The sequence below is a fragment of the Micromys minutus genome (assembly GCF_963924665.1).
Source record: "Micromys minutus genome assembly, chromosome: 9".
NCBI classification, from domain to species: domain Eukaryota; kingdom Metazoa; phylum Chordata; class Mammalia; order Rodentia; family Muridae; genus Micromys; species Micromys minutus.
In genome coordinates this window covers 41,882,411-42,026,589 of record NC_137978.1, presented here as the reverse complement: position 1 = coordinate 42,026,589, position 144,179 = coordinate 41,882,411, and the positions used below count along the sequence as shown (strand labels likewise).

The 144,179-nt window shown below is 48.4% G+C and overlaps 3 protein-coding genes across 5 annotated transcripts; 1 reads left to right on the top strand and 2 right to left on the bottom strand.

The window, feature by feature from the left end:
- Positions 1-7,117: 7,117 nt before the first annotated feature.
- On the top strand, positions 7,118-9,662 carry GJA4 (gap junction protein alpha 4). The gene is made up of 2 exons (XM_080921098.1): positions 7,118-7,178; positions 8,102-9,662. Exon 2 carries the CDS (start codon positions 8,119-8,121, stop codon positions 9,118-9,120), a length of 1,002 nt encoding a protein of 333 aa, XP_080777224.1. The 5' UTR covers positions 7,118-7,178; positions 8,102-8,118; the 3' UTR covers positions 9,121-9,662.
- Positions 9,663-66,635: 56,973 nt separating this feature from the next.
- SMIM12 (small integral membrane protein 12) lies at positions 66,636-70,507 on the bottom strand. 2 transcript variants are annotated; one of them, XM_080921981.1, is made up of 3 exons: positions 70,414-70,454; positions 67,595-67,686; positions 66,636-67,508 (listed from the first exon to the last, which is right to left on the bottom strand). In XM_080921981.1, exon 3 carries the CDS (start codon positions 67,501-67,503, stop codon positions 67,225-67,227), a length of 279 nt encoding a protein of 92 aa, XP_080778107.1. In that variant the 5' UTR covers positions 67,504-67,508; positions 67,595-67,686; positions 70,414-70,454; the 3' UTR covers positions 66,636-67,224. The 2 variants fall into 2 exon arrangements, with proteins under 2 accessions (XP_080778107.1, XP_080778108.1); XM_080921982.1 differs by lacking the exon at positions 67,595-67,686 and having other exon boundaries at positions 70,414-70,507.
- Positions 70,508-77,558: 7,051 nt separating this feature from the next.
- Positions 77,559-115,900, bottom strand: DLGAP3 (DLG associated protein 3; the record flags this gene model as incomplete). 2 transcript variants are annotated; one of them, XM_080920945.1, is made up of 10 exons in its annotated part: positions 77,559-77,777; positions 78,346-78,489; positions 78,812-78,903; positions 79,838-80,322; positions 96,364-96,449; positions 96,760-97,073; positions 97,239-97,452; positions 110,389-110,461; positions 110,756-110,961; positions 114,800-115,900. In XM_080920945.1, 10 exons carry the CDS (start codon positions 115,898-115,900, stop codon positions 77,559-77,561), a joined length of 2,934 nt encoding a protein of 977 aa, XP_080777071.1. The 2 variants fall into 2 exon arrangements, with proteins under 2 accessions (XP_080777071.1, XP_080777072.1); XM_080920946.1 differs by having other exon boundaries at positions 78,346-78,456.
- Positions 115,901-144,179: the final 28,279 nt, after the last annotated feature.

Below are 144,179 nucleotides of genomic sequence, written 5' to 3'. Positions count from 1 at the left end.
GATGGCCGACTGTAAAGGAGTCGAAGATGCTTGATATCCCCTGGCTTGCTGTGAATGAAGAGACCTTTAGCAAACTGCAGTATTAGAGTGGGTACACTATGTAAATAAAGCCTAATCCTCCACAATGGAAAGGCGCAGAAGACACAATATCCACTAATCCTATGGCTGGAAAAATGGCAAGAGGCACCAGCACATTTGAAGGGCTTTGTTGTCCTATTCCCCCCTGTAGTAACAGACCTTAGGGTTGGAGACACTGCTGCTCAGCTACATGGTTTAAATGCAATGGATTTAACTGAGCCCCAAAGTAGAAAGTATTGGGAGCCATGTGGCAGCCCTGAATCACCAAATGCAACGTGATCAAAGCCGTATCAGGCAAAGCAATGTCCATAATGGCCCGCCCTGTAGTGGGCGGCACAGGCAAAGTGATTTTTATGGCGGTATGACTTTGGTACTGGATAATCAACCATGATGTTTCCAGGCATTAGATAAGATGCCTACTGAATTCTTGCCCAGCCCCATGCACTGAGCTTTTGACAGAGACGTTCGGAGCCATTCAGCACACGGATCCACCAGGAGGAGTTTGTACGCAGCTGAGCTCATGACTAAGTTCGAAGCAACCTTCACTCTTACCACTGGGTGGCACTCATGTCCCTTTGGAGTGCACCTCTTCCCTTCTCGGAGGCTTGAGGGGTCACAGCAGGCATCCTTATTTCCTGCCACAGATGAAGATGCCACTCTGTAGTCACCAAGTCTAAGTGTACTACATACAGTCACCACACCCTACAGCCCCAGACAACCAAGACGACTTTTTGTCCTCATTCGTTTTAGAACACAGCCCCATGTTGTACATGGACTGATTTTGTGTTATTCCCCTACCCCATCCCCAAATCATTTACTGAAATTCTATCCTCAGTGTGATGGTATGTATATTAGCTAGTGAACCTTCGGAAGACATTTAGGTCATGAGGGTGAAGTCCTGTCAAATGGGATTATTGTCCTTATAAAAAAGAGACAGGAGAAACCCAGCAAGGTATCACCCGCCTAAACTCCCAGCACCTAAGAGGCTGAGGCAGGAGGATCATCAGTTTGAGGACAGTCTGGTCCACACAAGGAGACTCAAAAAAAAAAAAAAAAAAATCAAACAGAAACAAAAGGGTGTAGGATAGGTTGAAGAATAGCTCAGTGGGTAGAGAGCTTGCCTAGCATGCGTGAAACCCTGGGCTCTCCAACACCCATAAAGCTGAATATAATGGTACAAACCCTTAATTCAACAGGAAGAGCTCAAGGCTGTCCCCGGCTATATATGGAGGCTGAGGCCAGCATGGCCACATGGGGCTGCTGAGAGGGGAGAGGAGAGGGAAGGAGAAGAAAGAAGAGAAGGCGTGGAGGAGAGGAAATACATTTAAAAAAAAAAAAAAAAGGATCTTTCTAAGAACCTGGCCCTGCTGCTCAACGATTGATCTCTGGCTTCCAGACCTTCATGGAAGGAACATTTTGGTTTAAATCACTCAGGTATTCTGTTGACAGCAGGCCGGCCTACGTAGGACACCCCCTCACTTCCTGCTCCTGACCCTGGAAAGCTGGCTGAGAAGGAAGCGAGAATCAAAGAACCACTGGGGAGTTGCATTCCCAGATGGGAAGGGGAGGAACCATGAAGCCACCAGATCCCCCACAGAACCCCCTGGCGCAGACTGGCCCTCGTTGCACAGACATTCCGGGGTTACAGGGATTACTTGTTACTGGGAATTCCCTAGGAGGGATGCGGCCACCTGGACTGGCTACCAGCTGGCCTGCCACCTGACAGGACTCCACGAGGCAGTGTCTCTGCCTGTGTCACCTGCATAGTTTATATTTCAACACATCCTGGTGGAGGACATGCTGGGAATCCAAAGGGAGACCACGCGTTCCTCTGTCCCAAACTGTCAGAAGTCACCTCTGACAGGGCCTGACAGTATCTGTCCCACTCAACAACTTACCTTCACCTCCAACTTCTTTTCAATCACCTGTCCCAGCCACACAGTCCCCCTCAGTGCCCCTCGGGGAGGGAGGAAACGCCAAGGCACACCCCCACCTCAGGAACTTGACACCCACTTCTCCACACCTGGAAAGCCCAGGCAGCCAGGGGACTTTCTTCTTTCTTAGAAGCTGGGTATGCATGGCTACCGTTTGGTGCAAATTTCTCTTCTATGGGAACTTGAAACTCGACACTCTGTTTCCCCCCCCCCCCCAATATTTATGAGTCACTACAGTTTGTTGGGGTTTTTTTGTTTTTGTTTTTTGGTATTTTATTTTTGGCATTTTGTTTTGTTTTATTGTCTTTTCTGCCTTCCCACAGCTAGAAAGTAAAATCCAGGAGGCTAAGAACCTCTCGTGTTCTCTGGTTGCTGACAGTGTCCTGACAGTGTTACAGCATCAGAAGGGACTCAGAAAGCATATGCCGCACTGGTAATTTTATCCACGGGCCTGAGGTCCTGCTCTGTGCTGCCTGCCTGCCCGCAAGACACCCAGTGTAATGGGGCAGGGGAAGAAAAGGGAAAAAAAAGACATTTAACGGATACCACTTCCACCTGGCAAGATAAAAAGTCTGGAGATCGATTACATAGCAACGAGAATATATTTGATACACACTGAAGTTAACTTGGTTGAGATGGCTGGTTTTGTTGCGATAGGTGTGTGTGTGTGTGTGTGTGTGCACGCATCTGTGTTAAAGGTCCTGCAGGTTGACTGAATAGAACTGTAATTAAAGGGAGATGAAATGTTAGAGGTCTCTTAGGTTATCTTTAGCCCCCCCCAAAGCCAAGTACCCTCCACCTCTTCATTTGACCTAACATCCTTGTGACAATTAGGTGATATCATTGGAATAGACTCCTAACTTCCTCCAACCCAGAGGCTAAGAGCAACCTGGTTGCATCTGAGGTCAGTAGTAGGAACTTCCCTGCTTTGCCAAGACTCGGATACGTGATGTTTCTACCAATGTACTCTTCTCTTTTAAAGATTTATTTATTTTATGCATGTGAGTGCACTGTTGCTGTCCTCAGACACACCAAAAGAGGGCATCAGATCCCATTACAGATGGTTGTGAGCCACCATGCGGTTGCTGGGAATTGAACTCAGGACCTCTGGAAGAACAGTCAGTGCTCTTAACTGCTGAGCCATCTCTCTAATCCTTTTCTTTTAAAGATTTATTTTATGTGAGCACACTGTTGCTGTCTTCAGACACACCAGAAGAGGGCATCGGATCCCATTACAGATGGCTGTGAACCACCATGTGGTTGCTGGGATTTGAACTCAGGACCTCTGCTGAGCCATCTCTCCAGCCTCTCTATCAAGCATAGTTCTGCTACTACTAAAAAAAAAAAAAAAAAAAAAAACTTCATAAAACTGTTGCCATGTCGAAACATGATTGTTGCAGTAAATATTTTAAAAAATATATATAAATGGTTTATCTCTCTACCAGCCCTGGGGTCTCACTCCTCAGACCCGACCCTGATACGAAGCCTTGTGCACCTCTGGAGCCGGATCCAAGCTGCCACCAGCCCAACCTGTCTGTGCAACTCCCTTCCCTGGTGGTGTTCTACCACCTGTTTTCTGCCTCTGTCCCGGGATGTTTCTCTACCCCAGAAATCCCACATAAAGACAACTCTAGAGCCAATAGCTTTTCATTCAGGTTTATATATTCAACCCTCAATCCACAAACCCTCCACACAACAAGATTTCATCAAATAGACAAAGATACAAACTGCCCTTCTATGTGAGATATTAGACCTATAAAATCCTTAATGTTCATAGCTGCTTAATGCCAATTAATCCCACCTGGGTCTAGCTGGTCCTTGGGAAACTCCGTGTTGCCACGACCTCTTCATGTCCTCTGACCACTCTTCTCTCCACTGCCCCGCCCAGTCCCAGGCTTTCCTTTATTTTACTAATTAAAATGGGAAGGTCACCTCAGGGCAACCCTTCTTGGGGAAAGTGGAACTAACATTAAAATACAAACAGCTTCAGGACAATCTACACATAATGTTTTCAGTAACTTAAATGTGTGTTCCTAGGTCAAGGTCACTTATACTTGGCTCCAGAGACAAGAAGTGTGTTTTGATTGAGACAAGATCTTAAATAGTATAGGTTAGCCCAGGACTGGCCATCCTCATGAATGCTGAGACTACTGGTCTATGCCACTGAGTCCTCTCTCTCTCTCTCTTTCTCTCTCTCTCTCTCTCTCTGTGTGTGTGTATGTGTGTGTGTGTGTGTGTATAAACATATATAATGCATATAATTATATATTAAATCACATTGTTCTAAATATATATTTACATGTCATATATTATTACATATATTTACTACATCTAAAAAGCTTTAAACAATGAATTGCAGAACAGAGGCACATCTAACCCAGTGGAGGCCAGCAAAGGGACTTCTGGGGAAGATGACATCTCAGCAAAGACCTGAGGGACTGGAGGTATACATGTGTGAAGGTGCTCCTCCTGTGAAGGTGCTCCTCCTGTGAAGGTGCTCCTCCTGTGAGGGTGCCCCTCCTGTGAGGGTGCCCCTCCTGTGAAGGTGCTCCTCCTGTGAGGGTGCTCCTCCTGTGAGGGTGCTCTGAGACGGTGCCACACACAAAGGCACGTGCACACAGACACCACATTGTTAGGATAAGTAGATGGGGCTGGTGACAGAGTGCTGAGACCACAGGCAGTGGCCAAGGCCTGGAAAATTAAATGTGCAGGCCTTGTCCTGAAGACAGGAAGGGCCACAGCGGGGTTTGAAACAGGGCAACCTTATAGCCAGGTTTCTACAATAATGTGGAAACTGAGTGGAACAAGGGCCTGGAGACTAGGAGACCATGTGGGGTCACTGAGACGGTGGCAGGCTGAACACGGTCAGGACAAAAGGGGGTGAAGAGTGAAGATCCTGGGACATTTTCCCTCAGAACAGTTGACTTTGAAGATTGTGCTGGTCAGCCCCTACCCCTTCTTCCTCTATGACACCTGATCTCAGAGTCCATAAGGAAGGGGTTGGAGGTGGGTTAGGGCAACCTTGGCATCACCCCAGGGTCCCTGCTCCACCCCCCACTTCCCTGGGAACCGGATGGGAGCAAAACCTTCAAAAGGATCTGGGCCCAAACTTGAAGGCAACTTAGAAGTGCAGCTACTGAAGCAGACACAGTTCCCATGCCCTCAAGGGTCAGAACTAAGTTTGCGCAGTTGTCCCCATTGGAATCCCAGGAGGTTCGGTTCAGCCTGTCTTAATCCAGCCCTCAGAGAGAGAGGTCTGGAAGGGAAAGCCAGCTCAGCCTGATCCACAGACAGCAACCCTGCTGCTCTGTGGTCTGAGCCCACCCACTGGCTGCCCCATCATAGGAGGTCCTGGGAGTGCAGGGATGTTTGGATTTGCAGGGCTGGAGAGATGGCTCAGTGGTTAAGAGCACTGACTGCTCTTCCACAGGTCCTGAGTTCAATTCCCAACAACCACATGGTGGCTCACAACCATCTGTAATGGGATCTGATGCCCTCTTCTGGAGTGTCTGAAGACAACGACAGTGTGCTCACATAAAATAAATAAATCTTTAGCACCAGCCTTAGGCCAAATACCAATAATAAAACAATAATAAATGCCGAAACCTGGCATGGGTTCTACTACTGAACTACACTGTCAGATTTCTTTCTTTCAACATTTCGAGACAAGAATCTTGCTAAATTGCTCAGACTGTACTTGAACTCTCTCTCTCTCTCTCTCTCTCTCTCTCTCTCTCTCTCTCTCTTTCTCCCTTCCTCCCTCCACCCTCTCCCTGACAAGGTCTCTTGTATCCCAGACTGACCATAAACTCACTATGGAGAAGACAGCCTTGAACTTCTGACTCTGTAGCGGCTGCCGCCTCCTCCCCTTCCAGTAAGGTTCCAGGCGTGTGCCACCACACCTGATTTATACAGCAGGGCTAGAACCTAATGCTCTGTAAGTACTGAATAAACCCCAGTCCCATAGCACTCTGCCTCAGCCTCCCAAATACAGGCGGCCTATACCACCACACCTGTGCATTGTGGGTTTGTTTGACAGGTTTCCACCATGTATCCCAGGCTGGCCTGAAACCCTTGCTCTGCCGATCTCAACCTCCCAAGTTCAGGGTTTACATTTCAGTGACTTCAGGTACTCACTCAAACCTTTAGGAAGACTATATAGCACACTGGGTGCTTTGGCTGGTCCTCCAAAGCACGTATCTTTCCACCCCTATTCGGTAGGGTGAAGGCAGAGGCAGCAACAGAAGGCTCCAACAAGCCTCATGGCTGGATCACCAAACCTGGCAGCTCCAAGGTAGTGAGTGGTGCTGTTCTGCACTGTGTGGCTTTCTCAGCCCCTAATCACAACCCGTGATGGCCTGGTTCTACCACAAAGGACCCCACATTACTGTTACGGGCTTACCCTGCTCAGTTTCTGTACCTAGTAAGAAGGAGGGTAAAAAACCAGGCCTGGGAGGTTTATTGTGGCTTTACCCAGCTGCAGGATGGTCCTCAACCCCAGGCCCTCCGTTCACAGTGAAGCCTGAACGAATGACAGGGCTCTGCCTGCCTCCAAATTCCCTCGGAAGATCTCCCCTTCTCTCTTTTAAAAGAGGCACCACTGGAATCCAGCTGAAGGACAGGAGCGTCCCTCCTCTCCCAGTCTCGGATCAAAGGACCCTAGGGAGTTCCTAAGTGACTTCTGAGGGCATAGCTCATACAGGATTGGTGAAGTAGAAACCCCTAGGACGGGAGAAGTCTCAACCCTCTCCAGCGTGGGTCTAGTGTCTTAATAAACTGGGCACACAGATGAGTCTCCCTTCTTACCCCACCCACTCCTCACAGCCTCCGGACCAGGTGCCAGATCGTCCAGCTCTTACGACATAGGGAGGGCAGTGGACCTGCAGGGGTGCAGTCTGGGATACCGGAGGGGTCAGAACCTAGAAGCAAGCCGGCTTCCATCTCCCGCAAGCTAAGAAGCACAATCTGGGCGGGTCCTGGAAGTCTGGCCCTCCCAGTCCCCGCCTCCCTGCTCCCCAGAGCCCTCTGGCAGGCGTTTCCTGCCCTAAACCCGCAGCTGCGCGCTATTTAAGGCGTCCTGCGGGAGGCGCGGTCCTGCAGGATTCCCGCAGGCGCAGCTTCGGCTACGGTCGTCCCCTCTACCTGGGCCAGCCGGGCAAGCAGGCGGTGAGTTCGGGGAGCCAGGAAAAAACGGTTCACTCCGCTGCGGGGGAGGGCTGAGGCTTGCTTGCCCCGGGGCGCCAGACGCAATTGAAGCCACCACCAGCGGCGCTCACCTAGCCTGCCTTTAGCCGGGCTCTAGTGCTTAGCGCGCCGTTCCCTCTTTTTTTTTTCTTTGAACCCTTGAGAGACTGAGGCGCTGGAAGATTACTAATCCAAATCCCCAGGTGGTGAGAAGAAAGCAATATTTGAATGTAGGACTGGTAGTATCTTGCCTGACTTCTAGGAAAAGCGCCCACACACACATGACCACATTTTCACACACACCATAAAATGTTCTGGAAACGTTGGGACCTCCCCCCAGCTATGGCCATCCCTTTCAGGGGTCTAGAATGGCTGCAACAGCTTTGGAGGGAACTGAGCTAGGATACGACCAGGTGTATTCACTAAAATCGCAGGTGGACCTTTTTGTAGGCAGGTGGACCAAATGCCTTGGGCTTCTAAGCCCCTCACCCTATCTTCTCTCACCCCCAGCCCCACAGGCAAGTGCAAAGATTAAAACGAGGCCCTCACATTTTAAATGAGGCTTGGAGGGTGGGAACCGGGAACCCCTAATTACCTGAAGATGACATCTCTTTCCCTACCCCTGTCACCTTGGGATTGCCAGCCCTGAACAAAAGGGAGGAAGGGCATGGCACAACTGTGCGACCTTGGATAAGTTCCTCAACTGTTCTGTTTCCATAGGAACCTGTATTCAATACAGACTTCTTTGGGCTGTGGTCACCCTGAGGCACTGGCCTGTGAAAGAAAGCACAATGTGTGATTAGATGGGGACCCTAACACTGGCAGACCTCCCATGGGCCTCCCTCTAGGAGGAGCTGAGAAAGCCCCTGCTTGCTGATGGTTCTCTGACCCCTGTCTCCCTGCAGAGAGGCGCCCTGGAAACATGGGTGACTGGGGCTTCCTGGAGAAGCTGCTAGACCAGGTCCAAGAACACTCGACCGTGGTGGGCAAGATCTGGTTAACAGTCCTCTTCATCTTCCGCATTCTTATCCTGGGCCTCGCCGGCGAGTCGGTGTGGGGAGATGAGCAGTCTGATTTTGAGTGTAACACAGCCCAGCCAGGCTGCACCAATGTCTGCTACGACCAGGCTTTCCCCATCTCCCACATCCGATACTGGGTGCTTCAGTTCCTCTTCGTCAGCACACCCACCCTGATCTACCTGGGCCACGTCATTTACCTGTCTCGGAGGGAAGAGCGATTGCGGCAGAAAGAGGGAGAGCTTCGGGCACTGCCTTCCAAAGACCTGCATGTAGAGCGGGCACTGGCTGCCATAGAACACCAGATGGCCAAGATCTCCGTGGCAGAGGACGGTCGCCTTCGGATTCGCGGGGCGCTCATGGGTACCTATGTGGTCAGCGTGTTGTGCAAGAGTGTGCTGGAGGCAGGCTTCCTCTATGGCCAGTGGCGCCTCTACGGCTGGACCATGGAGCCAGTGTTTGTGTGCCAGCGCGCGCCCTGCCCCCACATTGTGGACTGCTATGTCTCCCGACCCACCGAGAAGACCATCTTCATCATTTTCATGTTGGTGGTAGGAGTCATCTCCTTGGTGCTCAACCTGCTGGAGCTGGTACACCTGCTATGCCGCTGTGTCAGCCGGGAGATAAAGGCACGAAGGGACCACAACACCCACCCAGCCCAGGGCAGTGCCTCAGACCCTTACCCTGAGCAGGTTTTCTTCTACCTCCCCATGGGCGAGGGACCCTCGTCCCCACCATGTCCCACCTACAATGGGCTCTCATCCACCGAGCAAAACTGGGCCAACCTGACCACAGAGGAGAGACTGACCTCGTCCAGACCTCCCCCATTTGTAAATGCAGCCCCCCAGGGTGGCCGAAAGTCCCCTAGCCGCCCCAACAGCTCTGCATCCAAGAAGCAGTATGTATAGGGATGTATAGAGATCTGGGGCTTACATCACCCCACAGAGCTGTCCTGAGGAGTGTGTATACCTTGGATGCCTCTCGGGTGGTCCGCTCCTCAAAGGCACCTCAGAGACAACTGGACCAGGAAGGGTGGACATTCGCCGGGCAGAGGACCTGATCACAGGTGGTTCTGGAATACCTGGAGCCTTTGTGATGACCAAAGGACACTGGCTTCTTTTCAGTATGTGACTCTATCCAGACTGGGTCACAGCAGGTGGGAGTGCCCTTGGCTAGGTGTGCTGTGAACCCTCTGGTCCTTTTCATCCGAAGCAGAGGGACCCAGAGCCAAGTTGGTTTTTGAGCCACCCCATCAGGCGAGTCACTGAACCCCAGGTTTTCATCACACCCCTTTCTCCTGGGGACAGGCATTGATGCAGGCTGCTGGTTCAGCTTCATCACCCGGACAGACACAGCCTGCCCTGGATCTGGCCCTCTCCAGGGGAACTGGTTGGTGTCTTGTTTCTCTCGTTCCTAGTTCCACTGTTTATGATGTTAAAATAAACAGGACTCCATCATAAGTCAGGTGTGCGCTGGTGTCATTGTGGATGCCCCGCGGGGAGGCAGGGGAGAGGCAGTTATTTTGTGAAGTCTTTCTAGTCTTCTACAGCCCAGCTCCACGACAGCCCAGCTCCACTTAGCACCCTAAGACCTCAGACTCAAGTGCTTTCCCTCGACACCCACGTCCTCATGGCTGGCTCTCCCTTGTGAAATACCCCAGACACTAGGGTCTTTATACCCCATCCCCACATCCCATCCAGTGTTCTGATAATCAGCTGCCCGTTATTCTGCCCAAACAGTATCTTCCTTTCCTGTCCCATGCCCATCTGGTACCCAAGTCTGCTGTCTCCTGCAGTGTGCTTCCTGACTCCCAAGCATCCCTGTCACCAAGACTGTCTTAGTCTAAGTAAATGTGCCCCATGTGTCCTTCCCACCCTTTTCCTTATTTAAGGTGTTCATTTTCCATCCCGATCGCACCCCCCTCGAAGCCCCTCCCTCCTCAGTCCCACCCTTCCATACCCTTTGCCCCTTCTCTTCTCCCCTTCTCCGGAGAAGGAGACACCCTCGCCCCAACCAACCTATCCTGTCACATCAAGTCTCATCAAGACCAAGAGCACCCATCCTCTCCCACTGAGGCCAAACAAGGCAGCCCAGCTAGGGGAAAGGGATCCCAAGGCAGGCAACAGTCTGAGTCAGAGCGCCAGCCTCACCTTCCTTTCCTCAAGAAGGCCAGAAAATAAGTAAAAGCACATGACTGGCTCACGGGAGCCAAACAAAATTCATCCCACACTTTCCAGCAAGGCCTGGAAGATAACATCTGTTCTCCTCCAGAAAGCCTACCCTGCTTTCACTAGCAATTGGCCACTACCTCTCAGGGGTCCAACCACTGCCAGGAACACTTCTATCTCCAGCAGTCTCTATGGGTTGTCACAGAGACCCTTGCATTCCCTGAGAGTGAGAAAGTGGGCACAAAGAAGCAGGTCTGTGTTAGAAGGCCTGATCCAGGAGGCTGAGTCCTTCCCCAGCTGAGAAGTCAAAGGTTGTAGGTTGTCGGAGCCATCACTGTCTGAGGCCCTGGGTGCCTGTTTTCCGTGCCCTCTACCTGGCCTACCATGGACAGGTGACAGGTTTAATGAAGACAAGCATTCTGACCTTAGGCTCACATTCTCTGAAGTTGATGTGAGGGCTGAGGAAGCTGGGCCTGGGGGAAACTGGGGATTTGGGACCTAAAGTGGCAGCTATACAACACACAAGGGCAAACAAGCTGAGGGTGAGGGTGGGGGTAGTGGGGTGGGACCGTGTGCTTTGGGGAGGGGCAGTGTGCATGCAGACTTTGCAGTGAAGAGCTTGGAGGGCTCCATCCCACCTGCCTTTGATTGACAAAGCCCCTGTAGCCACAGTACCATGATACTGAAGAAACGGGGGCTGAGACAGTCTGAACACATCCTCTCACAGGGTTGGATCCTGGAGGTCCAAACTTGAGGTTTCTGAGGGCCATGAGTGAAAATCCCCCTCACACCATTCTCTTGGTTCCTGGTAGGCTTTTTCTTGTTTTGGGGTTTTTTTGTTTGTTTGTTTGTTTAGCATCTTTCTGCTCTTTTAGGATTCTAGAAGCATCACCTCCACCTTCTTAGGCTATTTTCCATCCTTCCCTCTCTTCCCTCTACCTTGCCTGTGTGTATGTGTGTGTGCTTGTATGTGTGTGCTTGTGTATGTGTGTGTGTGTGTGTGTGTGTGTGTGCACGTGTTCATACTGAATTCTGTCGAAAGACATCATTTCTATTTGGTTATTTCTGGGAAAGACCCTATTCCCGAATAAGTTTACATTTGGATCCCGGAAATTACAACCTCATGTCTTTGAATGACACAAAGTGACTTATACCAATACTGTCCTGATCCTCTCACTTCCAAACAAGGGACCATAAGGTCTGGAGAATGTACTGGCATATGCAAAACTCGGTGGTCCTGAGGATGTGAGGTATGGTGTAGCTTTACATCCTCCCTTTCCTTTACCGTTCCCTGCCCCCACCAGCCCCTCCCTCCACCAAGACTGAAGCAAGCTCTCAGAGCACTATCTAGGACTAGAAGAGTCAGGTCTGCCTCCGCCTCTCACACTCACTTGACTATGGTTCTGTCCCTTCTTCAGGCCTCAGTTTCCCCGCTGTGAAATGACTGGGTTGGATGAGAACCAGGAAAATCAGACACAAGGAATGTTGCACAGAGGAGTGCGTCACTGTGTCTGGCCCGGAGCTCACGAGTGATGTGTTATTTTTTCGTGAATCAGGTTAGACTCAATGTTATTTTATAAAAAGACAAATTCCAGTCAGTTGGATTCAGCACTGCCTTCCCGGGTAGGCAAGAGAAGTGCAGGGTTATACGGAGTACATGTAAACAAAGCAAGGGGCTGTGTCAAGCTGGGCATGTTAACTTCAAAGATAAAAGATATGGCCGGACAAGGTAGTGTAAGGTCTTTAATCCGCACTCTCCTGGCAGAGAGGGGCAGATCTCTGTGAGTTCTAGGCCAGCCTTTTCTACATAGCGAGTTCCAGAGCAGCCAGATTCAGTACCATCACCCACATCAGGCAGCTCACAACTGCTTCTAACTTCAACTTCAGATCTGACATCTTCTGACCTCCACAGGCACTGCACACACATGATAGATAGATAGATAGGTAGATAGATAGATAGATAGATAGGTAGATAGATAGATAGATAGATAGATAAGATAGACAGAAAGATAAAACATATTTTAAAACTATCCATTTCTATATTCTTTAATGTTTATGTTCAAATAAAATCAGAATAATAGTAATGTGGCCATGGGTTCGTGTTCTGTCTTTTTTATTTTCCCTTGAATCACAGCCTCCCTCACATCATTAAGTGCCTTTGGAGACACAGCTTAGGTCACGGGCTGCAGGTAGCTCCAGTATAGGACTTCCGATGCTCCCGGCTCACACCCTTCCATGCTAGCTGGCACAGTGACACAGGTGCCACAGTTACGGTTTCCAACTCCTATTTCTTTGAAAGAAAGATATTCCAAGAAGTGAAGTGAAAGAACAAGTCATAAGCTAGGAAACTGTAAACGGAAAGAAATTTAGGGGCTTTCTCTCTGGGAATGAAAATAAGTCATTGTAGATGTCCAGAAATATGGACACACCCTAGTTACAGGAAGGAATAACAGGGACCTCCACGTGGGTGGAGATGGTGCTGTCTAAGAGGAGCCAAGGGGGCCAGACCCAGGGGTCCCCTAAGGAAAACTGGACGTTCATTTCCTAAAGGAAATAAAGCCAGGGGAAACACCATGCCTATGAGGACATGAAGAAGCATCCTCACTCTTCGTCACAGAACATAAAGGCTAAAGGTAGACATCCTAGCCTGGAGAGTGTAGAAGCCTGTTGAGAAGCTTCTCAGTGATGTAATGCCTTAGCGGCTCACCCAGCATCTATCTCAGTGTGTAAGGTGACCTGCTACTTCTCCCTCTAAATAGCTCAGAATCTCAGAAGTAGTTACTGGGTAACCTTCCTGTATTGATGTGTGATGTCAGCAGTACTGTGTGTTTGTCTGTCCATCTTTCTGTCTGTCTGTGCATGTGTGTGTTTAAGTGTGTATCTATGTATTCCGTGTCTCTGTGTGTGTATTTTTGTGTGTATGTCTGTTTGTATCTTTGTCTCTGTGTGTATGCTTATGTGTCTGTGTGAGTCTGTGTGTATGTGTGTATATATTCTACACATTAATTTTCTTTTGGATGAAATAATAACCCAGTTTTCTGGACTGCTTATTCAGTTACCTTGAAGTTTTCTTTGTTAGTAGAGAAGTATTTTAATTTCAGGAAATATAATTTGTTGATTATGTGTCTAGAATTCTATTTAGAAACTCCTTATCATGCATCTGTGTCTGTCGGTCTATGTGTGTTTGTATGTGTGTGTTTGTGTCTGTGTGTGTGTCTGTGTTTGTGTGTGTCTCTCTGTGTGTATGTGTATTTTTCTGTCTCTGTGTGTCTGTGTGTGTGTCTGTGATTGTGTGTGTCTCTGTGTGTATATGTCTGTGTCTCTGTGTGTGTCTGTATGTGTGTGTGTATGTGTGTGTAACTATGTGGCTGTCTCTGTGTGCATGTATATGTCTTTTTTTGTCTGTGTATCTCTATGTGTGTAAGCTTCCATTTATTTATTTGTGTATGCTCTCCCATGCACATGTATGAGTGGAGGGAGGCAGTCCTGCCAGAACAAGCATGTGTCTATCAAAGGGCAAATTAATGGGAGTCAGCCCTCTCCTTCCACTAGACCTCGGCTCACCAGACTTGGTGGCAAGCACCTTCACCATCTGATCCATCTGTGCACATAAACAAGAACTCTGCCTCACTAAACTACCATTGTATTCACCCTTCTTGGTCTCTTCGCTAATATGAGCTGTTGGTGCATCTAATAAACATCGGACTTTGTCTGGCTCATTTAAATCTCCAGAACAAATAACAGGCCTACTGGAATCAGAGTCTAGGCAGCCTTATCTCACCACACCATATATCCTTGTTTTGTTCGGGCTCAGCTAAAGCCCCGAATGAAGCTGTTCCCTGGCTTCTGTGCTTGCCCTGTGGGGAGGCTCTGAAACCAGGACCTCAGCTAGTTTCCAGCTGAAATCTCGGAGGCTTCCACGAGTAACCTGCCATTCGTCCGTGGGCTGCTGAAACCTGAAATTTGAGCAGTAAAAGTGACAACACCTGCAGCTATTAGGCAATGTCACCCTTCTTCAGCTCATGGGTCCTACCAACAGGAACCATCCTTTGCTAAGATTTACCCTGCATCTGAGGAATCCCAGGGCCTCCATTCACTTCCACAGGGCATCCCTGGGGGAGGTAGTGCTGGGTTCTTAGTCTGCATGGTAGAGGTCTTCAAGGACTGCTCTTCTCAGAGGAGGGGTCAGAAAGGAGTAAGTGCGTGTGTGTGTGTGTGTGTGTGTGTGTGTGTGTGTGTGTGTGTGTGTGTGTACGAGAGAGACAGAGAGAGAGACACACAGACAGAGACAGCGAGAGAGCATGCGTACACTCGCACGCATTTGTGTGTTTAAGACAGGGTCTCATCCAGGCTCCACTGATACACATCTTTAAGTTCCAGCACTTGGGAGGAAGAGATTCATAGATGAGGCTATAATGATCTGGAAAGGGGCAGCAGACAGGAGTACAGATCTCAGGAGAGATCTGTAAAACTATCAAGGGGCTGAGAGTCTGTTCGCCAGTGAAGTGCCTTCCTAGCATGCATGAAGCCCAGGGCTCATCCACAGGAAGGCCTAAAACCAAGCATAGTGGTCCAGGCCTGTCATTCTGGCACTTGAGAGGCAGAAGTGGGAGGATCAGAAGTTCAAGACCATGTTCAGCTACCTAATGAATTTGAAACCAGCCTGAGCTACAGGAGACCCTATCTCCAAAAAAAAAAAAAAAAAGGTCACATGTCCCATACCCTCACCCAAAACACCCTCAAAATTTGCCTAAAGTAAAATGTATGCAACATTAATTAATTTTGTGGTGATCTTCAGCTGGGCAAAGATTTTATTTTATAGTAAGCTGAATTTTCTGGAAAAAAAAAAGTTAATGAAATAGACTTTTATTACATTTAATGTGATTTATCAGGGTTGTCACACCAGTTGCTCTAGAGACTGAGGGAGGAGAATAGTAACTTCAAGACCAGCTTGGGCAACTTAAAAAGACCTCGTCTCAAAGTAAAACAGTTAAAAGAGGCCGGATGGTGGTGAAACACGCCTTTAATCCCAGCACTCAGGAGGCAGAGGCAGGTGGATCTCTGAGTTCAAGGCCACCCTGGTAAGATAAGAGTTCCCGGACAGCCAGGACTACACAGAGAAACCCTAATTCAAAAAAAAAAAAAAAAAAAAAAAAAACTAAAACAAAACAAAACAAACTAAGGGAAAAAGGTCACATGTGCTTCAGGCTAGTCTCAACCTCACTCAGGACAACTCTGGATTTCTGGTCCTTCTGCCTTGCCTCCAGGGTGCTGGGATCAAGTGTAGACCACCATGTCTAGTTTATGTGGTGTTGAGAATGGAATCCAGTGCTTCACAGATACCAGGAAGGCACTCCGCCAGTGTGCAGGGACCTACATCCCCAGCCCTGGTGTTGCCTTTAGAGACAGAGTCTCAGTGTCTCTCAATATGGCCTTGAATTCAAAAAACTCCCGTCTCAGCCTTGTAACTGCTGGAATTACAGACACGCAGCAGCAACACACTGAAGCAGGTCTCCATTGACGGGAAAAGACCTAACAGGAGCTGGCAATGCTGCTGCACTGGCAGAGAACCTACCTAGTATGGCCAAGGCCCCGGGTTTGATCCCCAGAGTCAAGGACATATAATCCCAGCACACGGGAAGAAGAATCAGGTGGATCTCTGTGAGTTCAAGGCCAGCCTGATCTACAGAGGGGGTTCCAGGACAGCCAGAGCTACACCAAGAAACCATGCCATGAAAACAAACTAACTAACTAAAAGAGTAAGGCCTTCATCCTTTGCTCCATGTGGTTTCACAGAAGCGGGAGCGAAAGAGCAAGCATCAATAGACAGCAGAGGTTGCAGGGACCTGGTTTATGTGCTAAGTTCAGGAACCTCAATTAGTCAACCTTGGCCATAACCCAGGGAATCTCTAAAACCCGAAACAGGAACTCTCCAGAGGCCAGAGGGTGAATCCCAGGAGGCACAGGGAGGGCCATAGACAGGAAGCCAAGCCCAGTAGAAGGCTCATAAAGCTTCCCCAGTAGAGTTGCCCAAGAACCGCACTAAGATCGCAGGCACAGAAGCTAGATTCTAACCATGTGAACAGCAGGTTTGGCCCACGTTGGCTCATCTCTGAGCCAATAAGACCAATATGCTCAGAGGCTCCAGAAGGACAGAGAAAATAACAGCAGTTTCTCAGAGGCAGACCTGACTAGAGTAGAGAGAGGATAGTTTCAAGACTGAGAACTACCGCCACCGCCACAGCCACAGCCGCAGCCACAGCCGCAGCGAACTCTTAGCATCATTCCCCAGTGTTGAGCATACTTAGATTTCGGTACGTATGGGGTGTTTGCTCCTTTGTTGAGAGAGAGTCTCACATAGCCCTGGCTAACTTGAAACTTGCAAGGTAGCCAAGGATGACCTTGAACTTATGATCCTCCTGCCTCTGCCTCTCTAGTGCTAGGATGATAGGATGATAAAACCACCATGCCTGGTTTAGCATGTTTTTTTGGTTTTTGTTTGTTTGTTTTTTGTTTTTGTTTTTGTTTTATAAAGCATTCAAGAGTTGAAGCAATAGCTCAGTGGTCAAGAGGACCTAAGTTTGGTTCCCAGCATATTCACTGGGCACCTCACAACTCCCTTGTGACCTTAACTTCAGCTCCAGAGGATCTGAGCCCTCTTCTGACATCTTTGGGCACTGCACACATATGCATGTGCACATGCACACACACATAATTTAAAAATGAAATAATATCCTTAATTAAAAATATTCCAAACCAAAAACCAGCATGACAGTGCAATCAAGCAGAATGTGGTACGTTTGTGACCCTAGTACTCTGGAGGTAGAGGCAGAAGGGTCAGCCGTTTGAGATTCATAGTGGGGACTTGAGGAATTCGTGAACTAGAAAACAAGGCCTGGATACCTAGGACATCCATGTGCGGTTTGCAGACGTCTTTCCAAGACTTTCAGCTGCTGAGAAGCCTGAATTTGTTGCATTTTTGGAGGCTCATGGCATAGTGAGCACAAAAGAGTCAGTAGAGTTGCTAAAGGGCTTCCATGTTTACTTAAAATGCTGAGTAGCGAGTGTGCTAGGAAGTGAACATCTGCTAGGCAAGAACTCCGTCACTAAGCTATAGCCCGAACCCCATGGAATTCTTTTTTAATTAAAGATTTTATCAGTTTGTTTGCTTTTGGATTTTTGTTTTGGTTTTTGTTTTTTTTTTTGGGGGGGGGGTTTGTTTGTTTGTTTGTTTGTTTTTTGAGACAGGGACTTCATGCGTAGTCTGGATGTCTTAGAATTCCCTATGTAGACCAGATTTTCTTCAAACTCACAGAAGTCTACCTGCAACTGGTCAGAGCATTGGGATTAAAAGTGTGAGCATCACACCTGGCCTGTTACACGTCTGAATTCCGATGCAAGGAACACTTGAGGTCAAAGACTTGGAGAGAAAGTGACCTAGACTAAGCCATTAAGAAGCCTCTACAGCAGTTGTCCTCGCCCTTCCTAATGCTCGGCTTGGGACGACCCCATCTATAAAATTATTCTGTTGCTACCCCATGACCATAATGTTGCTACTGCTATGAATCATAATGTAAAAATCTGGTATGCGGGGTGCCCAATAGGCTGCCACCTGTAGGGGTCACGACCCACAGGTTGAGAACCTGCTGCCCTGACTGCTCCGGTAGTGTGCACACACCTGTAATCAGCACCAGGAGACCAATGTGGTAATCGGCAGCTTGAGGCTATATAACAAGACGCTGTCCCAAAATCTTAAATTAAATTTTAGAAAAGGAGAAGCCACCTCAGGCACTGCAGCTTGCCCTCCCTCACCTCTGCAGTCTTGCAAAGACTCTCCCCCGAAGTGGAGCTGCAGAGCTGACCTCAGATCTTCAGGGAGAGCGAGACATGCTCACACGATGTTAAGCCAGGATGGCAGAGATAGCTCATCGCAGCTGCTCTAGCTAATCCTCAGACCCAAGGAACAGGTGGTTTCTCTTCTAGGCCGCTGGTTGTTTGGAGGGGTGGGGTAGGGTGTTCCACTGTGGTGGAACAAACCATAGCTATGAACAAGCAACATGTTTAAAATTAACCTCTCTCCCCCCAAAAATCTAATAGCGCAGTGGTAGAGCATCAGCAAGTAAGTGCAAGTTCCCAGGTTCAAACCCCACAATCACCACCAAAAATGACATTGGTAAGGAAAACAGGGTTGTACTTTTACAGAGAGAACTAGATAATATATAAAAGGTTTTTTTTTTGGAGTTATTGGAATATAAACTGATAGAGACATGTGCTTTAACTCACAAACAACTGACTGCTATGAAAACTTCTCTCCAGATAGGATATATAAAGTGGCTCCTTTCAGACACTGAACAGCGGGCAAAGAGATATCTGATTCTTGAGCTGGCTCTGCCATCTTGCCATTTTTCTGCATAGAAATAGTTCCAGTCTGCCAAGGTAAGACCCAAAAGGAGACCAATGGATCTGCTGTGGAATTGAAAGAGCTCAGGGCTGGGGTTAGGTAATGCCTAGCTGGGGCTGGAGAGAGAGCTCAGCAGTTAAAGCAAGCACTGGTAGCTCTTCCAGAAGTCCCAAGGTTAACCTCCCAGCATCCACTTGGCAGCTCACAAGTGGCTGTAACTCTGGTTCCGGGGGATCCAGTGCCCTATTTTAACCTCTGTGGGCCCCAGGCACACACATAGTGCACAGATACACATGCAGGCAAAACATCTGCACACATGACATTAAATATGTCTAAATAACTACTTAAGGCAGGGAATTTTTTTAAAGAATATGTCTACATTTTATGGCACATAGCACAGGAGGTGGAGCTGCACATACATACAAATGCATGCATACATACATGTGCACAGTTCCAGAGTCTGTCTGTACTGGTTAAATGAGGATGGCCCCCATGGGCTCATATGTTCTAGTCCTAGTTGATGTAATTATTTGGGAAGGATTAGGACTGTGTCACTGGGGGTGAGCTATGCCAAAAGCCTAAGCCATTCCCAGTGAACCTTCTCTCTGCTTCATGGCTGTGGATTAGTATATAAGCTCCCAGCTACTGCCCCATACCTGCCTGCTACCATGCTCTCCAACACGATGATCATAGACTCTAACCTGCTGGAACCATGAGCTCCAAGAAACATTTTCTTTTACAAGTTGCCTTGACCAAGGTGTCTTATCACCAATAGAAAAGTAAGTAACTAAGATAATGTCTTAGGTATTGCTTCTCAGCCTTTAGGCTAAGATTAAGCGTAGATAATGTCATAGGCCTCCTGGGATCATGTAGCTAAGTAATGATCATGTCATGTAGGAGATGAAATTCCATGACTAGATGTCGAAATTCACTCAAAAGATACAAATCCTGGAACCCCAGGAGGCCAAGCATAGTTCACTTCCTCACCATCCAGAGTGGGAATCCCAAATACCTGGGGATTAGATGAACTGCCCATGTGAGTATCACATGACACTGAGCTGTTAACCTTACACCAAAGGATGCTCTGAACTCACAACAAAACCAAAACGAAACACAACTGAGAGTTCAGTAGGTAGAGGGCATGCTGAGCATGCAGGAGGCCAGAGGCTCAATCCCCAGCACTGTGTAACTGAGCTTCAAGTTGAGTTTATAACCCCAGCACCCAGGAGGTAAAACCAGGAGGAGATGAAGTTCAAGGTCATCCTTACCTACACAGTGAGCTTTATGTCAGCTGGAGTCCAGAGCATCCTTTGATGTGAGGCTAACAGCACATGCTCCCAAGGAACCTTCTGACAGTATCTTAGCCAATTTTTGACCCTGTAGTAGAAGAGGAGGAGGAGAAAAGGAAGAAGAGGAAAAAGGAAAGGAAGAGGACAAGGGGAGGAAGAGTTGGAAAGCTTAGAAGATGCTGCCCAAAGTAAAAAGTGGTTCTGGAATAGGAATGGAAGAGAAGTCAGCCTATGGGAAGGACAGTGCAGAAAAGAGAAGGCCCAGGGCCCCAAAGATGGTAGGCACTGTCTATGTGGGAAAGGTTTCAATATCAAGGAAACCATGGAAAACTCAAAGTCTTGGTTGAGACTTGATGATGTAACCACACAATACTATGACAATAAAGCCAGGCAAGAAGGTAGCTTGGGTCAGATGGCCACAGTGGGAGCATTTCAGAAAGCAGCCTTTGCTTTGCCTTTAAGTGGGATGAATATGGAGGATTTACAGACCCTCCAGTTTGGACAAAGTCTAGATATCATATAATGTGGTTGAAAGATATTCTAGTTTGGTCTCTTTTGCTGTGATGAACACCATGACCAAAACAACTTGGAGAGTAAAGGGCTTGTTTAAATCCCAATCTGTCACTTAAGGAAGGTCAGCAGGGCTGGAACACAAGGCAGGAACTACAGAGGAATGAATGCCTACTAGCTCGCTGTGGCTGGGCTAGCTTTCTTAGTCAGCCCAGGCCTACCTTACTAAGGATGGTGCCACCCAAAGTGGAAACTCCACTACACACACACACACACACACACACACACACACACTGGCATAAATTTTAAAAAATTATACAAAAATGTTTTAAAAAACTAACCAGGACAAAGGGAAAAATAAAATCATATAAAAGTCTTTTTTTTTTATAAGTCTCTAACACCTCAAGTAACTCAACTGAGTCGTTCACAATTCCAACATTTCTTATAACAAATACAATAAATTTCAATTTATAATGACAAACATTTGATTTTTAAAACAAAACAAACAAAAAGCAAGAACAGAAACAACTCACCATACATGCAAAGAAGCGAGGAAAAAATTAGCCCAACCAGGAGCAACGTACACAGAAGAGAAGATTTCACAATGATCAAGATCCAGGAACCATCGGGAAATTGGATTCTACAAAGTTGTCTCTTGGATTTTGTCAAGAAGAATCAATGGCTATTCTTGCTTCTGTGTGCCTGGACACCAGGGCGGGCATTTTTACTCGGAAGTAGATGAATGTGTTTCTGATCTCTTCCTGCATGGGTCTGTCTGCCTCGGTGAGATAGGGAGAGATACACATGTCTGTCCCCAGGAGGATTCTGATGTGCACCGCAAGCTGAAAATTGATGACTGTGGACCCCAGCCATGTCTACACAGTGTTGTGTGTCAGCATCTGTGAACGTTGATTCCTTGGAATCACTGTGAACTCAACTTCGATTATGGACCAGTCAGCCCTGTCTCCATGGAGATCTATGTCGGGGGGTGGAAGAAACAACTCCTACTGAGACTGCACGGGTTGTGGTTTCTCGGGGACACTCTGTGAGAATATGATGCCTCTTTGTTGATCAAAGCTTTGTCACAATGACACATGTGAAGACACTGTTGACAGCTTATTTGTCACTGCTGGCCTAGATGCACAGGTGCCCTGTGTGAGACCGGCATAAATGAATGCAGAAGCAACCCCTGACATTTTGCAGGGGTGGGGAGTGGGACAATGTGTGGATCTGTCCTTAGAAGATCAACAGGGACACACTGCAAACCTGCCTTTTTCCTTCAACTACCTTGGTGCCTCAGGCTAGTTTGTATCTATCAGCCTAGATTCTTGGACAAGAACCTAGTTTAACTGTCCTCTGAGAGGCTCCAGCCAGCAGCTGACCTAAACAGATGCAGAGACCCACAGCCAAACATTAGACTAAACTTGGGAAGTCTTGTGGAATAGTTGGAGGGAAGGATTGAGTAACCCAGAGGGGATAGGAACTCCACAAGAAGATCAACAGAGTCAACTAACTTAGACCCTTAGTAGCTCCCAGAGACTGAACCACCAACCAAATGGCTGAACCTAGGACCTGACACATATATAGCAGATGTGCAGCTTGGTTTTTGTGGTGGTTTGAATATGCTTGGCCCAGTGAGTGGGTGGCATTATTAGGAGGTATGGCCTTGTTAGAGTGGGTATGGCCTTGTTGAAGGAAGTGTGTGGATGTGGGCTTGGAGAGCCTCTCCTAGCTTCCTAGAAGTCAGTCTTCTGGTTGCCTTCAGAACAAGATATAGAGCCCTCAGCTTCTTCTTCACCACCATGTCTGCCTACATGCTGCCATGCTTCATGCTGATGATGATAATGAGCTAAATCTCTGAACCTGAAAGCCAGCCCCAATTAAATGTTGTCCTTTATAAGAGTTGTCTTGGTCATGGTGTCTCTTGACAGCAATGGAAACCCTATCTAAGACAATCTTCAGCAGGTCCTCCAACAACTGAAGCAGGTGCTTACCCTGATTCTGGTGCCTGGATCCTGTTTCCCTAACTGGGCTGCATTATCAGGCCTCAGTGAGAGAAGGCGTGCCTAGTCGTCCTGCAGTGATTTGAGGTGCCAGGGTCAGTTGGTACTGGGAGGGGGCTCCCACTTCTCAGAGGTGAAGGAGAAGGGTGGTAAGGAAAGCAACTGTATGAGGGGGGCACTAGAAGGAGAGGGGGCTGCAATCGGGATTCAAAGTGAATAAATAAACAAATTAATAGAAAAAAAAAAAAGTTGTTTCACAAGGCTGAGCATGTGGCTCGATGGTAAGATACCTGTTGAGTATGGGATGGACCCTGGGCTCCATTCCCAGGGCTACATGAAAGAAAAGTTGTTTAGAAATATAAAAATATTCTTTTGAGAATATAAAACAAAACATGACCATATGGCAGGAAAAAAAATATTTCTGCAGTTTATCTGTAAAAGACCAACAAACTGGCTCGGCCAGTGACATGCTTGCCTCAAAAGCCTGATGACCCGATTTTGACCCCCCAGAACCCCCATAAAAGGTGGAAAAAGAACCTATGACTTCAGTGCACACACAATATATCAATAGATAAAGGTTTTAAAAATACTACTAGAAAGTAAAATAAATAACAAAATGGAAAACGCTCAAAGAAGTTGAGCAGAACACGGGTGAGCTTTGAGAACCATTGAACAGGGCGCGTTGTGAGTGAGTGGGTTGTATGGTACCTGAATTATTATACCTTAGACATTGTTTACAAGGTAAGAAAGCCACACAGATGTTTTCTTTTGTCCTTCCTTCCTTCTTAATTGAATCACATAGGCAAGTACTCCAGCATGGAGCTATGTTCCCAACCCTTCCGTATTGTTTGCGTCTTGTTTTACTCTTTGTGTGTTTGCTAAGACAGAGTCTCAATGTATAGACCGTCCTGAAGCTCACTATGCTGACCATGGTGGCTTTGAACTCAGAGAGATCTGTCTGCCCCTGCCCCTGCCCCTACTCCTGCCCCCACCTCCTGTACACGGTGATTTAAAATGTGTGCCACTATGCCTGACTCCTTCTATATATTTTTTTATTTTAAAACAGAGTCTCACTAAGTTGCCCAGGCTGGGCATTCTGTATTCTAGATAGATTCTGAACTTTCAATCCTCCTGCCTCAACCATTTAACTATTATACCTAAGTCCTGTCTTCCTGGATCCAGAAAAGCAGGGGAGGGTTGTTGTGTTTTGTTTGCAGTGCTAGGCTTCATGCATGTTAGGCAAACATTCTGTCCCTGTGTTATATCTAGCCCCAATGCAAGTTTGTAACTTACAGGATCATCGTCTACAAAGTGACTATTTTTACATAGCATAGAGAACAACTGCAACTTAACATTTTAAAATATAGTTTGCACCACTATTAAAGCCCTTTAATTAAAAAAAATAGAGATCAATTTAATAAAATGTATAGTCTTTACCATGAAATCTACAACACATGGTAGAAACATGAGTATAGGTTCTGTCTTAGTCAGGGTTTCTATTCCTGCTCAAACATCATGACCAAGAAGCAGGTTGGGGAGAAAGGGTTTATTCAGCTTACACTTCCATATCACTGTTTATCACCAAAGGAAGTCAGGACTGGAACTCAAGCAGGTCAGGAAGCAGGAGCTGATGCAGAGGCCATGGAGGGATGTCACTTACTGGCTTGCTTCCCCTGGCTTTCTCAGCTTGTTTTCTTATAGAACCCAGGTCTACCAGCCCAGGGATGGCACCACCCACAATGGGCTGGGCCCTCCCCCCTTGATCACTAGTTAATAAAATGCCTTACAGCTGGATCTCGGGGAGGCATTTCCTCAAGTGAGGCTCCTTCTCTGTGATAACTCCAGCTTGTGTCAAGTTGATACACAGAACCAGCCAGTACAGGCACTAAGAGAACCATACAATGTTCAGGGGAAAGATGATGCAACATCTTATGATTGACAGTATCAAATCCCCTGAAATTGTTTGATTTATAGGTAAAAACAACCCTGAAGCAAACCCCAGCAAGCTTTCAGCTAGAAATGGATCTAGGAAAGGGTTATCCATCCAATGTCACCCTTAGCTGCTGAAAGGACAACATAAGCCCCATTTACTTTTGTTTAAGGACTAGGCCTGATTTCAAAAAGAAGGCCATAAGGCACCAGCTCCAGGGACAGACCATAAAATTCACAAACAAGGTCATAAAACCCCTCTCCAAAGAACATCCTCGAGATAATCACAAAAATGGGGAAATATCTTCTGTCAGAACAGGCCGTCTGTGCTGGGCAGTCCTAACTCGTCCTATGGTTAAATGTTCATTACATAGGAATGCAGACCACTGACCACCTGTGACCCCCTGGCACCCACCAGTGACATTTTAGATCACCTAATCCTTGTAGAGTTCCCCTAGATCCCTATAAGGAAACCTGTGCACCTTTGTCTGGGGTCGCTATTTTGGAGAACGTTTTACCCCCCACCCCATGCTGGTTGTTTCTACAGAATAAACGCTCTGTGTCTTTGCATACTGAGTCTGGGTTCAGCAGTTTTTGGACCCTTACACTTCTAGGTGAGTTCAATCACAGGCTAGGCTTCCTGAGACCCTATCTCAAACAAACAAGAAACAAAGAACACAAACAGAAGGAACCAAGAGATTGACTTAGACAAGGCAAATAAGATGGCTTAGACAGGATCCTTCCTTAGACCAGATTCCATATGGTAGAAGGAGCAAACAGAGACCTTCAAATTGTCCTCCAGCGTCTACAGGGGCATGCAGGCAAACACACACACACACACACACACACACACACACACACACACACACACACTTCTAAATCTATAAATACAACCTCCATCCATATGAAGTTACTTTCATGTATGTGATTTGGGACTGGCCGACTGGAGGATCTTCCCTGAGGAAGACTGTTCCCCCCATTTTCAGCATTCGTTGGTTGCCTGTAATTCATTGTCTAAGGTTGAGGTCTTGGGAACTCTCCCCATTCCGTGTTAGCACATCTATTGGCATCATCCCTGTTTGAACCTTCTTTAGGTAGCCATGTTGCTGAGACATCATGGGTGTAGTGCATCTGACATTTCTAGGAGACACTCTCACGGCACACTTCTTTTGGTCCCCTCTTCCACAATAATCCCTGAACCTTAGGAACAAGAGTTGTACATAGATGTAGCTGTTAGGACTGAGTTAGCATACAATCTTTCTGCACTTCGATCCACTGTGACGAGGTCTGAGTTTTTGTTGCCATCACTGTTGTGTCGGTATAACAAACCCAAGAAATGCACGATGATCATGCTCACCTACAACACCGCTCTCTGTCTTCTCTGAGCTCTATTCCCTAAAGCCCTACTGGATGTCAGACCCATGTTCCAATACTTCTCTTTCCATCATTGGCCTTGTGATTGAACCTCCATCTTTATTTACTTCCTGCTACAATTCTGAGCCTAGACTTGTTTATAGAACAAAGAACTCAAGTTCAGTTCCTGATACCCATGTCAGGCAACTTACAACAGAATGTAACTCCAGAGGATCTGATGTCCTCTTTTGACCTCTGTGGGAATCCATACACGTGTGGCATATATACATGCACATATTGTGGTGGTTTAAATATGCTTGCCCCGTGAGAGTGCTACTCTTAGGAGGTGTGGCCTTGTTGGAATAGGTGTGGCCTTGTTGGAGGAACTTCATCACTGTGGGGTTGGGCTTTGAGGGTTCCTAGTGCTCAAGCTCTGCCCCCTGAGGAACACAGACGCTCCTGGTTGCTTTGCTATCAAGATGTTGACCTCTTGGCTCCTTCTCTAGCACCACGTCTGCCTGGAGGCTGCCATGCTTCCCGAAATGATGATAATGGACTGAGCCTCTAAAATTGTAAGCCAGCCCCAATCAAATGTTCTCCTTTAGCAAAGCTGCCTTGGTCAGGATGCCTCTTCATGGCAATAAAACTCTGAGACACATATGGAAAATAAAATTTAAGTACATTTCAAAATAAAATGAGAATTCCCAGTTCTGTGACATTGGCCATGTGATTTTGTCTTTTCAGTGCCATCTCTGATGTGGACATCTCTAAGACGGTGTAAGAATATGTTCTCCCTAGTGTTCCTGTGAAGACAGAGCTAGGGGAAAAGTATATATTTGGCTCCCTCTGTAGCCCATACAGCCTCTGACAGACATGAGCATCGAAGACACCAAACTATTTTCCTCATTCCCAAGGATTCCCAGAGCTGACAGGCCACATGTCTGCTTGCCATGCAAAAGCTGGGAGCAGGCAGAGAGGGGTACTTCCCAGCTACAGCACCACTGGCATACACTCACCCCTCCTTTTTGCACCCACAGGTATGAACTTCAGGCCTTAGGAGTAGAAGTAGCAGTCTTAAAAACGTTCAAGGTCATCCTCCTCTACAAATCAAGCTTGGGGCTAGCCTGGGCAACTTGAAGCCCTGCCTCAAAGGCAACAGAAAAATCTGTAGAAAAATTCCTTGGAAGTACTGTGGCCACTTGGTCCAAAACACACATTGGCAATAACCCTACCAACACCAACAACTGTGTACTGATCCTCGTTAAAAATCTGTTGGATTTATGGCATCGTCTACCCTCAAGATAAGATTAAGATGCCCAAAAATCTTTCTCCTGCACAGCAGCTCAACGAAGTGTGTAGTCTGAAGATGTAGGTTTAGACAGGCTATGTCGTGACCTGCTGAAAGCCACACAGTTGCCAAACAGCAAAGCTAGAAGATGCCCCTTTTGTTTGATCTCTCCCTGATGTATTGAACAAGTTGTTCCAAACACCTGTTCTAGGCTTGGGCACATGCTAGGACTGAAGACACAGAGACACAGGAGGATAAAGTCCTCAAGGTTTTCAAGGGAACATAGACCGGTGACTTCTGGGCTCCCAACCCTGTGAAGATTGAAGCCCTGCAGTACCAGGCCCTCTCTAGTCCCCCACCCCCAGCCCTGCTTCTACTCAGGGCTGCAGAACCCCAGACCAGACATGCTTCCTGAGGTTGCTGTTTTCCTTGGCCCCTGAGATGGGAGACAGTGTGCCCGACATGATGGAAAACAAGACATAGGATGGGGGGGCAAGGGGAGAGCGGTCCCTGCTCTCACCCCTACAACCTGTCTCTGGATGATGGAAACAGAGAGTGGAGAGGCTGCCCTTCCATCCAACCACCAGCCCATCCAAGCCATTGTTCCCATGTTGTGACAGAGGGTTTGTCTGAGGCCCGTGGACAGGACTGAGGGTTTCCTCCCCAGCTCTCCCTGCTTAGACAGCTGGAGGAAACATGCGGCCAGTGAGCCAGTTCTTCATTCCAACAATAACAGGCTGCCTGCCCCACTGGTAGGCCCACTGTGGGGAGGGTGAGGGGGAGCCTGGAGCCAGAGAGGCCACCCCACTCCACCCTGCCACTGACAAAACATGTTTTCTTGTTTTCTGAGGGGGCAGGGGTGACTGGTACCCATCCTGATCAAATATGGTGCTGATAAGCGCAAAAGGACCAGGCGGGCAGGCTAGCAGCTAGGGCTGCATTCCCGGACTGAGTCAGGTTGACCCTGGGGGTCACTTGGACTGGCCTGCCAGATCTGGAAGTCTGGGTAATGTAACAGAGAGTTCAAATCCAAGTTCTCTTTCCACTGAGAAGACCCCAGGCTTGCCAAATGGAACTGCAGAACTCGGCAACGCCATGGGGCTTGAGAGCTGGGATGCTCTACTGGGCACTTGCTTTGCACACACATTGTCTTTGTGACTAAAATAACCTGGATCGTTCCTAATCCTCCTGCCTCCACCTCCTCAGTGTATATACCACCGTGCCCAACGTAGCTAGTGCTGAGGACCTCAGCGTGTTAGACAAGCAGTCTAGCAGCTAAGCTGTGTCCCCAGACCCTGAGGGGAAGTGTTAATATAATGTCCAGAAGGTATGCACTCTCAGTGGGCAAACCCCCTTTGCCATGTCTCCTTCTGAGGCCCAGTGGCTACCAGCTCCGTGCCTGCTGGGCATGAAAACACCAAGAGTGAGGCCACTCCTGTGTGTCACTGCACAAACCCAGAGCAACTCTAACAGCCAGATTCACAGGGCAAACTGTTGCTTTCAAGTCTTGGGGGCGGGGAGAAGAGAGTGGGTATCCAGATGGTGGGAGGTTTCTAGAAGCTGGGATTTGAGGCTCTGGTCTGTCATACTGGAGTAGGGGGTAGAATCACGAAGCCCAGATGTGGGCAGTTGGGAAGGATGAGAAGATTGGCTCTGTCTCCTCACCACTGACAGAGAGACCCTGGTGCTGAAGCTCGTGCCCCCAATGGGCGGCTCCACCTGCCCCTCAGTACAGCCCTGTACCACCTGCCCACTCTGTAAGCGCCCCAGACGTGGGGTGCTGCCTCGCAGTCTGCCCTCCACGCATTTTGCTGAGCACCCACCTTCTGAGCAGACATCAGAACTGAGCCTCAGGGCTGACAAGATGGCTCAGTGGGTAAAGAGCTTGCCGCACAAGCCCGATGGCTTGAGTTTGATCCTCTGAACCCCCCAAGAGAGAGGAGACGAGAAGCAGCTCCTCAAAGTTGTCCTCTGACCTCCATACTGGTGTTGTGGCACAAACACACCTTCCCCCCACCCCTGACGTCACACACAATAATCATACATGGAATTAAACTGTGGGAGAAATTTGAAAAGAACCGCTTCTACGGGTAGATCTGGTGGTACTGTCCCCTAGTCTCAGCTACTTAGGAGGACTACAAGTTCAAGGCCTGGCCGGGGTTCAGGATGAGTTCAAGACCAGCCTAGGAAACTTACCTATCTCAAAGCAAAAAGTACTGAAAATCTCTGCAAATGTAGCTTTGTGGTGGAGAATTTGCTGTGTAGAAGGCCCTACGTTCAGTCCTCAGTACTGAAAACAAAGCCAAAAATTCATCACCACACACAGTGATCCTGGAAGGTAAGGTCTCAGGGACCACAGGTCTTAAGTCAGAGCTGGTTTGAGATCTAGTCCACGGACTGATCTCTGGGCCCGGAGTATCTAGCCTGAACCCCGTGCCTTCAAACTGAGCAAACCTCCCCAGCCCCTGTCTGCTCTCACTCCTTTTCCCTCACTGTCTGAAGCTCTATTTTTGTTCTGTCTTTATCCAACCACACACCTGCTTCCTGTCCCTAAGGCCCTGGCCTGAGAATCCAGTCCAAAAAGGCCTGGCCTCCTGCGGTCTAGCTGCGGGTTGAGCTGTCCATGTGGGCAGCCAGCATGGCCCCCAAGGGAGCCCTGGAAGGTGACTTCTCACCTGTTCTGCGAGCCATCAATCCAACGTGGAACCTGTGAGGAAATCCCCAGCTAAGAGGCCTGGCCTTTCGTGTTACGGCAATTTGACATTAGACATGGCCCGACTCCTAGGTTTACTGTCTGCCCACCCATCTTGGCTGGAAATCAATTTCAGATCAGCAGAAACGTGATCCAGCTTCCCCCTCCCCGACACTGTCATCCCCAGGACCCACAGCAGAGCCCAGATCATGTTGGCCTTTGGTGGCTGTCAGTTGGATGTAGAAGTGAATAAGCTTTTATCAGCCCACCCTTGGTCCCACAGGCACACAGACCTGTGTGGGGCAGCCCCACTGGGTGGGGACTGGACCTGGGGAGCCTCGGTCTCTGAGTACACCAGCCCTTAGGCTGCTCCAGGCTCTGGTCTCCAAATCCTCAGTCCTTTGTTCCCAGGGAATCTGAGTCTTTCCCCAACTGGGAAACAAAGCAGGTTTCAGGGGTAAAAACCAAAGCATGGGAGAACAGGGTCACCATATGAAAGCAGACAGGTCCTGCCGGCCATGTGGTGGGGGTGGCCAGGGGTGGTTAGGACATGACACAGGTGGATGAAATAGAGCCCCAATACCATTACTCACGTGGAAAAACCAGCTAACAAAAGTTGAGACAATTTATTCAAAAAATGTTTAATTATTTTACTTAAAAATATTTTCTGTTTTTATTTTAAGAGTATGAACGGTATTTTTACCTACATGTATGTTTGTCAGGTGTCCTCAAAGACCAGAAGAGGCCACTGGATCCCCTGGAACTAGATTTACAGATGATTGAGTGGGAACTGGGGTCCCTGTAAGAGCAGCAAGTGCTCTTAACTGCTGAGCCATCTCTCCAGCTCCCCCAACCCACAAAAATTACTTTATTCTTAATTAAGGGTATGTGTGTCAGGGAGGGGTATATGCACATATTAAAGGTGATTGTGGAGTCCAGAAGACTGCACTGAATTTCCTGGAACTGGAATTGCGGGGCCCCCCAATGTTGGATCTGGGAACCAAATTCTGCTTCTCTGTAAGAACAGTAAGAGCTCTCTCTCTCTTTTTTTTTTTTTTTTTTTTTTTTAATTTATTTATTTTATGTATGTGAGTACACTATACCTGTCTTCAGACACACCAGAAGAGGGCATCAGATCCCATTACAGATGGTTGTGAGCCACCATGTGGTTGCTGGGAATTGAACTCAGGGCCTCTGGAAGAGCAGCCAGTGCTCTTAATCACTGAGCTACTGAGCCATCTCTCAGCAGTAAGTGCTCTTCACGGGTGAGTCATGAGATCCCTTTCCAACAGCAGGTATTACCAGGTTTAAAGGACAGTAAGAAATGCTGGTTGCCAAGCACAGAGCACACACCCATAATCCCTGCATTTGAGAGGTAGAGGCAGGGGGATTAGGAGCGTACCGTCATCCTCAGATACTTTGAGAGTTCAAGGCCAATCTGGGCTACACCATACCTTGTCTTGGGAGATGTAAGAAGATCAGAGTATAAAGCAAGAATATATCCTTCAGATGTGTCTGTAGTTTATTTTTACATATGTTGCAGATGGAACCCTCCTGAGAATGCTAGAATAGACTCCACTGTGGTAGAGGGGACTGAGGCAAAAACTCTAAACTCTTCTTTTCTGTTTATCGCGGCCAGCAGGCTGGAACTTGTGAAAGTCAGGCTGGAGGACAATGAGTTTGAATGGGGTAAGAATGATGCACGGACTCAGGTGGCATTTCTCTTCTTGAACATCTATCTTCGCTCCCTCGTCTAACCTTGTCACTATCTGTTGATAAGGAGCCCACGAGACTTGGCTGTTTGTGAATGACCTTGATGTGTTTTTACTTTTGGATTTGACCCAAAGAAGTACCAGTAGGTCTCAAGTCGTGGTCCTCGGTAGCCTGAAGATCACGTATGACAACTTGAGCATGGGGTGCAGGGACTATTAAGTAGTTTGGGTAGGTGGTAATAATTGGGGTATAGAGTTAGATTTTCTGGTTTTGAAATTTTTTTTTCAGGAAAGGGAAATTTTTTGATGTGTTATTTTCATTTCAAGAACAGATCCTCAGAGAAGAGCAGATTAAAATTGGCCTATTTGGTGCTGGCATTGGCAGTGCATATAGCATGACTGAAACGTCCCAGAGATTAGCGTGTCCCCTGCTGCCAAGCCTGACCATCTGAACTCGATCCCAGGACCCACGTGGTAGGAAAGAACCGACCCCTGAAAGTTGTCCTCTGACCTTTACAAGTGTGCCATGACAGTCATGCATGTGCACATACATGCACAAACAAACAGACAAACAAGTAAAATGCTATTTAAAAACAAAACGTATAGTAGGAGGATTTTAACAATTGTCTGGGAAAATACTCCCAAACTGTTCAGACTCACTTCCGGCCTTACAAAGGTCCCAGAGGAAAGGGGACAGAACTTAGGCTTACACAGCACTCAGGCTGAGAAATGAGGTTTTAACCACCACCATTCATAACAGATTGTGCTTCTCACCCCAATTCTTTACCCTTCCTAGTCCACAGCCTTTGTCTTTTCCCACTCACAAGGCGGCATTTGTATGCCCCCCTTTTGTGGCCTGCTCTGCCCAACAAGGCACATCAGAGATAACTAGGTATTAGTTCTGAGTCAAGACCTTCAAGGTCTTCATGTCTGTGGCTGCCCTGCTTCTAACTCTGCCAAGACCACAAGTTTGGGTCCACCTGCAAGATCATCCTGGCCAAAATAGTCTAGCTTCATCAACAACCAAGTAACCAGCAGACCTATAAAGGTCCCAACAAAGTCAACAGTGCTATTTAGTCAAGCTAATTCACTCCAGGCCCGTGAGCCATAAATCTGCCCATATTTTTAAGTTTAAACTCTCTCTGTGTACATCAACACCAAAAATGAACTGGCCCCATCTATCCAGTCTCTCCAGACCTATCTTTGTGTTCACTGAGCATTTCAAGTTAAAACATCCCAAAAGAAAGACTCCTTTCTTTCTTAGTTCATGCAAGACAAGAACCCCTTGGCTCTCTGGAGCCTCCCCCTTCCTCTACACTGAAAAGCTGCCAAAAGGTGAAGATTGGATTTCCCCCTGGGTCAGAACTCACTGTCTCCAGGGCTGGCTCCACATCTCTGGCCTGAATCCCTCTGACACTCGCCTCTCTGCCAACAGTCACACCTCTCTATTCCTTCCTCCACAGCAGCTGTAGAACTCCCCCACCCAGCCTGTTCAGAGCATCAACTGACACGTTCTCTGATCCAGGAACTGGAGAATAAGGGCATAAAAGGGGCAGATCGTGCTCTTCGAGAATGCAGCCAGTGAAGGTCCTTTGGCCTTCTAGCCCAGGGACCTCAGTTGTGACAATACATCCTTCATAGGATGCCTGCACAAGCCAGATTGTTTATTTATGTCTATCTATTCAGTGTGCGCTAAGAGGTCAAAGGACAACTTACAGAACTCAGTTTTCTCCTCCTACCATGTGGATTTCAGGCAGGGTTGGAACTAAGAGTGTCAGACTTGGTGGCCTTACCTGCTGGGCCACCTCACTAGCTGCCGTACGAGGTACTTTAAATCATCCAGTATCGTATACCAACATACTTCATGTCATGCAGCATCTTAAGTCCTTGCAACAAATACTGGAGTTTTATTATTTTTTCTTTTTTTTTTTTTTTTTTTTTGTTCTGTCTGTCTTTCTTTCGTGTCTATCTATCTCTGTGTGAGACTAATCAGGGGCTCTGTTCTACCACCAAGGCACACGCTCAGTCCTATATCTACTTTGTTTGTTTGTTTGAGACGGGGTCTCACTATGTAGCCCCAGATGTCCTAGAACTTGTTCTGTACACCCAGCTAGCCTTGAACTCACAGAGATCCGCCTGCCTCTCCCTTCCAAGTGCTAAGATTAAAGGTATATATCACCACTTCCCAGCTCTGTATCCATTTTTAATGAAGAAGACATTAAGGTTCAGAAAGTTCATGTAACTTTCCCAAGCTGTAGTTTATACACAGCAACATCTGGATGTCAGTTCAAAGCCTTGGGTTTCCCTGTGCACCAAACTGCCTTTGACCCCACCTACTGAAAATTTGTGTGACTTCCCATGGCCAATGGACTAAAACCCATTCTCTTTCTTTAGTGTGGCCTCTGGGGCCTCTCCTGTTTTTAGGCTCACACAGAGCCAGCATTCCCAGGCTTTCCTACATTTAACTTAGCTTGCTCTCCAATCTCGGCTATCTCATGCCCATTCAGACCCACCTCCTCCTTACTCTCAGCTCCAGTCTTCTGCTGGGACTGTCCTGTGTTCCCACAGCCCTTTGGCAGACTTGCCCTGACCCAGGCCAGTCTCTCCCACATCAGACATAGGGGTGTGCAGAGACACAGATTGAGCTGTTGTCTGTAATGCACCCCTCTTACTTAGTGATCAGGGCCAATACTTAGTGATCAGTGCAGCCAGAAAACTAGGACTGTAATATTGACAAAATAGAGTAGTGGGCAAAAACTTGGCGACAAAATTGGCTATTTAGTTAGATTCATTCAGCCAAAACCCCTGAAAGTTTAGTGTAGACCAGTGTCTTAGGGTTTTACTGCTGTGAACAGATGCCATGACCAAGGCAACTCTTATAAGGACAACATTTAATTGGGGCTGGCTTCCAGGTTCAGAGGTTCAGTCCATTATCATCAAGGCAAGAACATGGCAGCATCCAGGCAGGCATGGTGCAGGCAGAGCTGAGAGTTCTACATCTTCATCTGAAGGCTGCTAGTGGAAGACTAACTCCCAGGCAGCTAGGATGAGTGTCTTAAAGCCCAAGCCTACAGTGATACATATATTCCAACAAGACCACATCTCCAAATAATGTCACTCTCTGGGCCAAGCACATTCAAACCACGACAATTAGGCTGACCTCAAACCTTGAACTCTGACCCTCCTGCCTTCATCTCCTGGGTCCTGGGACTACAAATGTGCACCACCAAGTCCAGCTGCTGAAGTGGGGAATCAAACCTGGAGCTTCATGCACATATGACAAACACTCAACCAACTCAGCTGTGTCCCCAGTGCCATCCAACCAAGGTTTCTTGGGCACCTCTATTCAATCAGGATTCTTGTTACAAACAGCAGTAACAATTCAGCCTCATCTGAATGGAAACCCACTGAACCTCAGTATCCATGGAAACCCCAGTATCCATGGGAAGAATCGAAGTGAGTCCTAGAACACCCAGGTGCCCAGGAGTCCTTGGTAGCTGGAGCTGTGGCTATCTGACTCTGTATGCAGAGAATTCATGCAGAATGCCACCACTAATGTCCATTCATGCCTGTGGGCACAGTTTCTCTAAATGTCCCTTCTGTAACCCTTGGATGTTTGGGTGGATCCACCTTTCTAGGCTCACGGTCCTAAACTAGGTCACATGTCCTAGAGTATCCTAATTCTACTGACTTCTGAAGGAATAGGAGACAGTTCTCTGCCCCAACACTCCCCAAGACTGGAAATAAATACCATGAGAACTAAGAAAGGGCTGGGGTTCTGGGCAGTCAGTATCATACACACACACACACACACACACACACACACACACACACTCACTCACTCACACAGTGGCTCACATTTTGGAGGTGGTGTAAGGAAGGACCTTAGCTAGAGATCACCTGTTAGAAAACGTCCCAAAATGTAGTCAATAGCACAGTAGGCAGCCAGGTTATGAGAAGGGTTGAGGAGTCACATAAGTCATTTGAGCAACACTGCTCTGAATGTCTTTAAGACCTGTCAGAGCTTCTACTGTGCACTGTGCCTACCCAGGCATGGATGGCATCCCTGGCTCTCATGCTCACACAATCCTTTTCTTTAAGAGTGCTCTGTAGGACTAAATCCAGCGGGCCACATTGAAGGAAACCCAAGAAACCTATTCTTTGCTATCAGGCAGGGAAAGTGAGGGGCTTTCCTGCCCTCACAGCCTCTGACAGGCAACCCAGGACTCAGGGAAATAACCAGTTCTCAGCAGGAGTCAAAGAGATGGCAGTCAGGACCTGGGCCAAGGGACCCATCAGACCCTCTCTCGCTTGGCACCAAGTCTTTGTTCTGCCTGCTGACCCAAGCACCCTCCAGGTGCAGCTAAACAATGTGCACTCTGTGCCTGCAGGTCTCACTCCCATCCTCAGGGAAACCCCACCGACAGAGGAACAATATCATGAGAAACACTGGAAACTAGACGAGATCGCCAGCTGCCCCAGGAGCCAGAAGCACACCCAGCAGTTTGCAGGTGCTCAATCCCCCAATATGGAGTGGGGTGCAGATGCCTACTGTAAGTTCTTCCACATATCTGGGTGGCCTTGGAGAAAGCTACATTCTCTCAGCCTTGGTTTCTTCAGCAAGTTGACTCAGTTCCTATAAATATCCAATAAAGGATTAAGCATTCTTTAGATGTAAAGTTATTATTATATTGGACCTCAAATAAGAAGCAACACTTTTCCTACTTAAGGCCTAGAAAAACTTTTCAAGTAGATCACACCACATGTACACACACACACACACACACACACACACACACACACACACACAAACTATATGCATTCATATATACAAACATACAAATACATACATACACATACACACAGTCACATACAGCCACATGCAAGCACACACAAACTATATACATTCATACATACATATACACAAATACATATATATATATACAGTCACATACAACCACATTCAAACACATACTATATACACACACATACACACACACAAACTATACACATGCATGCATGCATACATACATACATACATACATACACACAAATACATACACACAGTCCCATACAGCCACATGTGAACACACACATACTATACACACATGCATTTGCACATACACATGTCATGACATCTTGTCTCTTCATTTCTATAATCTTCCTCTGATGGCTTCATCACATGGGTGATAGTAATCTGGTGAATCTCTACTCTTTCTTCACAAGCCCAAGAGCTGCCACCTCTTCAGAGAACTCCTCCCAGACTCTCCTCTCCTCAGGCTCAGTCTGCTTTTGCACACTGACTCAAAATCTTCATCGCCTAGTCCAAAACGTCTCTCACTTGTTTGCACACTTTTGGCTTCCACTAGCCTGTGACTTAGGAGCCGTCACGTGTGAGCTGACTGTGGCATATGAGTGAATACATCCAAAACCCAGCCCTCATCTCTCCCTACTGAGGGCAGCCTCGGGATTTGCCTTCTGCCAGCTCTCAAAGCGAACTCCAGCTATTGGTCCTCTCTCCTAAAGAAAGCACTGTGTATTAAAGGCTTTGTAAGGACAGGAGATGCACACCACACAGCCGCCAAATGCTTATGGGACATGTTTATTCCTTCTCCCAGCAGCTTGAACCGAAACACAATGAGCTTCCGAAATTTGCCAAGGGGGGAAGACATATTAAGTTAGGGGAGCTGTCCTCAGCCTCCCTGGGGAAGCAAGGCTACAAGTCCTCAGAGAAAGGGATTACAAAATGGACAGAAAGGGTGAGAGAGAACTCGCTGAGGAGTCGATCCACTGAACTCTGGGAGATATAGAAGCTACCTTCAAATGAGCTGTCCTGACACCTCAAACAGAAACACGGTGCTAGGAGAGACACCGAGAGACTCAGCAACACCCACTGCCAACTGTAGAGACCATGGAAAGAGTCAGAACAGCTGAGTATGTTGGTCTGGGTTGTTCCCGGCCCAACCTCCCTCCAGTCCTAGGACAAAAAATAGCCTGGCTGACCCGGAGCACACAAAGCATTTCCTGTGCAGCCCTGGGGACCCCTGAACTGTACTTTCTCAGGGGTGGAGCTGCCTGGGGGGCAGAGGAGGAGGGGGACAAACCACCTTGAACTCTCTCCAGCACCAAAGTGGCCAAAGATAAGAGGGAGTGGCCTGCCTTTGCCAGGCACATGTGTAGGTGTGTGTGCCCATTTGTGCTGGGCGGAGTGGTGGCATCTCTCTGTATGGCTAAGTTTGGGTCCTGTGTGCATTTTCCTGGGAACCAAAAGCTGCACAGATACACAGACAGTCAGGATGGCCACCTCCCTGTCTTAGGCCCCAGAGTGAAGGGTAAGTAGACTGTCTATTGGCGTCATAAATATCCATCCCCTTGGGAGTGCCCCAGCCTCAGGATTCCTGGAGCAACTTCCCAGTAACATGTCTAGTCCCACAAGACATCACCTAGTATGTTTCCTCAAGCATCAACAACCTGATTCTGACTTTGTAGAGGACTGGGTGACCAGACAAACTTTCACCAAGGGCCTTTCTTGGGAAACAGAGAAGGATTCAAGGACATTTAGGCTTGACCCTCAGAACACAGAGTAGCTGACTGTAAGGATGTCCCTTTGGGACGATTCCAAACATCCCAAGTGACTTCTCCATGACGTAGCCCTATCTCTTCCTCCCTTCCCCTGCTCAGTCCTGGCCTCTGTTTAGAGCTCTTGTCTTTAAGCCTGCTCTCCCATCTCATCCTTAGACAGTTCATGGCCTGGCCTCTGTGTGGGAGTTGTGACAGTTTGTTATTGTTGTTATTTTGTTTTGTTTTTTAATTACCTCCTGTTGTACAACACTATCCTCTAAGCAGAACTACCACTAGCTGTGTCTGCTTTCAAAAAAACCACCACACTGGGCTTCTTGAGGTCCCCTTATAGGGGGGGGGTCCCTCTGCTGAGGATACAGCCTCTCCTCTAAGCCAACTGTATGCAATTCTGCTCTAACTGCACTCAGACTTGGGGGTCCCTGGGACAGGGTAGAGTACACTGGGCAGGAAAGTCTGGGGAGGAATGGGACTCCATCTGTGGAGACATGGGGAGGTCAACATACATGTGTGCAAACCTTCATCTGCAGATTTAGGGGTATCCCTAGCTCTGTCAGAAAGCCCAATAGACTCATTGCATCCCTACGGTGAATTTTAGTAGAGATCAACTTTGGTTTGTCACTGGGACCTTAGGGAGGATGTCCCCCACTTCCCCTATCCTCAAAGAAGAAAATTCTCACAATATCCTAACACAGGGAGACGGATATTACTCGGCTTGCTGGCAAGAGCAGTATGGCAACTGTAGCCGCAGCAGGTGGGATTCCTCTGGGACGAAGTTGAGCTTTCATGTTCAGGGTGGCAGACGCAGATACACACACATACACACACACACATATTCACACACACACATATTCACACACACACATTCACACACACATATTCACACACACACATATTCACACACACACATACACACACACATTCACACACACACATATTCACACACACACACATTCACACACACACACATTCACACACACACACATTCACACACACACATTCACACACACACACATTCACACACACATATTCACACACACACACACATTCACACACACATATTCACACACACACATATTCACACACACATACACACACACACACACACACACACACACACACACACACTGGAGTTGTCCAGGTGAAACACTGCCTTACAGGACACTCAAAGTCTAAAGTCTTCTGTCTCAGCCAGGTGAGCCTCCCTGACCCTTGTCTTCTGAAACATGGTATCACCAGCCAGGACCACAACCCCCATAGAGAGTGTCCCCCGTGTATCTCCACTAACTGACCCAGATGCCTTCTCGGGGGCACTGCAGTTCTGGTAAAGGCTTTTCTGGATAAAGCGACATCAGGATTGAGTGTGATTACGTCTGGCATGTTCCCCTCCCAGTGTCATGCACTAGAAGACAGCCTGAGGCAGAAGTATGGACCCCAGATCCCCGGACTGGGTCAGAGCCTGAAGGCAGGAAAGGAGGAGCTACCAGCAGAGTCCACAAGAGCAATCTTTCCTGCGGGATGTTTAGAGAGAAACTCTTAAGCATGCTATCTTGAGGTTCAGGGACAAAGAATGAGCTGAATTTGATGAAAAGAGTCCCCAAAACACACACACACACACACTCGTCATGAGACCTCCAAATGGTTTTACATGACTGATGGAAAGTAGGTGTTGCCAGGCAGAGTAGCACATGTATTAATCCCAGCACTCAGTGGGCAGAAACAGGCAGATCTCTAGGAGTTAGAGAACAGTCTCATCTACATACTGAGTTCCAGGACAGACACGGTTATATAAAGACACCTTGCCTCCAAAAACAAAAAGAAACAAATAAATAGTAATAATAAAAAGAAGCCATGGACCAAAGCCAGCCACCTGCTATAATATCTACCACAGAGGTTCTCAACCTTCCTAATGCCAAGACTTTTTAATACAGTTTCACACGTTGTGACCCCCGAGAATAAAATCATTTGTCACTACTTCATAAATGTAGTCTTGCTGCTGCTGTGAATCGTAACATAAATATCTGTGTTTTTTGATGATCTTTTGGGGATTGTGACTCACACACTGAGAAACACCAAGACATGAGTGGTGTGTGTTCTGCATAGATAGGTCTATGCTATGGGGCTGATGGAAACCTGGTGTCACCTGGAGCCCAGGCCATCTGGGTGACCTCTGGACACACAATGAGGACTCTTCCAAACACCCTGTAGCCCCTCTATGGCTTGTGGGAGTATGGAAGTTCAGTAAGTGGTGACCATGTGAGCTATGACCCACCTCTGAGTGGACAGGAGTCAGGGGTCCACAGATGGGGAGCTGAGACAGAAAGGGGAGCATTCAAGCCAGGGAGAACTCCAATTACTGTCGTAGGTTGGTAACTTTGATAGAGATAAGAGGTGTGTGTGTGTGTGTGTGTGAGAGAGAGAGAGAGAGAGAGAGAGAGAGAGAGAGAGAGAGAGAGAGAGAGAGAGAGAGAGTTGGTGACTTCCAGGTTAGTCTCCAGGGAAAGTTAGATATTGTGGTCCCTTGTTTAAGCCCACACATGCCCTTTCCGGTCCTTCCTTGAATAGGAAAGACAATGAGCTTCAGCGCCAGGGAAAAGAAAAGCACACCCTGGGGGTGGGGGTGGGAGCACAGGCTGTCCCTTGGGCTTCTCCTAACAATGGTATGGGTAGCAACATTGTTTGTTTCTGGAACCAAGGCCCCTCCCCGGATACCCACACCTCTTGGTGGCCGTTCTATGAGGCACAAGGAGTGGGTGGCTGAGGACTTGCTCCTGTCTTTGGAAACCTCCTGGTGCCTGGGGCATCACCTCTATGACCACAACTTGATTTGTCCAGGAGCAGATGAGAAAGAGGTCAGACAGGGACAGAACAGACTGTTCTATATATAAGAGAAGACAATGACTCTGGGCTTAGATGGAGAAAAGGTGGGCTGACCCACCTGAGTGGCCCCTACCCCAGCCTCAGGAGCCCTCTGCTGTGAAACAAACAACAGGATCAGCAAACCCTCTGGGCCAGAGACCCAAGTTTGGAGATAAGTCACCAATATGATTCCAGGTCAGCATTTAACCTCGACACCTCCTCAGTGCCCTTAAACCCCAAACTGCAGCTGTGTGTTAACCTACCTCTCCAAGGTGGACAAGCCCACCAGGGCCATTGTAACTATGCCCACCACTAGCAACCTTAGTGCCAGGCATGCTGAGACTTCACTGTTGGTGAAACACAGAGCCAGAACCTGGGCCGGAGGAGCGTGAACTACCTCCAGAGCTGTCACCCAGCACACCAGTGAGATCTTCAAGCTGGTGGATGTCAGAACAGAGACTGGGGAGATGGATGTGATCAGAGGCCAAGCCCAGCTCCTGCAGAGAGACAGAGAAAGGGCCAAGGCAAGGCTAGTCAGAAGTTAGCAGAGGTTATAAACCATAAACCAACCAGGCAAGTGCCATGGAGCTTACATGGCTAAGGTCTAAGCATGTCCACAATTCATTGCACATTCAGACCCAGGTACCTGAAATCGTGCCATGGGTCAGAACCTACAGCCAAGCATACAAGACAGGAGGATAAACAGTCACCGGCAGGAACCACCCTCCTCACTCACAGGATGACCATGCCGTCAGCAGCCATGTAAACATTTACTGTTTCTATGTAAGAAAGACAAGGGAACAAGGGAAGAGCAGCAGCCTCAGGCTTTGGGATAAAGAACCTCTCAGTTATTCGTTCTGGCTTCCACAGACCTAAGCAAGTCATAATTCACACCTGGTGCAGGTCATCATACACACACACACACACACACACACACACACACACACACACACACACCAATAGTTATCAGTAGGAGATGACTTGTGTCTGGCCCACTTGAGAGCAGCTTTCTTGGATCAGATACCAAGGCAGCCCATGCACCCTCCCAAGCCAATGGGGCAGGGTGCGGGGATGAAGAATACAAGCCCCAGAGACACTCAGAATGCACAGGGGTGCGGTATGGTCCCAGCTCTCCGCTCCAAGATCTCCATCCCAGTGAACACAGATCTAGTGCAAGTCAGGTACCACACAGAGAAAACAGCCTCCATCCAGCACAGCACCTAGTAGGACAAGCCTCCATGACAGAACGTCTCTTCTCTGCTGACCAGCACTGTAGTCACTAGTCATATGTTGTAGCTGAGCACTTAGATGACAAGCCAGACCTCACCTCCGTTCCTTGTTCTTTAACAGTCACTAGTAGGCTTCCATGCTACACAGCCCTGTCCAGACTGTCCCATATGGTGGAGCCAACAATGATGCTGCAATTCAGATGGGGCAGCACTTAAATGGACAACACTCTGGGGATGTCCCTCCCCTCCGCCCTTTCTGCATCCATCACAGACCTCTGTTCTCCTGCAGTGAATGTCTCTGGGACACCTTCCCATCTCAAGATCTGGTAAACTCTGCATACTAAGTCAGGTGTGCATCCCTCAAGCGTGTGGCCCAGGACCAGCTCAGCTCCGGTGGTATCGGGAGGATGCTCCAAGTGTTGTGTTTGGTTCATTGTTCGAGATACTTTATCACAGCTCCAGGAAGACATCAAGAGGCATGAGGAAGCTTATCCCTCTTGCTCTCTACCATGTCCTTAATTCACCAGGCCTCATGGGTGGCATCTCAACTCTCCTCCACATGTCTTTTACATAATCTCAGAAGGCAGTATCCTCAGGGAGACATCAGACCAAAACCTGACAGTTTCTGTAACAACATCCGGCCACTCTGTAAATATAGTGTTCTGAAAGTGGTCCTTTTCACATTCTATTGGCCCACAGTTGTCATATCTGTCTGGACTTTTTACAGTGCTTGTTAATTTTATTTTTAAAATTAATTTAGATGATAAGGCCTGTCACGTCTAAGCTCATGAGACTTGCCTAAAGTCAAGACAAAGGAATTTTCGAAAGCTGGAGAGACAGCTCCTTAGTTCGGAGCATTGGCTGCTGTTCTGCAGGACTGGGGTTCGATTCCCACCACCCACACAGTGGCTCATAGCTGCCTGTAACTCCAGTTCCAGAATATCCATTGCCCCCTACTGGCCTCAAGAACACTAGACATGTAAGTGGTGCACAGACATACATGCACACAAAACACAATACACATAAAATAAAATTGAAAATTAAAAAAAGGTATATGCATTTTTTTTGTTTCAAAACTTCCTAAGCTTTAATCTAACTTCATTTTCATTTGCCTAATTTAAAGTATATACATTTGGTATATTTCAAAACTGATGCGTTTTCATTTTTTAATCAAAAATTTGTTTTCAAAAATTCTAACAATAACCAAAATTATAAGATTAGCATACAAGGGGTTTATTCATTTGTTTGTTTGTTGTTTGCCCTTTCTTGATAACAAGGTGATTTACAGCTCGTTCTTCAGATATAATTTGGAACTTGCTAAAATTATGTCTCCTAAAATACTAAAACATTGTAAGAGTAGGGCGCGTTTGAAGGGTTGCTGTTGTATGACATTGTCTTACGCTAAAATGGCAAAGACAGTTCGGAAAATCTCGGCAAGCTCAGGAGCTCCAGGAAGTTACATGATACAAAAAAGATAAAACTGAAGAATAGCCTGTGCTCAGGGGCTAGAGACTCGGCTCCATGGCTAAGAGTGCTTGTCGCTCTTGCAAAAGACCCTGGCTCAATTCCCAGCACACGCATCGCAGTGCACAACCATCCACAACTTCAGTTCAATGGGATCCGATGCCCTCTGACCAGTGAGTGCACCAGGCATGTGTCCGCAGACAAAACACTCATACACGTAAGATGAATCTGAAAGTAATAATAATGACAACGTATATTCAATAGCCAAGTCAGCTGTTTGCTCCTGTGACTGTTCGGTTAGAACGCAGATATAGTGCGAGCTCATTTCCTGCCTTCGCACAGAGGGTTAGCAGGCTCCTACAGAGAATATGTCTATGACAGACTCCCCAGGGCTCAGACGTGAGGAAATGCTAAGTCCCGCAGGCACTGCAGCCTGCGACCTCTGTCTTCTTCCGACATTTCTCATAATCGTTTCTGTGCCTGCAGATGCTGTAGAAAGAGGTTAGTGGCCTGCCTGGGTTTGTAAAGCAGTCTCTCTAAGAATCCTGGGAGAATCACAGGCCTCTAGGGAGTCAGAAGCCTTGGTTAAAATACATACTCCCACCCACCCACCTGCCTTTCCCTTCACCCCCCTCTCCACATCTAGGTTCAAAACTTCTCCACAAAGCAAGACAACCCCCTTCACACACACAATTGCCTTAAAGCAGGCTCCCTTAGCCTTCCAAGCCAGTTCTGTACTTTCCCTCTCTTCTTCAAACCTGCCACATCTCTCTGGTATTAAATAAAAAGTAATAATTACGGTCTTCATCATCGTCCACATCATCGTCAGCATCATAATCATCAACATCACCATCACAATACTCAAGGAACGATCTTTGTTGTTTACATCCCCAGCGACCCAGCGAGAACAAGAGCCAATCTGAATGGTTTTGTGGAAGATAATTACTCACTGATGAACTAAAATTTAAAGTATTTGGGGTTTGATCTGAGGTCTGAGTGCACAAACATTATCAACTTTTCTAAGTATTGAGACCTAATCACTCTGTGTTATAAAGCACTCTACATTTGGTGTTCAGTGGTATACATGATTATGAGTAAAAATGAATGTTTCTGTATATATTACATTAAGGTAGAGAGGGGTTGTGCTTGAAGACATTTTCCATTAATAAGGTTTAAATGTAACTTCTTCTCCTTGCCTTACCTCTGAGGCGAGCTCTCACTATAAAGAGCAGGGTGGTCTCAGACATACTTACATCCACCTGCCCCATTCCTAGCTATGACTTTATGCCTTTACAATGTTTTTATGATAATAACTAATTTCCATAGTACAAGATGATTTCCTAATGTCTTACTTGTTTATTAGCAGACTTAGGAGTTACAGACATAAAGTGTGGCTGTAAAGGGGGTTTTTATTTAATGAATGCCTTTAGATTAGAAGATTTATGTGGGAGATTTATAAAGGATGATTATAATATGCTCACCACTTCATTGTAATCCCCAAGGTTAAAATTCTGGCTACACTTTGATAACATTGATGTTAACGTTCTGATTTATTTCTTTTATTTTATGAGTATGAGTGTTTGCCTGCATGTGTGACTTCACCGTGGGCACACCTGGTGACTGCACTGGTCAGCAGATGGTTTCAGATCTCCAAGAACAGGAGTTACAGAAGATTGTGAGCCTCCTGGTAGTTCTGAGAACAGAATCCTGGTCCTCTGCAAGAGTAAAAGGTGTTCTTAAACTGCTGAGCCATCTTTTCTGAAAACTGAACACACATTTTCTTATTGAATGAAGCCTTAATTTACTAAATAAATACCTTCCTAAAGGCAAAAACAATTCTATTACAAAGACTTTTGCATACTAGACATCCAGACAAATTATAGTCAATGTCAGGCTTATTTTGCTAGGCAACTACTTAAACCTATATAAATCAGACCTATATAGACGTTCCCTGTGTCTATTTAAATCTGGCTATGAAAAATCCCACTGTGTCCTGTGGACTGACAATAAATACCCACCGCTAACTCTGAGTTCTCCAAAGCAAACCCTGAAAAAGTAAAGCTAACCAAACTATCACACTAATTCCAAGAGGACGCCCTCTGTGCAGGCCAGATCGTGGTCTCCCACAGCGTGGCTCCCCCACTCCATGTTTATGTTTCTCACTGACCTTACATGCTGTCTAGCTTCTGCACCCCCTCCTTCCTGGGCTCCTGACTGCACCCAGGTGCTGAGCTCTCATTTCTGGGCTTCTGCTCTTACCAGAACTTCTGTTCTTGCTCCCCTTCACCCTTCCGAGTCCTGCTCACGGTCTTCAAGCTCACCCATCTCCAAAAGGGAAATGGAGGCTCATGAGGACATCTGCCTGCTCTCTTCAGTTACGAAGAGAAACAAAGGTCTCTTGCCTATTGTATACCTTATATTGGACAATTGTCATGTGTCATGGCTAAGGAGGTAGATTAGAACTGCTCACTTCAGATCAAGTATCTCAACATGTTCTCCGAACTCATCTGTCCTGAGACAGGTTGGCCCCTGACTCTGTAACAGGAAAAAAGAGAGGGGGAGAGGGAAGAAAGGGGAGGGAGAGAAGGAGAGGAGGGGAAGGGAGAGAAGAGGAGGAGGGAGATAGAGAAGACAAAGAGGGAGGAGAGGTGCGGGGAGAGGAGATGAAGAAGAAGAGGAGAGGGAGAGGGAGGAGGAGAGAGCAGCAGAAATAAAAGCACTGTGTCTTGAAGATCAACTAAGAGATAAATTGCTCCCAGCATCAATGACTACTGTTACCTCATGAAATAAAAGCCTCTCTCTGGGGATGGCCAGCAGGAAGCTTCCCCGTAGGGAGGTCTGCCTGCCTAAGAATCCCCAATCAATAACTCCAGCATCAGAGTTTTAACAAGGTCCCCTTAGTTAATTTTTCTAAATGTTATAGATATGCATTTGATGGTGGTTTGCTATTTATCCGCTGCTTGTCTCTATTTTCTGCCTTCATGCATTCAAATGGATAACAGAGGCTGAAAATTAGACCATGTAGCAGTAACTCTAATCTTAGCTTGGTAAGACTACAGATAGAGGTGATATCATGCCCTCACTTTAACCATCTTTAAAAAAAAAACAAAAAAATTTTTTTTTATTTCATTAATTTTATTAATTGTGTGTGGGCGTGCCAGTACGTGGGTCCTGCAAGTGAGCACACAGGCCTGCCGATGCCAGAGGCTGTGGATTCCTCAGAGCTGTTAGAGACAGTTGTGAACCCCCTGATGTGGGTGCTGGGAACTGAACTCAGGACCTCTGGAAACACAGCCAGGACTCGTACCTGCTGAGCCAGCTCCCCAGCCTCTAACCACATCTTTTTGATGTAATTATTTCTCAGACACTATACCTCTCTAAACCAAGTTCTCAAATGCTCTCACTGGAGTAGGGTTCAAATGCTTGGGGCTAGAAAGATGGCTGCTCTTCCAGAGGGCCTGTTCAATTCCCAGTACTCACGTTGTGGCTCACAACTGTTTGTAACTCCCGATCCAGGGGATCTGACATTCTGTTCTGACCATTCATGAGCAAGAAGAATATACATAGTATATATTACATACATAGAGACAAAATACTCAGACACATGTAATAATAAATAGGCAAATGAACTAATTAAAACACATTCCTTGTCTCAAAGTCAAATGCTTCACTTTGTCCAAGAATTAATTCATTCACTAAGTTTTAAAGCCGAGCCATTGAATGACAGGCAAACTTTTTCCGATTTTTTGTATGTTGACTGAGTCCAGTTGGTTAGATAACTACTCCTTTCTTAGCCCAATTTCATTCCCTCCACACTAAGGGACCCTGAAGACTGAAATCACCTCCAGGTCAAAGAGCCTGCTGCCTTCACCTGCTGTTTTCCCTCTTTCCAGAGCTGGTCTTTTTTAATTACTTAAATATTAGCCATAATATCCCTATTACATTGTATTATTTCAAACAGAGAGAACCAAAATAAGTAATTAACCCTGAACTATAATATGGCCGATAGATAATACAGCCAAATATAATTTCTCTTAAAGACATCTATTTATTTATGGGGCTGAAGAGATGGTTCAGCTGTTAAGAGCACTGACTATTCTTCCAGAGGTCCTGAGTTCAATTCTCAGCACCCACATGGTGGCTCACAACCATCTGTAATGGGATCCAATGCTCTCTTCTGGTGTGTCTGAGGACAGTGACATACATACTCACATACGTAAAATAAATATTTTTAAAAATTAAGATATTTATGTCTATTTTATGTGTGAGCGTTTTGCCTGCATGTGTGTGCACCTGGTGCGTGCCTGGTGGCTGTGGAGGTCAGAAGAGAGCATGCAGTTCCCTGGGACTGGTGGCTGTGGAGGTCAGAAGAGAGCATGCAGTTCCCTGGGACTGGTGGCTGTGGAGGTCAGAAGAGAGCATGCAGTTCCCTGGGACTGGTGGCTGTGGAGGTCAGAAGAGAGCATGCAGTTCCCTGGGACTGGTGGCTGTGGAGGTCAGAAGAGAGCATGCAGTTCCCTGGGACTGGAACTATGGATGGTTGTAAGCCTCCATGTGGGTGCTGGAACCAAACCTGTCCTCTGCAAGTAAATGCTCTTACCTGTTGAGCCATCTCTCCAACCCCCAAGAAATGTCTTTCTTAGTACCATTTCTTTCTCTTGAGGGTCTTCTTTCTTGACATGTCATCAACTTCTTTGGAAGTAAGCTCCAAGCTACACTGGGACAGGAGCTACCATGTTCCATAGGCTGAGCTTTCAGGTAGAAACTACATCTGTGCTGGACCTGCAACAGGCTAGACTTGTTAGGGCATCACTGGTCCAACTGGAACTCTGTGGAGTTACATCAGCTTTTGTAATTTGGCATGACATTCATGTAACTAATACTCAAAACTTGTTAATGAGATTAACTTTAAGGAGAACTATAGCAACCTAACAAGGCCTACCTCTTCTCTTTGCCTTGTCTGTGACCTCTAAAGGCAAAACTTCAGGTCTTTCTTAAGAGCACTCCCTCCTCTCACACCTGTCCTGTTTATTAGCTCCTCTACCAGCCTGCACCCCTTTCTCCCAGAAATTCTTCATGACTTCCTAATTTAAGATTGAATATCATTAAGTACCACATGTATGTAGTCCCTGTCAAGGCCAGAAGAGAATATCGAATCCTCCAGAATTGGAGTTGTAGACAGTTGTGAGCCACCATGTGCTAGAAATAGAATCTAGATCCTCCTGAAAAGCAACCATGGCTCTTAAGCATTGAGTCATCTCTCCAGCCTAAGGTAGGCTTCTTGGACTCATTAGCAGACCTACCTCTGCCCCCAGAGACCAGAACTCTTTCTCTAGATGGGAAATCTTTCACCCTAATTCCAGGACATCCAATTTCAGCTCAAAGGACATTAGTCGAGTCCCTCATCCTCTGCCCCTTGGTTTTCCTCCACCACCTTTGTCTTGTAAAATCTTCTATTTCTTTTTATACAAAACAAAAGGCTTAAATGTAAGAATATAATATCAGAATCCAGCCTCTGCATAGGCCTCCTCTCATACATACTGATGGGTACCCTACTGGGATATTGTCTTTGAGCCTGGAGACTTTCTGGTGCCAAGACATTTCACCTGGGAGTGTGCCACATCCTGCTTTCCACCCCATTCCTGACTCTTGCCTGGGAATCAGAGAGTCTGACTGTAGGCTCTGGCTGTGAGATGGTCCACCCCCACCTCAAAAAAGTATACAACACTCCAGCCCCTGCTGCCTAAGCTCCCATTCCTCTCAGAGACTCCTCCATGAGTGCTGTTCCTGGTACTAGAATCTGATTTCTCATTGAACTCCTGCTCTGCTCTTGCCTCTGTATATTCATGGCATTAAAGATTCTTCTAGAAAACTTTGCCCCTAATAACTGGTCTCAATGTGCTCTTGAATTCCCCCACTCTATCTGTGCTGGATAGTTTAAGTCAGCTTGACAAAAGACAATGTTATCTGAAAGCAAGGAATCTCAGTTTTAAAATTGCCTCTATAGATTGGCTTGAAGGTGGGTCTGTAAAGCATATTCTTAATTAGTGATCGATGGGGGAGGGTCCAGTCCATTGTAGGTGGAGCCATCCCTGGGCTGGTGGTCCTGAGTTCTACAAGAAAGCAGGCTGAGCAAGCCATGGGGAGCAAGCCAGTGAGCAACATCCCTCCATGACCTCTGTATCAGTTCCTGCTTCCAAGTTCCTACCATGGTGTCTTTCTATCCTAACTTCTTTCAGTGATGGACTACAATGTAGAAGTGTAAGCCAAATAAAGCCTTCCCTCCACATGTTGTTTTTGGTCACAGTGTTTCATCCCAGCGACAATAACCCTAACTTGGACTCTACCGCAAGCCTAACAGCATCCATATGCTGTAACCACCAATTGTTCTCTGCTCAGAGTAGGAGTGAACAGCAGGAATGTGGGAAGAGGAGGAAAACAGAGCCAGGTAATGCAGAGGCACACATTCCCTTATTATGACCTCACAGAAAATCTGCAAAGATAACACTGTTAATACTTAAAGGTACGGACGGGGCAGAAAAAAAAAACTTAAAGGTGTTAGACTTTAGACTTCAAGGGGGCTCACAACTGTAACCCAGCATGCAACAGGAGAATTGCCACCAGTTCCAGGTCCATATGGGTTGCATCCTGAGTTCCAGGTTAGTGCAGTCTACAGTATCTCTATCTCAAAACAGCAAAATCTGAAGGCACTACCATACAGACTCAAAAAAGCCAACAAATTCACCCAGTCAGCTATTCCTACCAAAGCTAAGATTTGACCACACCGTCTGACTCCAAAGTGTACAAGCTTCTGCCTCCCAGGAGCTGAGACAGAAATCGCCCCCCTTCTGACACTTAACAGAGTACAGAGCTGAGCAGGACAGAGCCACAGGTTGCCAAAGAGCTGCCTAGGCTCATCTCCTCCTGGGCCGGGTCTGTCCTGTTACAACTAGAAACTAAATACACTCAGATTCACACATAAGGCAAAAGGCACATGGCCAAAGAAAAAGTATCTGCTGCTTCTCCGAGCATTAGCCCGGATGATAAAGGTTGATCTGGTGGTCCTGGTGTAAAGGAAGGCAAAGAGAAGGTCAGCTGACATTAAAATACCACACACACCCGTCTGCACACAGTGACAGGCTCACTGGTGGACCACTGGGGTTCAGCAGTGACCCGAGGAGGAAAACAAGGGTGAGGAAGGCACTAACAATGTCTTAGACATCTAGTAAGTACCAGGAACCTAGGTAAAGTTCAACAGCTTATTTTAACATCCGCCCTTAGACCTACCTATGACTCTTCTCATTCTACTAGACCTGACTGAAGCTCGGAGGGGTGAGGTGACTTGCCCAGAGTTACATGATTGACGGTGATGGAAAATGACCAGAAAACCCGGATCTCCAGACTCCCTGCCTACTTTTCATCACATGGCCCCTGGCAGAGAGCTAGAAACCCCACTGACACCAATGAAAGGCTCCAGGGCTAAGGAAGTCCTGGAGCACCTTTACAGCCATCTGGGACTGAACTTGAAGTCAGACTCCTGGGCGGCCATCCCTTCTTCCTGAAGTCCTCGCTCCCACGCACAAGAAAGGACTCCAGCCCCCAGCCCCATTGTGCCTCGGATGACAATGCAAATCTGGCATCCCCTTTCTTACCCACCACTTTCCTTCCCACCCTCTGTGGTGCTGCCAGTTAGCACAATAGTATATTCTGTGTCCAAGGGCCTCTACTGGCGGCCCCCAGGCTTCAGCGGCCCCAGTAGACAATGGTAGGGTCCGAAAGGCCTGATAGCCTGTGACAAATGTATGTGAATGACCAGCTCACGGGAAATGGCCTTCAATAGTCCGATAGCTTCCTGTATCCTGACATTGTGAAGGCCCACTTCCTGCTCTGTCTCCGAAAATACAGTCAGGCAACCGGGGTGGGGGTGGGGGTGGGGGCAGAGTTCCCCATTACTCCTTCCCAGCTGATGCACTGTTCTGAGGAAATCAGTCTCACTTGCCTTGTGATTGGAGAGTGAATTTCTCCTGACCTGTGACATTCAGCTCCTCTCCCTTACGACCAACCCCCCCCCCAAGTCCAGTCAGAGCAAAACGATCTATTTTTAAAGATTTTCACAACTTCAGCCTTCCTCAGTTTCACCAGCCACACCCTGTCTTTCCAGGATCTCAGGCCTTCTACTGCTGGGAAGGGCTTCTTAGGACTCCTCGAGAACCTCCGAGGCCCTCTAAATGCATTTCCTGGTCACAACTGGTCACTGTGCCCTGAATGATAACGTTCCTGGGCTCACAAAGGATTCACAATGCAACCTTATCTTCCCAGCGTGGACGGCCCATGAGTCCTTCAGCTTCCTCTAGGTCGTGGAAAGCAAGACCAAAAAAAAAAAAAAAAAAACCAGGGTGAGCATGGATTATCTACTTTATCTCCTTGCTCCAGATGGGTTGGGAAAAGGCTTTTCCAGGGTTTTTCATCCCCACTGCACCTGGCCTCCCAGCAGAGGCTAGTCAAAAGGCAAAAGACCATGAACCGACTAACAGAACAGCGGCAAGAGAAAGATAGTGTGTGAAACTGAGCACTGTGCAGAGAGCTTTGCTTCTCAGTCAGTTGGAGAAGTATGGAAGCACGGTAGTTCATGCCTTTGGTCCCAGAACACAAAAGGCTAAGGCAGGAGGATTGCCAAGAGTCAGAGGCCAGTAGTAGAACATGGGCTCACAACTCTACCTGGTGCAGGGATGCAGATTTAGATGGAGAGGGTGGGGAGGCTACCTCTCTCCTGTCTTATCAAACCCCTCTTATCACATCTTAGAACCACCACCAGTGTTCTAGACATAAAGAAAGACCATGACTGTTCCCAACCTGGGGGGGGGGGGGGGCCTTGCTGTTTTCCACTGTCAACAAAGCAGGCCCTGACTCAGCCTTAAGCCATTGTAGCTACCCAGCTTGGGAGGACTGGTATGGGAAAGGGGACAGGTCAAAAGGTGACAACCCATTCAGTCCTTCTAGACTGGAACCTGAGAACCCCTAGAGTCTGTGCAGGAATTGGGGAACAAAGAGGTCTCTAGAGACAGGAAGGAGGCAGAGGGGAGCAGGCTGGCTCCAACTTCTCACCCTCCACCTCCTGCTGTCCAAGGGGAAGAAAGACAAAGGGCACAGTAAAGTTGGAAGGGACAGGCAGCTTTGCAGCAGGACATCTTGTGCTATTTGGGAATTAGCCGGCCTTTTAGACTCAGTTTCCTTGTCAAGGCCAGGCAAGGCTCTCCAGATGACCAAAAGAGAGATAAAGTGTCCAGCCCAGACACTTGGAGAGTGTGGCCTGAAGAAGCCCGGTGAACAGTTTTCCTTTTCTTCTTTTCTGGGATTCTTCTGCCTCAACTTCCTGAGAAGGACAGAAAATAGAATAGTGAGTGGCTGAGAGAGAATACCCTATCCAAAAAAAATCCCCCAAAATGACTTTGACATCACCTAATAGGGCTGTGTGAAAAACAGTGGAGAACCGCAGAGAAAAAAGGCAAGGAGCACTGTCTCCCAGCATGCATCACTTCCCCACGGGGGCCTCAGATCTTCCCGGAAAACACGTGAGCCAAACATCTTTACTAGAATGTGAGCCTGGACCAACCCAGACAGATAAAATTTCTGGAAAAGATAATATAAGTGATGTTTGGATGTTCCCACGGCTCCTGTCCTACCTAGTAGAATACACAGAGGGTTGCAGGGTTTGACTACGAGCAAGGTCAAAATCATCTCATCTCTGACTGAGAAAGCTGGTGGTCGCAGGCTGGAAGCAAGCGGAAAGGCGTCTACGTTCTGATAAAGCTAGGGGAAGGAGGAGACGGTGCCTGAGGCCTGTTGACTGACTGTTCCTTCACCCCAGAGAACACAGGGATGATGAACTCCCAGAGCCTTCCGGCCCACCCTAAGGTCTCTCTTGGGTGGGAGGAACCATCAGAGTCAGCAGACCTGCCCACAGAGGGTCAGCACCGTCACAGGCAAAGCTGTGTCCTACACAGAGCATTCCTCAGACACTATCATCTGTCCCTCAGCCACGGGCTCAGTGAATCCCACCAACGCTGCCCTGTTGAAGTTCTTGACTCCACCCACTTCGATGGCGATTAGATACACCGTGTCTGGTAGGACGAACCCTCATAGGATCTGGCCGATGCTTTGCGTTGTTTTTATTGTTTTGAAGAGCGGGAGTCTGGTGCTTGCTAGACAAGCACTTGACCACTGAGTCATACATAGTTCTCTTGTCTGTCTGAGTCTCACTTTGTAGGCTGAGCTGTCCTGGAACTCATGATGTAGATCAGGCTGATCTTGAGCTCATAGTAATCTACACCCAGCTCAACTTTTTTTTTCATTTTTACTGTGTGTGTGTGTGTGTGTGTGTGTAAGGATATTAAAGCTGGATTAAAGTTGGGGTCCAGGAGTCACCCCACAAACCACACAAACACTGATCTCAGTTAAACAGGGATGGTTTATTGAACGCACACCCCAAGACTAACCGACCAGGGCCACAACAACTCAAGAACTGAAAGTGTGTGCTGACCCTTCCTCAAGGCCAGCTTATAAAGGCTAAAACTGCAAAATCATACACAGGTACTGGAAATGCCGCCCAGTGGTCAGCCCTGACTCAAGCCACTTTATACATTAACAGTTCATAATGTCCTTTAATTTTGGGGGGGGGGTCCTAAGTGAATTTCTTAAGACGAACAAACCTCATAGAGAACACAACAGGGGGTGTGGTCAGCATGGCCTTGCTCTGAATCGTTATTTTTCTGCATCAATGACTGGCAGGCATGTCCTCACAGAAATGACGTGAAATAGCTGGCGGGCATGAAACAAAATGGTTACAGCTATGCTGGAGGGGGGCGAGGGGGGCCAGCACTGGACACTGAGCAGATTACCTGAGCATATTAGAAACATTAGAAACATCAACTTCATGGACAGAGCACAGTGGAGCTCTGAGGAGACAGACAGCTCAGCAAGGACTCTGAAGAGAGGAATCGGAATCCATGAGGCTGAGGTCGGGGAGCCTTTCTGAGGATGCGGAAGGTTTCACAGTGAGAGCCTGCAGCCAGGCTCTCAGGCAAGGAGACAGGGACACAGGATGTGTCTGATCAGCATCCCCTTTGATGTAACTCCCTTCCCAGGTAAGAGATCCTGGCACCAATGAGTCTATGAGACTCACAAACAATGTCTCAGTAGGGTGCCAGTCAGTTTGTGCGGAAAGGAGGAAAGACAGCTACCAAGTCCTCAGGCTTGACCGGCAGCTGACCTACTCCCATGAGTCCTCAGGATTGAACCCGTGGGTCAAGTAGTCCAGATCAGGCACCAGCACCCTCCCCCCATTTACCTTTTCTTTTCTTTTTTTTTTTTTTTAATGATTTTTATTTTAAATTGTATGCATATGAGTGTGTGTGCATGCGTGCAAGTTTGAGTGCGTGTGCGCTCGTGTTTTCTTGGGTATATAGGTCTCAAAAGGTGCACTCTTAACCAACCACTGGGTTGTCTCCAAGCTTTTTTTTTTAAACAAGGTCTCAGTTGCCCTAAGTAGGCCTTGAACTCAAGATCTGCCTGACTCAGCCTTCCTAGGAAGGGATTACAGACGTTTGCCAGTAGGTTCTTCTGTTCGTTTTGTTCCTTGTTGTTTCTTTTGATTTTTACCAGGATCTCTCATCCAGAAACTCACTACATAGCAGAATGCCCAATCCTACTACCACTTCCCAAATACTGGAATTACAGGCTTGTGCTGCCAACCAGATCATGATGTAGTATCTTTCTAAAATAAACTTGAGCCAGGCCCTGTGGTTCCTGTGGTTCATACCAGTCTCCCCCCAATCTAGGAGGCCTCAAACTAGGCTGCATGTGTGTGTATAAGCAGATCTTAACTCATAAACAAAACAGGGACTGAAGAGATTGTTCCTTTATTAAGAGTGCTTACTGCTCTTACAGGGGACCCACGCTGGGTCCACAGCACCCACGTGGCAGCTCACAACCAGTTCCAGAGAACCCCATACCCTCTCCTACATGGTCCTTCACACCGTTCACAAAAACCATGAAGATTCACACACACACACACACACACACACATACACACACATACACAGGCATACACACACATGCACACATATACACACACATGCACTCACACATACATATACACACAGAGAGACAGACAGAAAATACATCAATAAATCTATATAACAAAGCAAAAGGCTGGGGAGGGGACAGTGCTGCCAAGCCCTTGATCTGGGGCTCCCAGGCCCCCAAACTGAGAAAACAACCTTTTGCTGTTTAAATCATTTGGTCAACATTTAGCTATGAAAGCCCAGCAAGCTAGGAACCACTCCTGGTTTGTCTGGGGACCAAAGAAGCAGAGAACGAAGCTTCCTTGCATGTACTCCCAGCTCAGACTCACACTGGCTTAGAGCTTCACAAACTACACAAACTAGTCAGAGTCCCTGTCAGTTCACCCAACAGGCTTTAGGTAGAAAATCAGAGTTCTTACCCCTCCCCAGGCCCCTGCCGCAGTTATAGGCCTGTTTCCCTCTATATCACACCCCCTCTTTAGAACCCAGAGGCAGACCCGGGTCTTGTAGTGTGGCTAAAGGGTGCTACATTCTGCTGTGTGTGTGTGCGTGCGTGCGTGCGTGCGTGCGTGCGTGCGTGCGTGCGTGCGTGCGTGCGTGTGTGCGTGTGTGCGTGTGTGTGTGTGTGTGTGTTGTCCTCATCACTGTTGTAAGGTCATTTGACACACAGATTTAGATACTTAGAAGTTGCTGGCTGAAGCGCACACAGTTCTAAGTAGCAGCCTCAGGCTTTGAGTGGAAGCCTTCTAACTCTGGAACTGGTTTGTTATTTGGTCCAACACCCCCCCTCCCCCCCCCCCCCCCCCCGCACATCATGGAAAACTTAAGAGAAGTCTGGGATTTGAGCCCACCAAGGCCCCAGTATATGTCACATGAGGTAAGAGGCAGCCAGGACAGGGCTTTAGGGACAAGAGCTAACTGAACAGTCAGTCCCCTGTCATCTGACAAAATGATAAACATCCAGGGTTTCCATCTGTGGGAGAGTCTGTGACCTCCCACCCCCTGCACGAGGGAAACAGCTTGAAGAGCATCAAAGGACCAGAGCTACCCCCAAGAGTTGATCTTTTGTCTGCAGACTGGAAAACAAAAGTCAAAGAGACAGGAAAAGCAGCCTGCAGCAGGGCAGAGAGAGGGGGGTGCCCGGCCGGCCGGCCGACCAGCGGCAGTACTGAAAGCCAGCAGGCACTCAGGGTGTCCCTTTGTCACATCAGCTACTCGGCAGACCAGAGCTGACCTCGGTTGGTGTGATGACAAGAAGCAAGCTGGGAAGGGGATAGGGTGAGGCTCAGGACAGGCTCTGCCAAGATCCCATGTTATCTTGGGCGAGCCATTTCCCGTGCAGACCTCAGCCTTTCTGTTAGCTTGAGGAGAACCAGTCAGTGCCTGTTGTCTCTTCTTTTGAATTCCTCAGGGACCAGAGACATGGAAAGAGGGTTCTGGAGAAACATAAAAATCTTTACACCAGCTCAGCTTGCTGAGTTGGGTTTTTGTCGTGGCTGCTGGTTTTCTTTTTGGACTTCATGAGCGTTACCTGCAGACTCAACCACTGAGCCACTCGCCTAGTGAAAAAGAAAATTCCACAGCCTGGCTTCAAATCTGCTGACTTGGAACCACTGAGGGAAGGGCAGAAATCTCTTGTTTTCCTCCTGATGTTAAGTATCTAATCTGGGGCTTCAACCATCCCAAGCATGTGCTCTGCCCCTGTGCTACAACCCTATTGGGTTGCATGTAATGTCGGGCTTTGTAGTTTAGTTTTGCTTGCTTGTTTGCTTGCCTTTTCTTTTTTGCTTCCTTACTTGCTCCTTCTTTCTTCTTTTCTTCTTTTCTTTTCTTCCTTCCTTCCTTCTTTTCTTTTTCTTTCTTTCTTCCTTCCTTCCATCCTTTCTTCCGTGTCTCTCTGTTTCTTTCTTTCTTTCTTTCTTTCTTTCTTTCTTTCTTTCTTTCTTTCTTTCTTTCTTTCTTTCTATGGAGCCTCACTAAACAGTGGTGGTACACATCTTTAATCTCAGCACACAGGAGGCAGAGGCAGGCAGATCTCTCTTAGTTCTAGGCTAGCCTGGTCTACAAAGTGAGTTTCAGGACAACCAGGGCTACATGGAAAAACCCTGCCTTGAAAAAAACAAAAGGAGGAGGAAGAAATGGAGAAGGAGCAGAAGGAAGATGGGAGGGAGAAAGAGGGAGAGGAAGGGGAGGAGAGAAGAAAGAGGAGGAGAAGGAAAGAAGGAGGAAGAGGAAGGAGGAGGAGGAAGAAAGAGAAGAAGGAGGAGGAGGAGGAGGAAGAGGAGAAGGAAAAGAAGAAGTAGAAGGAGAAGGAGGAGAAGAAGAAGAAGGAGGAGGAGGAGGAGGAGGAGGAGGAGGAGGAGAAGAAGAAGAAAATGGAGTCTCATGCGCCCAGACTGGCCTTGGCCTCCTGATCCCCCTGCCTCCACTTTCCATGTGCTCGAATTAGAGGTATGTACTGTCATGCCAGACTTACTTCAGCTTCCTGGTAAATTGGGGAGCCCAAAGTCTACCCTTGTTACTGAGAGTCCCCCTACTTTCCCAGCCTCCTCTGCCAGCCTGCCCCACCTCTGGGACTCAGCTAGAGGGGAAAAGGTGCTAAGGAGAAAATAAAGGGGGAAAATGGAGCCATTCCAGGCTGGCTCTCTTAGGCTCTTCCAGATAGCATCCCAAAGACTTCCTTAGCCCAGAGGCTGCTGGGACCTGCTGAGTCTGTGAGCTCCACCTGGCAAGTGCATTAAATGGCTCCCTGGGCTGCGGCCCAGGTCCTTGCTGGGTTCCTTGGAGTTTCCCCATCCACCCTGCTGAGCTGCTGCGGGGCTTTGATCACCACTACACGAAGGGTTTCCTGAATGCTTTCCTGAGGACATTGTTCCCTACTGCAGAGTCATCAGGGTCAAATTCATCATTGGCTGGGCCGGGCTGGTCCAGGTCCTACCCGGTGGGGAAACACAACTCTCTGCCCAAGACCCACTTCCCTAGGAAAATTAAGCCAGAGGTCTGTGTTGGGAAAGACAAAGCTGCGGCAAGTAGAACACTGCTTTTCCTGCCCTGGTGCCACACCGCTGGCCCCTGAACACATAAACCATTGGCCCTGCTCCCTAGCGTTGTTTCTGTACTCAGTCCAATTCCTCTCCCTTCCAGAATCACTCAAGGGTCCCTATTTCAGCATTTATTGACAGCGACTATATGAGACATTCCTCCCCGGGCAGAGAGAAGATGGTCTCTGCCCTTAAAGACCTGCTGGCCCTGGGGGCATGAGAACAGGAGAGCTGGCTCTGCCCCTTGCCAGCTGCAGCACTGGGTGAGCTAGCTGGGGCAGTGCTGGAGAGCTCACCCTGATGGTGTGGGTACAGGAGAGCTGGTGAGCTGACCTCGGCTGACCCCCAGGCCCAGATCTAGGGCTTTGAGTTGTCCCACCCCAACATCTACCCCATTATGAATGGCTGGAGTGTACTGGCTGGTTCTGTGTGTCAACTAGACACAAGCTGGAATTGTCATAGAGAAAGGAGCCTCAGTTAAGGAAATGCTTCCATAAGACCCAGATGTAAGGCATTTTCTCAATCAAGGGTGGGAGGGCCCATAGTGGGTGTGCCATCCTTGGGCTTGTCTCTTGGGTTCTATAAGAAAGCAAGCTGAGGGCCGGAAAGATGGCTTAGTGGTTAAGAGTTGACTACTCTTCCAGAGGTCCTGAGTTCAAATCCCATGGTGACTCACAACCATCTTTAATGAGATCTGATGCCCTCTTCTGGTGTGTCTGAAGACAGCAACAGTGTACTCAAATAAATAAATCTTTAAAAAAAATAAAAAATAAAAAGAATTGGTTCTTTAGAAAGAAAGAAAGCTGAGCCAGGCAGGGGAAGCAAGCCAGTAAGAAACATCCCTCCATGTCCTCTATGCATCAGCTCCTGCTTCCTGAGCTGCTTGAGTTCCAGTCCTGACTTCCTTTGGTGATGAACAGCAATGTGGAAGTGTAAGCTGAATAAACCCTTTCTCCCCAACTTGCTTCTTGGTCATGATGTTTGTTGTGCAGGAATAGAAACCTGACTAAGACATGGCAAACATGAGCAGACCTGACTAACAAATTCAACGCTGCAGCATCTTAAGGGCAATGACAGAATATCTGAGATGAGTCTAGGTGAGGACCCACTATTGATAGTGTGACAGAAGCCAGAGGCCTCAAACAAGACCAGTAACTCAATGCGATATTCACTGGTAAAGAAGTGTGGACAAAAGGTATATACTGTGATGACGTATCATGACTACAATAGCTTCCACATGGAGATTTTTTTTTCCCTTTCTCTATTTTCCTTTGGGGTGGTAAAATTTTTGTTTTCTAAAAAAAACAAAAATATTATAAGAATGTGTTTTCAATTTAATCCCAGGTATAGGACATGAGGCTGCTTCATAGCAGGTGATTATGATTTGCCTTGTGCTCGGGCAGGGGTGTGGTTTTGCCAACTGCAGATAGTTTCTGTGAGTGTGTGGCATTTGGAATTCTGGGCCCTTTTCAAAGGATATTTAAATGCTGGAGCCCTGGAGTGTGGGGGTGGTTGACTGGCTGGTGGTTGGATGCAGTTTGTTATGGTTTGTTGTGGTTTGTCAAGCAGTCATGGGCAAAGAGGTGAGAAGAAATTAGATATTCTGATGTTGAAGATCAAACTTGCCCCAAAGAACTCAATGCCCCTAACCAGCAGGAAGCAATCTAATGATAAATATAGTGATATCATTGCCCTCTTTCCCCTCCATCCTTTTTCCTCTCCTACCTAGTGTTAGGCGGTTGAAAGGGAAGAAGAGGGGTGGAGAAGGGTGGAAGAAGAAGGAACCCACAAAGTAACAAAAGCCTGGTTACACGGGAGTAGGGCAGCTACGAAGTGAGTTTTTAGAAGGACAGAGGGTTCAAGTGGCAGGGGAAAGCTGAAATGGGACACAGAAGTGCTGTCAAGGGATATGGCCATAAAGACACCACCAACCACTAAAAAGAGATTATGACTGAGGCTAAACTGAAGACACCGGATATGCCATCCCAAAAGCTTTTAGCCCAAATACCTTCAGCCCTGAAGTTGTTGAAGAGCGAGCAAGCAAGAAGCAAAGGGACAAATGAAGAAACAGTGCCAGGGGCTTGAAGGGCTTCGAGAGGCTGGCCTGCACATCTTACAGAGGATGTCACATCCCAAAGTCACAAATGGACAGTGCTAGGCACCCCGGTAATGCTAACTGCCCCAGCTGCACCTAGCAGCTCAGGTTGAGCGGCAAATAGAATGATCAGGGAATGGAGTTGGGTGTGAGGCACAGGGAGAATGAAAGGGGCACAAACCACACCTTTGGGCTTTGTCCCAACAACAACAAAAAGCCACCCTTGCAGGTAAGCTATCGGTGTGTGTATACCTCAGTGATTTCGGAGACTCATTTGATATGTTTCGAAAGCCATGTTCTACCTCTGTGTTGTAGAAAAAGGGATTTCAAAAGCAGATAAATGTTAGCAAATGTAATTTATAATGAACAAACTGTTTCTAAGAGGATAAGAGCCACCGCTGGCGCGGGATGAAAACTCATCTCCCAATTGCTTAATTACTCTTGACTTTGTAGCTGATCTCCTCCAGAGACTTCTATTTAGCAAACACTTTTAAAAGAGGCTGTGTACAGTGACAGAATCAAAGACCACTTGCTCAGACTGGCTGCCATCCCACTCAAACAGGAGGGAGGCTTTCCTGGGTCGTTACCAGCAGGAGTCTAGCAATGGGGTCCCTGTTGTGCAGCGAGGAACCAGGAGCCAGGAGACGGGAAGGAAACCTCTGTGCCACCCGGTTCTCTTCAGGGCCAAGGCTCTGTCTCCCCGACCCATTCTCCAGATCTGGGAACTCTTGCTGGCTTCCTAATGTTCCAGTTCTGTCTTTGCACACTAGAGATCTGAAGCCTGAGTTCCCTGATTCCCTCCGGTCACATTGGAGCCTATGGAACTAAGATGTCCTTAATCAGTGGGGCCTGTGAGGGACCCTCTTCCCTACTCACCAGAATCACACACAGCTAACAGGGAAGAGGTTCTCAACCTGTGGGGTCAAGACCCCTTTGGGAGTTCAACAATCCTTTCGCAGGTGCCACATATCAGATATCCTGCATATCAAATATTTACCTTATGATGTATAGCAGTAGAAAATTACAGCTATGAAGCAGCAATAAAATAATTTTATGGTTGGGGTCACCACAATGTAAGGAACTATATGTATTAAAAGGGTCGCAGCATTAGAAAGGTTGAGAACCAGTGCTGAAAATTCCATGTTATCTACCAGAAACTCTTAGCTCTTTTCTAGACAAAGACCCCCAAGGTTCAGAGAGCCTCAGAGACTCAGTCAAGGTCATTAAGGTCATTGAGTTAGCTGCTTGGACAGAAGACAAAAGTCAAGTCTGCACATGGCTCCGTTTTCCTTCTGTTCCACTCCCTAGCTCAGCTCAGTGAGCATAAGGGAGCACCCAGAGTGAGGGAACATGTTAATCAAGACAGAGCCACTTGGGCTAAGGAGATGGGGCAAAGTGATCTCTAGGGCTTGCTGGCCTGCCAATATAGTTCAACTGTCCAGCTCTGGGTTCCTTGTGAAACTTCACCTCAAAAGACAAGATGAAGAGTGAAAGAGGAAGATACCTGATGTTGACCTCTGACCCCAACACACAGGCAAGCAAGTGCAAATGCACCCACACACACATGTATGCGCATGTGCACAGAGAACCTCTTCACTGGCTGCCTGGTTCCTGTTCTGTGAAGCTAATTCCTCACTAGCTCAGAAGTCTGCTCTCTGACAGGCTCAGCCACCCAGGGCACTGAGAAGCTGACGAAAGTCAATGTGTTCCCTGGCAGGCTTGTCCTGGCAGCTGCCCAGCCGCCTTGTGCTAACGCAGCCAACACACACAGGAAAGAGCCTAAAACGTGGAAAAGCACCAGCGAGCCACCGAGGGGACAGAAGCAAGTCCTGCTATGCTCAGACATGATAACCCTGCCCCAAAGGCACTTCATCATAGGACTGGGGAAAGACCCAGGGAAGGTTGGAGAACATGCAAAAAGTTCCAAGCACATCCATTCAGTAATGTATTTTACCAATTCCTGACTGTTGGGCTAGTCAAAAGAGCTGCATATCTCCAAGGTGAATCAGCATGACTCACCAAGATAACCATGCTTTGCTCATCGAAGCAACCCTGACCTGCATTTGGCCCCATGTACCTAAGCCCTGCCACTCAAAGATGTCACCTGCACAGAGGCAAAAGAGCAGGCAGTTTCTTATCGCTGCTCAGTAGCTAGACCTCAGCCAGCCCGTGGGAAAGAAAGGTCTGGCTGAGAATATTAATAGACTCACTGAAGGCAGAAATTCAACAAGGACATGCCCCAGGAAATAAAAAAAAGTTATTTAAAAGGAGGCACAAAGTGAAACTGGGAGAAACACTTGGATTTCCAAAGATGGCAGGCGAGGCTCGGGAATGCACCCGTGGGACAGGGTTATTCTGAAATATCTGAAAATCTAAAAACGTCTATGGAAAAACCTTTCGGTTGTTTCTGTGTCTTTCTTTCCATCCCTCAATGTTTTCTCCAGACTGCATGAAGCTGTACACACTCAGGTACTCCTTGCACTCAAAAAATAGGTGTTTTTTGTTTTCTTCCTTTGGGGATGTTTTGCTTTGATTTTCTGGCACACTATGGAGTCAGGCTAGACTTAAACTAGTTACATGGTCAAGGCTTCCCACTCTCCTGCCTCAGCTTCCTAAGTGCTGTGACTATAGGAATTCCCTACCACTCCTGGCCACAAATGTTTTCCTGGAAATCCAAGGTCTGGTCAAAAGGCATCCCCCTTTGATCTTATCAGGGAGGGAACTTTTTCCTTTGTGGTGACAACCGGAACATTTTGGAGCACATGTTCCCAAGCATTTTGAGGGGCATTTTGAGAGGTCGAAGATTGACAAGTTTGACTTTATATTTGAATTATATATTTATTGCACACACACTTGCCACATCCTACGTGTGCAAAGCAGAGGACAACTTGTGGAAGTTGGTTCCCACCCTCTACCATGTGGGATTCGAGGATCAAATGCAGGCCATCAGGCTCGGTGGCAAGCACCTTTCCCCGCTTTCCCCTTTGTTGTGAAACAGCATCCCTTCTACATCAGGCCTTTAACTCCCTGTGCCAGTGGTGGCTTTGGCTGTTTAATATATGCTTTACTATTTGGGTGTGGTGTGAGTGTTGCAAGTACAGGCCACAGCGCAACACCGATGATGGCCAGAGGACAATGTGGTGGGGTTGGTTCTCTCTAGCAACCTTTCTGGATAGTCCTGGGATTGATTCAGGCCACCAAATCACCCACTGAGCAATCTCACTAGCCTGCTCTACAATTCTGATCTGCCTCTACCGCCCAAGCGCCGAGATCACAGGCATGCCCACAGCACGCATACCGGCTTATGTGGTGCTGAAGACAGACTCAGGGCTTCATGCATGGGTAGTCAACTACTCTACCTACTGAACTAAATGTCTGGCCTTAGATTTTATTTAACGAGTTGTCAATATTTAGAAAAAAAGGCATAAAAAGAAATAATAAAAGCTTCATTCCGTTTCTAGCATCTCTAAGAGAGGGGATATAGAAAACCTGGTGTCATGTCTGAGAGAGCTAAACAAACGGGAAACTGATTCTTTACTGCCCCCAGTTGACAGACCTGTGGTTTCTGCTTTCCAGCCTGGCTAACCCAGTCACTCGGCTCCTGACTGCCCCCTGCAGGCATCAACGTGAACTCAAGTTTAGGCCAGTAGAGCGGTCACAGGACTGGTAATACTAAGAACGACCACGGAGTGGCAGTACCAGGCTATTAATGTAGGACATCACTGGCCTAGCCAAGGCTTGCCAAAACTCAGCTTAGATGATGCGTTCAGGCAATCTTTTCATCCTTACTTAGGTGGTACACAGTTTCTCCTAACACTCCCCACAAGATCTTTTGGAGCAACGATGGCTCAGCTCAGCAACTCCCTGAGGCACAGAGGAGATGCTACTGACTGGATTTCCTCTCTCCTGGGTCACCACTTGCCCCTCTTCCCAGGATACCCACTCCATAGCTGGCTTTTCCACCTGAAGTCATCCTTCAGACCTCTGGGGATAAGCAGGAGAGGCACCTTCCTCAGTGAGAGGCAGCTTAATGCTTAATCAAATAAATGCTTGCCATTCTTTCTCTGCTCACTGGGTCAGCCACCTGCTTCTTCTAGTCTTTTGCTCTCATTCCCTATACAACCTCCCCAGCAACATGCCGAGTTACGGTGACATACACTACAGGTGACATACACTACAGTCCTTTCGGAAAGATGTTTTGTATTATGGTTTATGCATGGAGACACACTTCATCCACGGTCATTTGCTGTTCCTGCCACTGACTCCAAAATGCAGGGGAGACCTCACGTAAGACAGTCACTGCAGTATTTAACTCATGAACAAGCAGAACAATACTGACACCCGACAACAGGGAAACTTGAGAATCAGCTTTTGCTAGAGCTACACTTGATGGGTACCTAATTTTGCAGCTATTAAGAACAATGAAAGGGACTGGAGAGATGGCTCAGCAGTTAAACCAGGGAGCCCAAGTTTAGCTCTCAGCATCCAGAAGCAAGCGGCTCACAATCACCTCTGGGTCTGTGATACCTTCTTCTGGCCTCAGTGGGGGACCCCAGCACATGCTAACACACGCACAAGCAAATATTAAGACAGACAGACAAAAACAACGAAGACAGCTTGAAAAGTGTTAGAGCAGGTAAAGGTACCTACTTGCCAACCTTGATGAGCTTTGGTCCCTGGCATCCACACGGTAGGAAAGAGCCAGTTCTCAAGTTGTCTTCTGCACTCCACATGTGCACTAAGGTGCTGACACGCAAACACACGCAGACACACACACACACACAATAAATAAACAAATAAACTTAAAGTACTAGAGGGGTTAGAGAGATGGCTCAGCGGTTAAGAACACTGACTGCTCTTCCAGAGGACCTGGGTTCTTCTCAGCACCCACATGGCAGCTCACACCTGTCTGTAACTCCAGCTCCAGGATACAGCATCCTCACACAGACACACATGCAGGTAAACACCAATGGATGTAAAACATAATATTACGAAATATTAGAAACATGGTCTAGAAAACAAACAGACAGCATCTTGGTAGCACCAGCCTATAATCCCAGATACTCATGGGGCTGAGGCAGGAGGACCAAGAAGTCAAGAACATCCTGGCAACCTGATAGGACTGTTTCTTATAACGATTGAAAACAGGGAGGAATCGGAACTGTTAGACAGTGACTAACAAGTGTGAGGCTCGAGGTTCTACCTCAGCAACTTCCACTCCGAGAACAATGCCAACCACCATCTGGTAAGACGGGAATAACAATCAGCGAAAATAATAGAAAAAGATAACCATGGAGCCCTTTAAACCTATGCAGAGCTTCAGGGGGATATCTTCCCTCCCAGCTCTTGAGCAGCAGAGGCAGACAGATTTCTGTGGATTTGAGGTCCCCCTGGACTAGGTAACACGTTCTAAGCTAACCACATGAGACTGTTTCAAGACAAAGCAAAATTTAAAAACCCACAGAGACATTAGCAAAAACAACAAAACGTTACCAGCAGCCACTGGAGCACAGGGGTGTGGGTGACCCCTTCTCATTCCTGCCAGATTTTGTTAATGTATGTGTGCTGCTGACTTAGACCCTAGGGACACTGCAGCCTTGTGCAATCACAATAAAGAGACTCTCGTGATCTTGTGTCATTGGGAGACTGGGCTAGTACTCGGTAAAATACAGCTTCTCTTCTCGGAGAACCCAGTCCCCGTCCAGAAAATGAACTCCATCAATTTGTACCAGGTGCCACTTTAATTGAGGCCTCACTACAGTGAAGAAGGGTGGAAGACAGTGATTATTTCTAGGCTTATGCCCCATCAGCCCTGAGGTAAACAGCCTGAGCTCCCCACAATGGAAACATGTTTTCCTTCCCCTGAGAATCCCGCACCTGAGCCAACAAAGGGAAGGGTGCACACAGAAAAATAAGAAAAACTCATCAAGGGAGCCAGGGACATTTCTCAATTTTTTCCAGTGCAAAAACTAGAAGTAGAAGTGGAGGTGCCCCTCCTAATGGCAATGATAAACCCCAACCATTCCTGGCTGCGGCCAAGCCCCTCCCCAGGGAGCCTGAGACCAGTTCATTCCCCAGGGCTCCTCCACCAGTGCTCCCAGGAAAGATCAGAAGCCTGCCCAGTCACGGACAGAGCCCGCTGAACAGATAGTCTTCCTCTTTGCTGGGCCCCACTGCTGCAGCTGCACAGTCGTGGTTGTGGGTGCACAAGGGGCCAGAGTGAGCAGCAAAGCAAATCAGATGTATGTTCTGAAGCTGGGTCGACATGGAAGCAGGACATGGCAAATCCTGTGCACCGCAGGGACCTGGGTCCTCCATTAATTCTTCTCTGGGCGGTTTCTGTTCAGGACTGCTTTAGGGGCAAATTCTAGCTTGTCCTTAAGGCTCAACACCTGAGTGTGGTCCTTGCCTAGCATCTCATCCAGCTTTCGGTCCTCTCGGCGCTCCAGGATGCTCTTTTCCTCCTCCACAGGCTGAGGATCCTTTCCCCTGATGAACCATTCCAAGTGGTAGCCCACCGCCCCGACCACAAAGGCCACAGGGAAGGTGACGTAGGGAGCATAGGTACGCACCACAGTCCAAAGCACAGGCCACATGACATCTGCAGAAGAATACAGAGATCGTTAGGGAGAAGTGAGCATCTCCTCCTCTAGCAAGTGTGGACAGCACATGGGAGGCTCTACTTACCAGACAGCCTGGCAACTAATAATATAGCAGCCACCCTGCAGAGCAGCAAGCAGTCTCTGAGCTTTGTGCAACAGTTGGGTCCCCGAAAGACTCTAGGAAGTTGCAAAAGATTCGACTGTTAAGGAAGGGGGTAAAAAATCTCTATGAACTACGTAATGCTATTGTGTGCAGATGCTCCTCACAAGGAACCTCCAAGCGAGGAACCTAATGGAACTTCGAACCTGGTATGACCCCAGGTCTCTTCCTCCAGATGTCTGTCACCAACTTGGGAAGGGACAAGAAGTCTTTTCTCTGCTCTATGAAACTTCCCAGGCACACACACAGCCTCACTCTGAATTCTGGCTCCCTGATGGTAAGTAGTTCCTTTTCCCTGGGTAAAGCACAGGGGTTTACTTAACTGTAGTCCACTGCCTAACTATTCTGACCTAAGATAGAGGCCTTTTAAGCCTATTCCCTGCCTTGGCTTTTCCTAACAATAACCTATAGTTAACAAATCTTGATCAAAACAACTTCAAAATACCTGCAACCACTCACATCCCCACGCTTACACAGTAAGCACCTCAAAATATCACAAATGAATACAGTATTCCAGATGTCCTAGAACCCTAATATTTAAAAAGTCCCTGTGGAAAATGCTGTAAAATAAAAGCTGTGGAGCTGCCCATAGGGCCTCCTGCAATGAAACGCCAAAGTAATACGTAAACTCACTCACTCAAATGGCCGCTTAGTCACAAGTGATTACCATTATTAAACTACTGTTTATACCATTATTTAATTACTGTTACAATCATAAAAGGCCGCTGGCAATGAGCATAGGAATGCTAGCTACCACCATCTACTGAGTGCTTATCCCAAGCTGGGCCTTGGGCTAGCACTTCACACACAGGCTGATCTCTAATCTTCATATCAATGCCTTAGTCATCAGCATGAAGCCGCTTGCCTGTGTTTACGCTTCCATAACTGTTTCTCCAACACTGTTCTCTCTCTCTCCCGCTGCTCTAGGGTGAGACATCCAGACCTCATGGAGGATTCAAAGGCTCCTTTCTCCCTTTAGTTCCTCTTTGGGGAAACTGAGGCATCTTGTGAGCCTGAGACTACACATGAACCATCAATGGTGAAGAATTGCAGCAGATTCAAGTTTCTCTTCCTGGTCCTCTGACCTGACACCATGCCCTGTACTCTACAACAGCCCCCCCCCCCCCCCCCGTCATCACCTGACCCTCACAATACCTCTGTGATGTAGGAACCATGTGCCCAAATTCTTGTCTAAGGCAATAGTGGCTCAAAGACACTACATCAGCTTGCCAAATACAAGTGGCAGGCCCGCCGGCTTTGAGGCCAAGCCTGGGCTTTTTTGTTTTTTCTAGCAGAAAGAACACTCTGCAGATGTGTGCTCCTGTCTGTTCAGACTCTAGGTGTATGGAGTGCCTCCTACAGTTCCCCATTAGCTTAGCTTTTCAGTACATTGAAAGATGTTCTTCCTTGGAAGCTCTATCACAAAGATCATATCACAAGATTTGAGAAACCATACAATGTACACATTAACAGAGAGGGAAGCTCTGAAGAACCCCAAACTCAATCCTTCATTCTATTTTCTGTCTTTTAAGTGTTTGGGTTTGTTTGTTTGGTTGGTTTTTTTGAGACAGGGTTTCCCTGTGTAGTCTTGTCATTCCGGACTCACTCTGGAGACCAGGCTGGCCTCGAACTCCAAGACTGGCCTGCCTCTGCCTGAGTGCTGGATTAAAGGCATGTGTCTCCCTCCACCACAGGGCTTGTCACCCAGCCTGGCCTCAAACCCTCCATGTAGCTGAGGATGACTTTAAACTGCTGATCCTGTTTCCAGTCCCCACGTGCTTGATAACAGTTTCACACCAGGTGCAAGTCCTTTGTACTCTTCCCGAGTAGAGCCTCAATTTTCCAATTTGTCTTAGGGCGTAGCAAGCACCAGTCTAGGAGTATTATTCTTGTACATATAAAGCACAAGTTCTACGTGGTCTTGTTCGTATCCCAACCATCCATGTATCCAACACAACCTTCTTTGTGGCAGGCACTATGTGGGCCTACCCTACCTGTCTACAGCTTTCAAAACACCCTGAAGCTCCAGAAGGTTAGAACCAAGGATGTCAGGATCGACCTATGCTCTATGCCTCTTCCCACCCTTGCTATCCCCCCTGGCATAGAGCTCCCCCAAAAAGTTTGTCGGTCGAATGGATGGCAGGAAGCATAAACAAGTTGCCTCGTTTATGGAAGGCTACAGGAGTTTTCCATCCATACTCACAAAGGGGTAGGGATACGATCATAAGCAGCTAGACTTCATGAAGTCATCCCTAGGGTATCAAAATGTAAGTAGTGTTTCGCAAATACTGCGACGCCTATTTCCAGCCAGACACGCAGGGGAGCCGGCCAAAGGGTCCAGGTCCAGGTCAACTGGGCAGCCAGGAAACCTGTCCTGGAGCCTGGGCCCACCGGAAGCTAAACTCCAAATTCAAGAGAAGTCCCTAAGAGTGAGAAGGTGAAACAAACCAGCCTTGACAGCTGCTCCAGTCAAGTTGGGATGGGAGCACCAGTGAGGTCCGGATCACCAGCTCCTATTTATTCCCTGTCTGGTCACGTCACACGCGTGGCCTAGTCACCCTCCGGCCTGCAGGTGCCTGAGGCGGACCAGTTCTTACCGCAGCCCCACCAAGAGCTGGCTGAGGCCGAGACGGTCACGGAGACCATCGGCCCCTCAATTAGGCGGTCACGGCCAGGAGCCGTCCCTATGGGACTCGGAGCCAGCGATCCTGGGAAGTGCAGTGCCCTCGGCCCTAGGAACTCACCTGAGGCCCAGCCCGCACACCCCGGACCGGCCCCGCGCTGCGCCCGCTAGCCGGGAGCAACTCGGACGCCTAGGATCCCAGTGGCTCGCGGGGCGCCGCCCGAGGCCCCGCCCACTGGCGTCGGGGCTCTCTTGGAGAGCAGCGATTGGCTGAGCTCCAGCCAAGCTACAGAAGAAACGAAGCTAGGCATTCTACCGTGTTGGACTAAACGGAGAGTAGTAGCGCGCCCCTGGCGGCTCGGAGGCTCCCCTGTGCTGTGGCCACATGCTTGTAGAGAAAAGCATCAGCTTTCATTGATCCGACTGAAGTTCATTAAACATCTTCTGAGATCTTTGGTTGGGTGTTACCGAAACCGAAAACCCAACCCCTGACATCCAGAAGCTCTCTTAACGGAGGATAATCTAGTGCTTTAAAACCTCTTGAAATCTGTGCTTTCAGGCTGTGTGTCCTTGGGAAGTCATTAATTAATCTGAGCCTCATTTCTTCTGCACAGCTAGTGTTAACACCATGCATTTTTGCAGGGATATTGTGAGGGTTAGTATGTTTGTAAAGTACTGTGCCAGGCACACATCACATATGGAACTAGATTGTAGCTTTGGTGAGTCTACAAATAGCTGAAAGTGTCAAGACCCTCTGATTACAAGCACCCACTCTCCTCCATGATTCCACTGTCCCTGAGCAGACATATTTATTACTTATAGGAAAAGGCCTCATGCCCAAGTTCTCTAATAGCCTAACATAGTCCTGCCTTCCCAACCTGCCCACACCGGTCTCAACCTGACCAGTCTCCTTACTACTAATAACATACTAAAAACCAACATTTGAAGCCTGTGTGTCCCTGTTCTTTCATCTACCTGGAATTCTCTACCCACCTTCCCTTAAGTTAGCTGTGAGTCATTTCTCAAGGTCATGAGTACTCTCCTAGGAAGCTTCTTAAAGACTGTACTGTCAAGTTAGAGAGTCTTCCTATTTTAGGTCAAAGAGCCCAAAGCTAAGCCTGAGAATAAAGATGGGGAGAAAGAAACTGCCAGAAATTAGCAACCATAATTAGCAGACCTTGATTACTCCAGACTCTGTGGGGGAAGAGGAGGTCAGAACTGTCTAGTACACAGGCTGGCATTTAGTTAGCCATTCTAGAAGCTAGACATGGGAAATGCAGATGGGAATTGCCCTCGGGAGTTTTCCAGATGAAGAGGAAACAGGTAGTCCCACAAAGTCATAACAGAGGACACTGTCAGCCCATTCAAGAAGAGTGGAGGTTCCCTAGAAGGACATATCCCTAAACTGGATTTTAGCAGGGACTAGGAGTTCCCTCCAGCAAATCTGAGTAAGCACAGAAGGCCCACCTTAAGTGCAAAAGACAGCACTTGAGAAGTCCCGAGACACAAGACCAGCCTCAGCTATATACCAAGTTTCTATCTCAATTGAGGGAGGCAGAAGGCGGGTGGATTTCTGTGAGTTTGAAGCCAGCTTTGTCTACTTAGCACTTCCAGATCACACAGAACTACATGCCGAGACTCTGTCTAAAATAAAATAAAATAAAACAAAACATTGGAATTAGTTGTAGATTCAAATCTTGACTCTGTGGCCTGCTAATCTGAGAAAATATATTTATAACCTTTTAAAGGGAATTTTAATTATGAGTGCATGGGGTGGGGAGCTGCAATGAGCGCAGGCACCTGTGGAGGTCAGAAGAGGAGGTCAGATCCTCTGGAGCTGTCACACATGGGCGCTGAGAACCAAACTTAGCTCATCTGCAAGAGTACTGCGTTCCCTTAGCCACGGAACCATCTCTACAACCCTATTAGTATTTAAAAAAAAAACAAAACAAAACAGTAGGAAAATACCGTAGGCTGACTAGATGGCTCAGCAGAGAAAGGTACTTGCCACCAAGCTGATAGCCTGAGTTCAATCCTCAGGACCCACATGGTTGAAGGAGACTCTCAGCTCCTGAAAGTTGTCCTCTGAACTCCCCATAGGGTCTGTGGCACGTGAGCATCCACCCTCATACCCACACACAAATAAGAAATAAAAACCTTTAAGACATCATCTAGGGTTGCTGTTTTAAACCACGTTAATGTGCAAAGAATATTCGCTACAGTTGTTGGCAGCTGCTCAGTGAGTGTTTGGTAATGAATGCCTCTGGGCATTTAAGTTTCCCCAGATTCATGCTTCTTTCTGCAATGTTATTTCCGGGTATGACCTCACTGATGGGAAAAAAAATCGGAGTAACAGCTTCAAGCCTGTCCACTGGTCACTCTCCAAACCCAGCCTACAGCACCCATGCTTCTAACTACCCCTCAAAACCAACACCATCACCTCTTACCTGGGCTGTATTAGCAGCTCCTCACCCTCCCACTGCTCCCTCAATGTCATGCCCATTCCTTTGGCCAACGGACCCTTCGAGATTTAAATAAAACAATGGAATCCCCAGTTTAGCCACCCAAGCCCTTCTGGCCAGGCCATCAACCTGAGGCTAACCTGTCTTGTTTCTAGTTTGCAGTCTGAACACTGTCATCTTTCCTAGCCTTGGCCGCACTAGTCCCTTGGCTGGAAGTGAGTGTTCCCCCTCCATTCCATGTCTCCTCTATACAAGTAAGACAGTTAACATGGCTTTCCCAAACTCACTGTGCCTGTAGATGGATATTCGCTCCTGTGAGAAAATACGCTGCAATCTATTTACCATTGTAACCATGCAAAGAGGTTGAAGCATTTTTAAAAGTGATCAGGCCACAGGGACCCCAAATCTATGGGGGGAGATTGTAAATAGATGTGTGTCTCCCTCAGCTCCTTTTCTTCCTCTTGCTTTCCAGCATGGGGGGGGGGGGTTCAGGAAGAAGGCCTTCACCACCAGAAGAATCTCAGAACAGGTGGGTTTCATACAATCCATACTGGCCTTGAACCTCTGACCCTCCAGCCTCCAGCTGGGATGACAGGAGTGTGCAGTGTGCTGATAGCTTTTTTTTTGGTTGGGTTTGTTTGTTTGTTTGTTTGTTTAAATAGTCATTTTTCTTTGCTGTTTTAATTTTTTATTTAAAGTTTTAAAGTTTTGCTTTTATGTTTGTCTGTGGACTACATGCATTCCTGGTGCCCAGAGAGGTCAGAATAGGCTGTTGGGTCCCCTGGACCTGGAGTTACAGTGATGAGCCACCATGTGGATGCCGGGAACCAAACCTGGCTTCTCTTACAAGAGCAGCAGCCAGTGCTCTTAACAGATGAGCCATCTCTTCCTACCCCTTTTGAGTCGGTCTTGCTGTGTGGCCTACCCTGGCCTTGAACTCACTGCAATCTTCTAGCCTCGGCCTCCCAAGTACTGGAACCAAAACCAGGCCCCACCCCATCCCGTTGTTGTTTTATTAGTGATGGTGCTTTTTAAAGATTCATTATTTTGTGTATATGAATATTTTGCCTACATGGATGTATGTGCATCACGTGCATGCCTGGTCCCCAAGGAGGCCAGAGAAGACATCAGAGCCTGGGACAGGATTTACAGGCAGCCATGAGCTGCCACATGGGTGTTGGGAATCACATCTCAGTCCTATGCAAGAACAAGTGGCCTGAACCACTGAGCCAACAACTCTCTAGCACCACCAGTTACTGTAGAGATGGGATCTTGGTCTATTAGCTATGCTGGCTCTGAAGGAGGCTCAAATGCTCCACTGGCCCAGACTCCCAAGTAGGCGGGGCTACAGGTACAGACTATTGTGCCCAACTGCCGGCGTTCAGCTTTGTGTTTGTTGCTTTACTTGGTCTGTTGCTAAGACTGTCTCACTGAGCAAGATGTCATACATGCCTTTAATCCCACCACTTGGGAGGCAGGGGTAAGTGGAATCATTGTGAGTTCAAGGCTAGCCTGCTCTATATAGTGAAACCCTGTCTTTAAGAAAGAATCTCATGTATACCAGAATAGCTTCCAATTCACTATGCAACTACAAATGGCCTCAGACTTCTGATCCTCCTGCCTCCACTCCCCCACGTTGCTGGGATTACAAGCATGTGACATCACACCTTGCATTTGCCATCTAGAAATAAGACCTCTCAGCTCCAGAACCCTGTTCATCATCAGTATCTAGGATCTGTTCATACCTGTGATACCCGCTCAGGTCCTCTGAGAACAGGTCCCGCTTCAAACCATAGCTCTCTGCGCCTGCGCCTGCGCCTGGTAACTCTCAGGCAGAGAGCCACTTGCACACAAGAACTTTATGTCCTGGGGCACAGAATACTTCTGGGGCATAGAATAACTACTTAGGCCACAGCACCGATACCAAGAGACCAGCCCATATTCTCAACCCCTGAGGACATTCTCTTTATTTTGATAGTTTTGAGACACGGTCTCTCTATGTAGCTCTGTCTGTCCTGAACCTTGCTATGTAGATCAGGCTAGCCTCAAACTCAGAGACCTCCCTGCCTCTTTCTCCCAAGTGCTGGGACTATGCCTGGCTCCTGGGGACACTTTAAGCATATGCTCACACCAGGATAACCAGACCTACTGGCACTGGCATGCTTCCTTGTGCCTACTTACATCTACTCCATGATTTCAGGAAACCAAGCCCTGTTTCTAAGCAAGGATACAGATCCCTCTGAACACCGGAATGTGGTCGGAGTATAATGTAGACTCTGAGTCTTTCTAGCTTCAGGGTTAGGGGTAAGGAGTTGAAGCTCTCCAAACTTGTCTCCTCATCTGAAAATCACAAAGCCTGCTACACAGAATTCTTCTGACCAGTCAAAACTCACTTGCATCCCGATTTCAGGACTTTTTTTTTTTAAAGCAATATCAAGAGAAGTGTTATTAGCCCAGGCCCCTTCTGGAAACCCAACAGAAAACATACACCTTCTAGTCCAAGTGTTCCCACACTTGCTTGTGTGTCACAATCACCTGCAGCATTGTTTAAAGCACATTGGAGGGGGATGGAGAGATGGCTCAACAGTTAAGAGCACTGGCCTCTCTTCCAGAGGACCCAGGTTTAATCCCAAGCACCCACATAGCAGCTCCAAGCACCCAAAGTCCACTTCCAGAAGATCTAGACTTTCTCCTGAATTTTGAGGTACACACTTCCTTCACACACATACCTGTATACAGGCAAACACTCATGTTCATAAAATTAAATTTTAAGAGGGGGCAGTGGTGGTGTACACCTTTAATCCCAGGACTCAGGAGGCAGAGACAGGAGGATTCTCTATCATTTTGAGGTCAGCCTTGTCTACAGAGTAAGTTCCAGGACAGTCAAGGCTACACAGACCCTGCCTCAGAAAACAAAATAAAACCCAGTGGGTAGAGCGACTGCAAAGATGGAGACCCAAATTTGCACACATAAAGCCCACACATAAAAAGTATGGCTCTGAAGTGGATGCCTGGATTCTCAGTGTTGAGGAGGCAAGAATAGGATTCCTGAGGGTTGGTGGCAGCCATTCCGGCAGAATAAACAAGCTGTAAGCCTGAATCTAAAAAAAAAAAAAAACAAATGTGGAAAATGGCCAAAGACACATACTATCAACTTCTGGCATGTGCACGCGTGCGCGCGCGCACACACACACACACACACACACACACACACACCACACAATTTTAAGAAGAATAGGGCTTGACGCTACCTCCGTGGTGCCTGCCAGAGACTAACATTTGCTGAACATATATAAGAATTAGTTGGTCTAGTGTGGACCACAACAACAGCCAACACCAAGGCACCCTTTCCCTCCTGCCTCAGGGTAAGGCATCAACCCAAAGGGACTATAAAAGAGGCTTTGGAGGTGGGGGCTGTTGTCAAGATGCTTCTAAATTGAGATCATAGATCTAAAAATGTCATGAACTGGCATCGGACCTCACTGGGCCCACTACTTCCAGCTTTGGGACTCTGGGGAGCCCGCTTAAACCTCTTAGAGCTTCAGCTTAATCTGTGAGACACGGGTCCCTTGGCTGACCCTCAGGAGCCATTCAGAAAAACTAGCCACGCCTCCTCTAAATTTCTCAGCCAATTTGTGTCCTTTATGACTCCTGCAAAGTGTCCACCCACAGGAGGCATCCGAGAAAATGGCAGCACAATTCTGGAGTTTGCAGCTGCTTACTTAGATTAGACGGGAGCAAGGAAGGGCACTTGTCTGTCCTCTGTGGAAAGCGAATGCACATTCCTTGATTTCTAACAATAGCCTGGGCCCCACCCACCCCACCTATGCTTATTTGTACACGTGTTGTATGTCAGGCTCTGAACGTGGGAAAGGCTGGGAGGCAAAGGGACCCGGGTTGAATGAGGGGCAATGGGCTCATTCCTTTACACACCGCAGGACCCCTCCCAGAAGTCCCAAGTTCTTATTGAGACGACCAGAATCCCCTTTCTCCCAGCTAGCTCTTCCCTGAAAGGGCTCAGGCAACTCCCCAACTCCCGAGGTCCTCGAACCAAGGATGCTGAAGCCCCTGGCCCCTTTTCTTCCTTCCCCCCACCCCTATCTTATCAGACACCCCTTCTCCCTCAGGTGGCCTCTTCTGGAGAGAGCTGGCTCCGGTGCAGTTCTGCGGTTTTATTTTTCCTGGGATACTCAAAGGGATGTGGGAACAGCCACAGGTGTGGTGAGGGAAAGCCCCTGTCTCCCCTCCCCAGATGTGGGAAAGGAGAGAGGCCCAGGCGCCCTGGTCCTGGATTGGTCCAGCCACTGTGGTCCCTGGGCCCTGTGGGCAGAGGGTTGAGGGTGGAGCCCTGGGAAGGTGGGGCGGGCTCCTAGGCGGGGTTCGGGATTCTTCATAAAAAGCCACGAAGCTTGATCCCCACGAAGCCCAGCCCCGCGGGGTGTGGTGGGGGACGCAGAGCCCAGATGGGGGACCCGGCCCGGCCTGGCCCGTGGAGGGGTAAAATAATGGCAGAGATGGTGCCCATGGGGGGAAAAGGTGGGGGTCAAAGCGTCGGACCAGGAAGATGGGAGTTCCAAGTGAGGGGCGCAGGGCGGAGAGGCACGACCCCCAGCCTAGCCCGGGCGCCTTTGCGTGGGATCAGGAAGGTAAAAAACCCACGAAAGCGCGGCGGGCAGGAGCCGGAGCGTGCGGTGCCGGCAGGGCGGGCGCACGGAGCAGCCCGCGTTCACAGTGACCTCGACGCTGGGTGTACAGTACGGGTAGAAAACCGCGGGCCCGGGTCGGGCTGGGCGGCCCGGGCGGGTCACAGCCTGGTCTGGGCCTCGGGGATGTAGATCTCGATGCTGTCCGCGCTCTCGGTAGCCGAACTGTGGCGGAACGAGGCGGCGCGCTTGGCCGCCAGGAGCCGCTTGCGCGCTTCCTGCCGCTGCCGGTCCACCGAGTCCAGGGAGCGCTCCTTCACCGGCACGCCCCGCCCCCGCGAGGGCTTCTTTGGTATCGGCGGAGGGACCTTCTTCTCCTCCTGTCGGGAGAGCGCAGAGCTGAGCTGGGCAGCGGGTTTCGCCGCAGCATCCCTACTCGCCCCTTTCCCTCCGTGCAAGTTCCCCATGGGATGGAATTCGCGCGTTTCCCAATAGGACAGGGCCTAGAACTGGCCACTAACGCGGGGGACCGGAGGCTGCGGACGCACGTGTTTCCACAAGGTCAAAGCCGGTCAAAACTCCCGTGCTGGTCTCCAAATAAAGACGGGCTCGAGCGCCCCCTGGTGGGGACGTTTTCGACAACTAGCACCTCCATCCAGGCTGGGGGTTGGTGACAATTCAAGGACTCCAGGTGCCTACCCAGTCTAACCACTCATCTCAGACATAAGTCTAGCCAGTAGAAGGCTGAACATCACCTAAAAAAATCTAGCTTGACTCCCCACACTGCAGCTGGCCAGAGGTGAGCAGCTGGACCAAGCACAGGGCCATGGCCGTTTTTACCTAAAGCTGTTTCTGCTGCCCGTGAGACTTCTCCACACCCACACACCCCTTTCTGAGAAGGACATTTCAGAGTGTGGCTTCCTGGGTTAACGGGCTCCACAGGCACACCTTAGGCTCCAGGAGTTTCCAGCTATTGGCCTTGAGTTGTTGTAGCTCCAGGAACTTGAGGGTCACATCCTCGATGGAGAGCTGCAGGAGGTCCCAGAAACCGGCCAGGTCCTGGAAGGTGGGCACAGGGAACGCAGTGGGGTCCTGCCGTGGTGGGACACACAGGGGAGGCAGCCAGTCAGGGAGGTCTGACCCCAGGCAGGCTCAGGGAAAGTTATGCTCAGTTTCACTGTTAGGAAGCTCAGTCTAGGGGTGGGGGATGGGGACAAGAAAAAGCCCAGGTCTCTCCAGCCTGGGTACAATGGGCCCAACCGCAAGGCCCAATACTCCAAACAAGTCACGTCTGACCTTTCTTTGGGCCACACATCATCCACCCCTCCAAGTCCACAGACCTGGTCCTCTCAGTCAGTCCCGCTGGGCCTGTCGGATCCACACACCTCTCCCCCTCCCCCTCCCAGGCACTCACCAAGCTTTGCTGGCACAGCCTGAAGAACTGCTGGACCTTCTGAGACAGGAGAAGCTGCGTGCTGCCCACAGCACTTCGAATCTTCTCTAAGACTGAAGGACAGAAGGAGGCTCAATGGGGGGCAAGGGATGAGATCCCTCTTTCCTACACCCCCAGGAAGTTGGCCCATCTCCCCCAGCCCCTTTCCCTGCCTGTCCCCAAAGTTGCTGACAAAAGCTCTTATCGAGTCACCCCAGGAAGACTTTCATCCTCAGTGAAGTTCCTTCCATTACGCAGCCTGCATGTACCAAATGTCCACCTGTGTCCCCATCTAGCACTCCAGCCTTGGCCAGAGCACTATCTCAATGGCCACTCACTGACTATATTCTGTCACTAATCAGCACATGCCTCCTTGGTTTGCTAAAGATTGTTAATTAACCTCGGGGAGTTGAAGCAGATCTTCCTGGTTACCGTCCCATCAATTTAAGGACTCTGTGGGAAGCCTATGGGGAAGGGGCATACCGTTTGTGACCGGGCTATCTTCCATGCCGACCCTCCATTTCTTCCTCAGGCTTGTTCTCACTTGAACTGCCTTCTCCAAATTCCCTTTTCACGGAGGAATCCCAGCATCCCCTGGGAGAGTCTGCCTTAACAGAATGTCTGTCATACTGTCCCAGCCTCACTGTCAAGCTTACACTGGATTCCTACACTTGTTCAGATCTGAACAAAAGATTGCTCCCCCATGGAGTTAGTGGCTTAGACTGGTAGCCACCTACTTGAAAATCCAGCCTTTTGCCTGGTCACAATCCTCCAGAGTCCTAGCCTTGGCCTCTAAAGATGTCCTTTCAGGGGCTCCTAGCATGCCCTGTTCCCAGTAGGAACCTCAACCTCGAGTTCTAGCACTAAAGGACCAAGGGAGAGACCAGCCCACGCGTGCAGGGAGGGACCTGCTGGTGCATTGCAGCCAGGACCACCCTCACGATACCCCATGCCTGAGCACCCCAGCGCAGGATGCCAGCGCCCCCCTCCCCAGTGTGGTGGACTCACTCTCCTCAGGCAGTTCATAGTCCTCCGCCTCCCGCTCCATCTGCTGACACCAGTGTTCCAGTTTCTCCACCTCTGCCCGCAGCATCTTGATGAACCACTCGCCGTCCCGTGGGCAGGGGGACGTGCGGCCTGAGTCAGGAAGGCTACGCGAACCTCGCTCCATCCAGGAATCTCGGCGGCCGGACCCAGGGCCGGGGGCGGGGACAGGGGTAGGGCCAGGCGACCCATCGGTGGCCGGCGGCTCATACGGCAGTGGGTAGCCCTCACGGTAGGCCCACTGGCCCTGCGTGTGGACCGTGCGGAAGACTGAGTAGGTGGGGGCCCGGGGCCCAGGCTGGGGCTCAGAGGCGTGCCTCTGGAAGGAGCGTCCGAACTGCAGGGCCTTGTCTTCTGTGGCCACGGTGGCCAAGCCAGCCAGGCCCTCCAGCTCCAGGTCTGCCTGCACGCCGGCTGTCACGCTGTTGGAGCGCTTGAACCTCGCCCGCCTGTGGAGGGAGACGCCTGTTTTCTCTGCTTCTGCTCAGGTCACCCTAGGTCACCACCCTCACCCCAAAATCCAATGGGGGGGGAAGGAAGGCTATTGCGATGAAAGACCTTCAAACTGGTGGCTACCAATTCCATACACTCAGAATCAATTAATCCTTGGAGTTGATAGGTCACCCAATATACCTATGTTATACAATGACACTAATCAGCCAGTGATAGTTAAAATATTTAACTACCTGTACCTGTGTCCAGAATAGAGGCCGGAAGACTACAAGGAAAGCAGACACTGACCCACAGAAGCCAGCTTTGGAGCCCTGGTGGTGGTAGCTTTTGACCAAGGCATTCAGAAACACTTTGTTGGGTTTTGTTTGTTTGTTTGTAATTTTGCTGTTTTGAGACAAGGTCTCACCGTGTACCCAGGTTGACCCGGAACTCACAACGGATCCCCAGGCTTCACTCACAAAGTAATCCTCCTGCCTCAGCTTCCCGAGTACTGGTATTACAGGTGTGTCAACTCGCCACACCCAGCTTCTATGCTGGTTTACATTGTACAGTGCTTCCTAGGCTTACAGAGAAATGAGGAATGAGGCTCAGAGAGGTCCCAGGTCGGCCCGGGGCTGCACTCTCGGCAGCACCAGCGAAAGGAAGAAATGCCTGGGAGCATGGAAGACTTCACCCCTGGGGACCCGGATGGTTCAGCCCAGAGCCAGGCCAGACAGTCTGCCAGAAGCAGTGGAGCTGAATTAAGTTGTTGGCAGGAATGACACGGGGCCCGAGCATTTCTTGTCTTTAAGTTAATTATATGCAAATCCTATGCAAAACACAAAGTCAATTGGCCTTGTTCATTTTTCCCACTCTGAGTTCAGAGTAGGGGCTCTTCTCTGCAAAGAAGTCAAAAAGCCCTACGAAGCATAAGGGTGGGGCCAGACAATACTCTCAGAAGTAGGAGTTAGGTGGGGGCGGGAAGGGCAACGATGAACTGAAGTTGAAATCGTCTGGGAATTTGAGAACCTCAAAGGAAAAGCCCATGGGTCTTTATCTACCTCCACCTCTTCATGGTCAAGAGAGAACAGGGTCCTATGGGACATCTCCGGGGGCCTGTCCGGCTTCCCAGGAGATGCTCCCAACCTCCCCCCAACCCCTACAACTTCAACCTTCCTCCTGTGGCCCAGGCCTTCTCTCCAAGCCTGCCTGCCTGCTTCCTTCCAGCTGGCAGGCTGCCTGCTGGGAGCCTGTTGCCATAGAAACCAGACCCAGAAGGATGCTGCAGGACTCAGGAAAGAGATTCGTTCATGTGCAGTCTCCAACGAGCCCTACGTCCCCACCCCCACCCAGATAGAGGGGGAAAAACATATTTTCATTGCTTCCTATGTACCCTTCACCTTGGTATCTGCCCTGGGCACCGTTCATATTCAATGCTGGCCCAGCCACCTCCCATCAGATACACCTGCATTCATTCAATGCACCGAAGGGGAAGGAAGAACCCTGGACCAGGGAGCACACCTGAGCTCTAAAGCTGCCTTAGGGCAGTTTTCCATCTAGGCCATCTCATACATGTGAAGTTTCGTGTGAAATACAGTTGGATAGACCCAAGTAGAGGTGCACACCTTTAATCCCAGCAACTCAGGAGGCAGAAGCAGGCAGATCTCTGTGGGTTCCAAGCCAGCCAGGACCATATAGTCAGACCCTATCTCACACAAGAACAAATAGTCCTATTTTAAACATATTACACACACACACACACACACACACACACACACGTATAAAACCACTTTAATGTGGTTTAATGTCCCATAGGAATGGAACAAAAGCTGTGAATGTATTTCCTGTCTAAATATCTTCTTTGTATTAAAATCTGCAGCCCGGCAATCCCTGTCCTCTCCTAATTATTATTCCTAATGGTAAACTCTTCTAGGTCATTCCCTGCTCAAAACCCTTCCCATGCCTCCCCACTGCTAGCAAGGGAAAGCCCAAACTTCGTGCTAGTCCTGACCTGAGCACTATACTCTGGATGCACTGCATCTTCAGCCCCCTCTCTGCGGTCTCCTTTGATCCCTAAATAGATTACATCCTGACCACCAGTTTTGTTGAGTATGCTGTTCCCCTGCCTGAGGTGGCCCTTTTCATCCTGGCTCCCTGCGCATTCTCTGCTCAAACCCCTCTTGGTCTGTGAGTCCTTCCACTGCCCTTAAGGTCACCTATTAGTTCTGCCTGCATTTAAAACGACCCCACTATTTTGATTAATTCGTCTCTCTTTCTGGTGACAGCTACGTATGTCTAACTATACTCTCAGGACACACCTTGGTTCCCTATGAGCTTGTTCCGTGCTCCAGCATTTGCAAACACCAGGGGTCACGATATGTCTTCCCAACAACTACATTTCTGAAGAGGTACCATCCCAATATGTTTCCCTGCTGTAAGTTTTTTGTTGTTGTTTCGGTTGGTTGGTTGATTTTGTTTTGTTTTTTAAGATTTATTTATTTTATATACTCGAGTACATTGTCACTGTCCTCAGACACACCAGAAGAGAGCATCAGATCCCATTACAGATGGTTGTGAGCCACCATGTGGTTGCTGGGAATTGAATTCTGGATCTCTAGAAGAGCAGTCAGTGCTCTTAACCACTGAGACACCTCTCTGGCCCTGATTTTGGCTTTTTTTTTTTGGATTGATTGTTTTTAGTGTTTGAGACAGGGTTTCTCTGTGTAGCTCTGGCTGTCCTGGAACTCACTCGATAGACCAGGCTGGCCTCAGAGATCCTCCTGTTTCTGCTTCCCAAGTGCCAGGATTAAAGGTGACCACCACGAGCTGGTTCCTGCTGTAAGCTTTGAGTCCTAAATAACCCCAGAGGCTTTTTTGTTTGAACAACTGGTCCCCGGCTGTTGACAATGTTTGGGAGGTTGTAGAAGCTCTGAGACCTGGAAACTAAGTAGCAGAAATAGGTCACTGCACAGCGGGCCTTGAGGGCTATTGATTCTATTTCTGATACAGGTCTGGGCTCTCAATTTCCTGATCTGCAAGCCACAAACTCATGTCATCATGCCTGCCCCCAGTGACAGTCTGCACTCTCTGAAACTTCAACCCAAAGTAAAGTTTTCCTCCTCAAAGTTACCACTGTAAGGTCACTCACTCCCCATTAAACACACTGTGCTCTTGGGCTCCACTGGTCTGACACCTTCATCTGACATCTAGGAAGTTCTGACATGATTCCACTCATCAGATTCCATACTATCTAGGACAGAAACACCAACTAACCAACTGCGCTAGGCTTTATGGGTCTAAGTCCCCCTCCTTGGGAAACCATCTCAACCAATATACCCCAAGGAAGGCTGAGGGAGCAGCTACTGGGCTTTTGGAAGCATAGCCCTAGGATATTCCCAGCCAAGAGTCGTAAGTGCACAGGACAGGCAGGAGTCAGTCATCCTTGGGAACTAGCCATTAGTGTGGGGCAAGATCATAATTTTAAACAGAATACTGCATCAAGAATCTGAAACCCCAAGGAAACCTGGACATTTTACAGGTAGGTGAAAACAAAGCAAAATGCAACCAGAGAAGACGGTGGGGGGAGGGGGCAGGAGTTGAGATGGCTCCGGATGTGAAAGCGCTTGCCCCAGGTCCCACAGAGTGTAAGGAGAGAATCAACTCCTTCAAGTTGTCCTCTGACACACCATGGTGCACACAAGTGCACATGCATGTGCATATGTGTGTGCATATGTACACAAAGATAAATGTAATTAAAAAAAAAAAACCACAAGCCAGGAGAAGTATGTAAAGACAGGCAGAGGGGAGGAAGGCCTCAAGAAGGCCAAAGTAAGCATCCAGCAAGGGCAGCAGCTGACTGAGAATGAAGGTTGGCCGAGCCCTGCTCCTGCTGATCCAGAGCAGGCTCTGTGGGATGTGGGAGCCAGTGGCTGCATCAGCTGTCAGGAGATGGGGGAAACTCGTTATAAAACAAGCTCATCAAAGATGTCTGAGAAGCAGGCTGGAGACAGGGGAATGTTCATCGAAGGAGAGGTTGTTTTGTGGAGCTCTCCTCAGCCATATCCTGAAGGAAAGGGGAGCCCGGAGAAGACTGGAGAGATGATGATACCCAACAAGGTTCCTTTCTTTTTCCATTTCTCCTCTTTTTAATCTTATGTGCATCGGTATGTGCCTGTATGTATGTCTCTGAGAGGATGTTGGAACCCCTGGAGCTACAAGACAGCTTTGAGCTTCCACGTGGGGGCTGGGAATTGAACCTGGGTTCTTTGGAAGAGCAGTCCGTGCTCTTAAGCACTGAGATATCTCTCCAGCCCCAAGAGGTCCCTTTCCTAATCCCTGGTAGGTATGTTTGCTACCTTCCATGGCAAAGGGAACTTTGTGGACTTGCCCAAGTTCAGGCTCCTGAGATGAGATAGACAACCATCTTAGATTATCCAGATTTGATGGTTCACCTTCATAGTCAACTGTCTGGGTTTCAGAATCACTCAGGAAGCATACCTCTGGGTGTGTCAGGGAGGGCACTTGTGGAGACGTTTCACTGAGGGGAACAGAACCACCCTAGGCAAACTGAAAGCCTGTTAGGCGGCTTTGTTATTCATCTCTTGCCTTCCTGACAGTGGATAAAATACGACCAGTCATCCCAGGCTCCTGTTGTCTGCTTTCCCCACCTTGAAGGACCATGTCCCCTTCCTTCCTCAAGTTGATTTAATAGATAATTTCTAACAGCAATGAGAGAAGAGAAACCTGCCAGAAGTGTGCAAATTAACCACGTGGGTCCTTTAAAATAAGAGAGGGAGGCCGGGAAGGAGATGGAGAAAGAAAAAAACACAAGAAGGAGATAAATGTAGGTCTGGTGTACAGCTCAGGGGAAGACTATTTGCCATGTGTGTACACACACATGCATGGTCACACACGAGTGAAGCTCTGACACAAAAATAAAGAGGAGAATAAACAGGAAAAATCAACAAAATGGCTTCTTTCTTGAACCTCTAGAAAGGACATCATCTTGCTAATACTTTGATGTTGGCCCAGGTAAATCTAGGAACAGTTTCTGAGCCCCAGAAATGTGGGATATAGATATATATTAAAGATATTATAGATATAATATAAATTATATTATATATATAATTATATATAAATTGTGTATATATATGTGTGTATATATATATATATAATTTTATCATCATGGCGGAGATGGGAAACAAACACTTTGGGTAAAGATAAACTGAATGAATCAGAGAAGAGAAACAGTCCAAGTGGGGGATGTGATAGCAATTAACATTTTCTGAGCACTTAGTATGTGGAGAGTTAATGAGTATTTCAGTGAGAGAGAACTTTGCCTAACTTGACTAATCGCTCTGGGTCCTCACAATCAGGCCGAGCATCAGGGTGTCAGCACCATCCCCTATTCACAGATGTGAAAAGCAAAATGATTTCATGAGATGGGACAGTGACCCAATCCATGCACAGGCCACCTCAGGCCACTGCACCCCACCCCGGGCCACCCTATACTTAGGAAGAGAACAGTATTCAGTTGCCTGACTACTGAGGCAGAGCTGATGGATAAGAAGAAGGAAGAGGTAAAAGCCAGGTAGGAGCTATGAGAAGTGGATGCAGGTCCTGGAAGATGGCCTCTGTCATCACAATGAAGTGACAAAGGAGGATACCTGCTGAGGATTTGTGAGGTCAGGAGAGGAAGAAGAGTGAGCTATTGGGTCTTCGGGGTGTCAGCAGACTGGAGGGGTTAAATCTGGGGTGTTCTAGAGCCAGACTGCCTGGCTCCAAAGCCAGCTGGAAGGCTGGGTCCTGTCATCTTTTAAGTGAGAATGACAACAGTACCAGCTCCAGGGTGCTGGGAGATAATGTTTGGGAAGAAGGGCCAGCACCTGGCCCACCATTGTGCGAGCTATTGTGGAGGCGCGGGGAAGTTTGTGGCTCTCGCTGCCTCGGAGAAAAGGAGCTGGCCAAACACAATAGCCCAGTGTAGCGCTCGGGCCCGCGCTCGGGCATTGTAGTCATTAATTATTCTGATTGCTGTTGATCATTTCCATCTGTTCTCCCGCAGCACTCGGAACAAAATCTCCTTTATCCTCCCGATCACATGGCACAGAATCCGTCATTTGCACATCCGTCTCTCTCGCTAAATAGAGCAGTTCCTCAAACGTCAATGTTGGCTGGGTGGCTGATGGGTTGGTTGGCTGCTAGGGTGTGGGGAGTATTAATTATCCCCAACATCTATTCTCTCTTTCTTCCTCGGTAAAAAGAATCCCATGATTTTTAAGCTGGACAGGTGGCCGCTTGGGATAATAACTCATTTCCCAATCTCCCTTATAACTTACATGGTGCGGCAAAGTTCTAGCCCATGGGAAGTAAGGAGAACTGTTGTGTACAACTTCCAGAAAGTGTTCTTTGAAAACAAAGTGGGAGAAAACTTTGCCTAGCGTGCACAAGGCCATAATAATGAAAATGTTAAAAGTAGGGTATAGGGCAGCAGGAAGGCTCAGTGGGTAAAGGAACCTGTGTCACGCCCAACCATAGGAGTTCCATTTAGTGAAAGCAGAGAACCAACTCCCACAAGCTGTCTTCTAACACACACACACACACACACACACACAGTGAAAAGAAAGGAAGGTTCTAACTTTTTTTGTTGTCCCTTTCTCCTCCCCGATGACTATAACAAAGACACAACGACTAAACCTCAAGCAACTATTTTAGAACATGAGCCACCATGTGGAGAAAGGGGTAGGACAGAAACATCCTGGGTTCTGACTCTGTGGAACACCAACCAGCCCTTTGGATACCTAAGCAAGCAAGAAAGCAACTTCTGCCAGACTGAAGTCTTTGTCTTTCGTGGGTTTTCTATATACTTCATGTCTAATCCTAAAAAAATAACATAAATTGTCAAGGTCTCAGAGTCCAGAACTTACACTCCCACTTGGTTTTGGACTTGATAGTCACCGTTGTGGTCTTCAGCAGCTGTAAACACCGGGAAGGAACTGACTTCCGCTGTCGTTTTCCACTCAAGTGAAACTGAAGCCTGGAAATTGTTATCATGGCTACCTCAGGGAGTTGTCCCTTCTGTGGCTCTCTGGGCAGAAATTGGATTACCCCAAGAGACATAGTACTCAGAGAACATTCAGTACCCACAAACTGGCAAGGGTTTTGCCAGGAGTGTTTGGCAGCATGAGGGTGGGGGTGGGAGAGGAGTGGGCAGGGGAGGGGGAAAAGGGACATGTCAGTCTCTGGAGAAGCAGTTCATCTCTGAGAGAGCAGCCAAGACTTCAAGCCAGGAGCCAGCAAAACAGACTTAGATGCCTCAGGGTCAGTTAAGAACCTCTCTGGACGGCCATGAAGAAAAGTGAAATTGTGACATTAACAGGAGAGAGACATCATCGTGTTAAGCAAAATAAGTCAGACTCACAAAACAGCCCTGGTTTTCTCAGATGCAGAATCTAGATGTGTGTGTGTGTGTGTGTGTGTGTGAGAGAGAGAGAGAGAGAGAGAGAGAGAGAGAGAGAGAGAGAGAGAGAGAGACAAAGACAGGGGCAGAGAGACAGAGACAGACAGAGACAGAGACATATTTAAAGAAAGACAAGGGAACAAGAAAGAGTAGTAGAGATAAAAGATAAATATCCCAAGCTGGGTAGCCATGGTGGTGCATACCTTTAGCCCCAGCACAGGTAGATGTAGGCAGATCTCTATGAGTTTGAGGCCAGCCTGGACTACAAAGTGAGTTCCAGGGCAGCCAGGGCTACATAGAAAAGTCCTGTCTCAAAGAACCAGGAAAAAAAAGAAGATAATATAAAGGTTTTGTGGTTTTTATATGGGAACTGGATGATCAAAGGCAGGTGTAGAAACCCCCAACTGAAATTTAAAAATTAGTCCGACAGTGGGTAGAGGGAACCCTGGAAGTTTGCCGAGCAAGGCTACTGGACTTTACAGCTCACCTCTAGGTAGCAGTTGGGACATGGTGTATGGCGAGTTGGAATTAAAGTACAGGACAGAAAGGATGGCAAGAGCTGTAAGGTGTGTAAGAAAGGACGCCTTCGGCAGACCAGCAAAGAAGGCTGGCCAGAGAGATGGGCCAGATTTGCCCTGTCCCCACCTGTCACTCCCTCTAAATTCCCAGTGTGGTCACCTGTACCCAGTCAGTTCTATACCACCTCCCCCACCCTCACCACCAAGACCACTTTCCCTGTCAGTCTGCCTTGCCCTGGCTTCCCCTTCAAACTCTTCTCCATTTGATCCCCCCTCTCTGGGTTGGCTGCTATCAGTCTCATGGAAATGACTGATCAATGGGGGGGGGAAGGGGGGGTGGAGGAAGTGCCCACCCACACCCAAACGCCTAAAAGAGCTGGGGGAAATAAAATCAGAATGTTGTTTCTGCTCCCACACCAGGCTTGGAAAGGGGAGCTGGCTTCAGGCTCCAGAAACACAAAGCAGACTTAAAACCTGAGTCGTGAGTGGATTTCGAAGCCAAGTAAACCACAGGGGGATTGAACCAGACATATGCTGAAGGCTGGAAAGGAAGGAGAGGAGAGACCCCCAAACCTTTGCACCATGGGGAGCTGAAAGGAGATTTCTTGCGTAAAGCCAACAGCCAAAGAGGTCAGCTTTGTTTACAAATGCAGACTAAAAAAAACCTGATGCTGAGGTTTCAGGAAGGCGTCCTGGAAGGAGGATGCTGGGAAACCAGAACATGGAAGCTGTTTTGTATGGGATTGTGGGATTCCAGTGTGTTCTACCAGGGAAACACAGAAACTTCAAGCTGAGATATTCATTTCCAAATGGTTCTAGCATTCAAGTAGTACCCTAGAGAGGAGGAAATGGAGCACCCCGAGGAAGGAGTGGGTAGTAACAGACAGAGCACACAAGTCTCTCAGACATGTTTGTAAATCTACGCGATTAGACCACAAAGCACAGAATGGCTGATTAACACGGCCCTTTGAAGAAGTATAATCAAAATGCTACAAAAGCATACACGCAGGCTAAAGAGAGGGAACTAAGATGGTGTGGTAGACATGCCTACAGTCCAACGAGACCGGAGGCTGAGCCAGGAGGATCACCAAGCGTTTGGGATCAGCCCTGTCTCAGAACAGCTCCCTCCAAGAAAATCTCCACGGAATAAAGCATTCCAAGGCTCTCCATTTATGTCTGCAGGGGACCACTAAGTGTGTTACTAGAAAAAACTGAGAGTAAATAGTATCAACTGTATTTACAGACTGTATTTTGAGACAGTGTCTCCCTATATTATCCTGGATGACCTGGTAATTGCTATGAAGACTAGGCTGCCTCAAACTCACAGAAATCCACCTGCTTCTGCCTTCTCTCTGTCTTTTCTAGGCTAGCTTCAAATTCCTGGAGTACTTCTGTGAATCTGTCTTTTTTTTTTTTTTTTCAGATAAGGTCACACTGTACAGCTCTGTATGGTCTAGATCTGGCTCTGTAAACCAAGCTGGCCTCCAACTCACAGAGATATGTCTGACCTTGACTCCTGGTTGCCATCATGACCAACCTGTGGGAGAAATTTTTACACACTTCTCTGCCTGAACCTGTGATTTAAACATATCAAGAAAATGGAAGATAAGCATCTGGAAGTTATCATTTTATAAGTCTAATCATATATAAGATATCTAACATATACAAAAATATACATTTATTATGTGTATGTATGCATGAAGGAAACTATATCTAAGAAACTGGACTGGAGAGATAGCTTAGCACTGAAGAGCACCGGCTGCTCTTCCAGAGGACCCAGGTTCAATTCCCAGCAACAACAATGCAGTTCATAGCCATCTGTAACTCTAGTCCCGTGGGTTCAAATGGCCTCTTCTGGCCTGCAGGCAAAACACCCATATACATAAAAGGAAAGATAAAATTTTTTAAATTAAATATTTAAAAGGAAACAATTGAAAGAATGAAAGTCAGGCAGAACACATACTATGACCACATGTAGCAAATTCAGAAATTAATAATGAGAATATATGCCCCCTCCTTCTAATAAATATATTCAGAAAATAAAAAGACAGCAAACTTATTCTAAATAATGCATGGGTTGAAGTAGAAATTATGGGCGGTGGTGCATACCTTTAAACCCCAGGATTTGGGAGGCAGAGGCAAGAGGATCTCTCTGAGTTCCAAAGTCAGCCTGGTTTACAGAGCGAGTTCTAGGACAGTCAGGGCTACTCAGAGAAACCCTGTCTTTAAAAAAAATTAAAACAAACAACAACTAAGAAGAAGAAGAAGGAGAGAGAGAGAGAGAAAGAGAGAGAGAGAGAGAGAGAGAGAGAGAGAGAGAGAGAGAGAGAGAGAGAGAGAGAGGAGAAAAGAAGGAAGGAAAGGAGAAAAATAATTATAAAACTTATAAACTATTTAAAGCTGAGCTTTGAACACTTAGATGATCCAACAAAGCACAGTATAGTTAGATGAGATTTTAGAGCCCTGAAAACACACATTAAATGCCAGACATAGTGACACATGCCTGCATTCCCAACACTAGGAGGTGGAGTCAGAGGGATCAAAGTCATCCTAGGCTATATACATACAGTTCAAAGGTAGCTGGGATTACATGAGTCTGTGCCCCCCCCCCAGCACATATTAAGAAGTAGGAAATACTTCTTACCAAAACTAAAAGACAAGATTCAAAAATTAATAAGAATACTTTAAAATGTGCCTAAGTGTTAAAAAATACAAAGTTAAAAAAATACAAAGCTGATCAAGAAGGAGAGGTCAATCATAAATATGTGTAGTGGTTTGGATGAGAATCCCTCCCAATAGGGTCATATGTTTGAGTACTTGGTCCCCAGTTACTGGAACTGTTTTAGAAGGATTGGGAAGTGTGGCCTTGATGAAGGAGGTCTGTGACCAGGGGTGGGCTTTGAGGTACCAAAGTCTGCACCAGGCAGAGTCTGACTGTCTCTCTTCCTGCTGCCTTCCGATCAAGAAGTAAAGCTCTCAGCTATTGCTCCAGCACCATGCAGGCTGGCTACCTGTCTGTTGTCACACTCCCTGCTATGATGCTCATAGACTAACCTTCTGAAACTGTAAACAAGCCCACAATTAAATGTTTTCCTTTATAAGTTGTCTTGATCATGGTGTCTCTTCACAGCAATAGAACAGTATCTGAGATAACATGGTATTAGGCATGCAAATAAATAAATAAAAACAACATGGAGAAAGAATGAATATTTATAGCATTATAACAGCATGAGAAGGGATATTTTGTGCCAAAAATTCTGTAAACTATCCATTTTTATACAATGGTTTAAAAATACTGACAGAAGGATGGGGGAGGAGGAAGAGGAGGAGGGAGAGGAGGAGGAGGAGGAAGAGAAGGAGAGTAGGAAGAGAAGGGGAGGGGGAGGAGCAGCCACTAAATAAACTAAAGATAGTTTAAATTTTTCTTCAATCCCCCAAAGACACTAGACTAGAAAGTTTTTATGGGCAATTTTTGCTAACCTTTAGGGAAAAGATCACCCTGCTTTATAAAACTGTTTCCAAGAACAGAGACACCTACCAAACTCATGTTAGAAGTCTAGCATGAGCCTGATATCTAATCTGAATAACAACTGAAACAAAAGTATGGCACAAGCATGGTGGTACACTCCTCTAATCCTAGCGCCTGAGAGACAAAAACAGGATCAGAGTTCAAGGCCAATCTGTACTACATAAAATAGTGTCTAAAAAAATTATAAGCCAATATTATTTATGGACATGTGTGTAAAAATATTCAAGGAATAAATACTCCAAGATCTGATTACATATAAAATATAGAGCCAAGACTGATTTTTAAAACCACTAGGGCTCCAGATATTCCTTTTTGGTTTTGTCTTTAGCCAGAAAAAGTCCTGCTTGTTAGCTGTGTGCTTCATGGGTTAGACTATATACTTCACAGCCTCTCTTGCAGCTAGGTTCCCCTATGTGATGTGGTTACAGTAAGTATGATCTCAGTGAAGGGGTTGTAATTTTTTTTTATGAAAGAAGACAGTTTCCTCCTCTTTCTACTCTCCTTCAAACTGCTAAGAATACAGTTGCAGTAAATACAATTTTTGAGCTGCACTTTTTGTTCGGCTCTGAAGTAATACAAGAAGGTGGAAGAGCAGGAAATGAGAAGGAGCCTAGGGGTCCTGGCGAGACATTGCCTATGTCAAGGCTTTTTTAAAGCAAGTAATACACTGGTTTATGACACTACCAAAAGTCCGGAAAGCCAAATTTAATCCAAGCACGAGACAGAATCAAGCATTATCCCCTAGTCTGAAAGACTTGACCAACATGAAAAATTTATGCATCAATTACATCACATTCCACATGGAAAAAGAAAGTCTCAGCAGTCTCTCAACATTCAATTAAATTCTATTCAGATCTTATATTTTAAAAAATGAAGGTAAGGATGTAGTTCAAGGGTAGAGCTCTTGCCTGACTTGTGCAGAGCCTTAGATATGAGTCCCAGCACCAAAACAAGAGCTGAGGGATAAAGGGCTTTTTTTTTTTTAAACCCTTAATAGAGTAGAAATACGAGAGAATTCCTAAATACAACAAAAAATGGTACCCACCACAATTTGTAACAAATGTCATCTTTAGAAGTCTATCTTGGGGGTTGGATGCATGGTTCAGTGGTTAAGAGCACTGGTTGTTCTTCCAGAGGACTCAGGTTTGATTCTCAGCACCCAGATGGCAGCTCACAACCATTTATTTGTAACTACAGTCCCAGGGATCTGACACCTTCTTCTGGCATCTAGGGATGGTGCATGCACATGGTTTGTGGATATACAAGCAGGCAAAACACCCATATATATTAAATAAAAATAAAGTGTATCTTGGGTCCAGTGAGATAGCTCAGCAGGTAAAGGCTCTTTATCTTGAGTGTGACATTTGATCTTTGGGACCCACAACATGGAAAAAGAGAAGCAAATCTTGCAAGTTATCCTATCACACACACACACACACACACACACACACACACACACACACACACAGTCACACATAAGTCAGGAATGAGATGGGCCCACCACCACTCAACAGAGAGCTGAAGTCCTATTTGACACATTATCATAAAAAATTTTAAGCGATGTCTAACTCAGTACCCCTGCCCAATCTGTACTTTACTATGGAGGTTAGACTGGCCTTGAACTAACAAAGGTAGAGTCTGCTTGCCTCTGCTTCCCAAGTGCTGGGATTAAAGACATTCATCATCAGGTCCAGCAAAAAATAAAAATAAAATAAAATTTAAAATTTCTATTTGAAAGAAATAGCCTCACTTGAAGAAAATAATTAACTGTATAAAAAAATCAATCACAATTATCAGATACCCTGAGACTTGATAAAGGACCAGTAAAATTGCTGAATACAAAATAAATATCTAAAACTTAACAGCTCACAAACACTATCACTGGCCAGTCATTAACACCATAGGAGAAAGGTCTGTTGTAAAAGCCACCAGAGTTCAAAACACCACACACCACCATCCTTCTGCATCAGGAAAGTCACCTAGTTACCTTCATTTCCTCTATTTCTTCCTCAGACTCAGTCTCCATTTAATGTTGGTCGTGATGTGGTGAAAAGCTCTAATAATTCCAGCATTTGGGAATGGAGGCAGGGGGATCAGAAGCTCAGGGTTTAGCCTCAACTACATAAGTGAGTTCTAGGCCAGCTAAGTATATATGAGACCCTATCTTTAAAAGGAAAGAGGAAAAAAAGGAAGAAAAAAGAGAGAGAAAGAAGAGGGAGGGAGGGAGGGAGGGAGGGAAAAATGAAGGGAGGGAGGGAGGGAGGAAGGAAGGAAACCTCCATTCAGTCGTTAATGCTCTTTTGTACACATAAATTAAAGTGTGCCAGGCCATTCCTTTAACCTTTGAATAGCTACTCATTACTTATAATTACAGCCCAGTTCTTTTAGCCTGTGCCCTGAACAACCTGGCCCAGGCATTATCCGAATCTCTCTCAGCAGTGCCCACCCCCTCCACACTGGCCACATGATCTTTCCCCAGATCCCAACACATGGCCAAGTCTTTCCACCTCACCATATGCTATTTCATCTCCCCAAAATGCTCACCCCCATCATCAGCCCAATGGGGTCCTTACCTGCCACTCCAAATTCACTTTCTCCCCTTTTCTTTGTAACTCCTGTTACGCATTATACCATTACATAGAATCATGGTTTTAATCATGGACTATTTACTGTCTTGACTTCCCTCTAGTCTGTAAGTTCTATGGGGCAAAATTCATGTCTTTTGACAGTTCCTGGGCATTCAATACACAGCCCAGGAACTGTCACATACCAAGGCACAGTAATTATCTGCTGAGTGACATCATCAGTGAACAGTTGAGTGCACATCAAAGACCTGCTGCACCATTGCAGGATTCTAGCTTGTTTGGAGGACTGGAGGACCACCCTCCAGTATGGACCTATCTGAATGAGGAGTCAAAAGGCCTTCCAGAGAACCAGCGAAGATCTGTGGGTTGGTTTTAAGGAAGTCAGGAAGGAGTGTGGTCCATTCGTGACTGTGACCACTCTCAAGGATTCAAACCATGATTTAAAGAACTTTGTTATGCAGCGCCACTGTCTTATCATTTTTATGACAAGTTAAGGGTTTGGAGGACAGGGGCTGCAGAAATGGGTCAGACAATGGGGCTGCTTTTGCCACCCCAACATCTCTGGAGCACACGGTGCTTCATGGAGCTACAGGAGTAGTAGAGGACAGAAAAAATGGCTCCCCGGAGAATCTCAAGACTTGACCAGGCACTCAAACAAAGCCACTTGGGGGGTGGTTGTCTCAGAAACTGTAACAACCCTAGAAGGACTGGAAAGTCACATAATGGTGCCTGGGAACAGCTATGAAGAACTGCTCCAGTTTCCTTCCTGCCGTGGACACGGCCTTAATGTCTCCCATTACCATGAAGCCCTCAGAGCCAGTGCCAAGAAGGTTCCCAGCCATAATACTCCGGCCTGCCAGCCTGGTGTCATTGCAGCCCAGAGGATATGTAGAGCCACAGTGGCACTGCCACCTGGTCATTAGAGAAAGTGTCTCCCTACAGGCTCTCCCCCAAAGCAGAGGACTCTTTCCAGGACTCCCTCCGGAGCTCACAATGTTAATTCTTCACCTGGAAATTAAGGAGGCAATGTTTCTGAGGCCACCTAATGCCGGAATAGTGGCTGCCGGCAATTCTAGTATCTCTGATTCACCACCAATTCAGGCACATAATAGGTACCCCCTACTGGTTAAATGCTTGTGTGAGCCAAGTGAGGAGGAGTGTTATAACTGCCAGGGACCCAGGAGAGGCAATCTTCCTGTTTGTTTGTTTCTTTCGAGCTCATATTCTTGCACACCACAGGATGTAACAAGGGACTGGCAGAATCCTGTTATCTCCTGCTTAAGGACAATTGCTGGAGGCCTGCTCAGCACCAACCTAGAACCCACCCATGCCCTGCCTTCCCCTTGACCACCGTATCTCTCCTGCAGCCTCTGATCGTCTGGGTTGATCGTCAAGCGACCGTGGCAACATCAGTGTACAATCCATATCTACATGGCTGCTCCCCAGTAGGAAGGTGTGGGGAGAGAGCTCAGTGGTAAAGCATTTCTCATACAAGCACCAGGACCTGGGTTTCAGCCCCAGAACCCACAGTTTTAAAAAGCCACGGATAGTGGCAAGTACTTGTAATCCCAGCGCTGGGAAGGCAGAGGCAGGAAGATTCCTGGGTCTGGGTGGCCAACCAGTCTCACTTAATTGGTGAGTACCAAGCCATGGAGAAACCATGAGTCAAGAAAATGAGGCGGGCTGGTGAGATGGCATAGAGGGTAGACGCTCTTGCTGCAAAAGCCTCATAAAATCATTGCAGGAGGTGAGAGGCAACTCCTGAAAATCTCCAGCATTGGTACACACACACACACACACACACACACACACACACACACACACACAGGCATACTCTCACTCCGAGGTAAATAGCATTTGCAAGAACAGTAGGCCAGCAAAGGCATTACACTCTACACGGCCCTGGCTCCCCTTCATCCTCCAACCCCAACAACACCCGAGAGAGACACACGCACACTGTGACCTACCTCTTGTCCTCTTCCACCTGAACGCCAATGGAGTGGAATTCTCTTCGGCTCCTGTTCTCGGTGTCCGAGTCTGAGATTGTCTCCACCTGGTGGCAGGGTAGAGGAGTCAATGGCTGTCCCTAGCCAAAGAAACACACATGGTCCACAAGGGACTAGAATGGCCCACAAGTGGCTAGGTTCCAAGCTAGCTGGCAAGTCCCAAACAAATGAGACCAGGGAAGGGCGATGGGCTGTTTAGAGGCAGCCTCGGCTATCGATGAGCAAGATGAGCCTACTTACAGCCCGGGGAAATTTGCTTGTTAAGGTCTGTGTATGCAGAAGTCCCTTTTGATCCCCCTCCATCCATTCCCAGTGACGCAGAGCCAGAGCTTTGATAGATATTACTGCCAACCATACCTGCACCCCAATGGACGGCCTCCACTTCCGCTGTCGCGCCAGACTCCGCAGCTCCTCCCGGCCAGGAATGGTCTTGATGATTAGTGTGGGGGGCTTGGGGCTGGCCCGGGGTGGCACCGGTGCCAACTCGAGGGTGCGTGCGCCCATGGTGGGGCCGTCCAGCCCGTCCGCGGAGCTGCAGCGCCGGGCCGGGCCCTCCGCTGCAGTGAAGCTCTCGTGGGCAGAGTCGGTGCTGCTCTGGGCGGTGATGGAGATGCGGGGTGGGGCCTGGCTTCCTGGCGGGATGGGGGGCGGGGCCTTCCTGAAGTTGAAGGCTGCAGACAGGGGATGCAGATGGTCACCCCTCATCCCCACACAGCCACTCCCACGTGGTATACAGGACACTTTGGTCAAGGACCATTCCTCCCGCCTAATCCTACCCAGAGAGAGAAGCGATGTGCGCCAACTGGAGGTCAGGGGCAAACAGAGGGCATACTCACAGGAGCCGGGCCTCCCTGAGACAGAGGCAGGGGCAGCAAGGAGGGGTAGGCAGTCGTCGTCTTGAGAGCAGCCGGCCTGGATGGCCCGGAGGTAGCTGTGGCTCCGCATGCGGAAACAGCCGGGCAGGTCCAGGGCGTCCACGGCCTGGGACTCAAGCTCCCCAAACACGGACCCGCACACGGCCTCCAGCTGCTGGTTAAACTCTTCGCTTAGCTGAGGAGGGGACCAGAAGGACCTTTATTGAGATGCTGAGACAGGATAGGATCAACTAGGAGCTTTGGAGAGCACCTAGGTCTACAGTAGCTGCGACAATGTGGGACCCTTCTCCACTTGTGGGTAGGAAGTTCTCCAGGTCTGCCTTGGGGCTACTCTGGTCCATTCTATCCCCTAGACACACAAACCCCAACCTATACCGCCCTTCAGGGGTGCTGTACGCTAGCTCCACTCTAGACCTCCACCTAGTCTAGATGCCTCACATTTCTCTCTCTTGGCCCTGGCAGAGGGAACCAGGAACTAACATCCACCCTCCCTACTGCTTTTTGTTATGACTTTGTTTTGGCTTTGTATGTTGGTTTTTTTGTTGTTGTTGTTATTTTGTTTTGTTTTGTTTTTCTTTTTCTGACCAAGCTCATTGTCATCCAGGTGGGCAGCAGAACTCAGAGCACTCCTCGTGCCTCAGTCTCCCCAGTGAATGGAATCACAGGTACTCCTCACCATGCTTGGCTATGAACTGATTAGAAACAATTAGATCTTTGACAAAGGGCAGGTAGACAATGACAGCTAATGGTGCCAAGTGTCCTACAAGTTTCCCAAGCTGCTCCCTGCCATACACACCTACTAGTCGTGGCTCTCATTCAACCTACTAGCCGGTGCCCTGTCCCCCACCATCATGAATATGTCAACAGCCCAGCACAGGTACAAAGCCCAAGCATCACTCTGTGGGCGTGATCCTGACCTCCCACTCAGCCAAAGCATGGGGCTTTCTGCATGAGCCATTGTGTAGACTCATCTGGACTCAAGATCTACCACTTTATAGGAGTGTGCCTGGGGGTGTAAAAATCAGTTTGCTCACCTGTCTGGTGGGAGAGCTAAGGGTGCTAGCTTGAGGCTGCCAAGAAGATTGAAATAGACACACAAGGCCTTTGGAGCAGAGACCAGCACAGTGTAAACCTTCCCTGGCAAGTGAATGTCCCAAGGGCCTACCTGATAAACACAGGCCAGGTGCTCATGAGGACCACACCACTGTCACCACTGAGCCCAAGGGCAAGTCCCCGGGCTGATGGGTATACAGGACAAAGTCCTGGCTGAGGTTCTCAAGAACACCCCAGAGGCGCTACAACAGCAAGTGCATTTTGCGACTTCTCCCTGGAGAGATTCATGTCCTACAGTGATCTGTAGTGACAAACCTGAAAGAGCCCCTGGTTAAAATACAGCTCAGTGTTCCCCAGCCTCCTCAGTCATATGGGATCTCACTAGACTCTGTTCAGCTACAGAGGGCATCTCCACTCCATCTATCAGGCTCAGGGAAGCAGATAAACTGTCCAAGGGTGCCCATCTGGTAGGCAGGAAAACTGAATTGCAACAGTTTCTACCTTGGGTCCCCTTTAAAATTGGCTGGTCCTCAGAATCTCTGAGGAGTTTGTGCAACCTGCCCATGAGGTACAGTTGTTGCTCTCTGCTTTTGTTACTTAGAACGAAAACTGAAGACACTCATGGCTCTTGTGTAGACCCAAGGGATGACACAGGGCTGTGTCTGCCTTTTGGACTCCATGTGGCTTTTCCCAAAGCAACTTTGTTGCCAGTGTGCAGAAGTCCAAATACTGTGCAGATCCTAGATCCTAATACTGTGCAGATCCTAGATCCTAATACTGTGCAGATCCTAGATCCTAATACTGTGCAGATCCTAGATCCTAATACTGTGCAGATCCTAGATCCTGTAGCATGTAAGCTCTCAGCACTGGCTCTCCCAGGATTCCAGTACCTGGCTCATTCTCCTCTGCAAGGCATCAAGAACAGCATGGTGTCCCGACTAACTGATCTCCCCGGCCTTGAGGAGCTCCCTGCTGAAACTATCTGCCCAGAGCCCGGGAAGCTGAACTAACCCTGTCAAGGGTGTTTTTGGCTTGAGTTGTTGGGGCCTCCAAGACAAAATGAATCTCTTAAATCCTAATGCCCTGCAAACTCCAGTCCTCTTCAGTGGGTAAAGCATGAGGCATATAGTAGATGTTCAATAAACATCTGGAGACCTATGAGCAGCGAGTGTATCTTGGATCATGTTGACAAGGCCACTCAGAATGAGAGGCCTCTCTTTTCCAGGGGTGCCAAGTCCTTAAAATTCCACCCGCGGATATACTCAGAATGAACTCTATCCAAAGCAGACAGAGGGAATAGAGGGGAAGAAAGCAGCTGCCATCTTCCAATAGAACTGGCCAGAAGGTGACTTGGTCCCAACAATGAACCAAGACCCAGGGAAACCACAAGCACATAGTCTCCAGGAGCTGATCCAAACTATTTGTGATTATCAAATGATAGCATTTTACTGTGAATATTTCCATTATCCCTACGTGGACTTCCACTCTATTTCTCCCAGTACCCACTTGCAGGAGAGTTAGAGTCCTCTTGGGAAATAAGAGCCTCCGCCTGACTTCAACCTGAGTCAGAACCACAAGCTGTTTTCACACGGAGAGAAAAACACTTTGTCTGGATCTAATTGGAAATTGTCCATGCTAGAGTTTGGTGTGTCCAGCTGGAGGCCGGGCGATATTCTGGACACCCAAAGGACAGCATTCATTTTAGCTAACCTTTGGAAATGCCTCCAATTTCAAAGCAGTCTACAACGTTGGCTTAAACATAACCGGTGTTGTTTTATATGCATAGCTGAGCTCACAAGAAAAGCCAGATCAGTCCCCAGGGGACCAATGCAAAGAGGAGTCTGGGAAATCAGGATATGAACTGTGTGTACCAATGCTGCAAACAGCCTGGTGGAGGCAGAGGTTGGAGGCAGGGGCTACTGGTCTCGGCAACCAAAGGTTTATGTTTTACCACCCAGGGCAGGAGTAAGGCTCTGGGCCTGTGCGAAGCCCAAATGAGATACAGAAATGAGAACCTTCATCAACCTGAATGAAAACGTAGACTAAAAAGAAAAGAACTATCAGTCATAACCACAGGCCCGTGACAAGGAAGTCGGTCTGCAGCTGAGACACCAAGGAGAGGAAAGGAAGCAATCCTGTATGAATCTGTACACACAAACCAGTCCTCCTACAGTCTCGGGACTGTGTGTGCATGGACGTGCACGGCCCAAATTAAAATTTAACATTGAGCAGTCTCAGGTCGGGAATGTTCCAACAGAAAGAACCACAGAATGTATCCCAGGAGATTACACGTCATGGAAGCTGCTTTAGCCTCACCTAGAGGAAGCCACATTGAAGAGGAGGTAACCTCTTCTGCACCCAAAACAAAGTATCCTTTTCTACATGTTAATAGCACCCTTAAGAGCACGCACATTCTCTGGAATGTGGGCGAGGTCCAGTGGTCCACTTCTAAAGAATAAAAGGTAGCAGAGAGTGGCTTCCACAGTAGTTTCTGTCTCTCTGCCCCGGCCCCCCAGCAATCTCTCTCTACCATTACTCTTAGCATTGTCCGATAAGCCATGGAGGGCTGAGGTTTCTCAGCAGCCACGTGGGTATGCACATAAGCAAGTCTTCAAGGTTCTGAGATAACTGCAGCCTGCCCATCACCTCGACGGCAGCCTTGTGGGACGGCATGCCAGGTGGTCAGGACTAAGGTGTACCCGAGAGAACTGGCCCACAGAAACCTGGAGATAATTTAAGGCTCTTCGTCCGGGCAATTCGTCATGTAGCCATGGGTAACTAATTCAAACTACGGCGTTAAAAAAAAAGAACTAAATCATTGCTGGGCTAAGTCACCCGGAAGCGGGCATTCTGTCACAACAGCTAATGCTACCTTAGCTATAGAAAAAAAAAAATCTCTTTAAACCACATTGTGCTTTGTGGTTATGAGGGCTTCTGCTGTTGTTGTTTGTTTGTTTGGCTTTGTTTTGAATTTTGTTGTGGTTTTGTTTTTGAGTTCCTTGCTTGTTGTCACTAAAGCAGGGTCGCCTGTAACCCAGGTTGGCTTTGGATTCTCAGTGGAGCCAACAATGGCCTTGAATTGCTGATGTTCCTGCATCTACCTCCAACATGTGTGCACCACAGTGCCTAGCTAAATAATGCTGTCTTTCTATTTCGCCCAGGATAGCCCAAAAGATGCTAGGCTTAAACAACCCTCCTGCCTCATTCTCCTAAGTACTGAGGTTATATTGCACCCAGTATTAAACTGTGTTTAAGAGTTTATAAATTAAATGATAAAGCTAGGTGAATGCTTGTAGTCCCAGAACCTCAGAGGTGGAGGCAGGAGGATCAAGAGTTCAAGGACATCTGCCACTACAGTTGAGTTCTATACAAGTCTGAGCTACATGAGACCCTGCCTCAAAAACAACAGCAACAACAAACAAAATAAAACCAACCCCACAAAATTAAAAATACACACACACACACACACACACACACACACACACACAGACACATACACATATCCATATATATGGGCAAAACCAAAAAATTGGCTTGGGGGTGGATGTTAAAGCTTTGAAAAGGAACCCCAAGAAATTTCTAAAAATTAAAAAAAAAGACTCAGTAAAATTTAAAGCACAATTTGTAAGTTAATAGTACCCAAGAAATAATAGAAGAAATTTTAATAAAGTGTCAACACCAAGAGGCAGTAAAGGGAGGCAATGAGGTGGAGAGCTGACCGGAAGCTACGATTCACGGAGGGAGGTGCCCGGCACAACTAGCCTGAGCTCCAGATGGAGACACAGGAGCACTGTGGGGAAGACAGTGTGTAGAGATAGCACAGGCTGGGAAGTCCCCAGACTTGCTCAGAACTTCAGACAAAATGAGAACAACCAATCTCAGTCCCCAGACAACTCGAGAGATGAACACAATGTCAGAAACAACCATTTTGTCACTCTGAAGACTGATTAAAGGCACACAGGAAAATCACTGTGCTTTGGGTGAGAAGGCAGGACTCTGATCCCGTTTCCAGTCTCCACCGTTCCAGTTCCCACGATGGCAGCAGGCATCGGTCGATCGATGCAGGCAGGTCACGGTGCTGCTTTATGGCCACAGCCAGAGCCCCCCACCCCCACCCCAGAGTAGGAGCATCTTCAGGTATAGTGTCAAGAGCAGGAAGGCCAGCTGCGATGCTACACTGTGCAGCAAGCAACAGAACGGCTGGCTAGACTTACATTTTAAAGATTTCTGTTTGTTGTTACATGTATATTGTGTGTATGCACACTTGTGCTGCTGCATGTATATAGGGATCAGAGAACAATCTTGTTGAGGTTAGGTTTGTTTCTGTCGTTGTTGGGTTGTGGGTTTTTTTTGTTTGTTTGTTTGTTTGTTTGTTTTTGTTTTCCCATCTTCATATGGGCTCTGGAGATGATACTCTGGTCCACAGGCTCACACATGAAGCACCTTTACCACCCGGGGCCATCACACCAGTCCTGGCCTCATATTCACAGAGAATTCTGGGAATGAGACAGAGAAGTGTCTGAAAACCTCTACACCATCATCCAACATCCATCAGCAGGAAATCCGTACACACGTGCACAGGAAACCCAGGAGACCTTGGTAATGAATGAAAGCCGGGGAGGCTTGAAACCACAAACCGAGAGAGGAAACTTCACTCGCTCAAGGGTTTTTGAGGACAACTTCTACCCCCATCTTTGGCCAAAACAAAGCCATGAAGACACTGAAGCAATCTCTAGGAAACAAGGCTTTAAAAGCAGTAGGAAATTGGAAAAAGAAAAAGGAAAGTGAAGAATCAGAGGCTCTGGGTTGCAGGAAAAGCAGATCTCACAATCTCACTCCAGGAATTAACACAAATAAACAAAGCAACAGCAGTTTTCAGGAGGTAAAAATAAGAGCCCAGAATTGTCACACTATATTACCTAAAATGCTTGGTACTCAACAAAATATTTTGTCATGCAAATAAAGAAGCAAGTATAAATGGTCTCAGAATGTTGGGTTTATCACACACACAAACTACAGAGTAGTTATTATAATTATATTCAAAGAGCTAAAGGGAGCCATGTTTAAAGACTGAAAGGCAGGCATGGCAACAGTGATTTCATAGATACGAGTCACAATCATCAAATGAGAAGGAGGGGGAGGGGCTTAGACCGTGTCTCCTGGCAGTGCCCAGGCCAGCATTACTCACCACGTAGCCCTGGCTGACACTAAATTCAACATCATCCTGCAATGGCTTTTCAAAACTACAGGCCATTTTTTAAATTTTTGTTCATTTTTGAATTATGAGTATATGCGCATTCAGGGGCCCTCAGAGGCGAGAAGAGAGCACTGGCTCTCTCTCCCCTCCGCCCCTCTCCAGAGCACTGTAGTTACAGCAGAATGTGGTTTCCAAGGACCATACCTGGGTCCTCTGTAAGAGAGCAATAGGCTCTTTTAAGTGCTGAGCCATCTCACTGGGCCCTTCTAATTATTAATTTGTTTAAAGAAAAACAAATGTGGAGTCAGCGAGATGGCTCAGCAGGTGAAGGCGCTTGACAAGCAAGCCTGACTCTCTTCAATCCAACCCTGGAGCCCACCTAAAGGAGAAAGGAGAAAACCGACTTCGTAAGGTTTCTCTCTGACCTGCAACTGTGCACTGTGGCATGTGTGTGCACCAACACACACACACACACACACACACAGAGAGAGAGAGAGAGAGAGAGAGAGAGAGAGAGAGAGAGAGAGAGAATTTATAAAAATTAAGAAACAAATATTCATTAAAGATCTGAAAAGTTGGGCTGGAGAGACATCTCAGTGGTTAAGAGCACTGACTGCTCTTCCAGAGGTTCTGAGTTCAATTCCCAGCAACCACATGGTGGCTCACAACCATCTGTAATGAGATCTGATGCCCTCTCCTGGTGTGTCTGAAGACAGCTACCGTGTACTTAGATATAATAAATAAATCTTTAAATAAAAGAAAAAACTGAAAAGTAAAAGAACTGAAATTAAAAATTCCATTGAGTGGTTTTTTTTTTATAAGAAGTGATCAGCAAACCTAAAAACAAAGCAATCCAGATTGTCCAATCTAGAGGGTGGAGAGAAAAAAAAAAAAACTATCGAAAATACTAATATGGGTCAACAGCATGCAAACAAAAGTACATGTGATAGGAGACCCAGAAAGACAATGGAGAAGGAAGAAGAAGAGAAAGGAGAGGAGGTAGAAAAGTCATAGCCAAAGACTTCACTGTAGCTCATTTGTAGAGTTCGTATCACCCAACACCAGCTGGGTCAACCTCCACCACCATATAAACCAAGTGGGCATGGTACCACAACCTTATAACCCAACAGGGAAGCTGGGGCAGAAGGATCATAAGCTCAGAACCCACCTGGGCTACAGACTGAGTTCAAAGTCAGCCTAGGCAAATTCAAAACACCCTGTCTCAAAAAGAAAAGAACTTTTGTTCAGACAAGCTCTCACTATGTAGCTCTAGTTGGCCTTGAACTTGCTATGTAGGATAGGCTGGACTCAAACTCACCAAAAGCCAGCCTCCCTCCCCAGGCTGGAATTTAACGGCACATACCACTAGGCTGGACAAAGAAGAGGAGTTGGGGGTGTAGCTCCATGGTAGAGTATTTCCCCAACATGAGCAAGCCTATGGGTTCAATTGCCACTTGAGAGTAGGGACTGGGGGCATATCAGACCAGTTCAGTACAAAGGAGGCAGGGTGGGTTTTCCAAAATTCATGAAAGGCACAAATCCTCAAATTTAGGGAGCATACATACAAACACACATAACCATAGTAAAGATTCAGACACCAAAGTCTGAGGAGCTCTCAACAGCAACCAGAGAAACACTGGAATTTTATACAAAGATAGTCATGGTGCAGCAGACTTCTTAATATCAGACAATGGGAGGGACCGACATTGATTTGGCTGTCCCCTGGCAAGCTAAATGGCATCAATTCGTCAGAGCATCCTACCAACTGTCATTGAGAAACTAAAGAACACAAGTGGAAGGAGAGAGGGAGAGGGAAAGAAAGAGACAGAGAGACAGAGACGGTGTGTGTGTGTGTGTGTGTGTGTAAAACTTACGAGTAATAGCATAAATCAAATGTCACATGACCTCACCCAAAACATCCTCAAAATGAATCATATGCCTAAATTAAAATGTAAAGGACATTAATTTTGTCATGATCTTGGATTAAAGCAAAGATCTCATTTTATATTAAAGCAAATTTTCTGGGAGGAAAAAAAATGTGAACTATACCTCCTGTGGTGGTTTGAATATGCTTGGCCCAGGGAGTGGTACTATTAGGAAGTGTGGCCTTGTTGGAATAGGTGTGGCCTTGTTGGAGAAAGTGCATCACTGTGAGGGTGGGCTTTGAGACCCTCCTCCTAGCTGCCTGGAAGTCAGTCTTCTCCTGTCTGCCTTCTGGTCAACTCTCAGCTAGATCAACTCTCAGTGGAATTTTCAGCCCCTTCCGCACCAGGCCTGCTTGGACACTGCCATGCTCCCACTTGATGATAATGGATTGAACCTCTGAACCTGTAAGCCAGCCCCAATTAAATGTTGTCCTTATAAGACTTGCCTTGGTCATGGTGTCTGTTCACAGCAGTAAAACCCTGACTAAGACACCTCCATTAAAGTTAATGGGATTTATCGGGTCTGATGGTACAGGGCTGTCATCCAGCTGCTCAAGAGGTTGAGACAGGAGGATAGTAATTTCAAGACTAGCTTGACAAAGAGACTGGAAGGTGGTGACACATGCCCTTACCCCAGAACTTGGGAAGCAGAAGTAGGTGGATCCCTGAGTCACTGGCCAGTCTAACCTACAGAGTGAGTTCCAGGACAGCCAGGACTACACAAATAAACCTTGTCTCAAAACCAAAACAACAACGAAAACAATAAAATAATTTCTTTAAATAAAAAAGTAAATAGGGTTCTAAGGGCAGATGATGGCTCAGAAGGTGGAGGAGTTTGTCACCATGCCTGGCGACTTGAATTTGATCTCTGAAACTCATGTGAGAGAAAAATACAAGATCCCTACAAGTTGTCCTCTGAATTCCACACATACGCTGTAGGACACACATATTAATATGAAAATATAACTTAAAAGGCAAACAAACGAATTCTGGGGATATAACGCACATTCACAGATGTGTAAGGCCCAGCACTGAAGCGAGCATTCACGCTGTGAGATGACACAGAACGTAAAGGTCACTGCCACCACCTCAGAACCGACTCTTCCAAGCTGTCTTCTGGCCGCCACATGTGCGTTGAAGCACATGATAACACGGGCAAAAATACACAAGTAAGCGGATAATAAACAATAATACCAATAGCAGCAGTAAAATATATTTTTTTCTCTTTTGAACAAAATGAGAACACAAGTCCCTCAGCAGAGGAAAGCACCGTAGCTGACATGTTAACACTACATTCCCAGCACCTAGAGTTTCTGGAAAACAGTGTTTTTGTGTGGACAGTGGGGAGAAAACCCAGGGCCTTGTTCACGCTAGGCAAGTGTTCCATCACTGAGGTAGAACCTCCCTCCTCTGCCCCCAAATAAATTTCTATGGCTCAAAAAGGGAAAGAAAGAGGCCATCAAAAATAAAGAACCCTAAGGACTGTGCATTATTCAGAGCGAGAGTAGGAAGCCTTGTCAGCTTCAGACTAAGTCAAGTATGCACATTAAAATTACAGGAGTAATCATAAGGAATAAAATGGAGTGTGTAACTGTCAAACCAGCGTGGGATTTGGCAGAGAGAAGGATAAAGCAAACTCCATCAATCCAAAGGAGCAGAAAAGCACTGACTTTGCTGGATATGACATAAACCTGTCATCAGCTCTCAGGGGGCTGAGGCAGGAGGAGGTTACAAGTTATAGGCCAGCCTGGACTACATGGCAAGTTATAGACCAGCCTAGGCTATACAGTGAGACACTATCACAACAAAAATGAAAGAATACAGACAGGCAAACATAAAGGAAGAAAGAAAAGTATCATCTAAGAAGCAGGAAAGGGCCAGGCAAGATGGCTCAGCAGGTGGAAGGGATTGCCACCAAGCCTGATGACCTAAATTCAATCTCTGGGATTCACATGGTGAAAGAAGAGAAGCAATTCTTCCTCCATGTTGTCATTTGACCTCCACACATGTCCCCAGCATGCACTCCCAAACCCTAGCAGGATAAATAGAAGGCAAAAAGTAAGGTGACAGAAATAAAGCCAAGCATACCACAATAAATATAAACGTACAAAACTCTCAGGCAATTACCAAATGGATGTAAACTATAGAAAGACATACCTGAAACATATGGGACAAAACGCTCTAAAGCCAAAGATGGGAAAAGACGTCCAAGGCAAATACTAAAGAGAGGAATCCACTCAGGAGCAAAAGCATCATTAGAGACAACAGGGCAGTGTCTTTGCTGCTTTAAACCTCTCCTCTTCTGTAAAGCAAAGACTCTAAGTCACACCTCCAGAAGAAATATGCCAAGTATATACACTGTTAGATAATGTGAGGTGGGAGGAGGAGAAAAAGGAGGAGGAAGGCGAGGAATAGGAAATGTTTGGAAGGTTTAGATTAAAATTTCAGAACACTTGGAAAAGATCTGAAAAAAGGAGAAGAAAAAAGAAAAGAAAAGAAAGTGAAGGAGTGTCCACAGCAGAGTCTGGGAGAGAAACCCAGACAGTAACAAACACTCAAGTCCATGTCTGGGGAGCAGGTAGGTGCAGTACAGTGGAGGAAGGGAAGGAAACAGAGCTAGGAGATGAACACAAAATCACACTGGCCAGCTCACACAGGACTTTGTAAACCCCAGCAAAGCCCTGGCTGGTTACTCTGAGCAAGGCCAGGGCTCTGAGCAGAAAGGCAAACAGATGCAGTTATATTTTTAAATAGTGGTTCTGGCTATACTGACAGAGTCAGGACAAACACAGAAGGCCAACAAGAAGGCAGTGTAATGGCTCCGACCAAGCCCATGGAGACCTACAGTGCAGCTGGTGTGGGGTGGATGGAGTGTGGGAATCTTGTGAAGAGGGTTTGCTGAAGAGCTGAAGGAGAGGGTGTTGTCTAGCCGGGAGAGCACTCTGGTTTCATGGATTAGGGGTATAGCTCTGTGGTGGAGAGTGTGCTCAACATGAATAAGGTTTAATCAAGGCACAGAAAGGAGGGGGAGGGAAGAAGGGAGGGAGGGAAGGAGGGAGGAAGGGAAGGAGGGAAGAAGGGGGAAGAAGGGAAGAAGGGGAAAGGAGGGAGGAAGGGAAGGAGGGAGGGAAGGAAGAAAGGAGGGAGGAAAGGAGGGAGTAAGGGGGAAGGAGGGAGGAAGGGAGGGAAGGAGAGAAAGAAAGAAAAAAAAGACTGACTTTGGGGTTTTGGACCATAAGTCCTAGAAAAATAAAACTACCATTATCTGCAAAGGATGGTGGGTGGGTAGAACAGTGGCCTGGGGAGGAGGAGGGAGAGGAGAATGGAAGAGTCTACAGCAACCAGCCAAGTGAGCTCCAATCCACAGTTCCATGTGCATGCCTGACATCTTAGGGACGCTTTGGGTTGGAGTTATGCATCTGGGAGTCATCAGGGTCTCAGTAACGTTCAAAGATATGCCTGGATAAGATCACCCATGGAGTGGGCACAAAAAGCAGATAAGGGACAGAGCCCTGGAAAAGTCCAGGGGTGACATCCTGTGGCACAGACGTCACCACAGTCATGGGGGGGGGGGGACTGGGGGTGGTGTCCAAAAGCCACCAGAGAGGCATGTTCCAGGAAGAAGGCTCCTCCACTATGTTAGATGTCACCGATGGTCAGGGACTCGAAGGCTGGGCATTAACCAGTGGGAATAGGAACAGAAGCTGGCTGGAGGCAGAGAAACAGCTGTGCCAAATCAGAATTCCTGATTCAGGAAACGGAACAATGGGTTTCTGAGAGACCGCCGAGGCTCACAATGGGAGCCGATGGACGGTCTTCTGCATGGCTCTTTGCGTTGCTCTCTCCGCACCCCCCAGCAAACAGTAAAAATAGCCAACCTTTATTGAGCACTGGCTCTGTGCCAAGAATGCTATTATGATGCCTATTTTTAAATAGGGAAGGAAGGGGCTCAAAAGTCACGTAACTTGCCCCAGGTCACTCCGCTGGTAAGTAGTTCAGCCTCTATTCAACCCTGTTCCTACATTCAAATATAAACTGCCACTGCCTCTGTCTAATGAAAAGGGAGACCTGCACTTAGGTATAGAAGTCACTTTATTTTCTTTGAGATAAGGTTTCTTGGGCTCCAGGCTGGCCTCTGACTTACTAAGTAACTGAGGATGACCTTGAGCTGTTGATCTGTCTCCTGAGACAGGCATGTGCCACCATACCCAGTTGTATGCATCGCTGGAGATTGAACCCAGGGCTTTGGGAATGCTAGGTGGGCAGTTTGCTAGCTGAGCTACATCTCCAGTGTTGGAACTCGCTTTTATAAAACATCGGTTTTGGACCAGTGCCTTCTGTTTGAATGATGTTTTCCACTGAACTCCTACAAATCCCCTAAGAGACAGCCAACACTAACATTGCCTTTTGGTTTTGTCTCTTTGAGAGCTGAGTCTTATGCCAAGGTTGGTCTTGAACTCATGAACTTGCTCACCTCCACCTTCCACATGCCAAGACTACAGAGCCATCATTTTGGGTTTACTCTTGCCATTTCATAGATTAGGAAACAGGGGTGTTGAAGGGAAAGGTGGGGTCCATGGGGGTAGAGGTTGTGGCTGCAGAGCTCAGGACTAGATAGCCCAGGAGACTTCAGCTCTGCCTGTACCTTCTGTGCCTGTACTTTTCATTTAAGTCTGGAGCAGTCAGGCTTGGATAGGGATGGAGAACCCAATAGAAATGATGCTGTCCTTCCACACACGCTCACCACTTTGAGCATACTTGGGTGGGTTCTTTGGGATTCCCAGCCCAAGGGCACATGTGGAAGTCACAGGCAGGTTTCAGGGTTTTCCCAGAACCAGATTTGCTCTCTCCATGCAGAGACTAACATCACAGCCTAGAAACGGAGCTGACTTCCCTTTCCTCCCCTACCCTCTGTGAATACAGGACCACTTCCTACCTGTCCAGTTGTGAGGGAACGGCTGTAGCCGGGGATGGAACTCCGGGGATGGATCCGGGGTGGGACACAGCAGCTGAAAAAGACAAATGTCAGAGTCAGAATGGGAGTGTGCTACGGGGTGGAGAGAGGCCCTGATAATCTTAGGGCCTCTGAGCAGGTTCTGTTCCTCACACCTCACACGGGAACACAAATAAACTACCCAGGAGTAAAAGGTCCCTCCCCCGACTCCACCTCCCCCAGACCCCACAAGCACCCGAACAAAAACAGTCTGTTGAATCCTAAGCAGGGCTACCCATTCAAAACCCTCTACACAGTTCCCGCAGGAACTTGGAATCATCTCTGATACCCCTTCCCACTCCATCCTTACTTGATCCTGGCCGTGTCCACGCTGGAGGAACGCCGGGAGGCAAAGCGTCGGGCAAGTGCTTTTGGAGACGTCTTGGGGCTACCATCTGAGTCTCCGCTCTCCTCATCCCCCATGGCTTTGATGTAGCTGCCGCTCCGCATCCTGCGGCAGGGGATCTCCCCATCCTTGCCACCCGTGGGGTAACCCCCCCAGTCATCTTGCGGCACCTGCAAGGACAAGGGCCTCTGTCCCTCAGACACGTTACTAGTAGGCTTAAAGGAGAGGGTATTCTTTCTTCCACTGGCGGTAGAAGGCGCTCTGCCCTGCTGGGGGAGCAAGCTACACTGAGTAGTCACAGAGAGCTTGAAGGGAATGTGTCAGGGTGTTTCCTCTCTCGTGGGGGGGGTTGCTGCATCACCCTCCAGAGACCTTTAACTACTCAAAAGACGGTCAACAGAAGAGACAAGATGCCAAGACATTGAAGACCAGAGGCCTGAGTGACCTATCAATCATATCCTCGTATATGCAGCATAGCCTGACCTCAGTGACCTTTCACCCTTCCTCCTCCATCCTTTTAGCAGGCATCCACTTGCCATCCCCTGACTCCCTCCCAGCTCTCAAGGAACCACAGAGGGTATCAGGCAGGGAGCCTATCAGCACACTCCAGTCTAGACCGAAGCTAGAGGGTCAGGAGATCAGGCCCGGGCAGAAGCTCAAGTGGCAGGAGGGAAGCCAATTAGAAGGCTGAGGCTGTTCTGCAGGCAAGGGATGATGAGGCCTAAATTAAGACAATGAGAATAGGGGAAAGAGGAGGGGATGGAGATGAGATGTGCTAAGAAGCATCAGTGAGCCTGATTAGTGGGGGAAGGAAGAGGAGCCTGGGAGGAGTCCAAGATGGCTGAGAAGAGAGGTAGCTGAGGACCCAGTGGGGTGGGGGTGGAGGGTGCTGTCCTGCCCTGAGCCACGGGACTCCAGGTTTGGGAAGGAGTGAAAGGTTCAGAGTTGAGCACCCTGAGTTGGGCCAGGAGAAGGTGGTCGTTCTGCGCAGTTTTGGGTTTACCGGTAAAGATGGGCTGGAGGCGGACATGCAGAAATCAAGGGTGGTAACCAGATGCCCAGTAAAGGAGACACCCCAGGGGGAAGAGGAGGAAAACCCAGGAAAGACCCGCTGACATTTTTAAAAGGACTGCAAAGAGAGGAAAGGGGGCCTGTGAAGTCACCTAAGAAGGAGTGGGCAGAGGGGTGGGAGGAAGTCAGGAGAATGCCATGTCACAGAAACGAGACATTTCAAGAAGAAAAGGGAGTCGATTATGTCAAATGCCACAGTGTTCTCCAAGGTCAGTAACTTGTGCTCTGCAGTTAGGAGACCCTGTCACTTGCTAGCTTGGTGAACTTGAGCAAATCTAATTAAGCTCTAAGAATCAGTTACCCAGGCTGTAAATTGGTAAAAAAAAAAAAAAAAAAAAAAAAAGTAATTATACCTGCACCAGAGTGGTCGGTAGGTAAGATAAACAAGCAATTCAGAGGGCCTGCAACACAGAAATCACTGTAAATGTTGGCTATTACTACAGGCGTTCAAGACTTTGTTGGGGGGACTGCTGCCCAGAGACATGTTCAAGGGCAGGATGTGGGAATCGGACTGTGGCGAGAGCTGGGGGAAGTCTATGCTCTGAGACTTTAAGTAGAAAAGAGACGGCAGGAACCAGTAGAGAGTGAAGGTCTGGAGAGATGGTTTAGGAGAAAAGCAGCTGTGGGTGTGTTTTCAAGAGAGCCAGTCAAGAAAGTGTTTAACTCCAGGGGCAGCTGGGGGAACTTCGAAGTGGCTGAGGAGCCCTGGTTGGGGAGGGATCAACTCCATGGCTTGGAGTCTGTGATGGCCCCCTACACGGTGAAGAATGAGATGTAAGGAGAGAAGGCTGGAGGAGGTAGCACGGCTTTTAAAGCACATGCAGTAAGGAAGAGGTTAAGCAGAGCGAGGAGAGGCTCCAAGGAGCCAGGCTAAGGGAGGGAGACTCATGGGAAGGGTGAGGCTAGAAGGTTCAGGAAGAGACCCCCGTAAGGGATCAGGTTCAGTGAGGGCCAGAGCTCCATCTGAAAACGGAATCAGAGGGGAAATAAATGGTGTTCTGAGGGGGATGCAGGGACCCGGAAAAGGCTCACAGGCACTCCGGTGTCCAGTGGGAGAAACCAGGCTTCATTAAAGGGTAGGAGGCTAGGTATGGTGATGTATCCCAGCCATATCCAGGTGGAATGGAAGCAGATGGAGATAACCTGAGCTACACGGGGAGATGGAGATCACCATGGCCTACATGAGACCCTCTCTCAACAAAACAAAACAAACAAAAAACCCAGAGGGGAATATCCCAATAAAGACACCATGTCACATAGAGCCAGCCTCTCCTGCTTATGTGTCAGGGGAGCATCAGGCTGTCCTGCAAGGTTTCTGCAGCCTTTGGTTCACCCACCCTTGAGCTCAGCCCCCACCTACTAAACCCCCATCATGTTAGAATGCTCCAGAAGCCCAGGCCCCCACCCCACCCCCATCCTCTGCAGACAGGAGTGGCAGGAGGGAGGGCACACACTGCCACACTGCAGGACTCCCACTCTACAGCCACTGCAGAGCTCTTCCCTCCTCTGCAGGACACTGTGAGGTGCATTTTAAAAAGGAAGCCCCCAGGGAGGTCAGGCCAGCCCTGGAGAAGCAGCAGAGAGCAACAAGATGGCAGCAGGGTCTGGTGACAGCGGGGAGGAGTGGTGTGTTTTTTCCCCTGCACTCTTTAGTTCTCAGCCTAGAGCCCCTCCTCCCCACCCAGTCTGAAGCTAACCTACAAGGTCTCAAATCCCAGAAGCCTCATCCTGGTTTTTTTTTTTTTTTCCTCTCTCTCTCTGACTTTCCTGTGATTCCCCCAGGAGAGCAGTAAAGTGTGTACAACTTACAGGCAAGGCCAATGTCACCCCAAAGGCTCATGCAAGCTCACCTCTCCATCCCTTCCAACGTGCTGTCGTCTCTTCCTGGAACACCTTCAATCTGCACTCTAGCTCCAACTCCCCCACAGGGACTCAGCTCAGGAGACATTCCTCACAGGAGCTTCCTGGAGCCACCCCTAGCCACCACCCACAGGTAAGTGAGGAGGTCCTCTGTGTTCCCACGGGACCCGGGACTCTCTTCTATCACACAGCCTACCATCTGTTTCCTGGAAACAGCTCTAGGCAGCAAGGGTCTTGATTGCTATGTGTCAAGGATGTGCCCACTGAAGGAATGTGGACCTTGGTGATAACTCTAAATGTGATGGATCTCCAAAACTGGTATTCATGTTTTCCCCCCAAAGGCCAGGAGCATTCACAACATCAGTATGGGCTGGTTGAAACTGGACTGAAAGCCCCAGGAAAAGGCTCGAAGCTCCTTGTGGCAAAAAGGCCACAAGGTTACATGGGTAGGATGAGGGAGGGTCACAGCTACCATCTCTTCATCCACTCTTAAGAAGCCCTGCCTGACTGACAACAGGGCTCAGTCTCCAGTGTGTCACCAGCCTGGGAAAATCCCCCAAGAGGCATTTCCTCCAGAATCTTCCATAATTTTCTGGACTGTCCCACCAACACCATAGCCCAGATGACAAACCCAAGTAGAGGCATGATCTGGAATCTGGTCTTCACACTCCAATAAACTGGACCACCAGGATTTGCGTATAAAAGGTCTAGAGAAGGGCTTGGGGCAGGAGGAACTTCTTCCAAAGCTCCGAGACAATGACATTATATCCTGCCTGCTGCCTTCCCTTACCCTCACACTGCCTTCCACCCCAGAAGACAGAGGTCAGCACATCTCGTCCAAACCAAGAAGTCTTCCTGGTATCAACACCATTGGTCAGAATAGAGGGGTCCCTTCATTGTACAAACGAGGAAAGGGACATCCCCAAAGGGGCTCAAGGTTTCACGAGGCAGAGCCTCCTTCCTTCAAGACCTCCGATGCTGGAGCAGCTGGACTCCACCCAATCATATGCATCATTCCCCCAGCTGACCAGACTGGTGAGGACTCAAAACATGGTTCCCTACCCCACCAAGCCTCACCTGCAAATAGTGATAAGTCCTGGCTTTGGCCTTGGTCTCTGGACCCAGGAGCCCCTTGCCTGGCGCGGCCCCTGGGTATCCATCCCGGCCCTGGCTGACCATCATCGTATGCCAGGCACTTCGCTTGACTGACTGTCCGTCCAGTGACATGGACATGCCAGTGCAGGCAAGGCAGCGGCCTTCTGACCCGCCCGAACGCCCCTTGAAGCTCAAGTCCCGGTAGGACCCATCTGGAGCATCCAAGCAGAAGGGACCACCAGGCTCTCCAGGGGGCCTCCCACCCAGAAAGCCACTGTCACTGTCCAAATTGTCATCAGAGCTCCACCAGCCTGTGGCCTTGGTCTGGTGTCGCCCATCCCCCTTGCGGTCCTTGCTCTTGCTCCGTTTGCCATGCCGGGACTGGTGGTGATGGTGGTGGTGGTGGTGATGGTGGTGGTGGGAGGTGGGGGGGCCTCCAGAGCCTGGACCAGAGTAGCTGTCTCCTCCAGAGCTACTTCTTCCCTCGGCCTTGGGCCCATTATAGTCTCGCTTCCCAGGTGCCTCCAGAGAGTGGGACTTGGCAAAGAGCTTCTGCACAGAGTGAACCAGGTGCCGGATGCGGCTAGGACTCTCGCTGCGAGGCTCAGGGGCAGTACCAGATCCAGGTCCAGGACCAGGCCCTGCTGGACCTCGCTGGTATGGGAGTGTGTGGAAGCCATCTTGTTGAACTGGCAACTGCTTTTCAAACTGGTCCAGGAGTGTGGGAGGCAAGCGGGTGGCACCCTTGCCCTGTGGGTGGCCCACACAGTCTTCACAGGTGTCGAAGGGGCCCTGGCCTGGGTACATCCTGGGGAAGGTACTGCTGCCTCCCCCAGCCCCCACCCCCCCTGGGCCTCCCTCGGGGCCTACTGATGATGGACCCTCACTCAGGCTCAGGGGTCCTTCTGGAGAAAGGTGTCCCAGACCAGCTCTCGGGGCACAGAAGCGGGGCTCGGTGGAGAAGGCCTCCCTGGAGCCCAGCAGGTACGGGGCCCTGGCAGCTGGGCCCACGTCCATATGCTGTTGGTCAGCAAAGCGGGCTGGGCGGGGATGGCTGCCTCGGTCGCCATGGTAACCCCTCATGGCCTCGGCAAAGGCTCTTCATATTGTTGGGGGCCAGGCCCCAGGAACCTCCTGAGAAAATAGAGAGAAAAGGGATTTGGACTGAACAACAGGCCACTTTACCTAAAATCATCTTTCACTAGGCACCGTGGCATCCCTGTTGGTATTGCCTACCAATGTTATTGTGATTAATTATACTATCTCTCCACACATGGACTGAAAAGTCCTTAAAACAGTCATAATAGACAAAGACACAAGGGCACAAAATAATCCCGTCATTTATCACTGTTGCAAATTTGATAAATACTTATCCACAAGAGGAAATGCTTTCGGCCAAATGGGCTTTTAAATATCTTTAGATTATCAAAAACAAAAGGTGACCCAAGCAGACATACCGCATATTCAAAGAAACCAGTCATTAGGTGAACTGGCTTTTAACAAGCTAAGCTGAATCCAATTGATCCACAGCCATTCCGCTGCCCCAGCCCTATCCTGCATCCCCTGCTGCAGGTACCAGGAAGAGAACACTAACTTCAAGTCTACATCTCTATGCCACACCACACCTCTCTTCCTTCCACGTCTACTTCCTTGCACCTGACTGAGGTTCGTCCCCTCCCCTCCTCTCAGGGAATGCCATAGGCAGAAAAACTTGAGTTGGCTCCTTCTAGCTTTGCTGGCAGCCAGACACTAAGCACTGGAGTCCCCTTTCCCCTCCCCTCCCTTTGCCCATGATCCTTTGCCACACTCCCTCTCCATCTAAGAGGGAAGACTCCAGAGAAGGGATGCTGGCTAAACCAGGCAACAATTTGACCACTGTACTGCAAGTGGAACCCAGGAGTTCTTCCTCCCAGGAACAGTGGGCCGGAGAGGCTGAAAGCCAGCACAGAAGCCATTGTGGAACCAGTGTCCCTGGCCCTCATCCCAGGCTTGCTGAGGCGACAGGACAGGAGAGGTCAGCTCTCAGTGAGAGTTGCCTCCAATCAGGACTCCAGGAGCTGCCAGGACAGGAGCTATGGCAGGAGGAGGTGACAGCAGGAGGGACAGGGACAGAGGATCTGGCAGACGGAGCCCTCCCCCACTCTAGACCAGCTCCTGGGCCATCTGCTGACTAGGAGATGACAGTCTCAAAGACTCCAGACAGCAGTACCTCCTAAGACTCAATCTTCCTTCCTCCCGACATGGTTTCCCTTCACCCGTTCTACCTCTGACTTCTTCCAGATCCTGCCCGCCGCTCAACTCCTATTTCCCTGACAATGGTGATGTGCCCCGGTACGGTGCACACTTCAGTCTCCAAGCTGACCGAAAATCCTGTCTTGTACACATTATCTACACTTACCGTGAGAAAAATGGAGCTCAAAATGGGGAGATAAAAAGCCAGTAAATGTGTGAGTCACTGCACATCAAGTATTTGGGTTTGAGAACCCGAAGATAACCCTCATCTGGCAAATTTTCTACCACTCACCATCCAGGGTGTCCCATCCTTGATGTCAGGATCCCCACCGCCAGGCAGAATCCTAACTTCAGCAGGCACGGGACCACTGGCTCCTGACAGGAAAGATAGAGGTAGTGAGCCAAGGAAGGATGTTTCTCCCGGAGTCCTCAGCACAGGTATCTGCCTTGGCAATTTTCTTCCCCAACCCCCCCAAACCAGGACTGGTTGGATCCCCCACGATGCAGAGGCTTCAGACCCTCAGGGAAATGAAGTCGGCTTCATTATGCAAATGTATGCAAATTCTAGCACAGGTTGGACTACCTCCAACTGCAGGTGTCTGTGTGATCGGTCCATGATGCTCAGCCACTGCGTTTTCAGTGCCCTTAAATATGGCTGCGTTCCACAGACATTTGTTGAGTGCCTAACACAAGGCAGATTGGAAGAGACACAAACTGAGGTCATTTGAGTGTGGCCCCTGTCTTTGAAGGGTCCGTAGTCCAAGAGGAAGGACTTCTCTCGAGACAGAGTTATCAGGTCCCTACATCTTGGTGCAAGCTGTTCCTTCCTCTTCTGTTCTCCTCTCGCCTTCCCTCGAGCTCTCCTCCTAGCTAACACTTACTTATAAGAAGCCTCAACTTCCCGTGGAGACTTTCTGTACTCTTTATTCTGGACTATGCCTCTCATCGGGCTTTTATGACACTCCAGATACCCCAAGAAGCAGCGTGCACACTGGGTTGAAATCGTTTGCTTCAGTTCCCATCTCTCCCACTACCACTCTTCAGTAAGGTGGGGAAAAAAGAAAAGGAAAAGGAAATAGGTTCCAGTCATCTCTGACTTGAGCAGGTCCTAAGTCAGTGTTCCCTGTGGGTGAGGGAATGGCTGTGCTGGAGAGGTGGCAAAATATTGGGCTGGCTTGGATTAACAGCTAAAGCAGATTCGGTAGAGAGGAATCAAGGAAGGCTTCCTGGAGAAGAGGGTATTTGAAGTACAATATGGGTAGACAAAGGTTGGGGGTGGGATAAATTCCCAGTGGAGAAAACGGTCGGTACAAGGCAGACAAAAAAAATGCAAATACCAAATTCTGAGGGCTGGGCTTGGAACATTCCAGACGCTGGTGAGGGTTTGGCAAATACTGGAAGACAGAGTCAGAGAGGAAGACGGCTCTCAAGTTTTCGGTAGCCGTGACTGGGAAGATTAATGACACGTTATTAGAGACGGGGATGTCAGAGGGAAGAGCTTGGTTTGGGGGCATGATTAATAATAGTGAAAGAGACACAGTCAGACATCAGGAAGAACTTCCTGACCCTGAGGAATGGGATACAGTAGAGAGGATATGGAAGTCTGTAAGAGACCGTAGAGGAAAGGTTCAGACACAAGCCGCTCCCAGATCCAGGGCCTGGACCAAAGGAGCTACTTGTTATCTTGCCTAGAGAGACACTTGGGTGACATTATGATACCAAGAGCCTGGATCTATGGCAATTCTCCCTGATTGTCCTTTTGCTAGGATAAGACAGGGGAGCTCAGTCAGACCAAGAAGCTTGCCCTCTTGTGGAAAACTGTCCAGAAGCATCCCCCAACTGAAGTGAAGCTTTGATTGCCCTGGAGCTTTGTCTGTGGCATATTCCTCTGGCTAACCCAAAAGGGGCACATGTCAAACTGGAACCTCACACGGAACTTCCCAACAGTGGATGTCCGAGTCCAAAGGTGTTCCCTGCCACAGCTTCCTATACCTGATGCCACCAAGCTGCTGGGTTGTCATTGGGATGTTTTGTTTTGCTTTGTTCTTTTTTTTCCCCTTAAGATTTATGTATGCTGTATGTATCCATGTTTTGCCATCATGCGTGTACATGCATCACACGTGTGCCTGATGCCTGCTAAGGTAAGAAAAAGGTGTTAAATCACCTGGAACTGGAGATCACTGTGAGCCACGACATGAGAGCTGGGAAATACCCTGACCCTAGCAAGTACTCTTAGGCAGAGCCTGTCTCTCCCACCCTCTTGGTTTTGCTTTTGGAGAAAGGTTTCATGACTCCCAGGCTGGCCTAGGACCCCTTCTCTAACCAAAAGTGACCTTGAACTCCTGACCTTGCTGTACCCACCTTCCAAGTGCTGGGTTTATCGGCGTGAACCACCAGTGTTCCCTTAGCTCCAGTAATCACTCCTCTCCAGATAGACCGCCAGCACCAACTCCCTGCAGGGAAGAACTGTCTCGGAATAAAACACTAGCCCAAGACCAGGTCTATGCTATCAGACAAATGGTGTGATCTTCCGAGTTTAATACACCTGCCCACACATCATCCGGGACATTAGTGAACATCGAATGACAGAACACCTGTGAAACCACTTTAAAGCTCCAGAAGATGGAGGCTGAGGAGATGGATGGCTCAATGGACTAAAAAAAAAAAAAAAAGAAAGAAAGAAAGAAATGGTGCTTGCTGCCAAGCCTGACTGTATGAGTTGGCTCCCCAAAGCCCACAAAGTGGAAGAAGAGAAGACAGTCCCAAAGGTTGACCTTTGACCCCCCACATGTGCCTCATGACATTTGTGCACACCCCCCATGAATGTATTCACCTTAAGTAAATAATAAAATTAAATTTAAAATCCCACGGGGGGGGGTGGTGGTGCACCCATTTAATCCCAGATTTTGGGAGGCAGAGACAGACAGATCCCTGAGTTCGAGGACAGCCTGGTCTACAGAGTGAGTTCCAGGAGAGTCAGGGCTACACAGAGAAACTCCGTCTCAAAAGACAAACCAACAAAAAGAAAAAAAAAAAAGTTTAGAATTCCCAAGGATTACACAATGTAATCTCTAACGTAACACCTTTGTTTGTTTGTTTTTTTAACTTTTAAAAGATGTGTTGTTTTCAATTATATATACACTGTGTGTCTGTGGGGTATTTTGGGTGTGAGTACTACAGGCCCCAGAAGCCAGAGACCTCTAAGCCTCCTGGGGCTGGAGTCATAGCACCCACATGGTGCTGGGCATTTAACTCAGATTCCGGGCAAGAGCACTACTGGCTCTTAACACTAAGCCATCCCTCCAGCCTCTTTTCTTCTTTTTCTTTTCTTTTTTTTTTACTGAGACAGGCTGTCACTAACTATATAGCCGAAGCCTGAAGACCCTTCTCCCTCAGCCGCTTGAGCATTGGGATTACAGGTGTTCAAGCAAATCCACCAGAAGCCTTTATTTGGGTATCTAGAATCTTCAACATGCAAACAGCAAATAATATAACTAAATACAAGTTACTGAAGGAATATCTCATTCCTGTATTAAAAAAAAGAAAGAAAGAAAAATGACTCTCATGTAGCCCAAGCCAGCTCTGAATTCCTTACACTGCCAAAAGTGACCTTGAATTCTGATCCTCCTGCATCCACCTCTAGAGTGCTAGGATTGCATTTGTTTGTCACTACACCAGGTTTTAAAGGAAAGATTTAATTATGAACTTCTAGTCCTCAGATCCCAAGCCTCCCCCTCGGCCCCCACCTCATCGCTAAATACAGTGAATGGGAGGGAGAACCAATCAAGGAGAGAACTCATCACCCAATCCATCAGCCCTTCCTATGGTTTCGGCTTCCTAAAAATAGCCGTGCCCACTGAGTCCCATGCCTACCAATCACTGCTGTCGGAGGACTGGTTCCGAAACCCCTTTCCCTTCTTCCCTGCCTCCCCTGTGATGGAACCATGCCATTCCATCATGGCTAATGATTTATACAGGAAAACATGAGGTTCCTGAGGGAAAGTCTGTCTTTGTGACAAGGGACGGGGTCTGCGGGTGCCATCCCTCCCTCCCCCTACTTTCTGCCTGAAATAAACCAACAATGGCCAGATCCAAGGTACCCACCCGGCTTGAGAGAGAGGCTTAGACAGTCGCAGAGATGTTAGTGCTAACACCATCGAGCCGCAGAACCACCACAAACGGTTGCCTTTCTCCAGGCCTATATATGATGAGGGACAAACTATTTTAAACCCCGGTTGGCCAGATTTTTCTGCATTTGCGGCAGAAAGTGGTGCTACCAAATCCAGCTGCACCTCAAACATCACCTTCTGCTGGGACATATGTGGGAGGCTCCTGACTTGTCTCCCCGGTCTGGTAACCCAAATTATCACTTGGAGATGCAGATGTGACCGTACAGCTTCTCCACTTTCTTCGCCGGTATCCTTGGGTTAGCATCTTAACCTGGTCAGCAGAGCCACACACCTGGCCCTTTCGGCTTTCCGAGCATCCTCTTCCCACACTCCCCCCACAACCCCCCCCTTCTCCCCCACCCTCTCTGCTTCATCCAAACCAGCCTTTTTTTCAGTTCCATGATCCCTCACATCATGGGGCCTTCTCCCTGTCCAGAGAGCTTTTCCCCACCCACCTCTGCCTTGCTGACTTCTGTTTCCCCTTCAGATCTTTGTTCAGTCGTTGCTTCTTCGGGGAAGCTTTCTCTGGCCTCTCTGACTAGGTCAGATCTCCCTGCTGTTTGCTTGCAAGGCATCCTGTACCCTTCTCTTATCTAGTTGCCATTTTAAATCTGTGTGATTCTGTGACTGTCTCTCTCTCTCCCCTGAAAGGATGTGAATTCCACACAGGAATCCTGACCATCTTCAGCGCTTTCCCCCAGCCCCTGGGCACAATGCTTGTCGAGTTGTAGGTATTTGTCAAGTATGCCTGCAAAAAAAAAACAAGGTCCTTTGACTTAAGGTATTTTATGTGATTCCCAAAACTACTCCAGGATGTGACTTCACTCCTCCATGCGTTCTCATCTGGAACCTGAAGCAACCAAGATCGCACTGAGAGATGACAGCAAAGCCAGCACTGCTCAACTCCACTGCCTGATGGCTTTGCTGCTGCCTGCACCATTTAGCCTTGAGAAGCTGAGCTCATAAAACGTCATTTGAAAGTAACCGGTATTTAAGCAACCGAACAAATAAAAAGACTGCATACACACCGCACAGTTAACGAGAGCCCTCATTTAACTTCCCTCTATGTGGGGAATATAACTTCATGCCAAGTCCAAGGTCAAGTAAAGACTAAAGGAAACTCCCTGAAGTTTCTTCACTGGTATCCTTGGGCTAGCATTTCAACCTGGTCTACAGAGCCCCACACCTGGCCCTTTCGGCTTTCCTAGCATCCGCTCCCCACACGCTCCACCCTAGCTTGCTCTCTCTGCTTCAACCAAGCCAGCCCAGTCTCTAACTCACTACGTATCAACCTTGAATTTGTAACCATCTTGCCTCTCTGAGTCCTGGGATTTGAGACCTGCCTGACATCTGGTTCATGTGGTGTTGGGGACCAAACCACAGGGCCATGTATTTGCATGCTAGGCAAACACCTCTACTAACTGGGCTACATCCCCAGTACCATTTTTCTCTCCACTTTACCAAATCAAGTCACTTTTCTTCTTTATCCCATGACACAGAGAGCTGCCACACAGATGGTGAACCTCTGGGCCAGGAAGGCAGCCACTTCTACAGTCACCTTGTGGCCGTCTGAGAAGTGGAAACTGAGGGGAGTCCGAGAGGGCTCCGTGTGTGACAGGTTCTTCTGTGATAGACCTCAAATCTATCTGGGAGTGGAAGGGGCACAGATGCTGTCACCAAGAAATTACCCAGTTTAGCACCAACTACACAATCCAGCGATTAGTTTCTTAAACCGGAACTTGCTGGGAGCTGCCAGGCTGGTGAGGTTGTTGTTACAAATCTCACTGGGAAGCAGCTGTGTAATTCGCCAGGAGGTTGTCACTGCCCCAAGCAATTACCTTCCAGGAAAAAAAAAAAAAAAGAAAGAAAGAAAGAAAGAAAGAAAGGAAAATGGAAGAAGGAAAGGAGCTGCAGAAGTCAGATTGCCTCCTCTCCTGCCCCAGGGTCAGTTGACACGCCTTTCTGGAGACAGAGGTGACTCCCACGCCCATCCTTCATCAAAAGCGCTGACTAGAGTAGCACTGCCATCTCACCATCTAGGTTCAAATCCCTTGCTACTCCCTGGCTAGCTGGGTACACAGGGGCCAGTGATTTGCTGTGTTGGCACCATTCTCTCATCTATAAAATGGGGACATCAGAACCACCGTGAAGGTGTTCATGACATCAGCACATCAACTCCTTGGCACTGTGGCTAACACAGCAAATACTCCAAACAAGTGGCTAGCACTGTGTGCAGTTTGGTTTTCCTTCCTTCACCCCTTTACAGTGCGACCTTGAGCAGGTCACTTTCTCTCTCTCTCTCTCTCTCTCTCTCTCTCTCTCTCTCTCTCTCTCTCTCTGAGACAACCACCTAAGGCTGGTTGTCCTCTGCTGGTCAAGAGACAAATTATTCTTGACGATCCATATCTGGGGACCAGGAGTCCAGATGTGTTCAAGAAAAACCAGCAACTTGAGTTTTCATTACACATGTGATGGCTTAGGTAAAGATGGGGCTTTCAAATTTTAATATTAGCTGATTCATTGCTTCTTTGAGAAGCTGCTGGGAAAGCTAGACAGGATGGTCCAGATCGCTGCAGAAGGATGTTGGGGCTCTTTGACAGGGGTCTGCCTTATCCCTTCACACAGGGCCTATTAGGTCATCTCCACACTGGATTCAATAGAACAGATTTCCCAGTGAGCGAGGCCTAGGGTTTTGTTCTGTTGCGGGGAGTCTGGCTTCCTCCATGCCTGTGAGTGAACTATGTGTGCTGTTGGGAGCTCTAGCTTCAGGTTGTGTTTAACCATCCCTTTCCCTGTTTTATTAACTGAGCTAATACAGCTAGAAATAAACCTTCTTCCCTGTTCAGCCCTCCCCCACTCCTCGATCTGACAGACAGTAGCTGCATGCCCACTGGGAATGGGGGGGGGAACCTCTGGCCCACAACTCAAATTCCACAATTATTTATTTCTACCCATGGACTCCTCCCACCCCTCACCTCTTCTTGCATCCACTTTCATCTGACCCCCCCCTTAACCAATCTGACCTTAGTTTGGCGTTGGCATCTCTGTCAGCATCTGTGTTGCTAGGTGGGTGCCCCAGTCCCTATCCTCTCTCAAGCCAGGCCCAGGGCCCAACCCTAGTCCTCAAGACTCCAAGGAAAATGCCTCTCCTCCTGACCCTGCCATGGGAAATGGGTAAGGGGGAACAGAATGGAAGGAGGGAAGCTTACAGACATATTCCCTTGCCTTTGTTACTTTATCTAATCAAGTCTTTCTGGGAGCTCGGGGCACGAGGGTTGCAGAAAATGGGCTTACTCTTCCAAAACACTCAAGACATTTCAGCAGGGCTGAGTCTAAATGCATCTCCTGACCCATCCAACAGTGCTCGTGCAAGCCTGTGAATAACCCATACCACCTCTGATCTCTTTGAAGATCCCACCTCAGGGGGGCTTTGCACTTGATATTCTCACTGCCGGAACACTCTGCCCCAGATAGTCCCATGGCTTCCTCTGTCTCATCTTGCTGGGCTCAGTCCCGACAGGCTTCCCCTGACCACTCGCTCTAATTCAGTGCAACCTTATCCTCCCTGGGGTTCTTTCTACACCACCCTGGTCTGCTGCCCCCAAAAGCACTTATGGATCTTTGAAATTACTTTCTTCACCCATTACATTCTTATGGTGTGTTTTCCAGTGGTTAAAAACATCAGCTCCAAGGGGGCAGTGACTAAGCCAGCAGCCGTCTGTGATCCAGAGTGCTTGGTACTAGCCGACGACGATGGGAATGAATGGCTTCCCTGCTGCTGTCTTCGCCCACTCTCTGTGCACAGAAACCGGAGGAAAGGACCTCCCCAGCCTTCCCTTCCAAAGGCTTTGGAGAGCTCAGAAGGACACGTATTCAAAACCTGGTGTCTAAACACAGCCCTGCTCTTGCTGTTTGCTTGTACCAATCAGATGTGTTCTTTAGCACGGGGAAGATGTGGTGGGGAGGACGGAAGGAAGGGGATGACCCTTACAGCAAGTACCGCACAGGCACACAGACCTGAGAGGAGGCTCACAGGGATTGAGCTGTAGGAGCCAGGCTCGGTGCCCACCACCAGCCCGGAGAAGGTCTTGTCACTCAGACTTGTTGGATCCCAGCTCCTTCTCTAGCTGGGGCCACAGAGCCAAGAAGCCCTGCGTACCAAGTGTGAGCTTCCTCCTCCTTCTCCGAGGCTTCCAAAAGGCCTCTGCGATACAGCCATGCTGACCAACCTTCTTTCTCAAGGCCAGCTGTTTCCAGTCCCTCTGCTCTTAGTTACGCCTGCCACCACCCCACCCCAACTCCTCAAGGGTCTCCAAGAGCCCAAAGTTGGGGGCTTCCCCCTGCTGAGAGGAGGAGTCTCAGGACTAGAACTCCTAGGAAGCTCTACCTAATGGGGGCGAGTGACAGAGAGTCTTTCCTAAGTTTTGAGCTAAACTATTCAGGTTTATAGTCCACCAAACATGGGCCTTTAAGGAATTGTCTTCCTCTCTGATGAAGTCCCCCTATGCTAGAAAAGGGGACAAGAATGGTCTCTTTCTCAGGTCTAGGATGCCACCAGGGTTAAAGCGAAACAGATAAAATGTGCAGCACTGTGCTGAGTGCTGGCTGAGTGCTGGCTGAAGATGACAGGAAAGCCATTTAAATGCATGAGAATTAAATGCAGGGCCTCTTGCAGAGGGGTTCTCAGCCATGCCTGATGGATCAGAAATGGGTGCTGCGGAAGCTCTTCCTTTTTTTTCTTTTCTTTTCTTTTTTTTTTTTCCCAATCCAGGGATATGCTTGCCTAGAATCCTTTTGAACACCTCACACATCTCAAACATGCAGAACGAAGCAGAGCAGCCCGGCGTCCCAAAATAGAGGGACCTGAGGGAATCAGAACCCTTAGCTTAACAGACCTCCAGTGAGAAACCTCCAGAGTCCTCTGTAACCATAAATGTCAATCTCTCTTACCACTCCAGAGATGGAAAAGAGAAGAAGAGAGAGCTCAACAGACTCAAACTGAGGGCTGAAAGGAAGTTGCACCTATGCTACCTCAGTTGAGCTTCTGTTCTAGGCCTGGGTTTCCATGTTCTCGTCTGTAAAATGGAGACAATGTTATTTGCTTCCTTAAGTAGTGGACAACCAATAACTAACTGATCCACCCAGGACATAAGGCATTGATCTCCACCCGCACGTCTGTTCGAACACGAACGCCATACCATCTTCTTTCATTTGTGTGTGACTCACTCCGGCCTCCAAGGTGTTGCCAGACTGGAACCTGCCAGGACCACCAGAGAACAAGAGGCAGGAGCCAAGTCCCAACAGGGGTCCGGTGGACATGTGATTCTGTGTCAGGCCAACTCCACGGCCTTTCTACTTCCAGCCTCGCCAACTGGTCATGTGTCTCTGCCGTGAAACCTACAACTGAGGATTAGCATACCGTCGCCCCACACCATCTATATAAAACTAGCACAGTAATGTCTAGCTCAAAGGCCCTTCCTCTCCTTCTGGGTCTGTGCCATGGGAGAATCAAGTACAAGGCTGGACCCTTTGAAGGGGCTTTTGTTGGCCGAGGAATCTCCTACCCTTCCGCTCTGCCTGAAGTCTGCGACCTTGTCCCAACCACAGGGATGCCTAAGGCCAGTTCTCCTCTGAACCTCTGGCCTTTGAGGATCTGAAGACAGAGTGGGGAGATGCGGGATGAGGAGCACAGCCGGCAGAAGCAGCATAAACTGTAACGGCCAGCCACAGAGCAGACCCTCCTGTCTGCCGTACCTCTGATGCATTCGAGACAGGCTCACAAGTAGCACAGGCTAGCCTCGATTTGTAGCTGAAATGACCATAAATATCTGACCATCCCGTCTCTACCTCCTAAGAGCTGAGATCCTAGGCATGTGCCATGCCCAGTTTATGCTGTGCTGAGGATCCAGCTCAGGGTTCTGTAGAGGCTGGGCAAGCATTTCTGTCAGCTAAGCTACGTCTCATCCCTGCATGACGTATTAACTGACAGTAGTTGTCTTCCCATGAAGCCCCAGATGGAGCAGATGATATCTCTTCTTCTGTCCTGTACCCCTTATTCTGCAACTGGGATAAATGTGGGGTGCAAGCCTTAAACTCCTTAGAGGCTGGGATCAGGTATCTATTTCTACATAGCCAAGCAAAGCATGCGGTAGATTCTCAATGAGTTCAGCTTCAGTGACTGAGTCACAGAGAAGCAGCAACTAACAGCTGATACACTGGAAGGAGGGAGAAATGTCGCTGCACCTGAGCCAGACTTCCAGAGCAGACAGCACTTGTGTCCTTCCCGGGGAGGATAGAGTCCAGCACAGAACAGAAAAACCTCAGCTGCCTGTTAACTTGGGAGTCTATGGTTTGTAGCCCAAGCTGGCCTTGAACCTGCTACGTAGCCAAGACTGATGTTAGTTATTTGTTTATTCATTGTTTGTGACAGAATCTCGCTTATTATCTCTGGCTAGTCTGGAACTCACTATGTAGACCAGGCTGGTCTCAAACTCAGAGATCCTCTTGCCTCTGCTTCCTGAGGATGACTATAAAACTTCTGATTCTCCTGCCTCTGCCTCCTGACTACGGGATTCCAGGTATGTCCTGTGTGGTGATGGAGATGGAACACGGGTCATGCATGCCAGGTGAACACTCTAAAAGAACATTTCTAAAAGAAAAAGTAAAAGAAAAAAGCTGGGCCTTTAATCCCTGCACTTAGAAGGCAGAGGCTAGTGGATCTTTGAGTTTGAGGCCAGCGAGGCCAGTTCAGTCTACAGAACAAGTTCCAGGACATCCAGAGGTTCACAGAGTCTCAGTATGTATCCCTGGCTAGCCTGGACTTGCGTAGACCAGGCTGACCTCAAAACTCACAATTTAGACTGAGAGATAGTACAGTGGTAGAATGTTTGTCTAGCATCTACAAGGCCTAGGGTTTGATCCCCAGCATCATGATCAGACACACGAAATCCCAACAATCTGCCTGCCTGTGCTTCTCCAATGCTGGGCTTACATATGTGCACCACTATGCCCGGCTACTTTAAACAATACCCATTCATTCATTCATTCATTCATTCACTCTTGTTTATGTATATGTGTGTGTAAACCTGCTTGTCTGCACTTGCACCACATATGTGCAATGTTCACAGGGAACACAAGAGGGCGTGAGAGTTACAAGCAAGTATGAGCCATCCCATGTGGGTGCTGCGAATCCAGTCCTAGTCCTCTGCAAGAGCAACAAGTGCTTTTAACTATGGGGCCATTTCTCTAGCCCCCTAGTTTTGATTTTTGAGACATCAAACTATACATAGCTTAGGGTGGCACATAGCCCAGGCTAGACCCAAGCTCATCAATTTACGATCCCTCTGCCTCAGCATCCCAAGTACTGGGCTGACAGGAGCATGCTACCTCTCAGGCAAGGCTCAGCTCTTTGAATGCTATATCTGTGCAAGCACCGTGTTAAACTGTATAGGAGAAAATATTTTCTCGCACAGTTACCACAACTGCCCACGGTAGGCGCCAGCGTCCATCTTTACAGATAAGGAAACCGGAGCTTAGAATGTAAAGAAAACTGCTTGACGTGACAGGGCTGATACTCTCAGCCTCAAGAAGACCAGGTACAGACTGAACAGGAATGTATCAGCAAACATCTTTCTGAGTCAAGTCCTCTGGTGAGGTCAGCCGATAGAGACCCCCTGTCGGTCTGGCTCAGTACTCACCTCAGGAAAGTTCCACTCCTGCCATTTCTCCCTCACACATGGCCACTCGAATAACTCACACTGCTCCACCCATTTTTCCCCTCATGTTCATCCAGATGTTAAGTGCCACAGCCATGCAGTCAGCCACACACCTCTTACACAGCACTTACTCTCAGAGTCCTAGATGTTTAGCATACAGAAACGCCATCCCCACAAGAGCTCTTCCACGTCTGTGTTATCACCCAAAAGACACCAGTGTCTGGGGGCACATGACACATATGTCCACTCTTATCTCCCTATGTGTTCCATGTGTTCTTGTCTCACAGACACCCACATCCGCTCAGTGTCACAATCAGTCCTCCCCCAATGAGAACTCTATTCATCGTTCCCAGATCCAATACTAGACCCAGGTGAGCAATATGCCCCCTTCCTCTGGGGTTGGTCAGGCAGCCCAAAGAAGGGGAGAAGACTCGGCCTGCCTGTGATGGATGGAATTAATCTACTGAGCTAGAGAAACTAAATAATTAAATCCCTAATCACCCCCCAAGCCAGCCCAGGCCAATATAGTTGGGGTGGGGAGCTCGGAGGCCCAGACTAATATCCTAGAAGAGGAGGGGCTGAGAAAAAAGGCCAGGGCAGAACCCTTTCGAGGGGGTCTTTTGGAGGAACTGTGGCAGGCAGACAAGCCTGAGCAGACTTTCCTTTTTGCTTGGAAACGAACAGCCTTGGAGGGCAGGCTACCACCAGCCACCGAAACAAGCTGGGTGAGGGCACAGACTTCCCACCATCCCCAGAATCCTTCCTGCCACTCTGTGAAATGGGAGGTGTATCCTGGGACTACCAGGGGCTAGGAGAAGGACCACCCAAAAAGCCAAGGGCTGTGGCAGCCAAGGGCATCTTGCCCAAGAGGCTGATTTCTCTCAGACCAGCTTTGGCCCACCCCTTAGCCCCCAGTCAGAGCAGGGTCCCTAAGCCTAGTACAGATGGCAATAAAGAACCCCTCCACACTGGTGCACCTGCTTCCCCCACGAAGTGGGTCCTGCACGTGGCAAAGAGGCTGAGGAATGGGGCAGAGGCCTGGGCAGGGGGGCTCAGAGAATCAGCCTGGGAACAGGCCCCAGTCCGATTGGTTGAAAAGTGGGTCATTTTCCTTTTGAAAAATAGTGAGAAAATGGAGAAGTAGGTCGGGCTCTCATCCCCTCAGCCCCAGGCACCACCCCCCGACTTGTATGGGGAGACATGGAGAAGTGTGCGTGTGCAAAAACTCCATGTTCCCCAGAAACCCAGCCAAGGGCCACGTGTAAGAGGCCAAGGTCATCATTACTCGGGACACTCAAGGACAAGCACACTCCGTAGTCCGGACGGAAACACAACCACACCCTTCTCTGGGGTCCCTGGGGAGAAAGGAGTTAGGGCTGGTCCAAGCTGAGGAGTGGGGGACCCTAGCATAAGGAACTCTGGGAAGCCCCCTCCCATCTTCACATCGCGACACCTCTCCTCCCTTCTCCTCCCTTTCCTCTTCGTCCACGTGGGCAGAGTCGTTGCCATGACACCGCGGGCAGGTGGGCGGCTCTGGCGGCTGTTTCGGCCCAACCCCCAAGCTCACAGCCCAGGTGGGAAGCGAGAGGCTGCAGCACCCGGTCCCTGGTCCCCAAAGAGAGAGGCGAGCAGCAGAGAGGTTCCCTCTACCCCACAACCTAGATTGGGTTTTCGTACCAGCCTCTCTGTTGCAAAGCTAGGTGTAGAGGTTTGGAGGATGAACACGCAAAAAGATCTTTAGTCTTGAATAATCCTCTTCCCCAGAGGTCAGGCGTGGGGGGGGACCCACCACCCCCATTTATTTTTCTAGTTCTTACCATCAGTGATCACAGACTGTGCCTTGGTCCCTTCTTGCGAGCAGCCCACTGGTCCTGCCTGAGGTCTGACCTGAGTTCCCCATTCTACAGTACAAGCTCAAAGCCCCTGGCTCTCTTGAGAGAGGAGGAAATTATCTATCAAAACACAAAGAGAAATTCCTCCCATACTGCCAAACCCCAGACCATCCTATAAAAACTAGACCTGACTCCACATCAAAGGCCCAGGGACCAACAACTCCCAAGCATCTTCGGCTATGGCACCCACCCCACAAAGGGAGGGGTTGGACTGGTTAGAGAGAACACCACATCTGATTTCAGGAAATCGGAACTGTGCCTAAGCTCTCCCGCTCGCCCTTCTCTTTCTGTCTCCAAGGCTGTGTCTTTGGCTCTGCCTTGCTAAGGACCTTCCTGTTGTTCAGTGTCCCGCCTGCCTTCTAGTTTGTTCCCTAAGGCAGGAGCTTTGCGTCACCGATGCAATGGAACCACAGAGACCCTGCTTAGCAGCCCTCCGCAGCCTGGCTGGCAGAGGTGGGCGTGTGTGGGTTGGTAGTGACAAAATCCTAAAGGAAGGGAGAACGGCAGCCAGGGTTAGCTGGAGGGTGTCCAGCTTCTCATGGGGGTATTAGTCGTGACATACATGCTGCGCGCATGCATACACACACACACACACACACACACACACACACACACTTCTACTTCCCTCCTTAGCCTTCTGTGTGTGTGCACGCACATGCTCGTGCTCACGTGTGTGTGTGTGTGTGTGTGTGTGTGTGTGTGTGAGAGAGAGAGAGAGAGAGAGAGAGAGAGAGAGAGAGAGGACTGTGTCTCCTTTCCTCTTCCTCCCTGGTTAATACCCCACATTAGGCCACCCTCATTCTCACTTCTCAACAAGGTTATCACGACAGCATCCCAAACTGTTCTTCCCGCCTCACACCTTGATCCAGTCATCCATCCTATCAGCCTCTAGTGTGATCTCTTTATAATCTGTTACAAATAAACGGAGAGCGCTCTACATGGAACCAGATACGCTCCCTGACACAATCAAGAACACAACAAACAAGGCAGACAAACTTCCCATTCCCAGGGAAGCTTATGGTCTGGTGAGATGGGAAACCGAGATATGAGGTAATGGTGGTGTCAAGCGAGGGAAAATTTTATATATATATATATATATATATATATATATATATAAACTGGGGTGAGGGAGAAGAATGACAAGAGGCTATTTCAGTTAGACTGCTGGGGAGGGAGGCCTCTGCAGAAGAGAGACTCTGGAGCCAAGATTTGAAGAAAGGGAGGGGGGTGGCGTGAACATCTAAAAGAGCATCTCGGGCTGAGGGGAAAGGAAAGCATCAAGCCTCGTGGTGGAACTTTCCAGCTTCTTTATGGGAACGGGAAGGAAGCCCCTTGGGACCACGAAGGTGATGGGCAATGGTTTTACACTTAATACTTGGGCCCCACCCACTATGCACGCCGAATGTCACTCGTGGAAAGCGTGACCATGGTTGGAGACACACTTTTCTGGTACACACAGAGCCTTGGGTTCAATCCCCAACACAATTTAAAATCCATCACGGTGGTGCGTGCCTGTAACTGTGGCGCTCAGAGGCAGAGGCACGCACAGTGTAAGGTCATTCTCTACTATTTAGTAAGTCTGAGGTCAGCGTGATTTGAGACCTTGTCTCAGAGGGGTGGGAAAGAGGCAAGGAAGGAGAAGGGACTTGGGTGAGAAGAGGAAGGTATAGTCTTAACCTATTCCAGCCCCTGAATCCTTGGAGCAAGGGTGGAGGGTGGGAGACAGGCTGGGAACTTTCTTTCATATATTTTTTATACATTTGTTTATGTGCACTTATTTCTTTGCCTTTTTATTTGCTTGAGGCATGCATGGTGTACATGTGAGGGCAGAGCCCCTGAGGAAGGCAGTTCTTTCCTTCCACCATGTAGGCTCTGGGGACTGAACTCATTAGGTTTACCCCCTGAGCCATCTCACAGCCCAGTTGGACCCTTCTTGCCCTGGAATACCGGTCCCTTCACTTGCTCACTTGCCACAAAAGCTTGCTCCCCTTTTAAACTTGGCTCCACCCCCTCCACCTTCTTTGGGTCCTTACCAAACTCCTCCCTCCCACTCCTGAACTGACCTAACTTTCTCCTCATGGTGCCCCTTGTGCTCACCTGCCTCCACATTTCCTCCTTAGACAGCAAGTTACCGAAGTTGAGGACCATCTGGAATATCAAGTACAGTCTGTGAAGTGTTGTCAGCATAAAACAGACACTGACTGGGTGAGGTGACTATGTGCCCGAGGTGAGGCATGTGGGGTGGAACAGGGACTGCTGGTAAGCCATTATCAGCCCTGGATGTAATCCCAGCACTCAGGAGACTGAGACAGAATTGCCATAAATCTGAGGCCATCATGGGCTACATGTTGAGTTCTGTGCCATCCGGAAGTACAGAGTGAGACTCTGTCTCAAAACACAAAAGATTAAGTGAAATGCAGAGGTTTATGGCTACAAGTTGTCATCAAGACACTGTCACCATATACTGGGATGGTTCTGATACACTGTTCACATATGTGTATATGTTAGCATTTATGGGCATATCCATATGTGTGTGTGTAAATTTGTTTTTATGCTCATATTAGAACGCACACTAATGTTATATATGCATATACTACCATAAATAAGTAATACACACATTGCTATATGCCCCATATGGGCAGGGACACACACACACACACACACACACACACACACACACAGGGTCTCCTAAATATCCCCTGTCCCCTTCTTCTATCAGCTTGTTCTTAATTCATGAAGCCTCTAGAGTAGTGTTGATGTTTTTCCTTTATACTTTCCTACAAACACCCCTAAACAACACAACATCTGGACAACATCAGGACCAGATCTTTTTCACATCTGACTTCAAGAATTCCCTCTGCAAACTGCCTTCATATGAATGGTGATGGGCACTAGCTGGCTTCTCAGGACATGGGAATTAGAGACACCTGCTTTCTGGAGAAGAGCCACAGACATCAGAGTAGATCAAGTTCAAGCTAGTTGGAAAATAACTTTTGGACAGAGCCAATGTTGAGTCAAATTCAATATCTATCTCCCTCTCTCTATGTTTATGCACATATATTCATATGCTTCTAAATCATTCCGTAGATATGTGTTATTTATTTATACATAAGTACATACAAAGACTCACATTCATGTTCATGTACACATGGCCACACATCCATATCCCTGGGTGAGCACATCACACACCCATCTGCTGGTTTAGCTACCTTCACAGTCACATGTATAAATGGATGTATACAAAGTTATATATACTTGTTCACATGTATACACACACGTACACACATGCACACACACATCATCATCATCACAGACCCACTCACAGCATTGGCAGCTTTCCCCCATCCCCCAGGCTTCTCTACCATGTCCACAGAGACAGAAACCCATCATTTCATCTCTTACCAATGAACCTATATTTGCAACTTGCAAATATCCCACCCAAATATCTATTCACAAAGTTGTTTCTGTTAGTTACAAGATACACCCAACTCCTGGGCACAGTTTGAAATTCCCTTGTCCCATGCCTGGCCAAAAAAAAAAAAAAAGTATCTGCTCAGACAACTTAGGTGAGGATAACAATAAAGTTGGTATAACTCATCATATCCAAGAGGCAGCCCACCACCACCCATACATCTCTTAGTTGTAGAAGAAGGGAAAATATAGTTTCTCTTAACACTTCTGGGTAAGTTTCTCCACTCTGAAACTCTGAAACAAATATTGAGGCAAAGAAAAAATAGTAAATGAACTACTTTGTGTCCCAAAGACCCCTTTTCTTCCCTTCAGAGTAGCTCCATGATGTCCAGTTTCCCAAGGCAGTCTGAGAGCCCTGACAAGGGAGAGAGCAGACCAGGAATCTCACAACTGTAAAGGGGATAACCTGGGCTGAAAATTCATAAAAACAAGTATTTCTAAACAGGAGCCACTCGGGGACAGAAAGGCAAGCCGCGGACACCTACTGAAAGAGAAGCAACTGCTAGAACACTGGATCATGAATAGCAGTCTCTAAGGGGCCAGGGAGAAGGGGGTGGACACCAAGCGTTCCATGAGGGGGTGGAGGGGTGACTGCTTCAGGCGGTAGCAGCAGCTCCAGAGTCTTATCAAAGCTGTTATGTAACCAAGGGAGCCGAGTGGAGCACAAACACCTCCCCTCCCCAAACAGGCACCCACACCCACACCCACCACCTCCCAGCACCCACAAGCATACGAAAACTCAGCTCCTCTCAAGCAGCTCAAGAAGGGGGAATCATCTTGAGTTACATCAAAAACATGATGGGTGAAGGGCCCCTTGTAAACCAAGAGTCCTATCAGGAAAAGAGCGACTGGTTCAGTATGAGACCTCTGGAAATCTCTCTCCTGTCTTGGATTTCCTGCCACACCCAATGGCTGCCCAGAGTCATCTGGAAACCGGTCCCTGCCCCTCCCCCATCAGGATTCCATTTGAATATTTGATTGTGCTCTTGGGAATGGGAGGTGAGCTGCCATCAACCCCTCCTGCCTGTTGTTCCCCCACACACTCTCATCTGCATGTCCTGACATTTGGCTCTCATCCCCCTGGGATGACAAGGAAGGGGACCTGGAGAAATAACTCCTTGCTTTATTCCCTTCCTGGTTACAAAAGAAAAGCAGAAAAACCTAGGTATTGCACCTGACCCTGACTGCAGGTCAGTAGGGGAAAAGCTATCCGGAGGAGCTGACTGTTGAAACCCAGAACTCATCCTTTCATTTGATTTTTTTTTTTTTACTCCCCCAGATCTTCCTTTTCCCTGCTGCCCTGTCTCCAGTAGCCTCCTCCTTCTCTTCTCCATGGCACTGAACAACCCCACCCACTCCTTGAATTCTTTGCTGAGAAATCTTCCTCCCCAACAAAAGTCTCTCCCAAATGATGCTTTGAGCTAGAGCTGGGGATGGGCAAGAAGACTTACAGAATATTTTAGGGTTTCTCTTCTCAAATCTAAAGTTATGGTTAGCGGGCTGGCACCAAGTGGCCAATCAATTATCCTGAGCTCCATCCACTATGGTCTAACCTGTCAGACTCAAACTCTGAATGTCTTAAGACCGAACTTCTGGGACCCAAAAGGAAACTTATGGACTCACCCGGGATCAATAAGTTTGTTGTACTTATATGATCTCAGAAGAATAAAGCTCACAGCTAAAATTGTATTGCTCCTTCCTAGCCCTACACTAACAGGTTTTGGCAAGAGGAAGGCAAACACAAATGGGGGGGGGAGTCCTTTTTACCAAATGCCACTAACAACTGTGAGGCCTGAATTCATAAGAATGACCTCAGAATTTATAATTCTATCCAGGGACTCTGCCCTTGGAAAGTGGGTCACTTGGGAGAATTTTTCTGGTGAACCCTCAGTACTGCCCTGCACCTTTCCGTCAATGGCTCAAACCCTTTTCAGCACCCGGGACAGCGCCAAAGGAGCGCTATCCCTCCGAGTATCGTTCAGCACTGAGGACAGTTCCCACACCCACTCTGCCATGGGGGGTTCCAAAACCCAGACAGCAAGAAAGAAGCTTTACCCAATGAAACACCTCTGACCATAAAACTCCCACCACAAAACCGTCCCGTGGCACACCTCACATCCCTCCCCTCCCTGAAGGTCTCAAAAGAGAAAAGAAATCCAGACCCGGAGCTTTCCTGAAGAAGCCTAGAGATAGGACCCCACCCACCTCCTTTCAGTCTTGAGCCTCTCAACACCACTCACAGCTGGTTCTAAAAAGCACTCTCCTTCTTAACCACCCCAAAATAAAATAAATACTCACGTGGGGGCTCTCAGCCCTGTAGGCAGATGTGCTGGGAGGAGGAAGAGAGAGGTAGCTCCCCACACCCTGTCCTGAACCTCTTTTCTGAAAGAGCCAGCTCCCATCTGGACTGGGGGGAGGAGAGGCATGTGGAACCACTGAGTGAGGGGAAGAGAAAGGGGAAGAAACAGGAACGGGGGACTGCAGGGTGGGGGTGTTGGGATGGGGGCGAGGGAATCCTTTTTAATTTCATTCTCTCCCCATGTCTACATCAGCCCTGCAGGCTCAGCTCTTTAATATTTACACACAGGAAGAGGAGAGGATGAGAAAAAACAGAGAGCGGGGTGGGGGTGAGCAGGGGCTACCTGAGCTCAAAGGGCACAGAGGCAGAAGACTTGGAGAGCTGAGAGCTTGGACTTCCTATACCACCCCCAGCCCACTCCCATCCTGAGCTCTGGACCGGAAGGAAGAAGAACCCTGGGACCATTCTGTCCCTTTGTTAACAAGATACTTTGAAGCTGCATCAGAAAAAGATCAGATCCCCACCCACATACCTGGACACCCCCACAAACCCAGATTTCTTGGGTGCCGTTTGTGCAGATGGGAGAGGCAGTATTCATACACAAGAGTGCTCGGATACTTGGAATGTGCTTGCCTGTGGGCTGTTGCATATATGCCCATGAACATGTCAGCTAGCATGCACAAGTTTGTGAAGGCATGAATCAACAACCCAAGAAATCAAACCTGTGTGACCACATTTATAACTCAGCTCCTGAGACACCTCATCTCTTTCACCATGTCTCTCCAGCAAAGGAACCCAGAGGAAAGGCCATCCAGCCTTCTCAGACTCTTCTTCCCAGGACCCTCCTTCCTAAGCCTCACTTTTTCTGTCTGTAACATGGGAAGAAGGGCTAATGGGGAAGGACGTTGCACTGAGCCCAAGAGCCCGACAAGTTATTAGCAACGATGAGCTGGCAGCTCGTTACCATAACGATGGTGCCACAGCCTCACCCCAGCTCAAACCCAGACTCCCCAGACGGCAGGAGGCCCGCTGAGCCAGCAGCCTTCAGACTGAAGGGGGTTGATAAGGAGGGAATTGAGACATGATGCTTGCAGACTGGAGGGTACACAGCTGTTCTTCCAACCCCCTGCTGGGAAACAAAGCTTTGACTCCCCCGAGTGGGAGTAAAATCAGAGTCTGAGAAGGCTTCTTGACCATGGGGATGGGAAGACACTGGGAAAGTCTCTAAAGCTTGTCTCAATAAAAGCTTTGGGGAGTATACCCTCTCCCAACACACACACACACACACACACACACACACTCCAGCCCCCTGAAACCAAACACAAAGCCCTTCATTCAACTGCAGTCTCCTCTCCAATAAGAATGAGGGTAATTATGTTTATCATTTGCTCTAAACTCCTGGAAGACTGGGCCAGAAAGGATTTGGGCAGCTATAAACCCTTTTCAGTCAGGCAAGACTCAGAAGTTTCTCTACCCAGCATAAGCCCAATAAGGAAAAAAAAAAATGCTTAAGAAACTGTGTGGAGCAAAGAAAGGCACCAACATCAGCTGCAAGAGATGCTACATGCCAGGCAGCTGCTGAAAGGAAGTCAGAAGTTGGGCCTAGAGCAGCGGCCACTGGTAGCCAGCTGGAACCAAGCCAAGGCCATGCCCTTCCTCTGTGGTGGGCCTGCCAGGCATCCCCGTCCCCAGGAATACCTGTGACCTCTCTATTCAGAGAAGAGTCCCAGGTTGACAGATTGACAGACAGCCTTAGACATATTGAGTCTTCATTTCCCCTACCCGCCTGCACACATGGCTCTGAGGGGGGTGGGGAGTTTGGGGGAATGAGACGTGAAGGTTAGGAAATTACCTGTGGGGACACTAGCCTAAGAATCCACAGGTTCTTTGTGTGACCTTGAGTCGGTCTCCTCTCTTTCAGACTCCCCAGTTTGTAATTAAGAGGTTGGACCAAGTCAACTGTAAAGGCTCTTCCTCTGTCTATCAATCCTATAGCTTCATGCAAGCTCATTCCTTGGATGTGAGCCCCCTGGCACAAATTGCAGTGGGCACTGCCTGCCAGATCAGTGGGGCAGTGGGGGGAGTGCGGGGGCTGCATTTGAGGCTGTTCATCCTGTATTCACGTTCCTTTTAGAAACACCTGCCACCCTAGCCCTCCCAGCTCTCTTTTTAGACCCTGATTCACTGCCAACTCACGAAGCTCTCCCTCCCCTCCCTCCTCTCTTCTCCCTCATCTCTCTCTTTTAGGCACTGACAGCTGGGTGCAGAAGTAGACCCCACACACACTCAGGGAATAGTGGACAGGAGTGGAGGGCAGTGATCAAATGTCAGAGAAAACACACTAGAAAGTACTACTCCCTAGCTGTGGCCTAGCTGGGCTCCTGGGGTCATTGGAAGACCTGGGTGAGAATGTTTCTCTACCACTGTCTGGCAATGTGTGATGGTGAGAAATGCAATGCACTTCCCCAGCCTCAACATCCTCTTCTACAAATTGGCATCATATTAGACTGAAGCTGGAGTGTGTGGAGTTTAGGGGGAAAAAATATAAACCAGTTCGATACCGTCGATTTCATATGGCTTAACCTGGCAGCATCCCCCTCCTGCTTCCGAGTCAGTTAGAGAAACAGAAGAAATGAGAAGACCGTTTTTTTTTTTTTTTTTCAAAAGTCCTAGACTGATACAGGTACATTCTTCTATTACTGCTTCAAGGAGTTAAGTACAGACCCACCTGGAATCGTGAGCTAAACCACTGACCCAGAACTTGGAGATGTGGGACTTGGAACTCTGGGAGAAAGCCACCTGCTCCAATGACTAACAAGGTAAGATCTTCCTTCTGGCCTCCTCAGCGTCTGACTCTAAAAGGCCTCTGGCCAAGCATCACTGAAACGACACAAGCTCCTAGCCCTCTTCATCCCCCCCCCCAAAAGTATCCCCACACACAGGTACACAGCCTTAGGCTCACCACCAGCAGAAACCCAGCATGAGAGAAAGATACCAGTGGCTCCCCAGAGGGTGCCCCAGGGAGTAGATGAAGGTGCAGAGTCTGGGTCCAGGATAAGGAGACCCGGGGGGGGGGGGGTCTGATCTCAGAAAAGTATGATCTTCCGGTGCTAAGTCCCACCAGGAATGGGGGCGGGGCAAAGCCCAGGTGTGGGTGAACCCTGCTCGGATATATTCCGACAGTCACACGGTACACATACCCAGACCCATTCACAGAGATAGTGGCACATGCACATGCACGTCCATTCATACACACTTAGACACCTACATGCACAGCCACACAGTGACAGCACACACTCAACCACACATATGTCGAGAGATTCATGGACGGTTAACACCCTGCACGCTCACTGCATTACACTCACTCACCCACAGACCCACACGGCGACACCCTCATCACAAGCACGCTCACACACCTGCAGAGGAAACTTCTCTCCGGATCTCCCCAACACCACGACTTCCCCCCCCCCACAGCCAGCAGGCTACTCCCTCCCAGATCCAAGCTTCCATTCCAGCCGGGCAAGGGCTGGGCGGGCGCTGGCCGGCTTCCCGCGGCCCCGGCCGGGACAGCGCGTATGCGGAGCGCGTGGTTCCCAACCCGTCCCCGGGGTCAGTCACACCAGCCTCCAGGCCCAGGGTGAGGCCGGGGGCGGCCGCAGAGGCCCAGCCCCTCCCCCCCATCTCGGGGCCCGAGCCCAGGCCGCTAGAGCCCCGGGCGTGGGCGGCGCCGGGGCTGCAGCGGGCCGAGCCTGGGGGGCGCTGCAGAGGGCGCGGCGAGCGCGGCCCGGTCCCCACCCCTCTCGGTTGCTTACCTGGCCCGGTCGGGCTCCGGCCGGGGTTACATGGTGCCGGCGGCCCGGGCCGGGGACGCTGCGGCTGCGGGAGCGAGTGCGGGCTCCGGGACCCGGCACTGCGGAGCCCCCGGCGGAGGGGCCGCGCCGGCTGCGGAGCCCCGAGCGAGTGTTGAGCGGCCGCGGGCGCGGGAGCCGGAGGCGGCCAAGCCACGGAGGCTGGATTTCCCGGGGACCAGGACGGGGAGGCGGGGGGATCCCGCCCGCGCGCTCCGCCCCCGCCCCCGCCCCCGCGCAGGGCGGCCGAGCCAGGAGCCCGCGACAGGGAGGGGGCTCGCGCTCCCCGCCCCCGCAGCTGCCCCGCGAGGACCGAGGTCGCAGCCGGCGGGCGGCCGCCGCGGTCCCGGAGGAGCGCCCGCGTCTCTGAGCGACAGCGCCGGGGAGGCCCAGCTCGGGGGTACGAATGAGGTCCCCCGGGTCGGTGTGCACCGAGGACCCAGGAACCAGCACATTCGGTGTCACGACCGCGCACAGCAGTCCTGGGCACTGGGACCCAAGCCCAGAGCGCGGGCAGCTGGGGAGACACTCGGCAGCCTAATTGAGGCAGTCACACCCTGAATGTCACACACAGCCTCCCCCTCGCAGGCACGTTCCCCTTAGGCTACTGTCCTTAGTTTCCCGGGTCTGTACCCCGACCTCAGCTCTTGGCCTGGGTTCTAGGAGTCCCCCTTCCCCGCTCCAGTCCCTTCTGCCCCACCCCTGCCAGGGCGGGGCGCTGTGCACGGCCTCTGAGTCTTTGACAGGCGTCCCTCACCCACAGTCCGCCAGCGGAGGCAATCCCCAGTGTGCAGGGAGAACCCCGCTATACCTGCCGTCTTAGCTGGGGGCCCCACCCGTGCCCACTGTGCCCGCCCACCTCTGGGCCCCGAGCCAGGGGCTGTGCCATGGCGGGGGTGGGGTACAGGAGGGAAAGGGGACTGTCCGAAGCACAGCGCGAAGCTGCAGAGCCAGGACACTGGCTGCAGAAGCGCGGAGAGCTGACTGCAGCAGTCCCTGGCTGGAATCCGTCTTGGCGCCCAGAGCGATGCTGTAATGGGGGGGAGGGGGCCGCGTGGGGAAGCCGCAGGAGGAGGGGCTGAGGAGATGGGGGAGGGGCCGGCTCTGGATTCTGACTTTCCCCGCGGGTGTGAGGGCACTCTGCCTCGGGTGCTCCAAGTTATGGTAGAGGGCGAGCTACATCCTCCACCTTGTCTGGCACTGAAAACTTAAGGTGGTGAGGTGTGGGCTTAAGAACCTTGAGACAGACCTTGGGAGTGTTCTGAGTCAAGGTCCCCAACAATGACTCCTTTTTCTCTGTATCCCACTGTGGTCACTGTCTCCCCTCCCTGAGTGACCGGGTAAACTGAGGCACGGTAAGTAGACGTCATGGGCCCTAACGAGCTAGAACCTGGAGCCAAAACCCACACCCATTCCCCAGGGAGGTCTTTTAAGGTGCCACAATACATAAATGACAAAAAAGGACCTGGAGAACCCTTCTCCCGCGGGAAACCAAGCAGTCTGGTGAAGTGAACAGACTGGTCAACTATCTTTCCACCCACGAGACCATTTCATCGTCCCTTCAATCGTGTACTGAGGCTGCAGACAATTCCCAGACCAGCATTTATTCAGCCAAGAGCAGATGTCAGAGAAAGTGAAATAGAAAGTTGGTCCAGGAACACTTTGTAGAACTGAGAGAATTGTCTCATTTCCCATAGAGCCTAAGAACAGCCATCATGTAGGATGCTAAAAGGCATCTCCATGCTCTGTCAGTTCTGAGATGGATATTGTAAACCGGAAGGCATTTTACAATGAACATGGACCGTTAGTATATAGCTTTTCTTCTCTTCTGTTACCAAAGAGCTGTATTTTCAAATCGAGAACCTGAGGGTTGGTGGGGTGGCTCAGGCAGGTAAGGATCCCTGCTGCCAAACCTGACGACTGAGTTACACCCCCCAAAACCCACACAGCAGAAGGAGACAATACGAAATTCTCCCAAGTTTCTCTGACCTCCACACAAGCATCCTGTGCCCCCATACACACTAAGTTATTGTTGTTAAACTTTAGATTTATCAAGCAAAAGCAGAAAGAACATGATGGAGTTTCCGTTCTGGAACCTACTCATTAATCAAACAGGTATACCTCAGATAGAGAACACCAATCCAGTAATTAATAAGGACAATGGTTATTTAAGCCACTAATAAAGGTTCTTCAAGCCAAGTTCCTTGGAATCTGACCTCTGCAGTCATTCACACACAGAGAAGGACCTCATTCTCGAACGGTCCGGCCATCGCTGTCTTTAGATTGTGTGTGAGAGAACATGTATGTGGGGTGCTCATGCACATCTGTGCACATGCACGTAAAAGCAAGGACTGTCTCTGGTGTTTTTTAGACACTATCTACTTTTTTTGAAGGGGTGTGTCTCTCACTGTCCTGGAACTCAACAAGTAGGTTTGGCTGGTTGGCTAGTGAACCCCAGAGATCCACTATTTTCTGCCACCTCAGCCCTGGGATTACAAACACACTCACTACCATGACTGGTTTTGTTTTGTTATTAAATATGTGTTCTGGGCATTGAACTCAGGGCTCTATGCGTGTCAGGCAAGCATCTTACCAAGTGACCCATCTCAAAATTTAAATAAGTTTTTAACATGGGGCTTTACCCACTGTAAATCTTGACCCCCAAGATTAGAAATTCTATGTCTCCCAGGTAGACACAGATGTATTTTTATAGTCTAGAAGCAAGGGCAGATGAGATGGCACAGCATAAAAGCACTGGCTGCTCTTCCAGAGGACCCAAGTTCAATTCTCAGCACCTACACATAGTGATTCACGGCCATCTGAAAATACAGTACCCACAGGCAAAACACTCACACATTAAATAATATGATTTTAAAGTCTCTATGCAATAGTTAGCTCTGGCTAGGTTAAGAAGGCAATCAAGGATGCATAAAGAAAACATCTTAGGGCTGGAGAGATGGCTCAAGGGTTAAGACTGCTCTTCCAGAGGTCCTGAGTTCAATTCCCAGCAACCACATGGTGGCTCACAACCATCTGTAATGGGATCTGATGCCCTCTTCTGGTGTGTCTGAAGACAGTTACAGTGTACTCATATATCTAAAATAAATATTTTTTTTTTAGAAAGGAAGAAAACATTTTAGTAGAACCAGAAAGATTGAGAGAGTTTCAGGTAGAAACATATGTGCAAAGATATGTCACCCAACTGTCAACCACGCAAGGCGTTTGGCACATGTCTGTTATCTAAGCCTTCCAAACTAAAAATGAAGGTCTTTTTTTTTTCTGAGCCAATCTGCTCTACACAGTCTCAAAGACCAGGCAGAGGTGGTGCACTCTTTAGTCCCAGCACTCAGGACACAGAGGCAGACAGATCTCTGAGTTCAATGGCAGCTCAGTCAAAAGAGTGAGTTCTAGGTCAGCCAGGGCTACACAGAGAAATGCTGTCTAGAAAAGCCAAAATAAATAATAAAATAAATCTTGGGGGCTGGAGAGATTGCTATTAAGAGTATTTGAGTATTTGCTGAGCAGCTGAGGACCAGGATTTAGTTCCTAACTGCCACATGGTGGCTCTCAACCACCTGTAAGAGCTGTAAGATCTGATGTTCTCTTCTAACGTCTGGGGCTCTAAACAAGCATGTGTGGTGTGTGTGTGTGTGTGTGTGTGTGTGTGTGTGTGTGTGTGTGTGAGAGAGAGAGAGAGAGAGAGAGAGAGAGAGAGAGAGAGAGAGAGAGAGAGAGA

What these genes read in the sequence shown, in the direction of transcription:
- GJA4 (XM_080921098.1), top strand. Translation starts at nt 8,119, where the DNA reads ATGGGTGACTGGGGCTTCCTGGAGAAGCTGCTAGACCAGGTCCAAGAA.
- SMIM12 (XM_080921982.1), bottom strand. Translation starts at nt 67,503, where the DNA reads ATGTGGCCTGTGCTTTGGACTGTGGTGCGTACCTATGCTCCCTACGTC.